A 143,864-nucleotide genomic window follows, 5' to 3' on the forward strand; every position below is an offset into this window, starting at 1 on the left:
AATAATGGACAAGTGACTGGCCTAGAAACAGGGCTGCTTTATCTTCTGACATATTCTGATTTCCCAGCTGGATATTTAGAGCAGTCCTGGTGGCTTGGGGATTCAGGAAAACTGCAAGTTTCCAGTGAGAAGGCAGAGAGAGAAGGAACAAAGGAGCAAGAGGAAATGACTCAAGTCTCTGGAAAACTCTCTGTAACAGGTCTGGCATTTGGAAAATTCACCTGGCCTGCTTTGGGAATGCAGTCCTGCTCTGGAAAAGTTTACTCCTTGTTGAAGATATGATCTTGAGTAAGTCCATTCTCTAAAACCAGGCTCTCTGTCCATGGAGGAGTTCTTGACCTCTCTCTCTCTCTCTCTCTCTGTCCTCCCCTGTCTCTGTGTTTCTCTGTCTGTCTCTCTGTCTGTCTCTGTCTCTCTCTTCCTCTCTCTGTGCCTCTCTCTCTACCCCACCCCACCCCTCTCTGTCTCCTTCCCTGTCTTTCTTACCTCTCTGTCTCCCTAGGTTTTCCTATAGCACTTTCTCTAGTTAATAAAGTGCTTTTCTCACAACACCTCTGATAGGTGGGTCAGTTCTGTTACACTGCCCCCCACACTCTAGATACCATGAAACTAAGCCTCAAATTAGTGAAAAGACAAGTAGTTCCTCTACTAGAAAATGGAGGAGATAGGACTGGAACTCAGTGTTTCTGAGGCAGCTGGTGGCTCAGTGGAGAGAGAGCTGGGCCCAGAATCAGGAAGCCCTGAGTTCAAATCTTGCTTTAGATACTTTAAAAAAAAAAGTGATCCTGGACAAGTCACTTAACCTCTGTTTTCTCAACTGTAAAATGGGGATGACAGTACTTACCTCCCTGGGTTGTTGTGAGGATAACATTTGTAAAGCACTCAGTATGGTGCTTGGCACATAGTATGTCATTATCAGTCTGACCTGTCTTGTACTCTTTCTATCACCTTGTGCTGTGAGAACTGCCTACTGTCTCTTCCAACTCTGACAGAAATAAGACATGGATCTAAGTATGACACTTCTCAAAAATCTTCTGTGGCTCCCTATTGCCTGTGTGATAAATATAAACTCCTTTGGAGGAGTGTCATGCCCTCTGCGATCTTCTTCCCTGGATCTTCATCCAGGCCTCACCCATTAATTGTGAGAGACTCACAGCTCAGTCTTTTCCTCCTCCATACTACTTCACTTGGTGACCTCATGAGCTCCCATGGATTCAGTGATCATTTCTTTTTTTTTCTTTTTTCTTTTGGAAGGGGGAAGGCAGGGCAATTGGGGGTTAAGTGACTTACCCAAGGTCACACAGCTAGTAAGTGTGTCAAGTGTCTGAAGTCACATTTGAACTCAGGTCCTCCTGACTCCAGGGCCGGTGCTCTACTCACTGTGCCACCTAGCTGCCCCATCAGTGATCATTTCTATGCTGATGATTCTCAAATCTCCAATCCGTCCAACCTCTGCTGACTTCCTGTCTCAGATCTCCAACTGCCTTTCAAACATCTCAAGCTGGATGAGCAGCAGACATTTCAAACCCAGTGGTCGGAACCTGAATTCATTATCTTTTGCCCAAACCCTTGTCCCCTCCTGCGTTTCCTATTATTGCAGAGGGCAATGCCATTCTCCCATCCCTCCGGCTCCCAAGCTGGGAGTTATCCTGGACTCCTCACTACAGCTCTCCTCCTCTATCCAAGCTGTTGCCAAGGTCGGTGATTTTTACCTTTGCAGGCTCTCTTGAATACACTCCCTTCTGTCCTGTGACACTGGTGCAGGTGACTGGTGTAGGCTGTCATAGCCTCATGCCTGGATTATAGAAATAGCTGCTGGTGGTCTGCTGCCTCAAGTCTGCCCCCTGTCCAGTTCATCTCCATTCAGTCACCAGAATGATTTTCCTAAAGTTAAGGTTTCATCTTGTTTCTCCCCTACTCAGTAAACTCCACTGGCTCCTTATTACCTCCAGGAGCAAATACAAAATGCTCTGTTTGGCATTCAAAGCCCTTCATAACCTGGCCCCCTCCTACCTTTCCAGGCTTCTTACATCCTAGTCCTTGCCTTGTACTTTCCCTTGAAAAAGACCCTTCATCTCTCTGCTCCAGGCATTTTCCCTGGCTTCCTTCAAGTCCTAACTATAATCCCATGTCCTACAGGAATTCTAGAACCTTCCCTCTGCTGAATAACCTCAACCTACCCTCTCAATAGCTTGCATATAATATTTGCATGGTGCCTTCCCCATTGGACTGTAAGCTCCTTCAGGGCGAGGACTGTCTTTTTCCTTCTTTTGTACTGCGCCCTCCCCCCCCCCCCCACCTCCCCAGTGCCTGGCACACACTAGCTGCTGAGAAATTGTGGTTCTTGTTTGTCCTTCGTTCCTGAAGGGGAGGTCAGGCAGTTGATGCCATGACATGCATGTGAATTGGATTTAAGTGAGGGAGGCTTTCTCCTCCAGAGCCATCTGGGTCCAGTGGCCAGAGATCGGGATGACTGCAGGTGGCCCCCAGGTGCTAACAAATGCTTATTTACTGACTGACAATCTGGCTACAAGTTACTGGACAGATCTTCCTTCCTCTTAATCCCATTCATGTACCCTCTTCATCCAGTCAAATTGGTCTGCTCACTACTCCCTGAGGGACTTTCCTACCTCTGGGCCTTTGCAGAGATGGTTCCTCAGCTATAGAATTGATTTCTTCAGCCTCTTATAATCCCTGTTTGCCTCTAAAGCTCAATTTAGGAGGCCACTTTATCTATGCATGTTGCATATCCCCCTCCCCTTTAGTTGAATGAAGCTCCCTGAGGGCAAGAACTGATTGATTTTTAATTTTTTCCTAGGGTTCAGCATGAGTCCTGGCACATAGTAGGTGATTAATAAGTGTTTATTGAATCAAACTGAATTAGTGGGCTCTGTCAGCAGTGTGGCCTCCAGCAGAAGAGTTCCTAGCCTTTTTAAGGAGGTGATACAGAGATATGAAGTTCTGCAGCACCGGCTGGAGGGTTGGGAGGGGGTGGCTGAGGCCGGGGCCAGGCAGAGGGGACGACACCCCCAACTCAGAGCCTCCAGGAATGGAGAACAAGGACTCTATTCTTCCGAGCCCTGAGCTACTGCTCTTCCTTTCAATGGCTCCACTTACAAAGCTCTGCTCGCTGGACTCTACTTCTTCTATTCATTGTCTCCTCTTCCAGAGGAGCCCCAAGGCTCCAGAGGTGAGGCGCTGTCTCAGTTAACCTCTAGAGGCCCCACTTTATTCCTCTGAAAAATGATACCAGGCATTCCGATGCTTATGCTAGCCCACCTGATTGTCAACAAATATTTATTCAGAGTAACCCTATGGGAGTGCCGGAGGCTCAGCGGAGGGGAAGGACCAAGGCTCATACAGCTAGAAAGTCGTGGGGCTGAGACTGAAATCTGGGCTTCTGACTCCAACTCGAGGGAGTGGTCTTTCTAATGTGCCAAAATCCTCAACATCTTTGTGGCTTAGACAGCCTAAGAGATAACTAACATATGGGAGAGGCATGGGGCCTAGTGGGTGGAGCTTGTCTTGAAGCCGTGTCGATCTGAGTGTACGTTCAGCCCGGGACGTATCCTGGTTGTGGGTCTCTGGACCAGTCTCTCAATGTCCCAGTGCCATCAGCAACTCTTTAAGGCTAGAACAGACAGTGCTCATTCTACACAAATTCAACTTTACATAAAGATTTCTGAAAGAAATCTGCATTCCAAAAGACCACCAATGTTAGCTTTCCTGTCCAGCACTGTGCTCTCTCTTTCCGCTACTGTCCCTGACTTAGGTATTCTGTGCTCCCTCCACCAAAAAAACACCACCAGGGATTGGAGGCTTGACTTGAGATCCCTCCAAAACACCACCAGAGATTGGGGGCTTGGCTTTAGAACCCCCAAAACACCACCAGGGATTGGGTGCTTGCCTTGAGATCCCCTCAAAACCACCAGAGATTGGGGGCTTGGCTTGAGATCACCCCAAAACACCATCAGGGATTGGGGGTTTGGCTTGAGACCTCCAGTGCCCACTCCTGCCACTCCCCACATGTCTGTCTTCTGTCATTCTTGGGTACTTCAAATCTGTCCCTGGCCCACGTCATGGGTTCTCTCCTGTCTGCGTCTATCCCCTGCTCTTCCTCTCAGTTCTGGCCAGGCCCCCATGAGCCTGGCCCTAGACTACTTGTTCCTTCACCTGCTCTTCTTTTTCTGTCCCTGGCTCCCATGTGTCCTTGAACCATATTCCTGCCCCCTTCACTGGCCCCCTTCATGCCTTGGGCAAATTCAAATTTTGCAAAAAGCCCTTTAAGTAAAGGTCTGCATAATCTAAAGTGAGAACTATCTGGAAGCTGGAGAGACAGTACCAACTGGCATGGGTGGAGGGAGTTTCCTCACCTGGGAAGTTCCCCATGCCAGTGAAATCTAGGGACAGTCCCCATCCCTATTCTATGATCTTAGATGCATCAGAACAGTCCCCAAACTAGCAGGTGGTGGTGGACTGAGTGTTGGCCCTGGGGTCAGGAAGACCTGAGTTATAATCCAGCCTGAGTACCACCTCACACCTATCAGAAATGACAAATACTGGAGGGGATGAGGGAAAAATAGGTAAACTAATGAATCGTTGGTGGAGTAGCAAACTGATCCAACCATTCCTGAGAACAATCTGGAACGATGCCCAAAGGGCTAGAAAATTGTGCAAACCCTTTGACCCAGCAATACTACTACTAGGTCAAAGAAAAGAGATCAGAAGAGATAAAAAGAAAAAGGACTATTATGTACAAAAATAGGAGCTCTTTTTGTAGTGGCAAAGAATTGGAAACTGAAGGGATGCCCATCAATTGGAGAATGGCTTGTGACATGTGATTGTGATGGAATATGATTGTGCTGTAAGAAATGATGAGGGGCTGGTTTCAGAAAAACCTGGCAGGACCTATATGAAGTGATGCCGGCTGAATGGAGAAGAACTGGGAGATTGCTGTGCGCAGTAACAGCAACGTCGGAATGATGATCAACTCTGAAAGTCTAGGCTATTCTGATCCATTCAGTGATCCAAGACAAATCCAAAGGGCCCATGGTGAGAAAATGCCATCTGCCTCTGGACAGAAAACTGACGATTTGGGAGTGCTAATTGGACTACTATTTTCTCACTTTATTTTTCTTGCTTCTTTAGGGTACATGGCTAATGTGGAAATATGTTTTACATGATTTCATAAGTATACTTGATAGCCTATTACTTACTTTCTCCATGGGTGGGTGGGGGGAGGGATGGAGAGAATCTGGAACTAGAAACTGAAAAAGAAAAGAATGTTAAAAGTAAATAAATAATAAATTTATTTTTTTTAAAAAGAAAAAAATCTGTTCTCAGAAACTTCCTGGTTATGTGACCTTGGGCAAGTCCCTCAAACCTCTATTTACCTTAGTTTTTTCCCAACTGTTAAATGGGAATGATAATAGTACCTACCTACCAGGATTGTTTGAGGGGCAAATGAGGTAATTTCAGCACAGTGCTTAGTCCAGTGCTTGGCACATAGTAGGTGCTATATAAAAATGCTCTTTCCCTTCCCCCTTTCTTCTTCTTATTCAGACAAGGATTTGGGACATGTCCAGAAAGCTGGGCACATTCCAATCTGTGCATTCCATTCTTCTGTCTTAAGTTCAAAATCATAGACTCATAGATTTAGGGACTGGAAAGGACTTCGGGTGTGACCTAGTTCTCTCTCATTTTGTGGATGAAGAAATTAAGGTCCAGAGACTTGGTCACTTGGCTGAGATCACTCAGAGGCAGTGGCAGAGCTGGGACCAAGCTTGGACTCCACCCCCCTTATGCCTCCTGGCACCTCTGGATTCTGGCTGCTCATCTCCAAGCTTGGCTTGGCAGTCCCTACCTTTCCCTTTGGGAACAATTCTCTACCTATTTCTGCTCTCCCCCTGCCCCTCAATTCCTTTCTGGTGTCATACTGCTCCATCAGCCCTCCTTTCCTGTCTAGTTCTGATGCTCACTAGTGGTGTGACCTTAGACAAGTCACTTAACCCTCTGAGTCTCAGTTTCTTCATCTCTAAAGTGGGGATCATGGCTAGCACCCACTACATCATTATGTGGTTTTGAGGGAAGTACTTTGTAAATCCCTAAGCTCTAAAGGAGCTCCTCCTCCTTCTCTTCATTAGCAGGAGAAAGGACCCCCTGGAAGCTAGGCAAGGTTGTTCCTTCTGGTCAACCCAAGCAGAGGCATGAGGGAGTTCTCCCATTCATTGTCTCCCTTTCCTTGGACACCTTCCCTCCTCATGCCCATCTCAGAGAATCCTGATTTTCCTTCCAAGCTCTGCATGAGCACTTTGGAGATGAGGTTTTCCTTATATTGATCCCAGCCCCCAGGGTTTTCCCTCATGCTTCCTGTCCTTTCCACTCACCTTGTATTTATTTTGGAAATATTTTATATTTAATTACCCCTTATGTTGTTTTTCCTGACAAAATATAAACTCCTTGTTTTTGTCTGCCTCACATAGCACTTGACACATAGTAGGTGCTTATGTCACAGACCTTCCTTGATCTGTCTCCTCAGACTCCTACAGAAATGGGTGCTATCATGATTTATGTGGGGTCATTCCATAGCATCTGAGTCACATTGGGTGCAAATTGGTAGAGATGTCTAAGAGGGGGGATAGTTACTGTTGGAGGGGCTGGGCAAAGACAGACATGTCAATACATTGTTGATGGAGCTGGGAATTACTCCAACCAGACTGGAAAGCAATTTGGAATTATGTTAAGAAGGTCACACAAATATCCAAAGCAGAGGTCCTACTGCTAAAAATACAACCCAAGGAGGTCAAAGATAGAAGGAAAGACCCCATATACACCAAACTAGTTATAGTAGCGCATTTGGAGGTAGTAGTAATTAATAATAATGATAACAGCTAACAAACATTTACAAGGCATTTCCTATATGCCAAGTGCTTTATAAATATTATCTCACAACAACCCGGGGAGGTAGGTGCCAGTATTATCCCCATTTTATTGATAAGGAAACTGAGGGAGAGAGGGGTTATATGATCTGCCCAGGATCACACAGCTAGTGAGCCTAAATTTGAACTCAAGTCTTCCTGACTTCAGGCCTCCACTCTGCCAAAAAGCTGCCTCAAGTACAGAAAGGGAAACAAAGTAGATGCCCTTCAGTTAATGAATGGGCAAGCAAGTTTTGGTACATGAATTTTGGTAACTGGACTTGGCATCAGGAAGACAAATTTACATCTTTCCTCAGACACTCAGTAGCTGCCTGGACCTTGGCAAAGTCACTAGGCTTCTTTCAGTCTCAATTTCCCCAGTTTTAGAATGGGGTGAGAATATCACCTGCCTTTGATTGTAAGCTTTCCAAAGGCAGGGACTGTCTGTGGCCTTTTTTTTGTATCCTAAGTACTTAGCACAGTGACTGGCACATAGGAGGAACTTAAGAAATGTTTGCTGACTGCCTGACTGACCATCTCACTGGGTCTGTGTGGGGAACAAATAAGACAATCTCTGTAAAATGCTATATTAAGAAATAAAGAGCCTGATGAATACAGAGAAATCTAGGAAGACCATCAGATGACCTGATGACGAAAGCAGAACCAGGAAACTAATATGTACCATGACTAAAGTCATGTCACTGGGGAACATACACCAAAAAAATCCTAAACCAGCCTGAATGCTGTGTTATTCTAATGACTTATCGTGGCTCCAGAGAAAACTTGAAAAACCCCTCTCTCTCTTCTTTGCAGAGGTTGGGGACTGTGGCCAAGGAATATTTCATATACTATCTGACTGATGGATTGATTAATTTTGTTAAAAAGCCTTTTTTTCCTCTCTTTTGTTTTTTGTTAAGTGTGAAGGTTCTCTGAGCAAGGGAGTAGGGAGGAATCTATTTGGACATGATGGTGAAGCAAAAACAGAAAATAGATAAAGATTTCTAAAAAAAGGAATAGATCCAGTCATTCCAAGGGCCCACCCAGTTTAGGCCCCTGGTGTAGGAGGGTGTAACTGCTTGCTTTCTCTGGTACCAGCCTTATTCATTGGAGGAAAGTTAGTGGCATTTGGGATCCCTCCCTACACATTTAAGGAATATATCTCTGCAGAAGTGGCCCTCCCACCCACTCACCCTCACTTCTCTGTCACAAGGCAGAAGTGAATAGGATTGGTGGAAGAGGAAGTGGGGGTGGTTAGGACAAGGTCTTTTGTGGGGGAATAGGCATAGAGAGTTCAATTTAGTTCAACAAACATTCATTAGGCAGCATCCATGTGTAAAGCCCCCTGGCCAGGGCTAGCGATACAAGGATGAGATGAGACAGGAGTCCTCCCCCCTAGAAGCTTACAACCTAATGGCGTGATAAGTCGTGTACATCAAGATCAGTCCTACAGATGGGAATCAAGTGCAAAGGAGAGGTCCCTGGTGGTCTGGAAAATTGTGAGGGAAGGACCCCAGCTAGCTTGAGGCATTGGGGAGACTTTCTGGGGAAGCTGCAGCAGCTCCCCTGGGCCTCAGAGGGAGATCTGTTGCCATCCCTTGTCCATAGAGAGTGCCTATGGATTGCCCAACTAGCAAGCATGAAAAACAGCTTGAGTGAAGGCCTGGAAACAGGAAAGGGCTGGAAGTGAATGGGGGATGGCAAGTCCAGTTTAGTTGGAGGGAAAGTATGTAAAAGAGAGTGATGTATGAGGTCTGGCAAAGAACATTGAAGGGCAGATTCACGAAGGGCCTTGAATGCCAGGGCAAGGAGCTTGTCCCCAGGGAACCACTCAAAGTTTTTGAGCAGGGGTGAGACAGGGGTAGACCATACATTAGGAAGATGACTTGAATGGCTGTTAAGAACATTGCATAAAGAGCTAAATAAAATTCATAGACCATGGTGATTGATTGGATTTGGGGATGGGGGTGAAGGAGAAATTGAAGATGAATGATCCTCCAGCCTCTCCTTGATGCTGCTAATGAGCCTGCTCACACCTGACCCTATCACTACTGTACCAAGAACAGTCAAATTCCTCTTTGAAAGTGCAAACTCTGTAGCATGGCACCCGAGACCTCCCGTCATTGTGCTCCAACCTCTCTTTCCAGCCTCTTCACATGCTGCTGTTCCAGACAAACAGAACTAATGCCTTTCCACTCCTCTTTGCCCTCCCCACCCAACCACCATACAGCCTTGGACTGCTTTCTCCTCTCGGCATCTTTGCCAGCTTGAAGTGGACCACTGCTCCATCATCTTCTCCACACCCGGCCACATGCTCTCTGCCCGTCTTAGTCGTCGTGGGAACTTTCCATTCCATTTCCCATCCCTCTGACTCGCAGAGGCGAGCTTTGGCCTTCTCTTGCTAGCTCCCAGGACTGTACCCTACTTCTTGGCGGTCTTGGCATTCTCCTAGCCCCAGCCCATGGCTTTCCAACACCCCTTTATATGCTGTTAGAATGTAAACGCTTCGAAAGCTAGAGCCAGCTTGCTTGTTTGTACTTATATCCCTAGCACTTCGAATAGTGCTTGGTATATAGTAAGCAGTTAATACATGCTTGCTTTTCTATCATCTATCAATCTACTCCTTCCTTCCCTTCTCTCCCTCTCTTTCTTCTCTCTGTTCATTTCTCTGTCTCTCCTTCTTTGTGTCTTTCTTTTCTTTGGTCTGTTTTGCTGTCTCTGCTTTTGGGTCTCTGTGTCTCTGTCTCTTTCTCTTTCATGTATACCTATCTTCTTCCATCTTTTTTCTTTCTTAAAAAACATTTTGTGGATATCTTTTGTTTCCCCTGCCCTACATTTTCCAATCTACCCCTTCTCCTCCTCCCAGGGAACCATCCCGTAGAACAGCCTCAACTTACAAGAATTAAAAGGAGTTAAAAAGAAAAAAACCTATAGCCCCTTCCTCTTCTCCCCCTCTTCCCACAGAGCTGTCAGACAGGCCAGCTGATACACAGGCTCACACACACCGGGACAACCATTTTCTTGCCTAGGTCAGGCCTGAGTTTTACTCAGGAAGGCCATTTCTAGGGCATTGGCTCAAGGCTGGCTGGACTGTCCCAACCCAAGGGCACAGCCAGAATTGGACCGGCTTATTGTTTTATTTCCTTGAGCCGGGGTTGGAGGATGGGCCATTGCTGCAGAGTGCCCATGCTGGCTAGGGCACTCAGGGCCAGGAGAAGATAGTGGTTGGGAGAGGAAGGAAATTTAGGATGCCTGGGCACCGTGTCAGCACTCGAGCCTGCCCAGGGAGGCTGCTTGCTGAAAAGGGCTGCAGAGCTGTCCCAGCTAACTCTGTGTTGTGGTTCCCTCTCTCCTCCACCCTCCCCTCCCCAAACAAGACTATCTTAGGCATTAAGAGACATGAGAGAAGTGGAGGGCTCTGAACAAGGGAGGGAGAGCCTTCTATTGACTGGAAAGATGGAGAAACATGGCCACTAGGCGGGGTGGTCCTGAGTGCGCAGGAAGCCCTGAGTTCAGATCCTGCCCCAGACACTCCAGCCAAGTCACCCACACTCTCAACTTCCACTTTCTCACCTGTCACAGGAGGGGCCTGGATTCGGGTCCCTCCCAGCCAACGAGTTTATGATATTCTGCCTCTAGGTTTGCAGAGAACTTTAATGTTCATTTGGCCTTCGCAAACCACTCTCAAGGTAGGTGCTGCTATTACCCCCACCTCATTGATGAGGAAACGGAGGCAAGAGGTTAAGTGACTTGTCTAGGATCAAACTGCTCATAAGGGTCTTAGGCAGGTCTTCCTGGCTCCAGCCCCAGTGCTCTATCCATGTCCACATTCCACAACTTGACCAGCTGTATGAACCTGAGCCTGGTAAGTTTCTTCCATAAAATGGGACTAGTCATAGCACCTACCATCCCAGGGTGGTTGTGAGGACCCAAGGAGGTGACGTGCACAAAGTGCTTTGTAGACCTGACAGTTCCGTACAGGCTCACTGGGGTCATAGATTCAGGGCTAGAAGGGACTGCAGAGGCCATCTGGTCCAACCCACCCATTTTATAGATGGGAAATAAAGCGATTGCCCCAAGTCATGCAAGTAGTAAGTGGCAGAGCCAGCTTCTGAACCCAGGATTTGGCTTCCATCTTGAGCTCTATGTACAACCGAGCTTTTCTTATGCTGTTTTACAGAGACAAAACCCCAGAGTCAGATGGATGAAGTAACTTGCCCAGGAGCTTCTAAACAGGATTCAAACCCAAGTCTTCCTGACTTCAGGTCCATTCCTTATATTTCATATATAGGTCCAGGTATCTCATGGGGTCATCATGAGGCTCAAAAGAGATGGCATAAATGTCTTGGAAGCCTTAAAAAGAGCATTGATGACAAGACTTACTGTCCCTGATAATGGGGTTGATCCAGCCTACTGTTCTCTGGCTTGGCCAGAGCAAATCCAGAGTGCTGGGTCTGGTTTGGGATGACATATTTTAAAAAGGACTTTGACAAGCTGGAGACGGACTTATGTTAGACCATCAGAGTGATATGTGTGTGTGTGTGTGTGTGTGCAGGGGTGGCGGGGAGAGAGGGATTCATTTGTCCTGTGAGCATCAGCTGAAGGACCTCAGGTGACCTGGCCTGGAAAGCCCAGGACTTAGAGGTATCAGAAGGAAGAGAGAAGATCTGATTAATTCTGCTTGGCTCCAGGGGGCACTAGGACCCCAAGGCAGGAGTAACAAGAGGAACAGATTTGAGCTCAATGAAATGAAAAACTTTCTAACAACCAGAGCTGTCCAGCAAGGGCCCAGGATGACTACTGAACTTCCCTTCATCCAAGTGACCTATTATAGAAGAGCTTGTAGAAGAGATTCTGGTATGGGTCAAGTGGTTGGACTGATGAGCCTCGAAGGCCCCTTGCAATGAGAGGATTCTGTGATTTAGGGTACATGCTGACTTTATCGCCACAGCTGCCATCTCTTTGAACTCTGACCCAGCATAAAGGAAAACAAGAAGTGAGCCAGGGCCAGCTACCCTGGGGTAGACAAGAAATCCATTTCCCCCTAGTTCTGGCCTTCTCCAGATTAGGAGGAGTCCCTTGAGGCCAGGTATTGGCTCTGACTGGCTTTGTATATCACCAGGGATGTGGGGGAAACTGGTTTTACCCTCCTGAAGCTCACACTCTAATTGAGAGGCAAGACTAATTAGAGACAAAGTCCAAGATCCTAGACTGGGAGGTGGGAAGGGGCTGTCTTTGGAATCCAAAGGTCAGTGTTGGCTGGAGCCACTGGGAAAGGATTAATGGAAGACAACCTTGACTTGGGCCCTGAGGGGATGGAGGGATTTGGAAAGGCAGGAGAAGGGTACTTCAGGTGGAGAAGCAAGGCTCACAGGGCAGTGTCTTGTGTACCATTCAGAGGCCAATGATTATGCCACCTAGACTTTGTATTAAGCCTTAACAATTTCAAAGCAGTTTTATGTAAGTTCTCCCATTGGTTTTATGAAATCTCAGAGATCTCAAAAGAACCAGGGGACAGCCTCTGGTGTACTGGGGAGGTCTCCTGTGGAGGATTTGCAGGAAGGCATGCCCACATACATGGCACATGGCCAATGTGCTTGCCTATTTGTTGCAAATCTTTTTTTTTGACCTTTCAACCTTTATTGCAGAGGTAGGAGAGTAGATGAAACTGAGTGACATAACAGATAGAGAGTTGGACCTATAGTAACAAATACATGTTCAAGTCTTGCCTCAGAAATTTGCTAGTTGTATAACGTTCTAGAGTTTATCACTTCATCTGTGTCAGACTTAGTTTCCTTATCCAAAGGGGGCTGGACTTGATGGCTTATAAGGTCTCTTTGATTTCTATGTCTGTAAGCCTATGAATAAGTCATGTATTGTCTCACTCTTAATATTTTGCTTAGTTTTGCTAAACTGGTGTTTTGGTCCTTTTTAATTTTTTTAACTATGCTTTTTTTCTTTTCTTTTCTTTTTTTTTATCTTTTATAGAATCTTTTATATAATTTCTTCTTTCCTAGTGTGGGAGAGGGTAGGAGTGGGACAGAAAGATAATAGATTGAAAACAACACCATAGAGCCATGGGCGGGAAGGCCACAGTCACCGGGGCATCAGCTCTGCACTCACTCAACTATGAGATCATAGAGCTCTTGAATTAGATACCTCGGTACTTAGGACATCCTCCGAGGTGGGCAGGACAGAGCTCTTTACTGCTCTTTATAGATGAGGGAACCAAGCCTTGGAAAGCATATCTAAGTTACCTAGCTAAGAAACGAGTGAGCTGGGATCTCAGAGGCTGTCTTCCTAGTTTATCCAATACCAGAGAGAGAATCCCTTCTACAGAATCCCTGAGGAGCAGCCACCCAGCCTTTGCTTCCTCGCCTCTGCTGAGGGGGAACCAGAGGGTCCAGAGGCAGACTAGTCCACTTGGGGTCAGCACCATTGTCAACAAGTGGCCCTGGCTTGAAGACTCAGACCCTGCTCTGGTGACTTCTGGGTTTGCCTCTCATGAGGATGGCATGGGAGGACAGGATGGGAAAGTGATCACAACCTGAATAGATGCTCCAGGAGCGTATGAAACGGGCCATCCATGCACACAAATCCACTCCACATGCCTTAGGGCCTGAGGAAGCGGCCTCCTTATCGCAGAATGAGTGGGAGAGGAAGCAGCATTTTTTTTCCTATAAGGGAGGGGGAGGGGGAGAGACAGAGAGGGATTGTTTCAAATACTTGACAGACAATTCCTACCCAGATTTCTGACCAAATATTAGAAACTCACACCTACTGGAAGCCAGCCCCAGGATGCCAACGGTAGGGATTCCTTCCCTTAGGCATTTCAGGATTCTGCTCCCTTAATAGGCTCCCTTAATGAGGCTGTGCTGAGGGGGACTCTCAAAGCCACACCATATGTGGACTGGTGGAAGGAACAGGAGATATTTACCCTGGAAAAGAGAAGTTTTAAGGTGGAAGGGATTGCTAACTTCAAATGTCTGAAAGGCCACCTTTTGGGAGGATGGGACGTTCTGCTCTTCTCCAGGGGAGATATCTAGGACCGATAAGCGTTGAAGTTATAAGGAGTCAGATTTCAATCCATTAGAACTTGCTAATAATTTGAACTGACCTGCAATGGAATAGGCAGCCCAGGGGGAGTAGTGAGTTCCCTGTCCTAAAAGCTGGATGATCCCTTATTGAGGTCATAGAGGGGGTTTTGTTGAGGCCCGGACCAATTGGATGTGTGTGGGAGCTCTTCCTTCTCCAGGATGCCGTGATCTGCTGCTGTCTCTTGGCCTCTGAGTGGGAACCTTGGGGGCAGTTAGAATGTGCAGGCTTCCTCTTGAGCCCAGCCTGGTGACAGGGCTCCTCCGTTGTCACAGCCCTCTGCTGCACAGCTATACAAGAAGGCAGCAGCAGCTGGTGCCGGTGCTACATTGCTGTAGAGCTATGATTCAAAGTGGGGTTTCTTGGTGTTCCTCCCTATACAACCCTCCAGAAGATTCCTCACAGCTACCCTTGAATCCCTTGCAGTCCCAGGTCCCTTACTCCTCTCTTCTCTTCCCCAACCAGTCACATGCTTTTCTCTCCACTTGACAGAAACTGCAGCTTCCAAAGTTACCAGGAACTTCTCACTAAATGAACTGGCTTTTCCTCAGACCTTCTCCATCCCTTAGTTTTGGGCCTTGGAGGTTTATCCTGAGTTTTGAGGAGCCTCATCTCTTCACCTTCCTTGCCTGTCCCATTATATGCTGCATCAGATAAACGGGAAGTAATACACTGAAGCAGCCACGGCCAGAGCAAACCACCCAGTGTACGGATGGGAACACCCTTGAAATCTAAGGAGAGAGACCCCTAACAGGGCTGTGCAGCACAAAAGGTTTCCTGCAGCCAAATAAGGCAACATTGCCGGGGTCTGGCCAATGGCACAGGGCAGGAGCCAGGCCAGTGGCAGCGGGGGGGCTTCCCTCAGCACTGGGGGATGGAATCCAGACCCGGACTCAGAAGCAAGTAGCCTCCAGGCAGGGATGCCAGAAGAGAATGACTGGCATGGGTTGGGGGGGGCGAGGGGAGGGAGGAATAAAGGAGAAAGGGAGAGACCATCTCTAGGCCTCAAACCTTTCTGCTTTTGGAAAGGCTGGCTCCTGCCACAGTCAGGAAAGCTGGCAGAGTTTCAGGAGGTGTGGAAGCAGAGGATTTGCCATTGGGAGAAACAGGCTAAACTGGGGTCCATCAGCAAAGCCCGGGGGAGCCCAGGACCTTGGAGAGCTGGTGCTCTCAACGTCACCCTCTCCAGGCAGGCTTGGAAGGAGCTAGCCTCTTCCATTACCCCTTCCTCCCTAATTTCCAGCTCCCCTATACCTGTGGTCTGGCTCTGATAGCCCCATTCTTAAGAAAGCCCCTCATCTGACCCTTTTAGAAGCAGCTGCCTCTGCTTCACTGTCTGCTGCTTCCCTGCTCTCCCCATTGTCTCTCACAAAATCCTTGGGTTTTTGCAGACCTCGGCAGTTCCCAGGCTGGGCTCTCCTGCATACTCCATCGGTTTTCATGACACTGCTCTTCGGGAGCTATCTTCTTCCCTCTCTGACTTCTTTTTTTCCAGATGCTCATCTACCCCCATGCGTGGATTTAACCCAGGACTCTGTCCTGGGCTGGGCCTCTTTCTCTGGGCCATTCCCTCAGCTCCCATGAATTCAACCATCTTCACTAGGCAAACCTTCCAAGAATACAAGCCCTTCTCCTGCCCTCTCCCCCCTGAGCTCCAGGTCAGATCTCCCAAGCACCTGGCTATCTCCACCAGGATGTGCCATGGGGTACCTCCAACTCATCATGTCCAAAACAGTTCAGGATCTTTCCCAATGAACGTTCTCTGGCTCAGCCCCTCACCTCCATAACCTCAGTGTCATGCCCCTCACTTTCAGGCAACCAGGTGCCCAACCCTTCCTGACATTAGTCCCAGAGGCCCCCTCCCCTTCACTGCCACCCACCATAGGACAAATCCTCCTCACTTCTCACCTGGACTCCTGTCATGGCCCCTAATTTAGGTCCTTGTACCCAGCCTCCGTCCACTGACTAGCTGCCCAATGACAGCCATAAAACGCAGGTCCCTGCCCTGCTCAAAGAACTCAAGTGACCCCTACTGCTTGTAGGATCAGTACAATTGGGCTGCTTGCTGCTCTCTATACATGACATTCCATGATGTCACACTGGCTGACACCCCTTCCCCCCATGACCAAAAATCTCTTCGGCCTTGCTTCTGTTTCCTGGAAGCCCTAGCTCCCTTCAGAGCTCAGCTCAAGGGCCCCCTCCTCCATGAGGCCCTCTCTGTTTACTGCAGTTGTGTGAACAGGCTGCTTCTCCCCCACTGCCCAATACTTGGCACAGTGCAGGGGAGATGATGGGCATGGAATAAGTGCACATTGAATCAATATGGAGGAGGATGGAGAATAATGGGAAGCAAACAGAGTTAGGATTGTTCTTTTGCATCTTCCCTCACCCTAGGTAACACTTCCTAACCCTGAGGGGCTAGGGAGGAGGAAGGGGAGAAGGAAGAATCCATTCTGACATGCCCCTCCCCAGCTGCCTTCTCACCCTCATGGTCATTTATTAACTCATTCAACAAACCTCTCTTCATGAAGCAGGGGATGCATTAGCCTGGGAGGGATCCCCAGGCAGATTCCCTGGCCTCAGGAAATAAGTACAGGACTGGAGCAGTCAGAATGTCATCTCTGTCAATGTTCGAGGTCCCACCTAGAGTCAGGGAGGGGCCTCTTCAGGGAAGGCTTCCAGGAGGAGTTGACTTTGCAGCTAGGCCTTGAAGGGTGGGTCTAATACAACAAAGAATATTCTGGGGCAGAGCCTAGCAGAAGCAAAGGCACAGAAGGGAGGGAAAAGTTGGGGGTGGGTCTGAGACATGATCCAGAGTTTGGCTGAGGTACAGGGTCCCCAGCACGTATGCTTGATCAGAGCCGGTAAGGCTGGAAGTGCAAGCCATGGCCTCATCAGTGAGGCCTTGAAGGGAGGCCAGTGAGGTGCTGAGGTTGAATTTCATGGGCAGTAAGGAACCACTGACAGCATCTGAGCAGGGCAGTCTGGTCAGGAGGCTGTTGTGACAGGTCGGACAAGACACAATTGTGGGCTTACAATAAACACTGGCAAAAATGGCAGAAATGGCAACAGTCGATGCTGGAGAGGCTGTGGGGAGGGGGGCAGGCCCGCCGACACCCCAGGGCTGTGGGGTTGCAGGGCCCAATACCCTTGGGCTGGCCCAAGCATCTTGGACAAGCAAGTCAAAACAGCAGAGGAAACTGCTCAGAGTCTTCGAGGCAGCGACCCCACCACTGGGCAGAGACCCCTCAAGGAGGTCAGAGATGAAGAGGAAAGCTCTCTGTGTTGTAGAAAACGAAGGCTTTCATGAAGGGGGTTTGCTCTGTGAAGTGTGGATTCTGTCAAAGAGCCACACTCGAGGCCCCTGTAAGCTAGGCTATCATAAGCAGTGCTTTCTGTGGTAGCATAGAGCTGTAAGCGAAAGGAGTACCCACCAACAGCGGGGGATGGCTGAACAAACTGGCGCATGAAAGTCATAGAATACTATTGGATTGGAAGAAATGAAAAATACCAATACTTCAGAGAAGTTGGAAGCTTTGTATGAAATGATGCACAGTGAAAGAAGCAGAACTAAAATAACAATATATACAATGACTAACAACAATGTAAATGAAAGATCGGTGGAAGGAAGCCACAGTAACCAAAACCCAAACCAACCAAGCAAGGCCACACCCAGTGATGGTACTCGGCCTCCCTCCTCTTAGCAGAGAGGTGGGCAACCACTGAGGCAGAATGAGCTGAGTGCGCTGTACGCATGTTTTTAATTAGCTCTTTCTTTGATACAAGGGAAAGCTCCATTCCAGAGAAGCAGAGTTGGGGGAGCAGTAGTCCCAGAAAAAACTAACATGAAGACCAAAGGCATAAATAAAACTTTGTCTTTTTAGAAAAGGACAAAAAATCACCAGCAGCTCCAAACTACCCCTTACTTGGGATACAATATGGGTCAAGAAAGAAAAAGCCAAGGAAACGTGACCACAGAGATGGCTGGGGCATGAGGCGGTATAAGGCGGCATTCTAGTCCAAAGGCTGAATCTTGCTTAATGGGCACAACAAACCAACAAACAGAAGGGTTCCTGGAGACAATAAAGTCTCCATGTCCCGGGGAAAGGGTACCTCTCTTCTACCTTAGAAAAGACTTTCTGGCTCAGGAGAAAATAGAAGAAAAGGCATGGCGGGGGGAAGTGAGAGAGGACAAATGTCCTCTCTCCCAGGCCCAAGCCCGAATCTTCACTCCTAACAGCAAACATGCTCTGCTCTAGCTGCTCACTCTAGAGCAGAAGGTAATGGCTGAGCTTATTTATCACTTTATTTTAGGGGAAAAACAACCCTCTTTGGAACCATTTGTTAAATAAGAACAAAAACATCTCCGGCCGGCCACGCAAAGCCAGGGTGTGGGCTAGTTTGTGCTCCCTTGATCCACCTGGTCAGATTTCTCTGTCCTCGCCCTGGTCAGGGCCAGTCTGGGCAGGGAAGCAATCTCCTCAAAGGAAGCGCCTCCCTGACATGGGGCACAGTATCACACTTTAAAGTGTCCACATGTTTAACCCCTTCACAAATCACAGATGCCTCAAACGGGTCAACACAGTTCTGCCCATACAAATGCCCTCAGTCTGTTCAACTGGGAACAGATCACCCGGTGAGCACAGAGAGAAGGAGGAGAACTAAGTTGGAGACAGCCCGAGAAGTTAGATTAGTACTGTCAGGGAAAAACGAAATCAAACCCCACCTCGAATCACGTTCCATTATTTCTCTTTCACCTAGGAATACTGAACAGCCAGTTCTCCCTCGGCTGATGTCAGATTCCTCTTTCAGTTAGAAAACGCCCGAAACCTAAAGACAAACTTCCCTCTGAAGCTCCCAAGCATTTCTGGAGGACAAAGAGAAGGGGCTACAGTACATGGAGAGCTCTTTTACAGTAACTGGAAGGTGTTAAGGCCAACATTTCATCGAAGGTCAGTGATGGTGACTGCTCGGTCCACAACGGTCACATGACTGCAGGTCTACAAGGGAAGAAAGCACAAGCCTCAAAACCCTGGAAAGCAGCAGGCCCAGGCACCTGTTGTAGGCACAGAGACAGAGCTTGGGTCCAGGCACCTTAGAACCAGAGGCTGCTCTCAGCTCTGAGCTTACCCAGGGGTCCCAGGCAGCCGGGCCCTGAGGGAGGAAGGAGAGCTGAAGACAGCCTTCTCAGCCCTTCTCAGGAGCTCTTTCGGATTTGCTGGTTTTAGAATGGCTCTATGCCAATGTGGCAGGGAAGCCACCCTGTCAAGCTGGGAAATTCCAACTGCCTCAAAGGGTTTGAGTACCATGTGCACCCACCCTGACCCTGAGCCAGTCTAGGGGTGGAGGGTCATCCCCCACCAGCCTGGCCTCTGAGCTTGTCTAGGGGTGGAGGGTTGTCTCCCACCAGCCTGGCTCCTGAGCCGGTCTAGCGGCAGAGGGTTGTCCCCCCAGACATCAGTGATGCTGCTTCACCACCCAGGGGAAGGGGGCTGCAGACAAAGCTAGTCGGCCTGTCCTCTCACTCCTCGCTGAGCCCCAGCCCTGTTTCACTCAGCTCCCATACGCACACAGAAGAGAGGAGGATCCTTGCAGTGTGGATGAAATCCTTTTTGGCGGCAGGAAGAAATCTCCTCCAGTCCATGGTCCGTCAGCTTAAAGAATCCTGTTCTGAAATGAGACAAGAGGGTCACGGGGGAACCCCAACTGCCTGGACACACCCCATCATCTCCTTGCTCCCCGGCTCTGGTACCACTCTGTACCCACTCCACTCAGCTCACTCTTGGCAAAATGGGGCAAAGCTAGAGCCATAGGGCCCCTTTTTCACCCACCCAAACAGACCTTTCTCAGAGAAGCCAAACCAAGAGCAAACCCTGTAGGAAGAAAGGATGATGGGGTGCCCAAGATGCTCTGGGGGGTCCCTGGTCCTCTTCCAGCCCCTTTTCTGGCTTTCCTTTGGCTAAGCCTCCAAACTGTTGTCTATGAAATGACCTCTGGGGCATGCAGAGCTAGGAAAACTTCCCCAAAGGGGCTTCATTATGACACCTCAATATTCACGGACAGAGCTAAAAGACATGCTACAGGATGGAACCTACTGGCAGTCCAGAGGGACAGTGGGCCCTTTCAGAGCCCAGAGCCCAATCTCATTTACTCACTCCTGAAACTTGGGGGAGCAGACAATGGCAATTGACTCTGGTAGCATCATCTGATATGAGCAGTGTGTATGCAGGTCCACGCTGGAGAGGAAAGCCGTCTGTGTGGGGTGAGTCTGTGAGCAGAGAGACAAAGGCAGACAAAGACCAGTGAGCCAGGGCTCCCAAGGAGAGATATGTTGGTCACTGAGGTTGGCTGATGGAGGAAGAGCCAAACATGGCTTTTGGCAACTGGCTAGATACTTGGCTTCCTTCAAAAGTGGACTATCACTTCTATACACCTACTTTGATAAATGAGCCTTTAAGAAGGTGAATACTTTTTGTGTAATGTGTACTAAGCCATGTGAAAAGAAAGAAGAAAATCCTCAAACCCCAGAGAAGCTTCTTTTAGAACTGAGATGTCCTGGGAAGCTCATGAGTTCTCTGACCTGGCCTCTGCAGCAAATGAAGAGTCAGCCACCTGAGCGGATAAGCCAGGCTCCACTGGCCAGACACCTTGTCTTAGAGGCCTAGAAGGAAATGGAGGAGCTCCCTTATCACTGGATGAGGGCATATGCCAAAGATCTAGAACACCAGAGAGAGAAGATGAAGCTAACGCTGGTCTAGACAGGGTGGGAGGGAGGGAGGAGGGGTGGGAGGGGGGACCCTGGGAAGAAAGGTGCCTAAAAGTTATTCATGAGCCCCAGGCAGAAGGACACTACTAAGGAAGGATTCCATAGGTAGGGGCTCACTTCAAGTCTGGAGTTAAAAGGAGTTACCTGATTGAGAATTTTCTGCCATCTTTTCTGCTCAGTACTGAAAGTTCATCACTGTCCTAGTGACTGTTGTGGCAGGGAAGGGGAGACGGAGAGAGGGGGCAAGGGTGAAAGCTTCAAGCCTTGGAAGGTACGTTGTTTGGAGGAGGGATTTCAGCTGGGCTTCAAGTGCAGAAATCAGGACAAAGGGGATTCTTATTCAGGGGGAGGGTGAACCAGATGGTCTCAAGGAGGGCTCTCCTTCTGCCTTGGAGATTCTGGGTGTCATTAAGCACTGATCATGTCAAGAAGAAACAGTGGGGAGCCCCTTCAGAGAAGATTTCTGGATGAGAAGGTGGGAAGGGCCTATCAACATCAGCAGAATTCTAAGCCTGCCTGTGAATGAGATCAGGGAGGGAGGGAAGAGAAAAAGAGACGTCGGTCTGAAGATCATACAAAGAATGGGTCCCACTTTTCTTTTTTAGTCTTTGTTACAGGAGAAGGTTCAATGTGTAAGGGAAAGGACACATTTGGAAATTAAGAATAATAATAATGCTAAGAGTGATAACAGCTAACATTTGTATGGTGTTTATTCTGTGCCAGGCCCTGGGCTAAGAGATTTACAATCATCATCTCATTAGATTCTCGCAAGAACTCTGGGAGGCAGGTGCTTTATCATCTCCATTTTACAGATGAGGCAGGAAGAAGTTAAGTGACTTTCCCAGGGTCACCCAGCTAGTGAGTATCTGAGGTCAAATTTAAACTCAAGTCTTCCAGACTCCAGGCCTGGCCACAACTAGATGCCCAATAAAGGTTGTATAAAACAAAAGAGAGCAATGCAAAGATTTTTAAAAGGGAAAAAAAGAACGCTCTCAGCCTTCTTATAGACTTTCCTCAAAGCACAATCTGTGGCTGTACAGAAAACAAGCAGGGATGAAGGAAAATGCCCTGGAGGGCCTCATGTCCTCTTCGGGTATCACTTCCAACCCCTTTTCCAGGCTTTCCTCAGCAGTCTCCAAAGTGCTGGATACAGAGGCTTTTAAATGAGGAAATCACCCCCTGGGGTGTAGGGTACCCACATATTCCTAGGAAGGCTTGACTTGACAGAGAAAGCTAGTACATGCCAAGTGAAGGATGGGGTTTTTGTAGGAGGGATGGGTCAGGCCCATGAGGAGTGTCTGAGAGCTGGGAGGGTGGAAGTGAGGACCTCTGGCTACAAAGAGCCATCCTCACCTATGCTGGACCATGGGAATATGTGCGAAGGAGCAGGATTAGCCAGTAGTCCCAAAGGGGAGGAAGGCCAGGATTCAAACACAGGCTGCATCCTGAGCTGAGCCAGCACAGATGGCAGGAAGATGGACAGACATGAGGACATCAGAAACAGGAGCAAGGGGAAGGATGGTCCCAGGGGAGCAGATGAGGCAGCTGGGACTTCAGAAAGGGCACCTGGGCTGGATAAAGAGGCCAGTGCCCTGGGGGGGGATGCTGGCTACAGAGGGGGCTTCCCTCTGGGGAGCTGGGAGTCCATCCCTAAGGACACCTCAGCACTCTGACTCATGGCTGTTCTCAGCTCCCACCTGCCCACCTCAAGTGGTGATAGGAAGGCCACATCAGAGATCACCCAGAGGCCAAGTGTGGTAGACTACAGGGTTCATGGAGAGAACAGTAAGAGAGAAGGCTGGCAACATAGGTCATGAGGGCCCCTGCGCAGCAGCTGGCAGTGAGGAGCCCCAGGATGTTTCTGAGTGCACAGCCAGTTTTGTCATTCTCTTATGGTTCATCTGGCAGCAGAGTGCCAAATGCTTAGAGGAGGAGAGAGACTGAAGGCAGAAAACACAGGAAAGAGGCTGTTGCAGTAGCTTGGGTATGAATTAAGAAAAGGCTGCTCTGCCAGGAGGGCAGCTATGGGTCTGGAAAGAAAGGGCCATGTGCAAGAAACAGTGAGGTGAAGAATCAAAAGCGTCAGAGGAAGGAAGTTCAAAGATCCAGAAAAATGTTGAGACTGTCTGTCTGGCAGAACAGTGGCATGTTCCCCACAGCAGCGAGAAGGCACGTGACGCAGGGAGTTCCACTCGAGGCCACTGAGTCTGAGGTGCCAGCAGGACACAGGGGTGGCGGTGGGAATGGAGAGAGCCCAAGGGCAGAGGTCAAAATCTAAGCATCATTAATGATGATGGACAATTCAAACCCGGAAATCGATGAGATCACAACAGGAGAGAATGACATGAGCAAAGGGGAGGGCGGCCAAGGACAGAACCTGAGGGAGTGCCACATGGAAGGGATGAAAGGAACCCATGTGGCGCTGCATTCCCCTGCCAGAAGAGTGAGGAGAATCACAAAAACCATCCTAAGCTGTGGGGCTGCCTCTCCCCCCAGTCATCCTGAATTTCTTTTGTGCTAGTATGTGCACAACCCTGAGAGCACCCCAACTCCTTAAAGCCAGGAATGCTTTATTCTTTGTTTCACAATGCCCAGAGCAGGTGCTTGATATGTGCCTGTTGGCAGACTTGCCCATGTTTCTAGAGCAGGGTGGGATTTGAACCCAGGTCTCTGCAGCCTCCAATTCTAGTGCCCTTCCTATGATACCACATGCCACACAGAGGAGGGAGCAGGAGGGAAGAATTTGCACTCAGGGCTGTGGGGACAAACAACTGGAATGGAGGAAGGGAGGCCATGGGAAGGAGGCTGGAGGCCCACATTATAGGAGAAGCAGGATATTGTTTGTGACAAAGAGGGGCTGGGACAACCCTGGAGGAAGGAGTTACATATGAACCTGGAAGTGGATGAACAGCCTGCTCAGACCATGTGGAGGTGGCATCCCAAAACGCCACCACCTTTATGTGGCCATGTAATGACCCCCCCAGAGAGGACAAAGCAAGGAAGAGCCACAGAGAAGCTACATCATGGTGCCAGGTCAGTGTCTGCACGCCTCAGGACCACCTGTGACATCAAGAGGGGTCCCTCGCTCTGAGGTGACTTTGGCTCAGTGTCACTGATGTGGTTCTTAGTGCCCTTTGATGGCCCTACTTAGCCAGTGTTTCGGCCCTCCTGCTACCTCCCAGTTTCTGAATACAGTTCTTGAGGAATCCCCTAATGTCACACTCCCAGGGAGAGAAGGACTGCGATACTCCAGCAAGCCCCAGCTCCCAGGCAGGTGGAGCCTGGGTGGGCATGCGTGCCCCTACATTGGCAGAACATGGAAAAAGAAAGAAGCATGAGCATCTGCCAATGGGCAGGGTAGCTAGGCTGCAGGCACTTACGTGTATCCAGCCCAGGGTGATGAGGCCTTGCTGATCCTGGATGAGGAACAACTCTTCCTCATTCTCTGTGTTGCAGTAATCAGGTCCTGAACTCTGCTTGGGGATGAGGACGTGGGTGATGGTAAATTCATTCTTCATCTGTCAGAGGGGATGGAAGAAGATACGATTGCGATCATCCAAGCATGGTAGAGCTGGAGGCCTCGCAGGGGTGATCTGGACCTGGCCTGGTGGTCCTGATCCCCATCTCCACTTCGTCTCCCTCAGTGCCCCAGCATAGACCCTGTGGTCCAGGTAAATTGGCCAGCCCCTAGACTATTAAAGCTAGACGAGACCTACAAGATCATCTGGCCTGGGAGTTAACATTTTTTGTGTTTTGGCCCTCTCTGGATTCCTTCTCAGAACAATGTTTTTAAATGCACACAACAGAATACATTGGATTACAAAAGGAACCAAATATATTGAAATACAGCTATCAAAATATTTTTTAAAAACAAGTTCATGGACTCCAGGTTAAGAGCCCTGATCTAATCCCCCAGTTCACGGAGGCCCAGAGAAGGAAGACCTTCTCGTACATGGTGCCCATGCCCAACATGCCCTGGGCACCTGCCATCTTTACACTTTTGTTCCCCATCAGGTGCAAAGCATCACTCTTGTACAGTACCCAAAAAAGCAATACACACTCTTTGGTATTCTTTATGTGTATCACCATGCTCTAGGTCTGTAAGCAGAGGCAGGGGGCCCTCACAATCAGATCTTTGGTAGGCCATAGGTTGGATTGGGTGACCCCTGAGGTCCCTTCCCTCAGACCCCTGGAAAAGGGCCAATGCTGAGGGGAAGCCTGGGAGGACTTTACTTTACCAGCTTCCCACAGAGGATTCCACATGTCTCCACGCCACGGACAGTGTTGGCATCAGCCAACTGGAGAAATTGAGGGCAGAGCATCTGGGGCACCACCATGTGGCGAAGTCCATTTATTGTAGGCACTGTGAAAGGTAAGAGGGGCAAGGTCAGAGGCGACAAGCTGTTGCAACAACTCGGCTAGCAGCTGCTGTGGTGGTGGGGGTGAAAGACCAACACAAGCCCAACAACAAGAATGCTGCCAGCACAGGTTCTTTTGATCTGCTTTACTAAGGAAAGCAACGTTAAGGGGTTAATAATCTTATTTCAATCCAACATACAAATATCATTCACTTAGTTCAGGGGGGAAAGCCAGCACCCTGAACTTCAGAGCAAATATAAACAAATTACAAACATACATTATAAACAGACCAAATACAATTCATAGTTACCAAGAAACCATCAACATCTGGGTTGACAGGCCAGAAGGCTCTTAGAGCGGCTGCCTAGAGTCCCACATCAACACTACTCCAGGAGTGAGAGGCTCTCACAAATAGCTCTGTTCTCTCTTTTTATACACTCTTTAGACATCATCAGACGTCATCTGAGCAACCAGAACTCAGACTCCTACTATTGGCTCTGGTCCCAGCTCTGGTCCCTTAGGACCCTGAGGGCTTCACACCCACATAGGCTTAGCACCTAGTAGATAGGGGTTTGGGCCTGGGGCTTTGCACCTAGTAAGGCTCAATCAAAGACACTTAATTGATTTATCATTCTAAAACAGTAAAAAAGTCCCAACTTAATTGATATTACACAAGCCTAGGATGTTCGGAGGGCTGTGCCATGTTGGCTGTATTACCAACGCCCCAAGCTGGGCTCTGCCTTGTAAAAGCAAAGGTTACTCAAAGGGGAAGCTCGCTACTGAAACTTCTTCTTTCCACTCCTTGTCCACGGGCTCCAAGATAACAGAGACTGAAACCAGAGGTCTGTTTTATCACTCGATACTAACCAAGAATTTAGCTACTTGTATCAATGGGAAAAGAGTCCAGCTGCCCAGCATCCCCCAATCCAAACCAGGTTGGCCTCATTTTGCTGAACAGTTACATTCTTATTTACTTTTCTTTTCCATTATTGCTAAGGTTTAAACACTAGTGAAAGGGATGGTCCCTCCGCATGTCCCTGTGGCATACCTATCTCCTGATTTAGTTATTTTGGGGAGTTCCAGTTTAAGTTAGAACACAGAAGGGCACAGATCGGTCAGACAGCGCATCAAAGGCTGAAGGCATTCAGGAGGTTGGGGCTGTATTAATTTAAACTCAAGATTCCAAGACTGGTCGAGTCTCAGGCTCTGAAGAGAATTTCCCAGGGGAGTCAGTTCCAGGGGGATTTGGGGTGATGGAAGTATTGCTGGGGAGGAAATGGGTGGGGATAGCCACTCTAGGAAATGTTTTTGATGAGATTTGGCTTTCACTTGGTTCTGATCCATCTGCTGCCTTATGATCACCCTGCCTATTTCTGATTTACAGATGTTTAAAGAGGTCCATGTTTTAAGTTTGCTTGTCTCTCTTTTGTATCCCTGGAACCCCAAAGAACAAAATGGTACACTTAAAACTACGGAAAATAAGAGATGCCGCAGCTCTCACAAATCACACAACGAGGGGGCCTCGGCCTGAGAAGCCGCCTGCAATGGCTCAGCCTCCTCTTCCTCCTCCCCTTTCCCCGCTCTCCTCCCTGTCTGGCTACCTTGGCTGCTTCCCCCAAGGCCTAGTGGGTTCACGTTGCCTGTCTGCCAACTCTTCGCCCCAGACCTGCTTTCATCGCTCATTCAGCACTTGCTACCTCTTGATGCCTACAAGTTTTGTTGCTGGGACTAGACTGCAAACTCCTCCAGGGGAGGGACTGTCTGCTTCTTCTTTGTATCTCCAGCACCCGGCACAAAGCTGGTGCCCAGAAGGTGCCTGGCAGGTATCTGTAGAGGAAGTGATGCAGCGCAAAGAGTGCAGGACTGGGACATCAGGAAGATCTGCGTGTGAACCTGGCCTCAGACACTCACTGTCTAAGTGACCCTGGGCAAGTCACTTAACCCCTCACAGCCTTAGTTTCCTCAACTGTAAAAGGGGGATAATAACAGCCTCTCCATCCCAGGGGTATCTGAGGACCAGGGGAGATGCCATTTGTCAGGAGTTCTGCATCTAGTAATGTTCTATGCAAATGCTCGTGGCGAATTCCTCCCACCTTCCACCCTCACTCTCTTGCTGTGTGCCCCTGGACACATAACTTAGGGTTTCTGAACCTCAGCTTTCTCATCCAAAAAATGGAGAAGATAATAGTTATGGCAAGTACATCACAGCACTGAAGGGTCCTCTGTAAAGCAGCCACCCACAGCAGTCCTTATTACCCTTACGCAAGCCAGGGATGATCCCTACAAGAGTAAACTCAGAGTCAGCTGGCCATTAGCCTGAAACAGTCAAAACACAGGAGTCAGCAGCCAAGGCTGAAAAGGGAAATCTTGCTGCTCCTTGCATTTTTTCCATAAATATGTGAATTTCTGTAAAATGCAAATGAACAGAAGTCCACACAATGAGAGCATGAGAAACAGACCCTAAGGCAGCCCAAACGCTGGACAGTTGGGGCATTTGGAATGAAGAGTTTCTCTAGGCTCCCCTTTCCTGAGCATCTTTCTGTAATTCGTCATCAATGCTTCCTTAATTGGGGCTCCTGGACACCTGACTCAGTGTGAATTCCCTTGGATTTCCTTAAACGATAGCTTAGAGGGGGGTTTCCACCAAATCCTGCTTCCATGGCAGTGGCACACCCGTGATTTCTGTCTGTTCTTTTCTTCACTTTCTCAGGTCCTGTAACCACCATGCAACAAGGAGAGTCACTGAGGCCAGCACTGGAGGGTCAGAAATGGAAGGAGGCTGTGAGCTGTTTTCCTGACCTAAATGCCCAGAATGTCTACTTTGGCTGAGGCCCTGAGGGGTCAAAAGTACTTTCAGGGAGAAAACAATCCCTTGGCCTTACCAAAAAAGCTAAAGCAGTTAGGATGGAGCTAGGGTAGCACCTAGGACATGCAGTTTCCTTTGAAAAGGATGATGGATATAGTGAGAAAAACTTGAATCCCTCCATAACCTTTAGGCTATTCCCCAATAGTGCTGGCTCTCATGTCAAGGATGCTGAGACTAGCTGGAAAACAATTGGGTTACCTACTTCCATGTGGCCTAGAGTATACGCCCCGTTTTCCAATGACCTCCTGGCCACAATGACTAGTGTGCAGTACAAGAGGGGCAGCAACAAGCCGCTGGAATTTTTCAAGTGGTTTCTGTAACCAATCTTCTTCTCCAGAGAGACTGGGGACATTTCTAACCTGGCACCTCTTGTGGTAGCTCCTTTGCTGACACACACCCAGGCTCTACCACAAAGGTCAGTGAAAGAACCAACAGAGAGACTCACTATGTTCTGGACTGCTCAGAGCTCCAGGCTTCAAGGACCTGTCCACCACTGGGGGCTTGGCTGGCCCGGGCCCAGGGCTTGGGAGGCCAGGAGCTGCAGGGAACACGTCCGTCGGGGGCCTCTCTACCCCAGGCACCAGGGGACCACCTGGAATCTCAGGACCTGTATCCGGCTTCCCAAACTCCTGCACTATCCGGAGCCGCTCCTTCTCCAGCTCCTGCCGACGGATCATTTCTTCAAAGGCATGAAACTGTTCCTGTTCTGCCTGCTGCTGCTTCTGCTGGGCTACCCTTTGTCGTTCCTCTTCCAGCTGCTGCTGGATAGCCAACTTTCGAGCGAACTCTTCTGTTTCTTTCTTCTGCAAGGAAAGAAAGTGATTTGAGCTCACACTGGAGTGAGTCAGAAACACTTGGCTACAGCTAGATGAGCCTTCCCCTGTGCCTCCACCCCCTCACCACCACACACCCCTCACCTCCCCCCACCTCCTTGGTCCTCCTCATTTCTCCCATTACACTCGCCATCTATCAGATTTTCCTAAAGCATGTTTCTGACCATGCCATCCCCTTCTCAATGAGTTTCCATGGCTCCCTATGACTTCTAGTTTTGGGGGACATTTAAAGCTCTTCACAATTTGGCTCCAGCCTGGCCAGCATTTTCACACTCTTCTCCCCTCCTTTACTCGATGATTTAGCCACGGTGGCAGAGCCTCGTTGTTCCCCTGCCCACTACAATCCATCTCTCCCCTCCACACCTTTGCCTTGGGGGGAGTCTCCCAGGCCTTCCTCCACCTTCTCTTCACTTTGTATCTTTTGTGTATGCCCACTGGAATGGAAGCTCTTTGAGGGAAGGAACTGCTTGTCCCTTTCTTGGTGTCTCTAACACTTCACAGAGGGCTGGACACCCAGCCAGAGCTTCCTAACACTAACAGCTGCCCCCTTCTCTGTTTGGGTTTTTGAGCCCATCATGCTGTTGGTCCTCTGGGGGAAGCCCTCCCCCTGCTAATCCAAGGCTCACTGCACAGTTCAGATGACTCCATCCCTCTGTTTCTCTGAATTACTATTGCGTTTCTTGTGGGTATTTATTCCCTATTTCAGCATTTTGCCATCCACACACACCTTGGAAATAGGTAGCACAAATATTCCTGGCCTCCTTTTTTACAATCAAAGAAGCCGACTCAGAGACATGATTGCCTCCCAGTGTCCAAACAACCACTGGAATACCACCACAAACTCCAAGACCTTTTCCATAACATAGAGTGGGGTTGTGCCAGACTTTGAATCAGGAAGACTTGGGTTCAAATCCAGCCTTAGATAATTACTGGTACTGTGATCCTGAGCAAGCTACTTATCCTCTGCCTGCCTCAGTTTCCTTATGTACAAAATGGAAATAATGGGGTCAACTCCCTGCCAGGGTTGTTGTGGAGATCAAATAAGATAACAGATGAAAAGTGTTTGCAAACCTTAAAGTGCTATCGAGATGTGTGAGCTATTGTGATGACTGCCATGTAGCAGCCACCTGGTGGAAGGAGGAGGCAGTAGGCCAGGCTAGTCTGTCATCCCAAGAAATCAGCACAGGTGGCTGCCAAGGGCTCCCTTCTGTCTTAGGACACACTGACCTTTCTCCCATTGTATTCCACATATTCTTTGGTATATCTCTTCAACAGTTCCTTCTTCAACTCTTCTGCCTTGGGAAATGCGATCTCTTTTAGTTTCTGGGACACAACAAAGAGATGAGATGTTAAGGGGCCTTCTCATCTTGTCTCATTGGGGGGGGGGTGGAAGTGCACAGTGTTAACGGTGAATTAAAGAAAGGACAGAGAAATGACTAAGACTCCAAAAAAGCAATCAGACAGGCCTCTCCCCCAGCTCCTCTGTAGAGCTGGGAAGCCCACTGGGATGGGGACCTCAGGTCTTGTCATAATTCTGATCAGTCCTCCATTTTTTTCCTTCTTCCTCCTTTTTTTCTTTTTAAACTTCTTTGCTATGAGGGATGGCTCTTGAGGAGGGGAGGTAGAGTGACACAGGGGAAATCTAGGCAATGAAAAAATAAAAGACACCAAACAAAAGAATGGCTTGGTCCTGGCTGGCTGCGGCAGGATAAACCAGCCAAGGCAGGCCCTGCTCTGCCAAAGCCAGGTGGGAGCCTTTCATAGGGAGGGCAGCACTGGGGGCTCTGCACCAGTGAGTGAGCTCACCTTCACAGTTTCTTTCTTTTCAGGGCTGACCGCTGTCTTGTAGTCTCTGTGCTTTGGCAGCTTCTCAAGAAAAAGCCTATGAGATAACAGAGTGGACTGATTACGCCTCCAGGAAGAAGACACAAGGACCAGGACCTGATGTGCCTCCAGTCTCTATGGGCCCAGCATGGTCAGTCAGCATTGACACTGGTGGGCAAGAGAAGAGACATGCAAGCAGGTGGCAGGTGAAGGCCCACCTCAGCAATGCCTCTGTGCCAAAGGGCTCTCCTTAGGGCCAGGACAGATGAGCAAGGAGGCACGGCCCACCAGCCCAGGCCAGCCTGTTCTGAAGAAGCCAGACTCAAGCCTGTCCAATTGTAGTACTTTTGCCTCCAAGCAAAAGGTTTCTGAACTACGCAAAGAGATGCATTTCTGAATGGGAGAACTAATTGGCAGAAGGGATTTTTCAGGAAATAGTTCTGCACTGCAATAGTGGCCTTACATAGGCTTCTTGCTCCTTCAGGGGCATCTGTGGCCTACACAACACACTGCTCTTTGTGTTGTTTCAACCCGGGGTTCAACCCTGGAGGCTGGAAGGAGTATTAAGAATAAATAGGTCGTGTGCTCTTCAAAGCCAGTTTCTCTTTCTTGAGAAACAAAAGAGGCCAGAGACCAAAAGGTTAAATCCTCCCTCCTTTCAGCTCTCCTCCAATGGAAGTGAAGGCACTAATGGAGCCTCCTCAGCTTCAATCAAGTACCAGCTTTTGGAAGATCTATTTACTCCAGGCATCAGGAAGCGATTATGACGGACTAACTTTGAAATGTTCAATAAAGGTCTCAATTTTGTACCACATGGAAGTCTGCCTCCAGCAGTTAACAGACATGTTAGAGGACCTCAGAATGGGGATTACTTTTAATAGGACTGAATCCAAATAAACAGAAGCAGAGGCCAAAACAAACAGCTGGAGCATGAACTGCCACGGCCCTGAAATCCCAGAGCCAATGTAGGCTGGTTGGGCTGGCCAGCCTTCACCCCATCCTCAGGAGTACAGGCAGGAGAGGGATGGGGTGGGAGGAGCCAGTCCAGAATTGCAGAGCAGGCAAGGAGCAAAGGTTCCTGCCTGTCACCTTGGGAGCAGAGACTGGGTCAGCTTGCCAGCCTGGGTGCCCTTGCCCGCTGACCTTTCCTCTTACTGTGGCAGCTGCTGCTTCTCCAAAGAAAGGGAAAAATTTGGTCCCTGTCCTCAAAGAGCTCACAATCGAATGGCGAGGCAAGCAAACAGCTATGTATGTACAAGATACATATGCAGGAAATGGGAGATACTCTAGGCACTTAGGTGGTGCCAAGGGAAGCAAGCTAGACCTAGAGTCAGAAAGACCTGAGCTCAAATGTAGTCTCAGACACTTGATCTCCATCTGCCTCAGTTTCTTCATCTGTACAATGGAGACAGTAACAGGACCCACCGCCCACTGCTTCCTGCCCCTCAGGCCCCTCCTTGCCTCTGACTGGAGAGGAGAGACATCAGAGGGCTCTTTCTACAACCTCCATTTCATAACAATGATGATGAAAATGGTGATAGCTATCATTTATAAAGTGCCTACTATGTGCCAAGCGCTTTACAATGATCTCATTTGGTCCTTACAACAGTCCTAGAAGGTAGGTGTAATTATTATCCCCATTTTACAGATAAGGAAACAGAGGTTAAGTGAATTACCCAAGGTTACACAGCTAGTATGTGTGTGGGGTCACATTTGCACTCAGGTCTTCCTGACTCCAGGCCAGCAACTCTAACCACAATACCACCTATCCAGCTGTCCCAAGGCAGACCACTTAAGGAGTAGGCCCAGGCAGACACCTCATCACTTCCCACTTTGCTGCTCTCCTGGTCTCTAGAAACTCAGCATCCTGAAGGATCAAATAATTTCTGAAACTCACATGTCCCTTCCTCTGATTGGAGGGGGTGGAGGGTGGACATCTGAGAGCTCCTCCCAAAACAATTTAAGAAGGGGGGCCAAGCTAGACACCTCACCATTTCTCTCCTGAGAGACTTCCTCATGCCTGTGTGCTAGGTACTGTCCCATCCCCCCAGCTTCTTTTTGAGGGTTCTCCCCTATAAGATGAGAGCTCCTTAAGACCAGGGACTCCTTCCTGTGTCTGAGGCCTGTAGGAAGGCCTGCACAGCATTTTCACTTTCTCCTTGTGACCTCAACAGAATGGCTAACACACGCCACTGATAAAAACCACTAGCAGAGGCCCTCAGAAGGCGAATGAGTGGCCAAGGTCACGTGCCAGGTGGAGGTGGGGTGCTTGACTTGGAACCCAATGCTCTGTGGGGAGTACTCTGCTACACTGTTCTGTATCCCTCAAGAACACCAACAGTGCACAAAGGCTTTGGGCTCAGGGTACCTGTCACTGACCAGCTGATGAGGAAGTGCATCCTCCAGACAAACTGAACAGTCCTTATGGCTTCCCTAACAGTCCCTCCCCCACCTCTGCTCCTGCTTTGCCATCATCTTCCAGAATCCTATCTTTCCATACTGCCACCTCCTGGAAGCTCTCCAGGAATCTTGTACCTGAGAACGAGCTCCCTCTGCTCTGACTGGAGCATCTCCTGTCTTCCCTACTCCCGGAGCCTCTGGGGTAGGCTACACTCTCTTCTACTGTCACAGGTCACAGTGCATACCACCCATCTGCCCTACCAGATCACTCCTTCACTCACCAGGCATTGTGCACAGTGCTAGGACCTGGGGTAGACACAAAGATAAAGACAATCTCTGTCCTCAAGGAAAGTAACTAACACCTAGCTGGGGCAGATAAATGTGCTACAAATGAGATTAGCAGCTCAGGAGATTGTAAAGTGCTCTGAGGTTGGATAAGGAAGAAATTGATCCTTTCAGACTTGGGGAAGCAGAGAAGGCTTCCTGGATCTGACAGGGCTTTTGACCTGAGCCTTAGGGGACAATGAGGATATCCCGAAGCCAAAATGGAAGGAGGGCAGTCTTGGAGTAGGGAACAGCTTAAGCAAAGGTTCAGAGGTGGAGGTGACAAAGTGCAGGGCGTGTTCAGAGAACAGCAAACAATCCAGTTTCACTCTAGCGTGGCACAGGTAAAGGAAGGGAATGTGAGATAGGGCTATAAAGGCAAGCCAGAGTCAGAGGGTAAAGGACCTTGAATGCCAGTCTTGGGAGCTTGGACTTTATCTAGTGAGCAAAGGAGACCTGCTGAAGGCATTTGGGTTATGGAGATCACTATGGCAGAAGGAGGATGATCAGAAGCGAAGGAGCCTGCAGGCATGTAAGGGAGGGTAAGAGGGGCTTTAAAGAGCCCAGGAGCAGTGAGGCTGGGGAGGCAGGAGCTACTGTGTGGGCAAACACTGAGCGAGCACAGAGGGACAATGGAAGGTCTCTGAGTGGTCTTAGAGAAGTCACTGGGAGAACACCAGAAGTTAGGATAAGGATGAAGATTCACAGGGAAAATGATGAAGTGGGCTGCTGGCAGAGGGAGTGGCCTGAGGGCCTGGAAGGTAGAGACGTGACCTTGACACTATGAGATCTTCCAGCTCGATCACTGCAGCAGGCACCCAACAAGGAGCAGCCAAAGGGATGCGGATTCTCGCCCACCCCCAGGGTCTGCCAAAGCTCTGGAAGAACCTTAATCCCCATCTGAACAAGTCTAGAGGTTATTTCAATTCCACTTGAAACAGTCCCTTGGACAGGGATGGAAATAAGTGCCTACTATGTGCAAAGCAGTCCAGCCACCTGAGTTCAAATCCTATCTTAGACACTTGGACAACTCACTTCCCATTTCTGTAAAATGAGGGGGTTACATTAGATGGCCTGTGAGGTCCCTTCCACCTCCAGGTCTGTGATCCTGCCAGGCAAAGATACTGGAGGATCTGTGATTTCTCAGGGCAGAAGCGTGATGTGATGGAGACGAATCAGACAGCTCCCTCCCCCAACAGAACACAAGCCCTCTCCCACTTAGGAGATGTTCTTTGAGAATTGTTGTGGCTGAAAATGTGGTCAGCTCACAGCTGACACAGCCAGGAAGCCTGAATTTAGCAAAGATCTCTGGCTTGAAGCCATGCAGTTCATCCATGTCTGGGACCAGACCTCAAAGGCTTACAGCCAGGATCTCTGCTGCAAAAGCCTTGGAGAAACCAAGCCCTATGAACCTAGACTGGGACCCTGTCCTTGCCTTTAAGAAGCTGAGGCTGTAAGAGGTTTGCCTGCCTGGCTGTGCTAACAATAAAGAGAGGCCCAGACAGCTTCTGGGGCATCAGTGCCCTGGGCAGGGTGTTGGAATCGGCAAAGCAGTCACTACCTACATAAATATGTATGCATGTGTGTACACATGTACATACACACACCCCTCTATATCATGCTCAGCAAAGCCTTCTGGCATTTGGGCAACCAAAGGATAATTTCCTTGAGGGGAATGATTGTGTCTCTGGCCTCTCTTCAGCCCCTAAAACACAAATCAGAAGACCACAAAGTGTTTCCAGCATTAATTAATAAATCTTTCAATATGGTCCTGGCCTTCCTCCCATGTGCCAGGAACTGTGCTGAGCCTTGGAGAAATAAAACCAAAAGACAATATTGTTCCTACTTTCAAGGCACTTAGACTCTAACGAGGGACATTTGGAAGAGGGGGAACAGTAAAGTTACAAAGAGAAAACAGTTTTGACGTGGTGATGGCAAGGGAGTGACTTGCCCAAGGCCACTAGAAGAGTCAGCTGTTAATGGGAAAATAGCCAAGAGTCTTCAGGGCAGCCAAGTGGTGCAAGGGACAGAGCACTAGGCTTGGAGTCAGAAAGACCAGAGTTCAAATGCAAGCTCAGACATGCGATACTAGCTCTGTGACTCTGGGACCGTCACTTAACCCCCACCTACTACTGAGGAAGGAAATGGCAAAGCCCTTCTGCATCTTTTGAGTCAGATATGACTGACCAACAACGAGTTTTAGCTCCCAGAGATTCACAGATTTAGAGGGGAGGGGCATCAGAGATCACCTGATCCAACCACTTCATCCCACAGATCTGGGAAACTGAGGCTCAGGGGAGGGGAAGTCAATTGCTCACAGTTATATAACTTGTCAATGGCAAAGCCAAGACTGGTAGTGGGAGGCAGCAGCTTCCCCCTCCACAGAGATCTCCAAGCAGACAATACAGTTGGGATTCTTTTGCTAGATGGTTGGACTGAGGTCTCTCACTGAGTGGTCACTGAGGTCCCTTCCACCTCCCATCTCCTGATGCCTAGTGCAGGACTCCACCTGCTAAGCCATCACGAAAGCTTTCTACATGGGCAGCTTCATGGGCCAGGAAATAGAGAACTCCAAGAATCAGCCTCCCACCCGCCCCCACCACAAGGTTCACATTAGTACTTCAGCAGGTACTCAACAGCTGCAGCCCAGATGTGTACAGAGAGGCAGGGTCACGTCTGACTGGGGCCCAGGGAGGGCAAACATGTCAAAGAAAAAAGAGATTCATCAAAGTCAGCACAAAGGTGCCTCCAGCCCAGAGGCCACGGGGCATCCCTCCCTCCACTGCAGATGGGAAGGGGAGGACAGGAGCCGGCAGGGCAGCAGAACTACCGGCACGTTTTGATTAAGAGGATTTGGTTGTAAGAGGCCCTCAGGGCCCAGAGAGGAACTGCCACAGATCCCTTCCCTGTAAGCTCAACCAATGCCCATAAAAAGCTTTGAAAGTGTCCACAGCAGGAGTGGCTACTGCTCGTGTTAATCAGGGAAAAATGCACTGAATTTATCCAGCTAGGGATCCTTCCCTAAACTTGGGTCTACAAAAGGCAGCACATTCCTAGAAGAAGGGGAGGGGGGCTTCTGGGAAACTGCTGGCTCCAGGCTGGGGGAGTCTCATCTAGCTGACATCTGCTGCCAACCTCTCATTGAAGTAGCTCAGACTCTCCAAGCAAGCCTTTGTTACCTTCTTTGGGTCCTGGACCCCTTAGCAGTCAGTCTGGCTAAGCTGGGGGCCCCTCTCACAATCATGCTTTAAATGCATAAAATAAAATGCTGAGGATTACAAAGGAGACCAAAGGTTAGTAAAAATAGAGGTAAGGGTGTGGTATCCCCCCCTCCCCATCAAGTTCTTCACTGTCTGAAACTAACCTATGGACTCTGGACCCTAGGTTAAGAGCTCTGGCTTTGGTCAGTTGGTGAGGCTTGGGTGGTAAGCAGAGGCAGGGTCCTGGTACACCAACTGCAAGGAAACCTCGGGTGCATTCCCCACAGCTCCCAGTCATATCCATGAAGAGCAGTAGAAAGAGCACTGGACCTGAGGACAGGGGGTCCATCTCCTTGACACCCTGACCAAGGCCTAGCCCTGGGGCTCTCTAGGAGGGAGGCTGCCACTACAGCTTGAGCCCCATTAGAGCAGGGAGACTCTTATTTTTGTTTTATTCCCTGCACCTATCACAGTGACGAGCACACAGTAGGTGGTTAATAATGCTTGCCTCTATCTGTAAGAACTCAGACAAATGACTAGTCAGCTGAACCCCATTTCCCTTGTCTATTCCCCAGCTTCCTTCAAGGGTTAGCTTTAATCCCACCTTCTATCGTAGGCTTTTCTCCCTCTCCCCACCTCCACCTACCTTTCCCTTTGAGATGACTGCCTACCTGCTCTATAGACATCAGGTATGTACCCAATTATTTTCAGGCTTATTTCCCCCATTAGAGCACATACTCCTTGAAAGCTGGGGCTGGTTTTTTGCCTTTCTTTGTATTCTCAGAGCTTAATCCAGGGCCTGGCATATAGTGAGTGCTTAAAAAATGCTTGGTGATCACTCAGTTGACTCTAACTCAGCCTTCCTTTAGAGAGGGCTGCGATCTGAACTCTCCAGCTCCCTCTCCACTTCCCATCCACAGTTCTGCTTGCTTTGGATCCATGGAACATGATGCCCCATGCCACATACCTTGGTGCCCCTCCCTTTCCAGCTTTCTTCTATATGTTGTCTTCCCCCATTAGACTGAAAGCTCCTTGAGGACAGGTACTACCTTTCATTTTCTTATTTGTAGCCTCAGTGATTAGCACAGTGTCTGGCACACAGTAAGTGCTTAATAAATGTTTACTGAACTGAATTGACTCCCACCTCCCCAGGCTGCTGTGAGCAGTGTGCTTTGTAAACCTAAAAGCATTAGAAAAGTGTGAATGATCACATTCAGAAATATTCAGAATTTCTACAGTGAAGTAAATGTCCTGGTGATCTTGCTGGCAGTACTCACGGGATGCCCATCGGGCCTGATTCTAGGGCAGGAGCCCCATGTGGGGGAGGGGAGCCACTCTGGCCCTGTCACCCCTTCTCATATCCACACTGCCCAGAAAACATCGATCCACATTCTTTAGCACTATATGGCTCCGGGCTTTCAGACAAATGAGGAGCTGAAGTCCGGCTCCCTGCCTGTGAGGAGCTCACCGAGCAGCAGGGAAGCCAGGACTCCCACTGAGCTCACTAGGACGGCCTGCTGGAGGCCTCAGCAGCTGCTAAGCCGCTCTGGTTCTCCCAGCCCCTGGCTCCCTAGCAGGGGCAGGTCTGCCCTCCAGAAATGCAAATGAACCTGACTTGGGAAGGAAAGGTATCCCTAAAGAGGTTCTATCTGGTGGCCTCTTTCTGGGAAGAATCTGTACCCAGAATTGAGGTTTCTAAGCTTTTTTTTGTGAGATGGATCTGTGGATCTCTGGTCATAATAATGTTTCTAAATGTCCAAAATAAAATACATAGAGTTACAAAGAAAACCAACTATATTGAAATGTGATCAAAATATAGTAAAGACAAGCTGAGACAGCTGTGTGAGTGTGTGTGTGTGTGTGTATGTATATGTATGTGTGTGTGTTGGTAGTGGTGATAGTATGGGAAGGGTGCCACCACACAGCCATAATAGCCACGGGTAGCTTCCCTCTTAGAGGATGCAAGATAACACCATCAGGTCAAGGCTCCGTGGCAAAAAAAATCCAAACCCCAAACCCAACAAATCCCAAACAAACATTTTCTGGGCAGAGCTCTTTGCCTTTGTTGTGTGCTGGAGCTCTTGGGCCCAGAACTGTCACTCTGGGGAAGCTCATCAAACCCTTCTTGGAATGATGTTTTTAAATGCATAAAAGGGAGTGGGTAGTATTACAAAGAAAACCAAGAAAACCAATTCTGCCAAAATACTGTGATTGGCCTAATTGTAAGAAAAACCAGTTCCTGGGTCCCTGGGTGGAAACCTCGTTCAGTTATTTGCATTGCAGAGCCCTTGGTAAGCCTCTTCCCAGAGATTTTAAAGTATTGCTTGACTCCCCAAGCCACTGGGAGAAAGAGAGTTCCTCCTAGAAAAGAGAGAAGTCAGATGGAGTTGACCTTCAGAAGAAGGCTGCCTTTAGGCCAATGGGTAGGTGCCCACAGAGAAGGGCCAAAACATAAGGACAGAAGAGGAAAAGTAGGGCAGTGAGACACAGCAGAATTTTTTCCTTCCTGATTTGGAAGGCTAATTTCCTTAATAATATTTGGAATTATAGAGCACTTTGAGTTTTGAAAAACATGTTGCATCTAGGATCTCATTTGTTCCCCATGAAAAAAGTCCATAAGGGAGGTAGTACAGGTTATTATTGTCCCCCTTTCACAGATAGGGAAACTGAGACTTAGAGAGTGTTGGAAGCAGCACTGACCCCAGATCTCTTCTGGTTCAGTCTCAGGCTGTCTCTATGACACCTCACTGCCTTCTCTTCCATGTTATTATTATTCATTTCTCCCACAAACAATACTGCATTTCTCCCTGGATGACGTCTCACCCTGAGATGGTATGCTCCTTAAGTGTAAACGCTGTCTTCAGGATATGCCATGTACATTGCCCATAAGCAACGCTGGGACTGAGCTAAAGGATATAGGAAGTTATCTGCCAGAAAAACGGGCAAGTCTTTAGAGCTGGGGTCCTTCATCTGAGGGCCACAGATGCCAAAGAGGACCACGGAGAGATTTCAGGGGCTCTGTGAACCTGGATGGGGGAAAAGAACACTGCTTCCTTTTCCCTAGCCTCTAACTAGAACTGAACCTTTCCTTCAATTATTTAAAACCAGGATTCTGAGAAAACCCCTAGGCTTGACCAGAGGCAGGAAACCTGGTTGGAGAATTGGAGATCTGGAGCCAAATCCCATCCTATCCCCACTTCCTACCTTTCTGGGCCTTGGTTTCTTCATCTGTCAGATGAAAGGGGTGGAAACCAGATCTCTAAAACCATTTCTAACTCTAAATCTAGAATCTTCCCAACAACTCGGCAAGAGAGCTCATGCCTGTCCAATCCACTCAGCCTCAAAGCAAGGAGAATTTGGGCTCCTGCAAATCTTGGCTGGAAGCCCAGGCCTAGCTTCAGTCCCAGAATGATCATGTAAAAAGCCCTTGTCAATGGACGAACCCAGCAGCCTGCCCACCACCCCAGTGTTAGGCCATGGGGCTGTACCTCCAAATGTCTTTCCAGCACACCCCCTTTTCTGCACTCAGCCAGCCATCACCCTAGTCCAGGCCTCACAGCCTCATGCCTAGGCTCCAGGAATAGTCTCCTAAGGGCTCTCCTTGCTTCAAGCCTGTCCAGACCCTATGCCTCCCCCACATCCCCACCTGCCAAGGTATTCTTCTTAAAACTCAGCTCTATCCATGAGACCCCAGGACTCAGCAGTTACAGGGGCTCCTTCTCACCTCTAGGATGAAGCAACAACGCTTGTGTTTGTTTGGCCACCTGGCCCCAGCCTATCTTCATTTGTGACCTCTACAATGCAGTTATTCTGTCATTCTTGCTACTTCTCACACATGCTAACTTCATTTCCCACCTTTGAGCATTTGTCCTGTCAGTCCTTCCTCAGTTCTGCCTTTTCTCAATCCCTGGTCTCTTTCAATACTCTGCTCAGGGGCCACCTCTCGTCTCAGGCCTCTTTAGCCTCCAAGCTGGTGATGTCTTTCTCTCCACTCTCTCCCTACCCTTGAAGGCTCCTGGAGGGCTCGAGGGCAGGGACAATTTGTGTCTTGGTATCTCCAGCACCCAAGAAGGTGCTGGCACATGGCAGGTGCTTAATAAATGTTCATTAATTGATTGATCAATGGATGCTACTGATACATGAAATTCAACTGATGAAATTCCACAGTAATACCAATTAGAAAGGAAGAGGACCCACTGCAAACAGGACACATTCGTATTGCAAAATGGGCTATCCGGTGACAGTGATCATGAGGAAATGAATACCCCTGAGGTTGGAGCCCAGACCCCCGGGGTGGGCCGGGGAAGGTGAAGGAAAGGTGTTCTTACGTGATGTATTTGTTGTAGAGGATGAAGGCATGCTCAATGTTGCCTTCCTCGGAGTAAATGGACGCCATGCGCATGATCTCCACTCCAGAACGAAAGTACCGGCGGGGGGGAACATCTTCGCTGACCTCCACTGCACTGCCTACCTGGATGAGGGCTCTGACCCTCTCGTCAGGGGGGAGGCTCACATCCCCGTGGTCAGGCATCAGGGCCAGGATGTTCTGGAGCAGGAAAGAGAAAGCAAGTAGTCCTTAGAGGCTTTACCCACCTCGCTCACCCTCACAATCACAGACTCCCCAGAGGGGGAACACTCCCTGAGGGCCACTAGTCCCGCCTGGGCCTGCCAAAGAATCCCTTCTCCATTGTCCCTGGTGGCATCCAGCCCCGGCCTGAATTCTTCTTGGGAGGCTCCCAAGGAAGCCCATTGCCATTCTGAGCAGATTCAATGGCTAGAAGTCTTTCCTTACATTGATAACCACCAGTACCACCATCACTACCATAAGAATAGCTAACATTTCTATAGCACCCACTCCTTGCCAGGCCCTGGGACAGGCACTTTACAATGATTATTTCATGGGACCCCTACCCATGGCAGGGAGGGGCTGTTATGCCAAATGTCTCTCCCTGAAACTTCCCTCAGCTGATCTTTGAGGAATTAGGCAGAACAAGGCTACTGCCTTGACATAACAGCTCTTCAAAAGCTTCCAGAGAGCTGCCCCAGTCCCCATCTGGCCAGTCCTCTCAGGGTCTCTTGGGTGTCGTCCCAGTGGGCTGACCTCCCCTAGAAGCACTTTGGTCTGTCAGGGTCACCCCAAGCATGGTCTGGCCAGGGCAGGGCACAGGGGGGAGTCACAGTCGTCAGTTCCTCACTCTGAACAATGTTCCTACTGATTCAGCCTAGGATGGTCTTGCCTCTGTGGCTGCTGTATCACATTGATGACTCCGACCAAACTGGCTGTCCACTAAAATCCTCAGATCTTTTTCAGAACCAATGTTCAGCTCGCCTTCTCTACGGCAGACAAGTATCAGTCCTTCCTATCTTCTTGTCCATAAGCAGATATCAAAGCCTGACGAGGACCAATCATCACCATTAGGAAGAACATGGATAAGGGAACCAGGGAAAGGGAAAGGGAGGATGATAGCAGCCTTCAGATATTTAGGGGCCTGTCATGTGGAAGAGGGTCTGGCTCGTTCTTCTTGGCCCCAGGGAGCTGAGAAGCTGAGTCAATGGGGAGAGTTTCAGGAAGGGTGATTTAGGCTTCAGGCAAGGAGGTACTTTCTGACACTTAGGGCTGTCCTGAAGTGATGTGTGGCCAGGCAACATGACCCTTGTCACGTGTGCTAAGAGTGTAGTGTTCAGATGGGGCTTGGTCTGGATGGTGTCTACAAGGGCCTCCACTGTGAGATGCTGTGGTCAGAAAAGCAGGAATCTCCCACTGAAGGGGAAGAAGTAGGAAGGGACACCTGACCCAGGCATAAGGAGAAAGAAGGTGGTTCCAACCAAGTTTCACTTCCCCCATTCCCCTTCCTTAACCATCACAGGGCTCACCCCCTTCCCTGATCTGCAGGTCAGGAACAGTGTCCAATTTCCCCAGGCACTCCTCATTTGGGAAGCTTAAGCCATTTTATTTAGTCTGCTGGAAGCTGGGTTTTTCTGTGGTTGATTCTGGAAATTTGGGCAGAGGGGTAAGCAGAAGAAGCAGCTCTGATTTTGTCTTCTTATTCCTCTGTCCACTCCTTCCATTAAACCAGCATCACTCATCTTAGCACAGCAAGGAATCTCAGACTTGAAAATAAGATTTCAGGCAAGCTTTTCTCTGTTAAGTAACCTCAGAAGAGCAAAAGGGCAGGTAATCATCTTGGAATGCACTGTCCTTTGCCTCAGGCTCTAACTAGGTTTGACAGAGAATCTCAAGATATCACTGCAAAGATTATGATACCCAGTCTTCAGGATTGAATACTGAAGTCACCATACGCCTTTGGGATTATATTTGAAATTCCCTATTGAAGGTGGTTGGCTCTTGAGACTAGATGGAAATGCCAATAAGTTAAACTATTCTATCCACCGGCTTGCTCTGTTAAAGATTTACAATGGCCTCATTTCTCACCCTGGCATTCAAAGCCTTCAATGGACTGGCACTCCCCATTCTAGTCACCCTCATCTCTTCTTCATCTTTCACACTCTGACTGATTTCATGCAGCTATTTCCAAATTCCAAACTTCTTCTGCTAGCTAGTTCCTAAGTCCTCCAGGAAGGGTCACTAGTCCAACTGTAGGGGCACTGGCTGGGAGTAGGGAGGGCATTGGACTAGATGTCTCTTAAGGTTCCTTCAAGGCTTAGTGCTATGATTCAGTGAAAGTCACTCTAATTTCAAATGTGTTTTTCAATGAAACAAATCACTTGGAATTTGTTCAAGTGCTTAGAAATAACCATGCGGGCAGAGTCTGGTGGAGGGTCTAAGGTCGTTTACAGATGAAACTTGGGCAGTGCTATATACATACTGTAAAGATTGGAGTCAAAGGGCCTGGGTTCAAATCTGGCCTGGTATTTATTATGTGTGTCCCTTCAGGTAAGTCATTTTACCTCTGAGTCTTGGTTTCCTCACCTACAAAATGAGCTAAACTAAGAGATCTCTAAAGGCCCACCTAGCTGTAAGCCTATGATCCTGTGGAAGGAGAACACCAAAAAGATGGAAGACAGAACAAATTGGACAGGGTTGCAATATTATCTCTGAAGTCTCCCCAGTGATAATAATGATAATCATCACGTTCTACTCTGCACTTCAGTTTAGTTCCTGTGTGTCATAAGAGAAAGGAGAAACAGGATTCAAGATGAAGTAATAAAAAGTGGTTAGACCCGAGCAAGGACAGAGAAGAAATCTGTGCTCACATCATTTTGAAAGTAATGAAGGATGAGTTCACAAGCCAGCTATGTGAAAGGAAGTCGGGAACCAAACACCAAGAAAATCACAGATAGTGTTACTCCCTAAAAAAGGACAGCAGCAACCACTGGCTCACATGAGCCCACTTTGTCATTTCTAGACAACCTTTATGAAAGATCTCCCCCCTCTTGGCAGAGAGGTAGGGGGCTGAGCAGGGGATGATGGGTGGAGAAGGTTCCATCCACAGTTAGATGTGGTTACCACATCAGTTGGTTTGGCTTTGGTAAACAAGAGAGGGTTTATTTAATGCTGGGGGAGGAGAGAAGGAAGACTTTCCAGAGATGACTGTGATGTAAAAACAAAAGGCACTGATAACTTGTTTTAAAAAGATCTTGGTGAGAATGATTCATGCATACACATGGAGGGTACTCTTGATAAAAAGGCGAGAGGGATGGTTTGGAGACCATTTCCTACATGCCACAGAATTAACTGAGCAGCATAGGAAATACAAGAAACTATGGTTTATCTATCGATTACAAAAGAGGAGGTAGAACGGGTGGCCTTCAAGGCTTCTTCTGACACCTTTTTGGCCTATGTGAAGATTAAACTTGGAAAAGCTTTCAAAGAGATGTCTTTGTTCTTTGCTCCTCTGGTGACTGACAACAAGGAAAGCTTTACAAAGGGAGAGAGTTGGGTGCTGACCCAATACACTCACCCCTGTTCTGGACCATGTTCAGCACAGGATTTGGATGGAAGGAGGATCCCCTGGAGATGGTGGGGTCCTCCAGGTGCTCTCGGAGATGACACTGTGTGACTGCATCGAGCCCCAAAGGATTACTACAGGGTGTTTTCAAAGGCCACTCAAGAGACCAACCCAAAGGTATAGATGAGAAAAACTAAATAGGTGAAAATGCCTATTGTCCAGACTGTGACAAACTGTTGTTGGTTGAATTAGTCCATCAGCCAACAACTATTTATTAAGTACTTACTATGTGCCAGGCACTGTGCTAAGTGCTGGGGATGCAAACACAGTCCTTGTCCTCAAGGAGCTCACAGTCTACTATGGGAGACAAAATGAAGCAACTATGTACAGGTGAGATATGTAGGAGAAATGGGAAATAATCCACAGAGGATGGCAAGAGAATTAAGAGGACTCAGAAAAGGCTTCCTAGACCTGAAGGAAGCCAGGTCAGGAGATGGAGATGAGGAGGGAGAAAGTTCCAGCCACAGGGGATGATAGAAGGGAGGGCAGATGGGGGTGGAGGTAATCAAAAACAAACACTTTGGAAAGGGGACAGGGCCAAGGGAGAAAATTCAATAAAGGGGGATAGGTTAGGAAGGAGCAAAATAGAGTTAGTCTTTCACAACATGAGTATTGTGGAAGGGTTATACACAATGATACGCATGTGGCCTATGTTGAATTGTTTGACTTCCTGGGGAGGATGGGTGGGGAGGGAAGAGGGGAGAGAATTTGGAACTCAAAGTTTTAAAAACAGATGTTCAAAAACAAAAAAAAAAGTTTTTGCATGCAACTAGAAAATAAGACACACAGGCAATGGGGCGTAGAAATTTATCTTGCCCTACAAGAAAGGAAGGGAAAAGGGGATGGGAGGCGAGTGGGGTGACAGAAGGGAGGGCTGACTGGGGAACAGGGCGACCAGAATACACACCATCTTGGAGTGGGGGGGAGGGTAGAAATGGGGAGAAAATTTGTAATTCAAACTCTTGTGAAAATCAATGCTGAAAACTAAATATGTTAAATAAATTAAAATTAAAAAAAAAAAGAAAAAAAAGAAATCCTCATCGAATCTATGAGAGTTGACAAAATCACCAACCAGAATAATGTAGAAGGAGAAGAAAAGGGGGTCCAGGAAAGGGCCTTGCAGGTCATCCGCAGCGAGAGTGACCCAGCTAGTTGGATACTACTGAGGACCAGGAGCTGGGGCATTGGGGAAAATGCACAGACCTTCCCAAGACCCCAGGCCCAACCTTTGTATGCCAGTCTTCTTCAGGGGATGCTGAAAGGTGCCTTGTCGACGGAAAGCAGAAGAAAGGGCTATGAGATGGAGGTGGGCACGTCTGAAGATGCCCACCCTCCAACACCTCCAGCACCGAAGCCTGGGCCTCCTCCTGGGTGCTCTGAGCTCGTGCTCTGCACACAGTAGGTGTGCACACACAGTAGGTGCTTCAAGGCCCTTCAGACCCAAGCCTCAAAGTGACTGTAAGGGACCTCGGACCGGCCCGGGCCTCTCACTTTACAGGGGGTGGGAAGCTGGGGGGTGGGGGAGGGGACAGAGAGGCCCAAGGAAAGGGAGGTGGGGGGGGCGGAGCCTGACAAGGATGGGATGGGGAAGGGAGGCAGAGACAGGGAGAGAGACAAGAGACACAGAAAGACAAGAGGCAGGGGGAGAGGGACAGAGACGAGAGAGAGGCACAAGACCCAAGAGACGGAGGAGAGACAGAGAGAGAGATACGAGGGACAAGAGGCAGAGAGACTCGAGGAGAGGGAAAGAGACAGAAAGATGAGAGACAAGGAAAGACAGAGAGAGACACGAGAGAGACGGAGAGACAAGACACTGAGACAGATAGCTGAGAGACAGTCAGGGAAGAGACAGGGAGAGGCAGAGAGATGAGAGACAAGGAGAGACAGAGACTCAGAGAGAGACAAGAGACAGAGATGAGACGGAGACAGAGAGACAAGCAGCAGGAGGGCCAGGGACAAGCAGAAACAGGAAAGACCAGAGACGAGCCCAACGGAGCCTGGCAGGTGTCGTGTCACCCCCACCCCCACTCCCTTCCTCTTCCCCTCCCCCTCCCCCTCCCAGTAGCTCCCACTCACCCGCCTCTCGGCTTCCGCGGTCTGGGCCTCCCCCAGCCTCGATCTGGTTCCCTCCGTGCCCCGCCCCCGACGCTGGCGGAGACGCTTGAGTGACGTCACATCCGACGTCGGCCTCGGGATGGGGAGCCTCTACTACACCCCGCCGCCGAGAGAGTAGAGAATCCTGGGCCCGCCTCCGCTGCGCAGCCGGGCCAATGGGGAGTCGCGGAGAGGAGGCCATCTTGGTAAAGGAAGGTCAGCAGAGAAGTGTTGTTCGTGAGTCGTTTCCGTTGTACCCAACTCTCCGTGACCTCATTTGGAGTTTTCTTGGCGGAGATACTGGAGTGCCATGTCTTTTCCTTCTCCAGCTTGTTTTACAGATGAGGAAAGTCAGGCCAACAGGGTGAAGTGACTGGACCAGGGTCACACAGCTAGGAAGTGTAGGTCAAGTTTGAACTCAGATCCTTGGAACTCCAGAGGCGGAGCTCAACCGAGAAGTAAGGGGAGCAATTTCTTAAATGGGCCAGAGGAGCTTCACTGCTCCCCTGAAGAACCGCCTGTAATATAATTAAGTAGTAGCGCATGTTTACATAGAGCTTTAAAGTTTGCAAAGTGCTTTGCATGCGTTAAGTCATTTATGAAGCACCTCCCGTGTGCTAGGCACCGAGCTAAATGCCGAGGAAACAAAGAATGGCAGTAAAACAGTCCCTGCCCTCAGGGAGCCCCCAGTCTGATGGGGAGCCCGCGTGCAAAAGAGCACACGAGCGAGCCTTCTACCCCGGAGAGGCTGGGGAGGCTTCCTCTACCGGGGAGCCTGGAGCGGGTCCTGGGGGAGGGGAGGGTGGGGGGGTGCCTCTGTCCCCGGGGGCTCGGGCCCTGGGGGAGGCGGGGGGCTCTGCCTGGGGGTGGGTTGGGGGCTTAGGTCCAGAGGAAGGGGATGGGGGCCTCTTTAGAACTGATGGAGGGGCTGTGTGATGGAGCGGATCGTCTGCCCCACCCCGTCGGCACCTTCAACTCTGATCCCCCAAATCTACCAGGACTTCAAGTCTCCAGTGTCAGTTCCTGGCCATTTCCGCCTCCCCCCTCCTCTGCTGTTGACCATTCTTATGTCTGCTGACCTCTCTGTGAGCCGCCCCCTGGAATCTCCCACCATCGGACACCTGCAACAGTAAGTCTCTTTACGAGTCCCAAACAGTCATTCTCTTCCCCCTAAACCCTCCCTGTCCTCCCCTATTACTGCCTAGGGCACCACCCTCCTCTGTCCCTCAGGCTCCCAAACCTAGGCGACTCCTCACCCCCCCTTCCCATATACAAGCATTGGGGTAGGCCTGGCCACATTTGCGACGAGTCTGGCCCGGGCCCCCTACTGCCCTGTGATGGTGCCCGCCCTCAACCCCTCCCACCTGGACTGTTGCTGCAGTTTGCTGGGGGCTGCCTGCTCCCGTCCATCCTCCCTTCGCCCACTACAGTGATTTTTCTAAAGGGAGAGTGTAACCATTCCTCCCCGCCCCTCCATCTGTTAACTCCAATAGCCCTTTATTGCCTCCAGGATAAAATAGAAGATCTTTTAAGGCCCACTATCACCCAGTCCCTTCTTCAGTTTTCAGCCGTCATCCCCCTTACGCCTCATAACTCACTTGGGGCCATCCTGGGACCCCGACCTCCTTGCTGCTCTTTACCTAAGTCAGTCCGTCTCCCACTCTGGCTGGGCATTTTCTTTGGCTCTCCCCATGGCTGGAACTCTGTCCCTCCTCATCTCTGCTTCCCACCTTCCCAGGCTTCCTCCAGGCCTCAGCTTAACTTTTTCTGCAAGAAGTTTCCTTGAGATCATTTCCACTTTATCGTAGCGGTTTGTTCATAGTTATTTTTATGTTGTTTCCCCCATTAGACTGTGAGCTTCCTGAGGGCAGAGTCTTTTGCCTTTCTTTGTATCCCCAGGGTCTAGCACGGTGCCTGGCACCTAGTAGGCACTTAATAAATGCTTATCCCCTGTGGACTTCCAAAGACTCCCTCCTCCACCCCCACCAGGACACCTGACCCTGTTCTTTTCCAGCTTTGTGAGTGTGGGGCCAGAGAGTTCAAACCCTCTGAGCCTCAATTTTCTCATCTGTAAAACGGTGCTAATACTATTTTACTCCTTCATTTCCTCCTGTCTGAATAGTCATTTTGAAAGTGCCATTGAAATATGAGCTGTAATTAAAACTAAAAAGGTAAAAATAAAACTTGATTTACCAACTATACCACAAAGAGCAATCCATTAACATTTTCCTCATTACTTATTGAGAGACTGCTGAGTCCTTTATGACCATGGGCAAAAGCACTTTGTAAACACACCCTTTCCAACACATGCTTTTGAAGTGAGATTTACTGGTGACCCAAAAGTGGGGAAGGCAGATGCCGAGCTGGGGACTTGGAAGCCCTGAGAAAGGGGAACCTGGGGAGACCCAGGTTACCCCGCCCTAGTATACTCTGAAAGGAGGAATGGTGATTGTCTTGGAGAAAGGCCTTAATAAATACTTGTCGAACAATGAATGAATGAAATGGCATGAATCCAAAGCTTACATGGAAAAGAACACACTTTAAGGACCCATGGTTTCAGGTCAGAAGGAACGTCATCGAGAAGCTAGCCCAGTGCCCTAATTTTATAGTGGAGCAGATGGCTACCTAAGCGGGGTTAAGGAGCAGTTAAGGTGGCAGTGGACAGAGGGCTGGACTTGGATGGGGAAGACCTGAACTCACATGCACCCTCAGACACTTATCAGCAGTGTGATCCTGGGCAAGTCACTTAACCTGTTTGCTTCAGTTTCCTCAATCTGTAAAATGGTGATAATAATCGCACCTACCTCCCAGAGTTCAGTGAGGATCCGATGACATAGTGATTGTGAAGTGCTTAGCACAGCAGCTGGCACATAGTGAGGGTGAAACGAATGTTAGTTATTATTATCATCAAGTGAATTGTGAGGTAACATAGGTAGGGAAGCACCGAGCCTGGATTTGAACCCAGATCATGTGTCTCCAAATGTAGCGTGCTTGGCAGTGCATCACTGAGCTCCCTAGGACTGAGTAAGGTGTTCTTCCAGCATTTCTGTGGCCCAAACAGCCTATACTCCTTGCCTGCCCTGGTGATGAACCTCTTCGCATGTAACCAGGCTGGTGGTTAGATGACAGACGCAAAGCTTCTCTAGCTGATGGAGCAATAAGGAGGCTTTGGCCCAGGTAGCTTGTCTGGGCTCCTGCTGCTGTGACACACCCTCTTGGGGTCTGGCTTTTCTCCCAGACCTTGCAAGGAACGGCCGAGCTCTAGGCAATGGGCAGCCACCTCTCCTGGCCTCTCTGAACGTACATTCAGACTGTGTCCTCTGGGCCTCCCCAAACAGTTGGCTAAGTACAATTACTCCTCGTCACCACAGGATCTGACAGTTTGTACTCTTCCATGTCAACATGAGGAAAAATTTATTGGGGGATGGCAGGAAATGCAAGAAACAAAATGAAGATTGAAATGGACATGAAATATAAATCTGGATGGATACCCCAGTCCTACATTAGACCTGAATATAAGCTCATTGAGAGGAAGGATTCTTCCATTTGTTTCTCCATGCTCAGCCCAGAGTCACACAGCTGGAAAGTATCTGAGGTCAGATATGAACTCACCAAGATGAGTCTTCCTGACTCCAGGCCTGGCACTCTTACCCAATGGGACACCTAGCTGCCCTTACTAAATGCTTATTAACTGACTGACAGATGGAAACTTTTTTTTTTAATAGTAGTAGATTTATACTGAGTCATACACTTTCCCCTCAGGTTCTAATTGGACCAGGGTTGTGTCTTCCTATTTCATGTGGACCCTGGAGCTCTGCTCCAACTTGGTGGCCTGGGAGAGTAGTATCAGGGCAGTGAAGTTCAGAGGATTCATTATGTCTGGTTCTCTGCCATTTCTTCGTCCCCTCAGAAGGCTTCAGAGAAGGAAGAAGTCAGCAATGACTCCTTCTCAGTCCTCATCCTCAAGGCTCCACCTGACTTGCAGCATTACATACTGTTGACTCCTTCCCCCTCTTCCTTGGATCCTTTCTCCTGCCCAGAATTCTGGGACGCTCTTCCTTCCTGGTTCTCATACCAGCTCTCTGTCTACTCCTCAGTCAGTCTTCTTGACTGGTCATCCATCTCCCAGCTCCTTGGCTGACATTCGTGAAGACTCTGCCATCTTCTTTTCTTTCCAGGTGCTCTCACTTCATGGCTGCATCAGAGGCCGGTGAACTATTTTGGGGCTTTGGCGCAGAGGAAATTCTTCAGGTACAGATTGGATTAGAAGGCCTCTGAGATATCTTCCAACTTCATGTTCCTGGGAGGCTGTGAAAGGTTGGATGACCACTTAGGTACTCTCTAGGGAGTTATTTTTCCCCCTTTTTTAAGTGTTGTTAGGCTAGTGGATGGAATGCTGGTCTGGAGTCAAGAAGACCTGAGTTCAAATGCTGCCTCAGGATCCTGGACCCAGTCCCTCTCTCAGCCTTAGTTTCTCCATCTGTAAAATAGAATTAAAAACCCCCAATACCACCTGTCTCCCAGGGTTGTTGGGAGGATTAAATGAGTCACTCTGGTTCATAACCTTGGGGCCATTGTTGGCCTATCCCTGCTCCCCCATATTCAGTCAGTCCATTCTTCCTCTGCAGTATTTCTCACACCTGTTCCCTTCTTTTCTCTCTTAAGGCTATCACCTTCCTCCAGGCCTTCGTTACCTCCTACCTGGCCTATGTAATTTACTCCAGTCTCTGCTTTCAGTCTCTCTTTTCTCTAACACATTCTCCACCCAGTTGCCAAAATAGTCTTCTAAGGGATAGGTCTGACCATGTCACTCCCCTGGTCTAGAATCTTCAGTGGTTCCCTAGTGTCCCTAGGATAAGCTACAAACTCCTCAGGGTGGTTAAAGTTCCTCTCCAGGGTACTTTCCCAGTTTCATTTTACATGACTCCCTACCATGTGTGTTATGTTCCAGCCAATTTGGTCCACTAGCTATAGATAACCTTGCATTCAAAATGCCATTGCTTGCATAGCTTGCCTGCCATGCCTGGATTGCACTGGTTCATCTCTGCCAGTAGAAACCCTTATTTTCTTTCAAAGTCCAGCCCTGGTTCCCCCTCCCCCCTGCCCCTTGGTTGTCATTCAGTTGCTATTCAGTCATTTCAGTCATGTCCTACTCTGGGGGTTTTCTTGGCAAAGATCCTGGAGTCGTTTGCCATTTCCTTCTCCAGCTTATCTTAAAGATGAGGAACTGAGGCAAACAAGGTTAAGTGACTTGCCCAGGGTCACACAACTGGTAAGTGTCAGAGACCAGATTTGAACTCAGGGAGATGATTCTCCCTGTCTCCAGGCCAGGCACTCTATCCACTGTGCCACCTTGCTGCCCCTCCATGGAGCCCTGTCAAATAAAAGTGTACAAAAATCAATCCATCAAGAAGCTTTTATCAAGTGACTGCTCTGTGCTAGTGTGTGTCAGAAAGCTCTGTCCTAAATGCTGAAGTTACAAAGACAGAAGTGAAACATTCCCTGCCTCAAGGAACTTACATTCTATTGGGGAGACAGCCTATATACAAAAGGAATACAAGCTCTCTTGGGAGGGAGGGTGGGCACCACCAGTTTGGGGTTAAAAGGAATCAGAAAAGGCTTCTTGTGGAAGGTGAGTGGAGTCTTGGCCAGGCTCTCTTTTCCTTTTGCAGTCTGGAGTTCTCCTTTGCCTGTATCACATTCTCTCTCATAGAATATTTATCTGTGCGGCTGGTGCAGCCACATACATAACAGAATGGAAGTTCTTGGAAGTATCTTCGTATGGGCAGCATTGAATGTTTGTTCAATTTGATAAACATTATATTTTGAAATTAAATTTTATTTTTTACATCTTCTTTTCCCACTAAAGACATCTTTTCTCTCCCATGTGGAGAATTACCCCTTATAACAGAGAATTAACAAGGGGAAAAAAAGTTTGGCCATGTTAACCAACATATCACTCAAGTCTGACAGTAGAAACAGTATTCATTGTCCATAGCTCTCAGTTGTAAAAAGGTAGCAGCTAGGTCTAGAGCCAGAAAGACCTGAGTTCAAATCTAGCCTCCAGACACTGATTATTTAACTCTGGGCAAGTCCCTTTGCCCACCTGCCTCAGTTTCCTCATCTGTAAGAGCTGGGGATAATAATAGCACCAAACTCATATACGTGCTGGCTATTATAATTAAGAAAGTGCATTCTCGTGTTTTGGCTCAGTCATTGTAACAACATGACATTCAGTTTTCTAGTTTTCCACCTGGTTCTACACTTTGCAACAGTGACCTGAAGTCTTCCCACATGTAATGGTGATAACAGGCGTTTTGAAGCCTTCAGATTCATTGTTTCTTATGGTAATATTCCACATGTATTCATGTAACAAAATTTGTTTCATGTTACCTTATAGATTGATATCAACTTTGTTTCCAGTTCTTTACTACCACAAAAAAGGCTAGTATAAATATTTTGGTGTAAATGGGGCCTTTTTGCCATTGGACTCTTTGGGACAAAGGCACAGCTGGGGGATCTCTGGGTTGAAGGCTGTGGCAATTTAGTTACTTTCTTAGCGTAAAGCTCAATGGATTTCCAGAATGGATTTCCACTTAGGAGAGCATTGTGCTGGACCTGAGGATACAAAAATAAAGCCAAAAATGGAATCCTTGCCCTCAGGAGGCTTGCTGTTGGGGTGACCTATTAAAAGAGCAAGGAAAAGGAAGATTTCAAAGGTGTGAACAGCGATCAGATAAGATCTCAAGGGTTTGTGGAGTTGTGACCTTTAGAAGGAAAGCCCAAAGTGAGGAGGTCACAGAAATGGTTAGCATGTAAGGGTGATCAGTAAGTCAATGGAAATAGCCACATTTCACATTTCAAAGCTGTTGTAACTGGCTCCACCTACTGGACTAAATATTAATACACCTTCAGAAGAGGCTGACAAGGGAGCCTTGCTTTATGAAGTGTGGAGGTGGGGAACCTGTGGTCCTCTAGGTCAGCCGCACTCGAGGACCTAGAGGGCCACAGGTTCCCCACCCCAGGACTAAGGTATACCGAGTGATATTTCAAGTGTACTGGAGAGCCTTGTACTTAAGGGATCCTAGTGTTAACTCATTTGCAAAGGGAACCATCTTTTTCCCCCCAAAAGAATTATCACCCGTAATTTAACTCAATCCCCCACCTATCTGGCTACTTAAGGAAGTGAACAAGAGACAAGAAGAGCTGTGCCTGTTTCCTGGGTCAGATAAAGACCAGGTTTTTTCAAAGTGGAAGTCCTTGGAAGGACTACAGAGCTTCTATCAGTTGATAACAACTCACCTTTGTGTACAAATTTTGTTTTTGCAAAGTCCTTTTCCCACAACAACGTGACTTCCCCACGGTCACATTGGCAGTAAATGGCAGAGCAGGATTTGACCCAAGATCTTCTGACTCCAAGGCCAGCATTTCTCATTACAGAATATGTCATCTAGCATGAGACATGAGAAAACATGGAGAAATATAAAGTAGGAAATGAGTTTGTGACCTAGTAGGATGACACAGAGCACAAAGTGCTAGGCCTGGACTTGGAAGAGCCCAGTTCAAATCTGGCCTCACATACCGACTAGCTATGTGATCCTGGACAAGTCACATAACCTCTGTCTACCTTAGTTTCCTCAAATGTAAAATAAGGATAATAATAGTACTTCCCTCTGAGGGTTTTAGGAGGATAAAATGAGGTATTTGTAAAGCACTTTGCATGGTCCTGGCACATAGTAGGCACTTAATCAATCCTTGTTCCCTCCTATCCCAGAATCAGGAGATTTGGGTTCTTATTCTGACTCTACCACTAACTCCTTGTGAGACCTTGACCAAGCCATTTCACAGCTTTAGGCCTCCTTACCTCATCTGTAAATAGTGGGATTTGAACTTGATGGTCCCTTTGAACTGATTTCAAGGGAAAAACCAAAATCCAATTGGTCAGCATCTTCACCAAATGGCTCCAAGCTTGGGAGTCTGATACTTAAAAAAAATTTTTTAAAGCCATTTATTATTGAGTTTAAAGCAAACAGAATAGCAGCACACCAAGGAGGGGAAAGAAAAACTTGGTTACAAGATGTTGTCCCAGTGGACAGCCACCCCTCCTTTACCTTCCATCTCCTCAATTTATATCTAATTACCTACACTGTTGTCTTTCCCCTTCATTCAAATGGGAGCTCCTTGAGGGCAGGACTTTGAATCACTTTTCTTTGTACTCCCAGTTGCTGGACACACATTAAAACCTTAATAAATGTTTGGTCCAAGAACAAGTACCCTATCTAATCCAGAGGAGCAGACTTGTTTCCAATTTCATTTCTGATGGCTGGCTGGCTAGCTGGCTGGCTGGAGGGGAGATGTAAGGAAGATCAGAGGAGCATAGAGAACCTGAGTGATCTCAGGGGCAACATACTCCAAACTCCTCATTAGAGAGATGAGCAAACTTGGAGAAATGGAGTAACTTGCTTAAGATTACAGAGGTGGTTACAGAAGCAGGATTATGAACACAGGTCTTTGGACTCCTGGGGCAGAATTCTTCCCATCATACCACACTCCCTCCAATGGTGCTCAGACAGAATTTAGTCCAATGGCATCATTTTAACAAAAAGTACAAGAAGATAGAGAGGAGGGATAGCTGGGATAGGTTTTTGACTCCATACTCTATAGTTTTTGCCCTGAAATCTTCATCGGGGCTGAAATTTAAGAAGAAACTGAGGAATAAGGGCAGGGCTAAGGCACCACCTATGGGCTCTACACTGTTTAGCTTGGTGAACTCATCAGCTCTCACAGAACTATCTTCTTGGTGGTGATGATTCTCAAATCTGCTTGTCCAGCCCTAAACTTCTCCTAACTATACTCATGTCTCCAAATGTCCGTTGGACATCTCATGCGGGAAATCCTGTAACATCTTAAACACGTCCAAAACGGAATCAGCTTTCCTCCCAATCCTTCTCTTCTTTTAGCTTCCTGATTACTGTGGGGGATACCACCCACCATCCTCCCAGGGAGGCAGGCTCTAAATTTGGGGGTCATTCCTGACTCCCCTCCCCCATCTCCAATCTGCCACCATATTGTAACTGCATAACCTCTTATATAGATCCCTTCTTCTTGGCACTGCCCCCACCTGGATGCAAGTCCTAATCACCTTATTCCTGGACAGGTGCAATAGCCTGAAGGTGAGGATCCTTGCCTCAAGTCTCTCCATTTCAGTCTATCCTCCACTCAGATGTCAGTGATCTTCCTCAACCTAGGCCTGGCTGAGCCCCCTATGCCCTCCTTCCTCCGCCCCCATTCAACAAGCTCCAGAGGCTATCATTTTCAAGATCGAACATAAAATCCTGCTGTTTTTAAAGCCCTTCTTAACCTGGCCTCCTCCCACATTTCCACTCTACTTACACCTTACCCCCCTCTTCACACCATTTCCTGACTCCACGCATCTTCAGGCTGTCCGCTTTGCCTCCTGGCTTCCCAGCTCAAATCCTACCTTCCACAAAAAGCCTTTCTGGATCTCCCTTAGGAATGCTTATTGCTTTTCCCTCTGTTGGTCTTTCTCTCAATCACATTGTACAAATGTAATTTGTTTATATGCTTTCTCTCCCATTAGACCATGAGCTCCTGGAGGGCAGGGGCTGTTTTTACCTTTCTTTGTATTCCCAGTATAGGCATAGTGGCACATAGTAGGCACTTAATAAATGCTTGTCGAATCACTGTTTTTCAAATGTGTGTAGAGGCTGTTGTGATTAATAAAATGGTACTTTATTTAAAAATCTCAGTGAATTCATAGCACCTTTAGGTCATGATATTTTCTGAAAGGATACTAATAATACAATTACTATAGTGAAGGGTTTTCTCCTTTACATTAAAAAGAAGCACTCCTTGAAAAAGTTGGCAAGCACCACTGTAGTCAAAGTTGGAGGTAAACTCGTTGGCTAAAGGACAGTCATAACACTGTTGAGCTCTTCAATGGAGGCCTGGAATTCCTCAGCTGACGTCCCAGGATCTAGGTTTACCTAAGTCCTTCCCAAGTCTCAAACACATGATGCAATTTAGGAAATGGCCCAGGATCTGATGGCCATTTCCTTTTCAAGGTAGTCTGGATTTGGGGCAACCCAGATCCCTGTAGAAGACTTGAGTGACCTAGACCCCAATATCCCTTCCTAAAGACAGTGAGATGTAGTGGAGAGTGTCCTGGACTTGGGAGCCAGGAGATCTAGATTTAATTCAGAACTAATGCTAGGACCCTGGGAAAATCACTTAACTTCTTTTCTTCATTCAGAAAATGGGGTTAATAATGACTTCAGAGTTGTGAGCTACTTTGTAAACCCTAGAGCATTACAAAAATGTGTGGATTATTTCTGCTCACCCAGGACCATACATAAAGCAATCCTAATCCTACAGGTGATTAGCTATTTTTCAGCTCAGCTTTAGGAAAACCAATGAAAGAGGGGAAAAAAAGAGAAGGGAAGGAAGAGGGGGAGAGGGAGAGAGGAAGGGAGGGAGAGAGGAAGGGGGAGAGAGGGAGAGAGAGAGAGAAGAGAAGGGGATGAAGGGGGGAGGGAGAGGGAGAGGAAGAGAGAGGAGGTAGGTGTAGGGGAGGGAAGACCCAAAAGACCAACTTGTTAAGCTCGGCAATGTGATTCTTTAATTTCGAGGCTTCTACAGGGGTCTTTAAGAATTCAAATGAAAGCACCAATTAATTTCCGTTTTCTAAACATTCACTTTGTCCCTTCAAGGTTTCTCCTTCCAGTCCCTTCACTTCGATGTATCCAGATCACATTTTTGACAGCAGTAATTTCTCTTCTTCTTGGAGGCTGCCATTGGTGAGCTCCTTTAAGAACCTGGATGAGAATTTCAGCTTTTTTCCTGTTGCTCTCATTTGCTTCCAGTCCCGACCTTGGTAAATCCCAACTAAGTTCTCTGGGTACAGCTGGAGGGTCATGGCTAGCAGGACTCCCTGGTAAGGCCACTTCTGTAGCCATCACTACAAAAGGTTCACAGCAAGCCACCTGTGACCATGCTAGGTTCTTCGGTGCTGCTTGGCTAGCTCTGTGGGTGACTTATATGCACTGGAGCCGAGGTCTGTTAGATGCTGGCTTGTGAAGAGCTGACTCCACATGTGAAAACATAGTGGCTCTGCCTTTTCTCCTGGCCTTGTGCAGGTGATTTCTTGAACACAAGTGTAAGACTGAACTCATCCTCACATCCATCCACATTATCAGAGGTGATCGCTGAAAGACCTGAGCTCTTCCAGATGTAGGCCAGGAAAAAAGGAAACTGGGTACGAAGCAAAGAATTTATAAAGATATAACTAGTTTTTCTTTTGGCAGCAATGGCAAGATTCTGTCAGTCCGACACAAACTCCTTCTTGGTTGAAGCGATGGCAGGAAGGTCCAAGGTCATTTTTCATGACTATCAGTTTGCTCATCTATAAAGGGGGAATAATGCTTGAACATGTAGTTGTGGGGGAAGTGCTTTGTAAAGCTTAAAACACCACAGGAGTATGAGCTCTATGGTCAGCACGACGCAGGAGCCACCAGAGGCTGGCCAGGACGTACCATCTGTGTATCTGCTGTTTCATGGTTTACAAAGCACTTGAGACAGGAGATGGCTTATCTGGGCCTGAGAGGGAGGGGGCAAGTACCATTAGCCCCATTTTACACAGGAGCAAATAGGGTCTAGAAGTTAACTGAGTGGGAGGCAGCTTGGCACAGTGGCATAAACAAGCACTGGCTCCAGGGTCAGAGGACCTGGCTGTACAAACCACCTCTGATGATTACTTCCTGTGTGTCCTGGGGCAAGTCTCTTCAGCTCCCTGGGTCTCAGTTTCCTCATCTATAAAAATCCCAAATGGCCTGCAAGGACCTTTCTATCTCTTCACCTAGCATGCTATGAGAGCCCTAAGGTCACACACTATTGTGAGAAGCTGAGAGGACACAGGCCAGGGTCCCCATCAGATGGATCAGGTTAATGCTGTGCCTGAGACCCCCCAGAAGCAACCTGTTTTAGAAGAGAAACAGAAAATGAACTCCTGAGAAGGTTAGAGCCACCCTTGGATTTCATCCTGAAGCCACCACTTTAAAAAATGAATTGAACTTGAGACTAGCTCAAATCTTGGCAGTGCTGTGACCAGCTTTTTAAATGACTCATTCAAAGCATGTAAAGAGGAGAGAGCCCAAAAGAAGCTGCCACCTGGTGGGGTATTCCTGGAGTGGAGATGGGCACTGGCTGGACTAAGTGTGACAGGAACATTCTCTCGGCAATATCCAGTCTCCCTTTTGGATTTCTTTTTCTTCTGACAAGTAATCTTATGATTGATGATTCTGCTATTTGTACAGGATGACCCACTAGGACCACAGGTTCAGAGTTAGAAGGGTCTATAGATGTCACTGATTCCAACCCCCTATTTTAAAGATGAGGAAACTGAGGCCCAGAAAAATTAGGTGATTGTCAAGGGTCATGCAACTATTAAGTGCTTGAGCTGGATTTGAACCCAGGTTTTGACATTAAAACCAGTGCACTTTATGCAATGCACCATGCCACTGTCCCATGTCAATGGCAGGTGTCAGTTATGTTAGGAAGTCTATTTTCTCCTATAAACTGGTGATTTGGTTCATTTTGCTCTTTTAATAACAGGTGTGGTTAACACAAACCCAGTCAAGAGAAATGGACTATCTCTGGGTAAACTGACCAACTCACACTCCTGGACTTACTGACCTGGGCCCCAACCCGGGCACCTGGGCATCATCATCCCAGGGCAGCCACTCTGGGAGGGCCTGCCAGAACACCCCCACAGGTCTAACTGTAAGGAGATTGTCTCTTAGACAGATTGTAATCTGAATTCTGAACACAATAAGAAAAATGGTGTTAGTGACAACAGGCCAGTAAGTAAACGTAATAAAGACCAGTTAAAAATGTCACAAAATAATAAAACAAAAAAGTTGAACTGGCAAATCTAGATATGCATGTTAATTTTTGGTAATTTGCAGTGGAGGCTCTTTGCTCATTGGCCAAAATCTAAAACGCCATCTTGTTTTAAAAATTTCAGGTATAACATGGGATTTTAAAAAATTCACCTTCAAACACACTTCAACCCCATCAGCAAAGTGGTAAAAAATATAATTTCTCCCTAAGCTCGCTTGGGAAAGCAATAAAAGAGATGGCGACCCTCCCTTGATTTGGCCTGACTAAACATCATGCCAACTATTTTCTCCCACTTGATTTCTATGTATCTGTGGCTGTCTATCTGTCCCCCATTGGTCTGGAAAGTATGGTCCATTATAACTGTTAAGTTTCTGTCTTTTGTTCCAAGGAGGGAGATTATAGTTGGGCTTTAGATTCCAAGTATATCTGCTCTGAGAATAGTCCTCTCTAGGTGGGCCTGGAGGAGGCAAAGGAGGATGGCTTCCCACGTTTTGGCAAAAGTAATTCCGTCTGTGTTGGTTTTTCCTAGAAAGAAGAGGCAAGGACAAACTATTAATAGAGATGTCACAGAAGCTGATGCAGTGAGACTCATGAATTGTTAAGATCAGTTAAGACAAATTCTTTCTTCCAAGTGCCTAGTCAAGTCCCAGACAAACAGGGGGCTGGGGCCCAATTGTTCAATGTTGGAGTGGAGTGACTGTCTTGATTGGGCATTTTCTTCTCTTAAATTTAAATGGGGATGACATACTATTCTAAACCCTTCACCTACTAGAAAAATCGCCCTGAAATTGTAGCAAAAGTTCATTTGTTTACAATGGCAATCAGATGAGAGGTGCCGCTCCAAGATCTTCACAGAGCAAAGCTTTTGCCAGAGTACAGATTAATAATGTGGGTGAGAGAAGTGTTACCTTCAGGCAACCTCAACAACTCATGTGTCTCTTTTTACCAAAACTAGCTGAAGTCTGATTCAAAATCTGTTCTGAAGGAAGAAATGTATAAGTGACAGTGGTGGGAAGTGCGATCAGAAGAAGCTGTTGCCAACCACCTTTGGACAGCTTTCCTGGCTCAACTGAAGGCCTTGGGAAGTCATGTGGCATACTAGTATGAAAGGCCGGAGGGAAAAGAAGCATTCAGCATAGGAACCTTAGAAACTGTGAAGTTCATTTGAAAGAGAAGGGTCCAGGGCCCAGTGCTTGGCACACAGTGAATGGTTGCTGAATGAATGAATTCTGCTTAAAGTGAGCATCGAAAATTATGAATGGCCCAAGTGTCCTCTACAATTGTGAACAAACTGTCATGGCCTTAAAAGGACCAAATATGTATTTAAAGAGCAATAGTAAAAACCAATTTTGCCAAACCACTGCTATAGAATTTTAAAACTGCTAGACCTAAGATTAGAAATCCTAAGTGTGTTCATTTAATATTTGCCTCAACATTTTATTCTAGAAAGGGCCATACAATTTATTTGGGGCACAATACAAATGATATACTACATGGAAAACACTTAACCCCCAGAGGAGGTGCTATACAAATTCAAAATATTATTCTCATGTAAATACTATGTAAATACTTCTTATGTAAATGACTTCACTTTTAACCTTTATCGGATTTATTGATGTAATAAAAAAGATAACACTCTTCAAAGAGATTGATCCAGACCTCTCTCCTTCCCTGGTGCTCTCTTTCTTTCTCCTGGCCTCCTCTGCTCTCCTTGGCCGCCCCCCTCCCCACTTATCCTGTACTAACTGTATGACTTGGTGATGACTAAATGCATCTTCTTACTCTAAGTGAGCCACCTGCTGCTCTCCTGTCCTGTAGGGTTCAGTACTGAGACACAATACTGGAAAGACTATACTATTCCTTAACATTTCTTTCTTCAAAAGGTTGGCTTTAATGATATTATTTGCTTCAATGTTTATGATTCAGGAACAAAAACTTTCAGGCCACAATAAAACAAAATTTTAACTAGTAAACAAAAATAGATAAGTACTTCACAGTTTTAAGTAGTGACATAGTTTCTTTACCAAGAGTGAATCGTGATAAAATAAGAGATAGGTTTAAATCATTATATCCAAAGAGAGTTCTAAGCTCATACAAAATGTGTGGAGGCTGGCCCTTTGGCATTAAGAAAAAAAAAGGGAATGTATACCTGGATGACTGGTAGAAATCTCGTGGTTGTGAGTGGAATTCTCTTCGATGGGATCGAAAATCTCTGGGTTGAGAGTAGAACTCATGGGGCTGGTAGTGGAAGCCTTCTTGGGGCTGGGAGTGAAAGTCTTGGGACCAATGAAAGGTCCGTCTGGGCCCGTGATAATCAGTTTCGTGGCTGTTGTAAAAGTTTCTCCTTTTGATAAATGATGATTCTTCAAAATGGTCTGACCTTAAAGTACCATCATTCCTTAAAAACAAACATTTCACATTTCATATTACTGGTGCCCAAACTAGTAAAGTAAGTTTTCTTGTTTTTGTTAAGAATTCTAAGGACGTTAAAAAAAAAAACCAAAAAAAAAAACCCTCTCAAGCCTTTCACAAAAATGAGATACAGGACTCACTTTCTGATTGGTCCATGCCGGAGGTCATCAATGTAATTCTGTCTTTCTATAGCATGTCCTCGACATCTATTGAACACTAAGGAGTAGAAGGAATACTAGTAATCATAAGTGAACAGAGAATAAACCAAGGTTTTTTCACACAGCTAATTCTAAAAGAATTCCAATTTCTCTTTGTCATCTTTTCCCCCTAAACTCCAGAATGGCCTGCTTTCTAGACTTTAGACAAAATCCTCTCTCTCTTCCACGTGCCTGGGCTTCTGAACATGTTACACAAGAAATTCAATGAAAAGGACAAAGAAATGCAAGTTTCCATACTTACATTCTATTGCATCGTTTGGTTTCATGCCTTGAACATCAATCAAATACCTGAACAGAGCAACATAATTCAAGTCAGAGATCTAATGATGGGAAGAAAGGAATGCTAAACGACAAACAGTTGATTCTGGGTTGTTTGTAAGCTCGCATTAAAAAGCTGACTTACATTCATGATACAGCCCACCCAGCCTGCCCCTGGGCTTACGAACTCACCGGCAAACAAGATATCCTGTTCTGTTTAAACCATGTGTACAGTGGACTCCAATAAGTTTGTCTATAAAATGGGAAATTTACAATTAAGGGAATGATGCTTCAACACTAGCAATATGACAAACAGCACAGTTATCTATCTTCCTCCAAGGCTCCTCCCCCGTCTCTCCCAGTTGTTAGTGCGTTCTCCCTCAGCAGAGGACTTTGTATACATGTTGTATTTATGCACCTGTGTTCATGTCTTATCTCCCTAGTAGAATGCAAGCTACTTGAGGGCAGAGCCTCAGGCATTTTTGTGTCTGCACTAGGCCAGGGTCTGGGACACAGTATTATAGTAGGTGCTCCACATAAATGTTTGCTCAATGAGCTGATAAAGTGCATTTCTGAAGAATGTTCACTCTCTGAGCTTGCAAAGGAATTCCTCGCTAAAGGGGCAGAGAATCAGTCTGTTACATTCTCTCTTCATGAGAGAATGAACATGAAGGAGGTTTGTAACATAAACTAGCATCAAATGTCACAGGAGAGTGAACACGTCTCATTCCAATTTACCATTAAAGAAAAGTAGGTGACTAGGTTATTGATGGGGGAAGGAGGAGGGACTGGGCTTGGGATTTCCTGGAAGAGGGAATTCCTAAATAAGAAAACTTCTTTTACCAGTGTACCTTAAGTCTTAGTTGTCTTGAGCCTCGAACTGAAGGGACTTGTAAGGCCACCTCCAAGAGGAGTCAGAGGTGGGACTTCCTGGCTTTAAGCCCCACCGGCTCCCTCTCCACGATGCCATGCTGCCACTCGGCACTAAGTTATGCCATCCATAAATCAGATACAATGTGAACCTGTTTGCCTTTGCAAACACTGCATCTACACATGGGACCCAGTAAAAGGGAAGGGACCAGAAGGAGCCTCCACGATCCAAGGGCCAGGGCAGCAGGGAGCATGACAGGAAGGCAGCTCAGCAGGTACATCCTCCAGAATGGAGGAGAAGGAACTTATTTAATTGGGTGCCACATGTAAGATAAGGTACAAGGAAGAGGTCTTCAGAGGATAGGTTCAGAATGGACCAATGGGGGGAGTTTAAAGGGACAGCTAAATTCCCAGATCAAGCTTTCAAAAGCAAAGTGGCTCATTACTAAGGCTTTTAGGGCTATTGTCAACAGTCCCACCTAGAGGAGGCTGGCAGTGCCAAGGACCCATCAAAGACTATCTCTTAATGTGTAGGACACTATGGTTTTACAGTTGATCCACAGGAGAAAGACTGAAGCCAGAATGAAGATGCATGTGGGGCATTTAGGAGCAGTGAGGGGGCTTGGAGGAAGGGCCCAGCCAAAAGAGACCCGGAAAATGCCTTCCTTGATAGAGCATAAGCCTAGTTGTGAAGGCCACTGGGCTAAGAAAAAGAAGTTCCAGGTCAGCCTCGACCAGGAGGGGCTGGAAAGCAGCAGGAAACAAAGGCTGTCATAGAAATGCAATGGCACAAGAAGAAAGAGGTAAGAGAAAAATCCTCCTCTCCTAGTCCCCTCCTTGTCCTTGCTCATTTCCTAAGGATAGGGCTTGAGAAGTTCCTCATGCCTACTCTGACCCTAACCCCCAAAGGTAGTGGGAACTTGTTCTCTTGAGGTGCATTACAAGATGAAGGGGGTGACTGTCAATTCAGCTAAGCAATGGCCTGAGAGCTGAGGTCTCTGGCCTACAAGTGTCTCTGAGGACCTCTACCTTTTAGAGGAAGGGACGGAGCAAATCTAACAATGGAGAGCAGAGGCAGGCTGGTCCCTTTTTGGACCTTTTGCCAGATCTGCCATTTCTGTGTGCTGAACCTCCAGAAGTGAGACCTGGAAAAGGTGCAGAGCCATCCATATCTTTTCTCTGAGTTTTCTTCTCTTTCTTTGAGACCTTATTCTAGCTATATTCCTTTTGATTGAGGTTGTATAGCATATCTGGCTTTGAACTGACATTTCCCCAAAGTAATCAACACTTATTTTAGTCACAGATGTCCAATAAATACATTAGGACTTGCCTCTGAGGAGAAACCTTCATGTATCTTTGAGACAAATGCCCAAGAGGCACCACTGCTGGGTCAAAAGACATTGCTTACAAAGTATGCAAGCAAAACTACAGATCTGTCTTGTTACCTGTGGTAATGGCCATGGCTGCTGAGACCTAGATCCTAAGCTACCTATCCAATGGGTTACTCGAGTTATCCCATTTAGAGCAGAGAGCCCCTGAAAGTACATGGAGCAAGGATGGGCCAAGAGGTGCAAAGAGGGGACCAAAGCTTTCAAAGGGCAGTGAGATAGCCAGCTACAGGTTTAAGTGGATTCAGGAACCACTGAGCCTTTCTGGAGCTCTCCTTGTCCTTAAAAGACTTTCTCTGCCAAGCCATTCCTTTCTTTTTACTTACCAAGCTCATGGGTAAGTAAGTAAGCTCTACAGTTCCTTCCTTCTCTGAGAGTCTATGATCCCTATGGCTCCCCCTTGCCCTCAAGACATTTTGCTCTCCCTTGGCTCCCCTCTCATCCCCACTTACCCAGCTGATCAAAAAAATGAAATCAAAGTTTACACATGTATGTTTTGAGCATGTGCTTGTTTACTGAATCAAGTTTCATATTTCCTTGTCGTATTTTACTCTGAAAAACAATCATTTGCATGACACCCTATACTTTATATTCAGCGAGTAAGGTGGATCCAAGGCACTGGATCCTCTAGCCTCTAGAAACCTCTAGCCCTTGGCTTAATTTCATCCCACATGTGGGGCAGGCACATTTAAATGCATACCCATTCACACCTATAGTTGGGGAAACACAACAAGGCGCTAAAGATTTTATTTGTATTACCTTAGAAGGCCAAATGATGGGGACATTATTCTGTAAAAATCTGTTTTCCTTTTATTTTCTTTTTGATTTGTGAGGTTCTTTCTATCTCTCCTATGTCTGGTTTCTCTATTAAATCCTCCCTTTACATAAAAGCCTACTTTTATGTAAGAAATTATTTTATGTTTCCTATTCTTAAGTTAAAAAGAGATCAGTGCAGTCAAAGGGTTCCCTACCTCACCCTAAGATCTCATCACACAGTTTCTTGGGGTTCATCTCCATTAGCCCCACTTTGCATTTTGATTTTCATGTGACTTAGCACAATCCTTCTAATGCTAATTCTAATAACAACAGGCACAGGTAGTATTTAATTTAAAGCATCTTCCTATTCAACAGATAACGCATACTTGGGAAAATCAGACAACCAGGAAAAAGTCAAACTCACCATTATCTTGGTTTTCTTTCAAGAATTTGTTCACAGCACATTTGAATTTTAAAATTGTGTCATCATCAGGCACCTGGTGTCCAACGGTAAAAATCTTTAAGTAAGGAAGAGCCTCTGGCAACTCCTGCAAATCAAAGTTGGGGCAGGAGGGAATCACATTAATCTTTCCATCTCTTTCCACAAATGAATGACGACAGCAGAAAGGAAAATCAAAAGGTGAGTCAGAAATTCTCAGGACCATTTGCCCAAAGTCCGTCACACCTAACTGGCCTCAAATGCCACTCACTTTGCCCCCCACAACACAAGCCAAGCACAGAGTCTAGCTCTCCCACCTCTGCCTCTACAGGCACTGTTTCCTTCAGAGCTTGGCAAGAAGACCAGCCAGCCTGCTTTCCCAACCCCACCAATGAAAAGGTCTCACCTCTGGTTTATAATAGCGCTGAGTGTAGGTTAAATCGATGATCAATCCAAGCTCTTCGTTCTGTTCTCGTATTTTGTTAACAAGATCCAAAGGGGAAAAGCGTTCTTCTGGGGCAAGTTTTTCTTCAAAGCTCTGTCAAAGAGAACAATAAAAAACAATGACAAAAACAGCATGACCACCTTACATTGCTGAAGCATTTTCACCCAGTATCTCCCAGATTCTCACCAACCACCTTATGAGGTTGAGGGGGAAAGGTTACTGTCCCCATTTTAGATGAGGCTTCTCCCGAGAGAATCCAACCACATCAGCTGGATGTCCCAGCCAAGCCTGGGACATGATTATGTCTCTTGAGTTCACGAGCCACAGAACAAAGCTGAGATTAGGTTTCCTGGCATCCACAGCTCCTCAGACAAGGTGGGATCCACAGTCTTGTTGCTACACAGTCGACTCCTACCCCACCTGCTCTCCAGAAAGAACAAGGGCCAGGTCACTCCTCCTATATGGAACTAGGACCTCAGCAGCAATCCTGATTGCGCAAGATGCTGTGAATCCAGACTTGATTGCAAGGGCTGAGGGTCTCATCCTTGGGCCTCAGTGATAGGGAATGCTTTCCTCTAGACTTCCAATCCATTAAGGCTGTGTCTAGGGACCCTGGCAGTGACCCCTTGGCAGGCAGGATTTTCTTACCTTACTGAAAAGAGCAAGGGCTAAAGTCTAAAGCACAGGCCTCAGCCATATGGAATTTCCCTTGATTCTACTCCTTAGATCCATAAGCTATTGATTAGGACCAGGACAGTGCTTCAGGTCTGCCATGCCCCCGATAGGGAACTAATTCCCTACTATGGTCAAGGCAAGGCCTGTGCCTTTTGGCAACAGAGGTGGCTATGTGGGGTCAAAGTGAGGAATGGCATAACAGTGAAGTTGTGAGCCTGGATGACTAGGAAGTTGGTGGTACAAATAATCTGAATAGAGATGAGAATTAAAGCCATGGATGGAAGCTGATGACATCTCCATGGGAGATGGTAAGGGGAGAAAAGAAGGCCCAAGCAGAGCCCTGAGGAACACCCACAGTTATGGACATGACATGAAAGAGGAACCAGCAAAGGAGACTGATAAGGATCTATCAGAAAGTAAGAGGAAAAAGCATCCAGGAGGTGTTCCAACTGGATCACAGGCTGTGGAGAGGTCAAAGAGAATGAAGATGAAGATAAGGCTACCAGATCTGGCAACTCTTGGGAGAGACCAGTTTCAGCTGAATGACAGGATCAATAGCCTGACTCCTCCAAGAACCTGAACTGCTCCAATACACACAAGTCTTCTCATATTTCTCCAAATTCCTTATGTTTACTGTTTTGTAAGATACAATTTCTTAATTTTCCTATATTTGTATTCCAGTTTTTTTCTAGCCATTCCCCAATTAAAAGACATTCACTTTGTTTCCAGGCCTCTGCTAACATAAGAAAGGAATGATATGAATACTGAGGTACATAATGGAGCCTTTCTTTCTGTATTTGGGGAAGCATTTGCTTACTTGGAGTTCCTTGAACTGACAAAATCATAGGTCCAAGCTCCCTCTTGACACCCAAGTTTAGAAATGTCAAGTACTGATGCCAAACCCTTAAATAAGTGACTAAAACATCCAACTTATGTATATGTGGTCCACTCTCAAATTAATTTTCTGTTTGTAACCAAGACCGCATATAAATTACTGCAGAGACTGTACTTCTTGTGTGTGTGGATGAAAGTAGCCATTGCTGAAATGTTAGTAATAATCTTCCATTCAATGGATTCTTCTCCACAAGGGATACAAGAATATGTGCAGCATTTAGTTTTGGGATGGTAAGATCATTCACATGAATATGGGAATGAAAGAAAGTCTTAACTTGGAGAGAATACCTGAGATGAGATGTAGAAACATCAGGGGCACAGCTGTATTGATACTTGCATCAAGTGTCCCTTACTCACTTAAATACATACCACCAGGGAGACCTAGAGGATACCATGGAAATATAAACATTGAATCGAATTTATTATCTGCATAGAAACCTTATTTTTCCTCATATTTTACATCACATATACTTTCCTTCTCACATTTCTTCCCCATCCATCCTCCTAATAAGTTCAAGCAAAAACAACATAATTTTCAGAGATTCCATGATGAGAATATGGCTTTACTACACCAAAACACAATTTTATCACTAGGTTCTGTATGTCTATTTCTGAAAAGAAATCCTACTAGCTTTTACTAACCTTTTTTAAAGGAACTTTAAAAGCAATGAAACGTGTCCCAGGCATCCGCTGTCCAACTGGGAGATAGTCTTTCCACCTAGGAGACAAATATTTGCACGTGAGGCTTTCTAAGTAACCTGAAAGATCTGTAATGAAGGCTTCCACTTTATAGACTGCCCACTTATCATGCCCTGCTCTTTGGACACTCTCAAATAAAGACCAATGCTTTCCTTCCTCCTTTTACCTGCTTCTTGCCATTTTTGTGGTTCATCAATATCACATATGCTAGTTGGGTGCTTTAGGGGTTGTTGAAAAGAAAAAAAAAATCTGATGGAAATAAGACTGAATATTGCTCACCAGAGCCAACAGCTACATACACCAACTCTGACTGTGCCTCTGCCAGCTATATAAAGCTGGTGGAACTATGACAGAGGAATGGCCGCACCCAGTGCACAACCACAACTAATCTAAACATGACCAGAGTTAAGAGTTGGCAGAAATCTCTCAGTAACCCAGGCCAAGCCCTACTTGAAGTATGAATCCTATTAGCAACATCTGAGACAGGCAGCCAGCCACCCAACCTTCTCTTGAACTTCTATTCTTGGTTCTCTCTTCTGTGCTTTAACAGAATTCATTCTAACATCTTCTTGTGAAAACTTTTCAGTTTTTCAAAGATGGGAATCACATGTGCCTCACAGAATTAGCTGGGAATTTGGAAAGGACCTTTGTGGTCTTCTAGTCCAAACCTTCACCAAAGGAATGCTTCTTTGGGCTTCCTCTGGCCCAAAGTCATCTCTTCTTACAAGACCTCTGGGGTCATTTGGTTCAGCCTGTGCCTGAATGAGAAGAGCCACTCCAACATAACCAGTAGGTGATCCTCCACCTTTGAGAACAATCACTAGTAAAGCAATACACCATTATCATAGTGAAAAGGCCCAAGGCTTAACATTCAGGCTTGGTAGAAGACCAGATCTTGGGTTGTCCCTGGGGCTTGGTGCAAGGAATTTCAGGATATGGCACACTGGGGCATGCTGAGGGTGGGGTGTGGGGGGAGGAGGTTCTCACCTAAGACTATTGGCTTGGTTTCCCATTTCTTATGTCATGGGCAGGGAAGGAGGGAAAGGCTGGGGACGGGGCCCTCAAAGCCTGGCTGCATATGCAGGAGAGAGAAGCTACGGAGCAGCACCAGCCTGCTTCCAAGGCTCAGAGACTTTCTGGACCATCACAAACTCTCACTTGCTGGTTTGAGCTCCATTCTCCAGGGCCAAGGAGAACATATCTAGTTCGAGGGCTTCCACATAATCCTTATAAAACGTGCAGACAATCTCATTCCCCAGAGCCTACTCGATGTGAAATATTCCTAAATCCTTATAAGGCAGGCAGTACGGTCAAGTTTTAAGAGCACTGGCTCTGGTCCTAACCACTCCTGTGACTTTAACTTCCTGGCCCCCTCAATTTTACTGTCTGTAAAACTACAGGGGGATGGACTAGATTTCTCTCCAGCCCTGAATACTATGCTGCTACTCCATATATGGCCGATACAATGTTATCCCCTCTGATTCTATATTACCTTGAGATTAAGAGTAACAGGGAACCCCTTGGAGAGACGTTTTGAGACTCATGCTACCTGTGCCACAGCACCAATGAAGTGCCTAGTATGGGCCAGGCATCGGGGAAACATAACAAGACCCCAAGAAGTCCTGTTCTACCGGGGCTCCAGGCCTCCCAATGACCTACACTCAAGCCACTTTCTTAACTTTCCAGGGACTGAGGATGGGTCTTCCTGAACCCCAGTCCAGGCCACAGTGAGGCACGGGCAGGGCGCTGGCTGAGGAATCACAGCAGCTGCTCTCTGCAGCCCGAGCCTGGTAGCCTTGATCTCAACCAATCTTGGAAACAACCAGGTGGCTCTCAGGAGCACCCTTCTATAGGCGACACCCATCTGGTGAGCGGCTCGGACCTGGAATTTGAACCCAGACCCAGGGCATCTCCGAATACCAGTCGACCACCCCTGGCCTTGAATAAAGGGGCTCACTGGGTGGCCAAGCTGGGCACTCGGGCCAGATGAGGCGGGAGCCTGGCGTGGCTCAGGGGCCTGCCCAGAGCTACTGAGGGGGGCAGGGCTGGGGTTTGAGCCCAGATCTTCTATCGTCCGGCGTCCAGGAGGGGCAGAGACACAACCTCAACATGACAGGACGTGAAGAAGGACCGAGGAAAGCCGGAGGACAGAGATCGTGGGGGAGGGGGAGCTTGGCTGGGGGCGGGGCCGTGGGGTGAAGGGGTCGGGAGCCCGAGGCCGGGGTCCCCCGAAGCACTTCCACACGTCACAGCCGGGGGAAGCAGGGGTTGTCAGGAGAACCCGAGGCCGGGGTCACCCAGGCAGGGTCTGACCATCAGGGCCTCTAGGCGGCCGGCCTTGGAGAGATGGGCACTCGGCGGCCCCTAGGCTCGGCGCTGGATGGGGCCTGGAGGCCGCTCAGATGGCTTCCATCGTTTGACATGCGAGGAAGCTGAGGCCCAAGGAGGGAAGGAAGCTAGTCCCCGACTCCAGACCCAGAACTCGGCCATCCAAGCTCTCGGAAAGAAGCGGCATTCAATGCCCCCGCCTCACCCCCCGCTCCCGCTCTGCGGTCGGAGGCTCCTCCTCCAGGCAGCCCTCCAGGATTCAGACGCGGCCCCACTCGGGTTCTTACCTGTCCGGAGGGTGGTTCACGCCCTTTCCTCGGCCGCTGCTCCTTCCCGCGGCGCTGGGGCCCCCCCAGGCGCCCCGCGCCTGTTGCCGGCGGCTCATGAAGACCAGCGCCGCCGCCCGCAGCCCGCCCCGCGCCGCCACCTCAGCTCCGGGACCCGAGCCCACCCAGCCTTCCGCGCCTCCGGCCTCGGCCCTGCCGCACTGCGCCTGCGTACCCACCACCACGCGCCTGCGCGGCCTGCGCGGCCGACGCCGCGTGGTCGCCGCGGCCGCCAGCGGGATGACATCACCACGCTGCCGTACGGGCCATTCCGAAGGGCCGGGAGTCCGGAGGGGGCCAACAGCGCTCTCTGGTGGAACCCGTCTGCCTATGCAGGAACCGTGTCCTAGCTCTCAGTACAGGAGAAAGCAAAAGGATCCTTGACCAAGATGTCAAACACGCAGAGGAGCAAGGAAGAAATTTCCTGTCCCTTCTATGGCTAGCGGAAAAGTTCGTGACCAACCCGAGAGAGAGAGAGAGAGAGAGAGAGAGAGAGAGAGAGAGAGAGAGAGAGAGAGAGAGAGAGAGGGAGGGAGAGCTATTACTTTATAGCTAGCATTTGTTATATATTGTAGTGAGCAAAGACTTTACAAATATCTTATTTGATCCGCCCAACAATCTTGGAAGGGAAGTGCTATAGTTTAACCCTATTTTAAGTTGGGGAAAATGAGGCACAGAAAGAATAAAGGAATAAATGCAGCTAGTCAGTGTTTGAAGCTAGATTAGAACTTCAGACTTCCCCATCCCAAGCAGAGGACTTTATTTACTGCATGAGCTAGCTGACTCTCTATAGAAAAATGAAAAGGGTCTACACAAACAAAACCAATGCAGCAAAATTAGAAGGGAAGCATTTAATTGGGATAAAGGTTTCATTTACAAGAAATATAAGAAAATGATTCAAATGTTCAAGACTTAGATCCATTCTCCAATAAATAAATGGCCAAGCAGTTTTCAGAGAAAGAATTTTAAGTTATCAACAATCATGTGAAAAAAAATTCTGTCACAAATAATCAGAAAAAAGAAAATTAGAACAACTTTGAGGTTCCATGTCATAGCTTTCAGATTGGCAAAGATAGTAAAAGAGGGATTTGATAAATGTTAGAGGAGGTGTGGGAAAGCATTTATCAATGTTTATCTATGTGCTAGGCAGTCATTAGCTGTCAAAGTGGATAGAGCATTGGGCTCAGAAAGACCAGAGTTCAAATCTGACCTCAGATACTTACTAGCTGTGTGACCCTGGGCAAGTCACTTAACCTCTTCCCATATTAAAAAAAAATGGAGAAGGAAATGGCAAACTACTGCAGCATCTTTATCAAGAAAACTCCATAGATGGTATTAAAATGCCAAAAGACATAGCATCAGAAGATGAGCCCTTTAGGTCAGAAGGGTGTGGTGTGCTATGGTCCAAAGGGTCATGAAAAGTAGGACACAACCTAACAACAAATGTACTAGGCACTGTGCTAAATACTGGGGTACAAATATGAAAAAAAGAAAAATAATCCCTGTTCTCAAGGAGCTTAAAGTATTGTGGAGGAAGACAACATGCAAAAAAGGAAGCTGAAAAGTGGGAGGGAGGGTGCTGAAGAAGAAGGTCCCTGTAGCAGGGCAAGTATAAATCGAGACTAAATCGGGGCTCCATCTCAAGGAGAGCAACTGGCCGGATACAAAAGGATGGCTGGTCTGGGAGACATCTTGTTATTTTTATTTTGTTTTGACCGTGTAATACTGACCTTTTTTTTAAAAAAAGTATTTATTTATTTTAGTTTTCAACATTCATTTCCACAATATTTTGAGTTCTAAATTTTCTCCCCATCTCTCCCCTCCTCCCACCCTATAACAGCATGCATTCTGATTACCCTTTCCCCCAGTTTGCCCTCCTTCTATCACCACCCCCATCTCTTATCCCCTTCCCCTTCTATTTTCCTGCAGGGCAAGCTGGGTTTCTGTACCCCATTGCCTGTGTATTTTATTTCCCAGTTGCATGTAAAACAATTTTTAACATTCACTTTTCAAAACTTTGAGTTCCAAATTCTCTCCCTTCCTCTCTCCCCACCCATCCTCATTGAGAGGGCAAACAATTCAATATAGGTTATACATGTGTAGTCATGCAAAACACTTCCACAATAGTCGTGTTGTGAAAGACTGTATTTCCCTCCATCCCATTCTACCCCATGTTTATTCTATTCTCTCCTTTGACCTTGTCCCTCCTTAAAAGTGTTTGCTTCTAGTTACTCCCTCTCCCAATTTGCCCTCCCTTCTATTATCCACCCCTTATCTCCTACTTTCCTGTGAGTTAAGATAGATTTCCATACACAATTGAGTGTGTATGTTATTGCCTCCTTAAGCCACATCCGATAAGAGTAAGGTTCACTCATTCACTCTCACCTCCCTCCTCTTTCCCTCCAATGTAAAAGCTTTTTCTTGCCTCTTTTATGTGAGATAGTTTACTCCATTCTACCTCTCCCTTTCTCCTTCTCCCAGTACACTCCTCTCTCACTTCTTAATTTTATTTTTTAGATATCAGCCCTTCATATTCAACTCACCCTGTGCCCTCTGTCTATATATGTCTATATATTTGTGTGGGTATGTATGTGAATATATATGTATACATATATGTGTATGTATATATATTCCCTCCAACTACCCTAAAACTGATAAAGGTTCCATGAATTACAAATATCATCTTTCCATGTAGGAATGTAAACAGTTCAACTTTGATAAGTCCTTTATGATTTCTCTTTGCTGTTTACCTTTTCATGCTTCTCCTAAGTCTTGTATTTGAAAGTGAATTTTTTTTTATTTAGCTCTAGTTTCTCAACAATGCATTAAATTCCTCTATATCATTGAATGTCATTTCCCCCTTATTGATTACACTTAGTTTTGCTGGGCAGGTGATTCTTTGTTTAATCCTAGCTCTGTTGACTTCCAGAATATCATACTCTAAGCCCTCCAATCCCTTAACGTAGAAGGTGCTAAACATTGTGGTATCCTGATTGTGTATCCACAATTCTTGAATTGTTTGTTTCTGGCTGCTTGCAATATTTTTTTCTTGATCTTGTTACTCTGGAATTTGGCTATAATATTCTTGGGAGTTTTCCTTTTGGTATCTCTTTCAGGAGGTGATCAGTGGAGTTTTTCAGTTTCTATTTTACCCTCTGGTTCTAGAATATCAGGGCAGTTTTCCTTGATAACTTCTTGAAAGATGATATCTAGGCTCTTTTATTGACTTGTGAGTAGTCCAATAATTTTAAAATTATCTCTCCTTGATTTATTTTCTAGGTCAGTTGTTTTGATGCTATATTTTACATTGTCTTCTATTTTTTCATTCTTTTGGTTTTGTTTTATAATTTCTTGATTTTTCATAGGGTCATTAGCTTCCATTTGTTCCATTTGCATTTTTTTTGGAGGGGGGAAGGCAGGGCAATTGGGGCTAAGTGACTTGCCCAAGGTCACAAGCTAGTAACCATGTCAAGTGTCTGAGGCCAAATTTGAACTCAGGTCCTCCCGACTCCAGAGCCGGTGCTCTACTCACTGCGCCACCTGGCTGCCTCACCATTCTAATTTTTAAGGAATTATTTTCTTCAGTGAGCTTTTGGACCTCCTTCTCTATTTGGCCAATTCTGCTTTTTAAGTCATTCTTCTCCTCATTGGCTTTTTTTAAATTAATTTTTTATTTTTAGTTTACAACACTCAGTTCCACAGGTTTTTGAGTTCCTAATTTTCTTTCCTTCCCTCTCCCCCCACCCAGATGGCATGTAATATGATATAGGTTTTACATATACCTTCACATTATACTTTTTTCCACAATAGTAAAGTTGTAAAGAATTATAACCAATGGAATGACCCATGAGAAAGAAGAAACAGAACGAAAAGAGAAAAAAAAGAGAGCAAATAGTTTGCCTCAATCTGCATTCAGACTCCATAATTCCTTCCCTGGATGTGCATAGCTTTTTCCATCATGAGTCTTTTCGAGCTGTCTTAGAACCTTGCATTGCTGAGAAGAGTCAAGTCTATCAAAGTTAGTCACCACAGACATGTATAATGTTCTCCTGGTTCTGCTCCCCTTACTCGGCATCAGATCGTGTAAGTCTTTACAGGCTACTATGAAGTCCGTCTACTCCTCATTTCTTAGTATTCCATTACATTCATATACCACAACTTGTTTAGCCATTCCCCAATTGATGGACATCCCCTTGATTTCCAATTCTTTCTCTTGGGGATACAGTCCTACAAGTGGTATTGCTTGTTCAAAGGGTATGCTCATTTTTATAGCCCTTTGGGCATAGTTGCTAATTGCTCTCCAAAATGGTTGGATCAAATCACAACTCCACCAACAATGTATTAGTGTTCCAATTTTCCCACATCTTCTCCAGCATTTATAATTTTCCTGCTTTGTCATGTTAGCAATCTGACAAAAGAGATATGGTACCTAAGAGTTGTTTTGATGTCATTGGCTTTTTGGATCTCTTTTGCCATTTAGTCTAATATATTTTTTTTAATTTAAATTTATTTATTTAACATATTTGGTTTTCAGCATTGATTTTCACAACAGTGTGAATTACAAATTTTCTCCCCATTTCTACCCTCCCCCCCACTCCAAGATGACTTATATTCTGGTTGCCCTGTTCCCCAGTCAGCCCTCCCCTCTATCACCCCCCTCCCCTCTCATCCCTTTTTCCCTTCCTTTCTTGTAAGGCAAGATAAATTTCTACGCCCCATTGCCTGTGTATCTTATTTTTTAGTTGCATGCAAAAACTTTTATTTTTTGAACATCTGATTTTAAAACTTTGAGTTCCAAATTCTCTCCCCTCTTCCCTTCCCACCCACCCTCCCTAAGAAGTCGAGCAATTCAACCTAGGCCACACATGTATCATTATGTATAACCCTTCCACAATACTCATGTTGTGAAAGGCTAACTACATTTTGCTCCTTCCCAACCCATCCCGCTTTATTGAATTTTCTCCCTTGACCCTGTCCCCTTTCCAAAGTGTTTGTTTTGATTACCTCCACCCCCATCTGCTCTCCCCTCGATCATCCCCCCCCTTTTATTTTTTTTATCTTCCTCCCTCTTCTTTCCTGTGGGGTAAGATACCCAACTGAGTATGTATGGTATTCCCCCTCAGGCCAAATCTGATGAGAGCAAGGTTCACTCATTCCCCCCTCACCTGCCCTCTCCCCTCCTCCCACAGAACTGCTTCCTCTTGCCACCTTTATGCGAGATAATCCACCCCATTCTATCTCTCCTTATCTCCCTCTCTCAGTATGTTGCTCTTTCATCCCTTAATTTCATTTTATTTCTTTTAGATATCTTCCCTTCATCTTCAACTCACCCTGTGTCTGCTCTCTCTCTTTACATATATATATATATAAACACACACATAGATATATACATACATACACATTCACATATATATATACATAAACATATATATATATATATATATATATGTATGTATATATATATATGTGCATATTCCCTTCAACTACCCTAATACTGAGGTCTCATGAATCATACACATCATCTTTCCATGTAGGAATGTAAACAAAACAGTTCAACTTTAGTAAGTCCCTTGCAATTTCTGTTTCTTGATTACCTTTTCATGCTTCTCTTGATTCTTGTGTTTGAAAGTCAAATTTTCTATTCAGTTCTGGTCTTTTCACTGAGAAAGCTTGAAAGTCCTCTATTTTATTGAAAGTCCATATTTTGCCTTGGAACATGATACTCAGTTTTGCTGGGTAGGTGATTCTAGGTTTTAATCCTAGCTCCATTGACCTCCGGAATATCGCATTCCAAGCCCTTTGATCTCTTAATGTAGAAGCTGCCAGATCTTGGGTTATTCTGATTGGGTTTCCACAATACTCAAATTGTTTCTTTCTGGCTGCTTGCAGTATTTTCTTCTTGATCTGGGAGCTCTGGAATTTGGCGACAATATTCCTAGGAGATTTCTTTTTGGGATCTATTTGAGGAGGCGATTGATGGATTCTTTCAATTTGTATTTTGCCCTGTGGCTCTAAAATATCAGGGCAGTTCTCCTTGATAATTTCTTGAAAGATGGCATCTAGCCTCTTTTTTGATCATGGCTTTCAGGTAGTCCAATAATTTTTAAATTATCTCTCCTGGATCTATTTTCCAGGTCAGTGGTTTTTCCAAGGAGATATTTCACATTGTCTTCCATTTTTTCATTCCTTTGGTTCTGTTTTATAATATCCTGATTTCTCATAAAGTCACTAGCTTCCACTTGCTCCAATATAATTTTTAAAGTAGTATTTTCTTCAGCGGTCTTTTGGACCTCCTTTTCCATTGGCTAATTCTGCCTTTCAAGGCATTCTTCTCCTCATTGGCTTTTTGGAGCTCTTTTGCCATTTGAGTTAGTCTGTTTTTTAAGGTGTTGTTTTCTTCAGTGTATTTTTCAGTATTTTTTTGGGTCTCCTTTAGCAAGTCATTGACTTGTTTTTCATGGTTTTCTCGCATCCTTCTCATTTCTCTTCCCAATTTTTCCTCTACTTCTCTAACTTGCTTTTCCAAATCCTTTTTGAGTTCTTCTATGGCCTGGGGCCAGCTCATGTTTTTCTTGGAGGCTTTTGTTGTAGGCTCTATGACTTTGTTGTCTTCTTTAGGCTGTATGTTTTGGTCTTCTTTGTCACCAAAGAAAGAATCCAAAGTCTGAGACTGAATCTGGGTGTGTTTTCGCTGCCTGGCCATATTCCCAACCAACTAACTTGACCCTTGAGTTTTTCAGTGGGGTATGACTGCTTGTAGACTAATGAGTTCTATGTTGCACTTTTGGGGGGGAGGTGCCAGCTCTGTCAGACCCGCACTACTCCTTCCCCAAGAACCCCCAGTCCAGACTGGGCTTAGATCTTCAGCAGGCTGTTGCACTCCTGCTCTGATCCGCCACTTAATTTCTCCCACCAGGTGGGCCTGGAGCCTGAAGTAACAACAGCTGTAGCTGCCCCACCTCCGTTGCCCCCGGGGCTGGAAGCCGAACCTCGAACTCCTTCCACTCCCACAGCTTTTCCCACTAACCTTCTCCGCAGTCTTTGGTGTTTGTGGGTCGAGGGGTCTGGTAATTGCCGCAGCTCACATATTCAGGGTGCTAGGGGCCCCATCTGCCCGACTCCAAGTTTGGTTGTTCCACACCGCTCAGGCTGGGCTCTGCTCCACTCCGTTCCCAGCTCCCAGCTCTGTGTGGAATAGACCTCACCCAGAGACCATCCAGGCTGTCCTGGGCTGGAGCCCTGCTTCCTTCTGCTGTTCTGTGGGTTCTGCCATTCTAGAATTGGTTCAGAGCCATTTTTTATAGGTTTTTGGAGGGACTCGGTATGGAGCTCACTCTAGTCCCTGCTTACCAGCAGCCATCTTGGCTCCGCCCCCTAGTCTAATGTATTTTTAAGGTGTTATTTCCTTCAGTACTTTTTTGGGTCTCCTTTAGCAAGTCGTTGACTGGTTTTTCATAATTTTCTTGCATCACTCTCATTTCTCTTTCCAATTTTTCCTCTACTTCTCTTTCTTGGTTTTCAAAATCCTTTTTGAGCTCTTCCATGACCTGAGTGAGACCAATTCGTATTTATCTTGGAGACTTTGGATGTAGGAATTTTGACTTTGTTGTCTTTTTCTGATTGTGTGTTTTGATTTTCCTTGTCACCAAAATAAGATTCTCCAGTGTGAGTTGTTTCCCACTGTTTGCTCATTTGCCCAGCCAATTACTTGACTTTTTAACTCTTTTTTAAAGGTAGTGCTCTGTTCCCAGTGTGGAGGGTATACTGTTCCAAGCTTCAGGGGTTTTGTGCAGCCATTTTCATAGATGCCTCTAGAGACTTCTAAGTTTTTAGTTCTTCCAAGGTGGTATGATCTAAGGAGAGGTGTTTACTGCTCTCCTGGCCTGTGCTCTGGTCTGTGAGTGACCACAAGCACTTTTTTTTTGCCCTGAAACTGTGAGGAGAGTCCGTTCTCCACTGCTGCCACAAGAATCTTGCCTCAGTGCTAGTAAAGAGATCCCTGTAATATCCTTCTGATCAGTTGTTTTATCCCTGTACCATCTATAGGCTAGAGCTTTGGAAGCAGCCACTGCTCCTGTTGCCACTGTCACCCCCGACCCCCACCCCTAGGGCTGTGCTGGGATGGGGGTTGGTCTGAGCTCCTCTCTCACCCAGGTCCACTATGGTGGGTTGAGAAGTCTAGAACAGCTGCCAGTGATTCAGTCCCCTGAGGACTGTTCCGGGTTTGCTGGGGCCCAGTCTGGACTGTGCTCCTTTACCAGCCCAGTGCAACAGACCTTTCCTGTTGACCTCCCAGGTTGTCTTGGGTTGGAAATTTGTTTCACTCTGTCTTTTTGTGGGTTCTGCCGCTCTAGAATTTGTTTAGAGTCACCTTTTAGAGGTATTTGGAGGCGTTTGGGGGAGAGCTCAAGAGAGTCCCTACTTTTACTCTGCCATCTTGGTTCCATCCCTGGGAGACTTCTTTAAATAGAGGTTTTGGAAGGAGTGCTTTGCTCTGTTCTCTTGCCCTCTACTCAGAGGGACAGAAGGTACTTAAGGTACTGATGAAGAGAGAATACTAAAGCTGATGAAATCTAAATGGTGATGAATTTCCTGATGGGGAGTTTTTTGAGAGGCATGGTAGAGTCCAGTCCAAGGAGTGTGAGCTGATGAGAAATGAAGAGGCACACTAGTGTACTCTTGATAAAGATGTGAGTTGGTTTTGTCATTCTGGAAATCAACTTGGAACTATGGGCAAAAAGTCACCAAAATATGTGTAGCTTTTGACCTAACTATACCATGACAATGCCCCAGAGAAACTGAGGAAAGAAGAAAAGAACTCAAATGTACAAAAAGATCTATAGTACCTCTTTTCATGGTAGCAAAGAACTAGAAACTAAGGGGCTGTCCTCCTACTGGAGAATGACTAAGTAAACTGTGATACAGCTAAATGGTACAGAAGTCAATTAGCATTTATTAAGTGCTTACTATATGCCAGGCACTGTGATGAGTGTTGAGGATACAAAGAAAGTAAAAAATAAAAAAAATAATGCCTGCTCTCAAGGCTTTGTTTTTTTTTTTTTTTTGCAGGGGGAGGGTTAAAAATTTACTTAATGGGGGTTAGAGAGAGCCACAGATAAACAGATAAATGAAGGAAGGGAGGGAGGGAGTGAATGATGGAAAGGGATGGGAAAGAAGGAAGAAAGGAAAAAAGGAAAAAAGTCTTGAGGACAAGAGCATGATATATCTTAGGTGTGCTGGTGGTGATTGACACATAGGACTCAAAGGGGATGCAACGGACTTTCAAGAATGATTAGCATGGGTGATGCAAGGATCGCTGATTAATAGTTAGGTCCTTTAGCCAAGCAGTCAATCAATAAGCACTTTTACAGTCTTTATATGCCAGGACCAGTTGGGTGCTAGAGATACAAAAACCAAAGGAAAATGGTGCTTGCCCTCTAGGAGCTTACCTAACATTACAATATATCACATCTACTGTGGTGAACAGGCATGGATTAAGGATTTTAGAATTTGATCTGGCAGGGACCTCGGAGGCCACCTGGTCTAATTACCTCATATAATAAATGAAGATTAAAAGTGCCTGGAAAGTCAATCTAGTGGAGAGGTAGAAGCAGCAAACGTAGGCTGTTCTATGAATTTAGCAGTGAAAATGGGAAGACAGTTTGAGGGGAGGGCTTGAAAGGCACAAGAAAGGGTTATGCAAATTTTTTTAAAGGCTGACCTCTATTTGAACAGATTTATAGGCAGTGGCAAGGTGCCTGTAGATAGGGATAGGGATAGGGATGCGAGCTGTGGTCACTAGTGTACAGAGCTCCTAGATGAAGAATTCGCCTTTGAAGTTCTGTATTTCTTTGACACTGATTTCAGGCTTCTCCCAGTGACTGCTTTTGATTTTGGTTATGGCACTTTTATTACAATAGCCTTCCAAACCCTTCATTTTTGTGTCTACTCCCAATCCACACATTTGCCAAAATCATTTTCCTAAAGCTTGGGTCTGACCATGTAATACCATACCACTCTGGCTAATCTGCAGTTGTTCCCTATTGCCCCTAGGAAAAAATATCAACTTTGGCATTTAGATATCTTGTCAACTTGGCTTCTCTGGTTTTTTTTATCTTCTTACACATTAACCTCATGCATTCAACCTTTCGCTCATAGTGGCCTCCTTGCTATTCCTCCCACATGATTCTTTGTCTCCCATCCTCTAAATTTTCACTGATTGTCCCCCCTTCCTGGATTTCTCTCCCTCCTCACCTCTACCTGTTAAAGAATCTTGGGATTTCTTTAAGACTTAGCTCAAATGCCACTTTCTGTGCCAGGACACAGGGAGACAGTCTCTGACAAGGACTATTTGTATTTTTTCCTTGTAATTCCCAGACTTTAGCCTAGTGCCTGGCACAGAGTAAGTGCTTAATGTATGCTTGTTGATTAATTGAGTTCATTCAGAGTTTGTTTCTATTTGGTCTTATCCTAATGCTCTAGAATATTATGAAAGGGATTGCAACTCCTACTCTACTTTCTTAGGGATTCTTGTATCTATTGATGGTAGTACTGATACAGCGTTTAGCTAACAAGGACAACTAGTCTACTCCCTCTTGAATGGCTCCTACCCCTATACGGGTGGAGGAAAATCTCCAGCAATTGCTTTTCTCCTCCTGGGCAAGCCTTTCTCTCTAGTCATTATCTGAAGGACTCAGGAAGTAAGGGTGTATGTGTGTGTATGTGTGTGTGGGCACATGAGCATGTGTACAAGCCAGAAGAATCCAGACATGCTGCTGATGTAGTGGGTGCCCTTATGTTGCTAGAGGATTATATTCAACACAAAAAACTACCAAGGAGGCTTGATGAAGCATAAGAACTTACTTTCATTTAAAAATACTTTGTTTTTTCCCAGTTACATGTAAAAATACTTTTTAATGTTTTTTTTTTTACTTGAGCTCCAAATTCTGTCCCTCCCTCCCTTTCCGGCTCATTGAAAAGGCAAGCAATGTGATATAGGTTATCCTTGTGCAGTCATGCAAAGCATATTTCCTAATATTGTTAGTTGTGTTGTGAAAGAAAACACAGACTAAAAAGAAAAAAAAACTATGAAAATATAAAGTAAAAAATTGTGTGCTTTGATCTGCATTCAGACTATGTCAGTTCTCTGGAGGTGGATAGGATTTTCCATGTCATTGGGAATTGTTTCGAATTGTAATTGTTTATGTTGCTAAGAATAGCGAAGTCATTCACAGTTGATCATCATACAATATTGCTGTTAGTGTGTACGTTATTCTGGTTCTCTCACTTCTCTTCTCATCAGTTCATGTAAGTCTTCCTAGAACCTATTTTCATTTTTGATGAGTTCAGAACATTCTTAGAACTTTCGACATAAAATAAAAGGAACATCCACATAAGCATCCCACCACCATTGAATTTTGGATACAGGAACAAAATCCAACAAATCATATACCTACATTTTTTCCTTCATTGTATGGGAGACACTCTAGTCTGAACAAGATGGAAATCTGAGCACTAATTAATATTGTAACCAGGGTATAATCATGTTCTTATTAGCAATTTATGTCATATAAATGCAGAACATTTTTGTCTTTCATATTATAAAAGCTAAATATGATAAAGTACTATGGACAAAAACCATCTAGTTTTATTTTCTAAAGAACTGTTTATGCAACCTTGACTTTTCTCTTTCAATAAGCAGTATAAGTGCCAAAATAAATATAAAAGTGAGGCATATAGGAACATTTATTAGGGGTTAAATAACAGTTTAAGATGCTAACAGCGACTATTAAGAAAACAGTTAACCATTTAAAACTTTACAATCCAAAGTTAAAAACCCAATGTAAAAAAAAATTAAGACTGTTTTTTTTCCATTTGAGAAATTTATTTAAACAGATCAAATAAAACAGGTGCTTCCTTGCCTCCACACTTAGAAGAAGGTATTGGGCCTCTTGGTAGTAAGGCGTGGTTTGTGCTGGCCATGCAGAACTCTGTGGGGCAGAGGGGACTTGATTTTGGAGTAGGGAAACTTCTTGACTGCAGCTCTCTGCTCCTTTTTTCCCCTGTAGGTCATTTAAAGAAAATACTGGGATTGGCTAACATGACAAAACAGGAAGATGATAAATGCTGGAGAGGATGTGGGAAAATTGGAACACTGTTACATTGTTGGTAGAGTTGTGAACTGATCCAACCATTCTGGAGAGGAATGTGGAACTATGCCCAAAGGCCTGTAAAAATGTGCATATCCTTTGACCCAGCAATACCATTTTTAGGGCTGTATCCTAAAAAAGATCACACAAGTGGGGAATGGACCAGTATGTACAAAAATATTTATACCAGCTCTTTTTGTGGTGGCAAAGAATTGGAAATCAAGGGAATGCCCATCAATTGGGGAATGGCCGAACAAGTTGTGGTATATGAATGTAATGGAATACTATTGTGCTATAAGAAATGAAGAGCAGATGGGCTTCATTATAACCTGGAAAAACTTATATGAATGAGGGGAGCAGAACCAAAAGATCATTATACATGATTACAGACACACAGTATCTATAAGGACTAACTTTGATAGACTTGGTTCCTCTCAGCAATGCAAGGTTCAAAGACAGTTCCAAAAGATTCATAATGGAAAAAGCTATGCACATCCAGAGAAAGAATTATGGGGTCTGAATGCAGATTGAGTCAAATTATTTGCTCTCCTTTTTTCCCTTCTTTTTTGGTTTCGTTTCTTCTTTCTCATGATTCATTCCATTGGTTATAATTCTTCTTTACAACTGGACTATTATGTAAACAAGTTCAATGTGAAGGTATATGTGGAACCTACATTGGATTATGTGCCATCTTGCGGGGGAGGGAGGAGGAGAGGGAGAGAGAGAAAATTTGGAACCCCAAAACTTGTGGAACTGAGGGTTGAAAACTAAAACTAAAAAATAAATTTATATAAAAAAGAAAGATAATACTGGAGCAATGGCTTATCTTCCCTCATCATTCCCTTTGGAGGCCTTGAGAAGATGGTGGTCCCTCATGCCTTGAATGCACTTCCCTTCTCACCTCTGTCTCCTAGAATCTCTCTCCCTTTCAGACCTTTGTTCATGTGGCACATAGGAATAGAGCACTAGGTCAAGACTCAGGAAGTTGATGTTGTTTGGTGGTTTTAGTCCTGTCTGACTCCTTGTGACCCCATTTTGGGGTTTTCTTGGAAAAGATACTGGAGTGGTTTGCCAATTCCTTCTTTTTTCCATCATTTTTACAGATGAAGAAACTGAGGCAAACAGGGTTAAATGACTTGCCCAAGGTCACACAGCTAGTAAGTGTTTGAGGCTGAATTTGAACTCATGAAGAGGAGTCTTCCTGATTCCAAGCCCAGTGCTCTCTATTCACTGCACCACTTAGCTCAACTTAAAAAGTCAGGAAGCCCCGAGTTCAAATTTGGACTCAGACACTTACTAGTTGTATGATTCTGGACAATCACTTAACCTCTGTCTGCCTCAGTTTCCTCATAGGTAAAATGGGGACAATAATAGCACTTCCTTCTCAGGGTGTTTGGGAGCATTGAATAAGATAATATTTGTCAAGTGCTTTGCAACTTAGCTCACTATAGGACTAAATACTAATTATTTATGGAGGCAGTTAGGTAGTGCAGTGGTTAGAGTACTGGGTCTGGTATAAGGAGGTCCTAAGTTCAAATCTGGCCTCAGACACTTGCTGATGTATGACTGTGGGCAAGTCCTTTAACTTCTATTTTGCTCAATTTCCTCAGCTGTCAAGAGGGAGCAGTAATAGCCTCTATTCCCCAGGGCTGCTGTGGGGATTGAATGAGATCTGCTTAGTAGTAGTAGGTGCTGATCAAGCCCTTTCTTCCTCCACGTTGTTAACTATCTCTTGCACTGACCAGTCCTTTCCAACTTCCTTTTATTTGAAGATTTGATAAGCAGACATTCCCATCTTTGTGCCCATAGCCAACTCATTGGTAGGTCAACTCAACAAGCATTGTTCCGGCAGTGACAATGTAAAGACAAGAATGGAGCCTAGCCTCTGCCCCCAGGGACTTTACATTTATTGGGGAGAATTCTTCAAGATTTCATTCCCTCCCATCCAAAGACAAGAATTATGCAGAATCCCCTCCACTAGAGATCTCTCTTATTCTGACATCCATTTCTCAAGCCATTGTGTCCAGTCAGTCAGCTAAGTACCATCATCCAAGTCCATGTCTTTATCTTGGCCATGAGGACATTGTGGTAGAATCATAATAGCTGGCATCCATAAATTACTTTAAGGCTTACAAAACAATTACTATATATTATCTCAAATTTGACCACATGGTTCCATGAAGGAGAAACTACAGGTACTATAGTCACACATTTTGTAGATTAGGAAAACTGAGGATCAGAGAGGTTATTTGTCTTAAGACATGCAGCTAGGAAGAACCAATGGCAGTATCTGAACAGAGGTCTTCCCTTACTGTACTTCTCTTTCTTCACATGTGAGAGTCTTTTGGGTTGAAATCTATTCCTGGCTATAGAATCCCCTGATTCGCCAGTCAACTCTTGTTAGAAATAAAAGGAAATTGACATGGCAAGACACCCTAAAAATTAAAAAAATAAATCTGCACTGGTTCACAGTCATCTTTGCTTCATTTCTGTGTTTATGATCCTTCCCTTTAAAAAAATACATCCTAGGATTTTGATGAGAATAGATGTCAAGCTACAGGGGTTAGAGCAGCAAATGTTTAATCATTGACTTTATCTTGTGACTCAATTCTTGAGCTATATCAGTTTCTTTCCTATTAGATTATGGGTCTAGTCCAATTTCTGTCTTGTGATAAAGCTTTGTTCAATTGTGGGGATTGTGAGAAAATGGTATTGCATTGTTTGAACCAAGCCCTCTGTGTCTGGGAAGCTGGATCACCTCTCTCTGCTGCTTAGAGACCCTTAACTGAGGACCTAGGTTTTGATGACCAGAAATCCAGTCACATCTGAAGATTGATGCAAGGAGTTTTCTCAGGATTATACATCTCAAGCACCCCATATGGCTTATCTGAAAACTGTCCGCGTACTGGTTAACCTTTTATTGTTTCCATGTTCCTTTGATTGAACACGAACACTTGGGGGGAGTGGGTCACCTCGAGAATTGCATCTGTTTGCTCTCCCCCTCCCAACTCAGAAGGTTCCTAATCTTTCTTCCAACTTGAAACCAGATTACCTAATCTTGTAACCTGGTTAATTGTTTTCTTTTAGTTAACTGCTCTCATTTGATTGTCTTTAATGGACACAGATTCATCTCCCCTTTTATATTGAGGGTACAGTGCCAAAGTTGAGAGTCACAGTCAAAATTTGTTAGGCAATTGGTACACATTCCTTACTAAATCAACACGTGGAGCAGCTAGGTGGCAGAGTGATCTTGGGCAAGTCACAACCCCACTGTCTCAAAAAAAATTGATATGCTCAGAAGCTCGAACCTTTGTTTCTTCAGTCATTTCATCTTTCACATGCCACAAGGATCACCAGCTTTTAGGTATTGTTGCCCCTCCCCCTCCATTTGGTTGATAACCCAAGAAATAGAGAGGTTCTTCAATTTGACTAAGGTCACAACCAGTGATGGGATTCAAATAAAGTAACAATCAGTTCTCTGCCCTAATGACCATTTTAAGTATACAAAAAGATATACCAAAAGGTAGTTTAATATTTCATGCATTTAATACTCAAATAAGAACAATAAAAGAGGTACACAAAACTAGATTATGTTATAAGAGTTTTAAAATATTAATGAAAAAATATTAGATAACACCTGACCAAAAACGTATCCTTATGGAGCAAAAGCAGCCATGTGACCACAGCAGTTAATGTCGGAACATATGCAGAACCAAAACTCATTCTACCTATTCTAACTCTTTTTTTCTTCTACTTCCATAGCTTCTGAAATGGGTGATAAGATAACCCTTGAAATCTATATTTCTGTTGGTTCATTGTGTCCCAGCTTCCTATTGGTTCAGGGAACATGAGCGCACTCATAATATCTTGGGGGAATTTTGGGCATAACACAAAGTGGAAACGAATGACAGTTTGCCACCTCCTGGTTGTTTGGCACCTTTTCTCTTCTTGTGTTTGTTTACTGAAGTAACAAAAATGAGGAAATTAAAATATAGTATTTCATAAAAGGTGTAATGAGTTTTAAGAAATGAATAAATAAATATTACAAACATAGTTCTGTCGATTTTTTTTCACCTATGGATGGTGAACAGGCTCTTAGAAAATGCTGTTGTGCATATGAATGTTAAGAAAGAGTAAGGGGTGTACATTTGTGATTTCCACATTGGGCGGCTGCCAGGCGCCCACCTTAGAGAGAACCCTGATTACAGATGTCATTTTAACAACTGGTTTGCCAAACTCAACATAAAATTAGGTATTGGTTCTACTGAACTGGTGTGAACCAGCTGAATCCCACCACTGGTCACAACTGATTAGTGGCAGAAACTAAAACCCAGGTATCTGGACTCCTAGACCAGGTTCATTCTATTAGACCATCCTGTGCTGCCTTATAAAAATGAATACAAGTACCATGTTCCAGGAATAATAGAGAAATCTAGACTGATGGGATTTCTCCTAGGTCAAAGAAAAATTTCACTGCAGGTTATATCCAACTATGTGGTAGCCAAGGGGCTAACAGCCCAGTCACTTGGCTGCTTGACAAATTACTCCAGTGTTCCTAGTTGAGTGACAATCCTTCCCCCCTACCTTCCCCGCACTCTAGGTCATTCTCTTTTGCTCTGACATCCTAAAAAAGAGAAGATGAGTCTGGGGCTTCCTAATAAGAATGGGGGCTCCTTGAGGGAAGGAACAGTTCTTTGTCTTTCTTTGCATTTCTTAATATTTAGTATGAGTGCTTGTCAAATAGTAGTTATGTAATGAATGCTTGTTTACTGACTGACTCCACATCCCCACTAGGATCATATTGGGAACCTTAGAGTTCCAAGGTTCCAGGGTGGCAGTTGGCAGTGGAGGGAAAGGGATGTGATTTACTGGCAAATAGGACAACCACACTAGAGTCCTCCCCTGGCTTCTAGGATACTCCAGCAGGGAAAGAGGAAAGACCTCCAAGATGCCCCATCCATGCAGGAAAAGAGGTGGCAAGGTGCCCTGCAAGGTCCTAGGCTCAAGAGCCAGAGAACTCAGGAGAAGAGATGGGGGGGGGGCAGAAGGAAAACCAGAAGAGAGCAGATATGCAACCCCTGACCCCGGCCATTTCTCCAGGGCCTGCTGCAACTGGGAGTGATTGTCCTCAAAGTGGCAGGGAACTTAAGGAAAGGGGTCTAGAGGAGCAGCCTTGGGGGTAGGGGTGGGTGAGATTGCTCACCTAAGATAAAAGGAGGGGCAACATTTATGATGAAGCCAGGAAAAAGAAGGAAAGCTAGGGAAATGCAGTGGGCCCAAGGGTAGGATTCGAGGAAGAAGTTACTCTACATGTTCATTCCCCAGAGATCAGTATCAACAGGCTCAAGGGATTTTGGAAACTGGAAGGGGCTCAGAATTAGGGTCAGGCATATGGTTTAACATCCTCCTGTTGCAGAAAAGAAAACAGGCCTAGAAGGACAAGTGATATCTGCTCTTCTTTGGATGTGCAAAAGGGCCTTGTGGTTGGTCTAAATGACAGATCTGGTTTTCAAGACAGCTTTGTTGATTTAATATGTCCTTAGCTAGATATAGGTTCTTTCCTTTAAATGAACCAATATATCTAGTATTTCTCCTCTATCTGAAAGGTGCTTTGAGATCTAGTGGAAAGAGGCTGTTAAAAGGCCTGTCCCCATCAGCTGCCTTAGCTCCCTCCTTTCTTCATTTCCTAGTCTTAGGAGGTTCTCTATGGTAAGATATCCACTAGTAGATTTGTCCCTAGAAAAGGGCTCAGGGTATTCACCCTTACCTCCCCCTGGCTTGCTGCCAGGATTCTGACCTCTCGATTGGCTGACCCATCCTTTTAAACTGACTGGCTTTGTGACCTCATTCTCCCACCAAACCTGTTGTCTACCTGGTGGAATCTTTGGGGTTTCCATGGAGCTGCCCGTAAATAAACTTGGACCATCGCAAGTGACCAGTCACATTCATACTGGACACATGCTCTCTTTGACTTCAGTCACTTGGACAACTACAGGAGTAATTTCTTCGTACCACACAACCTTAGTTGATGTTTTCTCTTCTCTAATCATGGCAGGTAAGGGAAAAGATTATTTTGACTATCTTGAAGTTTTTTTTTTAAAGCAGAATTAAAACAAATAAGAGCACAGATGTTTAGAAATGAGATCAGAACTTCTTGGATGTTTTTGTAGAACAGTAGTCTGGTAAGAAGGGAAATCTAACTGAGGATTATGAGTTTTTTTTTAAACTTACCAAGAAAATATTTTTCTTCTGACTACTGATATTTTCATTTTGTTATTTCAAGTTTCTTCCACTAATCCATCCTCTTTTCTGTCTCATCATGGAGTTGAGATGACCTTAGGTTATTTTAATTGTCAGCCAAAGTCATTTAAGCTTTATAAAGTCCGTTGTCATCTGGAAGCATTTTGAACTATGGACCTGGTGTTGAGCTACATGTCTATTTCCCCAAAACTATCCTAGCTAAATATGCAGAGGTTCATCTCAGGTGGAGATTTTCTTTCATCTGCCAAAATGAAGCTAAAGCATAGGGAAGTCAGATTCACAACAAGGAAGAGTAACCTGTCCCTCCTCTACTGATGAAATCCTATGTTCTTCAAGTGTTTAAGGGTTTTGAAATTTTGTCCTATTCAGAAATAGTTACAACACAGATACTATGAATTTTAACTTAAATTAGGTTTAAGGTTGGAGAAACTAGGGAGAGAGGCTGGGAAAAGCCCATGGGGCAGGCTTGGAAATCTCTTGGAGGGTTTGTGTTGATCACTGATTAGCTCCTTTAGGGTGGAGGAAAAGGACTTGGAGGGGTAGAGAAAATAAGAAGGAAAGAAAAATGTAAAAAAGAGATAGACTAGAATGAAGACAGGAAGTGGGCAGGTAGATTCCAGAAGATGAGGTAGAGTTTTGTGATGGAATGTTGAAGAAACCAAAGAGTTCAAACTGAAAAGGAAAAATGAACACGGAGAATTTTGTTCCCAGAAGTTGCTTAGCGAATAGCTTTTTTTTTTTGTCAGTGAACTCGTAAGGTTCAGATGGATAAGTAGTCTCTGGGGGCAAAGGCAGCTCATTACAAAGTCAGTGTCATTCTGTAGAAGTATTGAATGCTTTAGTTCAGAGCAAGTGTGTATGTGGAGGGGTGGGTGGTGGTGGTGGGGGGGTGTGCAACATTCAGAATCAGGAGATTTGGGTTTGGATTATGGCTCTGACTCGTCCTAGCTGTGGATTCTGGCTCTGACAGGTCCTCGCTGTGTGACCTTTCACCTCTCTCTGAGCCTTGATTGTCTCACCTGTAAAATGGGTTAATAATATTTGCATTGTCTAAGATTTTCTGGGGAAAATGTTTTATAAATATGAAGTGTTGTCTAAGTTTTGATTATTATGTAAAGAGCTCTATGGGCCTTGAAACATTGTATGTATGTAAACTGTAGCTATTATAGAATGCACAAGAGTAACCACTCAATCATTTTTTAAATGAATAAATGAATTAATGAATATGCTAAGGTTTGGCTAGAATATATTTCAGAAGGGAAGTGTTTACTTCCACTGTAGCCAGTTAAGCTGATTCCTTGGTGATGTCAAGTAGATATCAAGGAAAGGGGCAATTTCTTTCTTTGGATTTACTTCCTAAGATGATGAATGTAGTAATAGCAATGATGGTGGTGACAATAATTCTATCTGAAGTCCAGAAAATGCAAACAAGAAAATAATGATGCTGGACAGTTACATAGTGTAGCATCTAAGCTATGACTGGTGATATTGTCTAGTCATTTTCATATCCTCACACTCCTGACTCCACAATGGATCACGGGAGCATAGATTTAGAGATGGGAGGGACCTAAGGCTCTTAGAGGTGTAATAACCTATGTAAGTAGTAAATGTCAGAGGGAGGGTTTGAGCCCATTTTCTCTGTCTTCAAATCTAATGCTCTTTCCATTGAATAATGATGTCTTTACCCAGCTCAAAGAAATTCTGAGGGGGTTATTAAATATTTTTCATACTTTCAAAAGAACAGCTTGTGCTCATTGTCTAGACAAGCCAGTCAAATAAAGGTATGGGACGCATCAAGGTGTGTGTGTGTGTGTGTGTGTGTGTGTGTGTGTGTACGTGTATCCTTGAAATAGATAATAGGTCACTCCTACCCACCTTTTTTCCTCTTAAGATAGCTAAATTCTTGGGCTTTTGACTTATGACTAGAAATACGACTTCAATGAAGAAGGCAAAGAATGCATGCCCCTTTAAATTCACTGAACTGTACTGCAGAAATTAACCTTTTCTAAGACCCCTTTGTTCCTTACTGGACCCTATGGGCTTTTCAGAAGTGTGTATTTTAATGGATAAAATATACAGTTATCAAAATACTAAATTGAACAAGTTCCCCAGAACCCCAGGGAAAGAAGCCCTGCTCTAGTGACCAGCTTGAAAGGGGTGAGCCCTATTCAAATCAAAGTGTGAGTCAAACTGCAAGCTGTCTAATAAATTCAAATGGACTGAAGGATTCTATTTGTTCCTCTGGGTCCCTGAGAGCAGGACTGCTTCCTCCTTCCCCCAAGAGAACCAGGGAGACATCAAGAGAAACCAGGTTCAGACACTAGCTCTGATGCTTATTCGGTCTGGGACTGTGGAGTAGGTGATATTACTTCTAGAACCTTAGCCTCCTCAACTACAGAAAGAGACGGTGTGGAAGCAGTAGGCACTTGCTAAATGTTGATCCTACATCATACTTATTACTATTAATGCAGAGAAGTGGGTAGAAATTGCAAAGACACCAATTTAGACTAGATGTCCAGAAGAATTTCATAGTAATTAGAGCTTGTCAGACAATAGGAAGGCCTGCCTCGAAGATATGGAGGCCCGTATTTCCCTGGAGGTCTTCCAGTAGAGAGGTTAAGGCTGGATATCTATGTACTTGTCACGTATGTTGTGCCCTAGAGTGTTCTTGGCCACATATAATTAGACTAGATGGCTGCTAATCTGGGACTCTGTCCTATTCTGAGGTTAGGGAGACTAGCAAAATGAGTGACTATACACATACACACAATGTGCATGCATATGTACACTGTGTATATGCATATACATACTATATTTAACCACTGATTTCGTGCCATTTTTTTTTTTGCAAAGAAGTAGAATGTGACCATTATGTGAAACTTAAAAAAATTTCATGACAGTATTACTTAAAAATCATTTATTATGGGGCAGCTAGGTGTCCTGGAGTCAGGAGGACCTGAGTTCAAATCCGACCTCAGACACTTGACACATGTACTAGCTGTGTGACCTTGGGCAAGTCACTTAACCCCAATTGCCCTGCCAAAAAGCAAAAAAAAAAATCATTTATTACTAAACTGTCTTTGGTGTGAGATTAGGATGCACAGGATAGAATATATATTAAAATATAATACTGACAGTGTGTGTGCACTGAGAATCCTAGGCTTGTGGCTCACAGTGTGCAAGAGATAAATGTGTATCCATGTGCCACGGGTCAATACATTGATGCTCTGTTTACCTTTTAAGTGGAGTGATGAACAGAACTATGTCATGTGATGATTATGTGATGAAAGTTTATAAACCAATTTTTGGACTGAAAAAGACAGGGTTTTGTGGTGGTGCCAATTATGTGGTAAAATACAGTGTACACACAACGTTGTTTGTCCTACATTCTCAAAGTGGACCATGACATCAGGGAGGTGATGCCATGACTTGCAAGTGAATTGGATTTAAGTGAGGGAGGGCTGTGCAAAGTGACCAACCTTACCTTCTCCTCCAGAGACATCTGGGTCCAGTGGCAAGACATACATCAGGATGACTGGAGATGGCTCTAGATACGCACATCCACATACATGCATGTTCATTTAAAATATACATATACACATCATGTACACATATACATAATATAATGCACACAGTACACACACACACGCATACACACAATACATATACACATACACACATACAATACACAACACACACAATATACACATACATACACATGTGCACACACCTCAATACACACCATGCACATGTATACATATACACATACACACAAACACATACACACATACAATACACATGCACATGTGTATACATATACGCACATGTAACACACAATATACACATACACATATAATATGCAACTACATCCATATACATAATCATATGCATAAGACATATACGCATACAATACACAAACATATATACAGTACATATATATTCACACAACACAATAATGCAAACATATGTACAATATATAAACACAAGCACAATACACATACATATACACACACATATACATATACACGAACATACACACATACAACACACACACATAAAACACACCACACACGTATGCATATACATACACAAACATATGTACACATACACATACATACACACACAACGCACAATACACATATATACATATACAACACACATACATATACAATACAATCCACATTCATATATACATGTATAGATAGAGATATAGACATATAGATATATATCCACATATAAGTACAAACATACACAAACACATATACACATACACATGCATACACCCAACACACATAATGCACAATATATACATACAAACACATATACACAAACATACACATACATAAAACACACAACACAATATATGTACATATATACATACATCTATACACACAGGCATATATGCACACACAACACACAATACATACATATACACATGCAACACAATAACATCCACATGTATGTATGCACATTTACATAAACATATATACACGTACATATACTTACACACATACTGCAGACACCTATATACACACATATATGAACACATACACAATGCACATACACACAAACATATACACACATATACAATATACACATACCTATACATATGCACACATAAAACACACAACGCACACATATAAACCTACATATACATACACACAACACACACAACACACACAAATACATATACAACTCACATACATATGCACATACACATACAAGCCACATCCACATCTACATCCACATATACATAGTTCCTCTTCTCAAAGCAAGGTTTCCTCAAGGGTTTCAGTGGCATAGTAGAGAGCCTTGAACTCGAAGAAGACCCTGGGTTCAATTCCTAGTGCTGCCACTGACTGATCAAAAAAATCACTCTTGGCTTCGGATATTTTGTTTTTTTTTTTAAGTTAGAAAGGGTTGGGGTTAGGATTTGTATTATGAGCTTTATTAAGTGACTACTGGATGTAAGGAAAGTCCTGTCCTAAATACACACACACACACACACACACACACACATACATTTATGCCCAGGTGTTGAGGACAGGATGACAGACTTGAAAGAGCTCATGACCCTCTAGAAGCCCACATTCCACTAAGCAGAACCTTTATGGCTCCACCTAATTCATTAAGATATTAAGGATCCAGTTGAACATAAATTCCTTAATGGCAGTGACTGTTTGATTTCTGTTTTTGTGTCCCAGGCACACAGTACAGTGTTTGGCACATAGTAAGTGATATGTGTGTGTGTGTGTGTGTGTGTGTGTGTGTGTGTGTATGTAAAATTAATGAATTGATTTGGATTGAGAAGACTTGGGTTCAAATCCTTCTTCTGATACTACATGTGTAGTACAGGCAGGTAAATTAACTTCTCTAGGCCTTGGTTCCTTATCTATAAAATGAGAAGGTTGGATTACAGTTTTTTCCAACCAGTAGTATACTGGTAAATGTTTAACAACCAGCTCTCTGGAGGGAAAGAAGGATATTAGAAACAATTTTTATTATTAACATGTTCTCCATCATTTTCTTAAGCTTAGACAATTAACAAGCCAATAAACTGAGCCTTGATTTGTAGCATTTGTTAATTTTAGAGGTATGACTGCTCACTGAACATTTAACAGCAGGCTCTCCTAGCTGACTCCAGCATGCCCCTGACACAGTGATGACCAAGAACAGCTCTTTTGGTTAGAGATTTCTTCTGACTTAGGGCTGGTGTGTCTGTGGCCTTATCAGCTTCCTCTCCCTCTCTTGTTTCCTTCAGAAAACTTCCAAAACCCATCCATGCTTGGGACCCCCAATCCTCTGCATCTCTCCTTCCCAGTGGTGAACAGTACTGGCAACCTCTGCAATTTTTCCAGAGTCTCAGCGCCAGCCATCAGCTCTGCATGGCTCCTGCCCTCCGCCTCTGGGGTGCCTTTCCCCTCACTCATGGGTAGTACCTACCTCTACCAGCACTCCAGCACCACCATCCTGTCTGGAGTCCCTGGGCAAGGCCAGCTTTCCACTCCAACCACTTCCTCCTACCCAGGCATCTATGAGTGGGACATGTCTGGGAGCAGTGGGGAGAAGCCATCCCTTGGAGACTTCACTGTGACAGTCATTGGTCAGGACACACCAACCTCCTCCATACCATCGCCAGCCCAGTATGATAAAGCTGCAGAGGCCAACACCGTGGTGCCTCTCTACCCACAGCTATCAGCCAGCCTCGTGCAGCAGGGAGCTTCCCCACAAATGCCAACTCAGGGGCCCAACAATGTCTCTGTTCCTTACCAGAATGGAAGCCAAGTTTATTACTACGATCAAGGAACCCTGGGGCCCCTTCTGGCGGGTGAGCTCAGCCCTTGTGTGCAGTCCTACGGCTCTGTGTCTTACAAGGGAGGTAGGACCCCTTCTGTGCCAGTGGCATCTCAGCCAGAGATGGTGATGGTGCTCAAAGAGGTCCAGCCCCCGGGGTCCAGACCACCTGTCTCCACTTCAGGCCTATACTACCCTGTTCGTGCCCAGCCAGTCAAAGACTCAGGCTTCCAAGGTGAGTGTTGTGCAAAAAGGAGAGGAAAGGTAAGGAGGTCAACATTAGAGGGAAGAGCCACACTGGGGTTGGGAAGGGATGAGTCTCTTTCCCACTGGGATTCCTCTTCTAAGCCTATCTGCAAGACTTTGGGAAAATCTCATAACTTCTCAGGACTTCAGTTCTCTCATTTGTAAAACAATATTGTCCTCAGGACTTTTCTGGTTCAAAAACCTTAGACTTTTACAAAACTGTAGAACCATTGTCCTTCGTTATTCACACTGAGATTATTTCCCTGGGATCAACCTATCCTGTTACTTTAGCGTACTGAAGAGGTAAAATGGAAGGAAATACCCTTTAATTCCAATTTCTCAGTCAAGAGGCACCATTATTTCATTGTCCTATTGCTTCCTAAATTTTCTTACTTTCCCCTACGATACTGGGCTTTGGGTCTTGCATTCAAGATAGTAAAGCCCCTATCTAGTCAATAAAAGTTATTTATTAAACACGCATTAATGTATAGGGTACTGTGATAAACCATTTAGACACAAACACAAAAATGAAATAGTTTCTATCCTCAAGGAACTTACATTCTATCAGGGGAGACAATATGTACAAATAGAAGTATAGTACCCTTACTTTGGGGGGTACTTATTCAACTCTTGATCACATTGGTGGGCTGAATGCCCAGAGGGAGGCTATGACTCCATTTTGGGATCCTAGAGGTAACTTTGAGGGGCTGAAATCATAGTAATTTTGCTTATGAGCCCCCATATGATATGATTCCTATTTATAATCAGCCAGTAGGCAAAGGTATAGTAGAAGCAAAGGTATAGTAAAAACTGTTGGTATAAAACATTTCTCCCTCAAAGGCTAGGGTAGGGGTGGAGAAACTGTGGCCTCAAGGCCACATGTGTTCCTCGAGGTCCTCAAGTGTGGCGCTTTCATTGAATCCAAACTTCACAGAATACATCCTCTTAATAAAAGGATTTGTTCTTTAAAACCTGGACTCATTCAAAAGGACACATCCAAGGACCTAGAAGGCCACATGTGGCTTCAAGGCCAAAGTTTCCCCACCACGGTGTTGGCCTCTGCAGACTAGGGCATACACTCTCACAAATCCAGAATCCCAGGGAAGAGTGAGATTAAACTTAAAGTACAATGGTGGTGAGTTACATGTGTAAGGAATATGTGGTTATGGATAACACATAACTCCTATATAGAAGGTTCCTTTTTGAGTCCAAAAGTCAACAGTTTTTGCTGGAATACGTGCTAATGCTCCTTGACTCTACTTCATTCAACAGGTAACTATACTTCTGTGTCCATGTTTGTCCTTGGTGTATCTCTCTATGCTCCTGGGTATTACATTTCCTTTCTTGGTTGACTCTAGAATTTGCAATTGGTATGTCTCTGCTCTTACTCTCAGCTGGATTCCTTGTTTCCTACTATTTCCTTCTCTCTGGAGACATGGTAAGTGTGGGAGGGAAGTGAGACAGAAACTCTCTTCCCTGCCTTCTGTCCTCCCTCATAGTATTCTTTTTTTAGAGATATGAACCTGGGATCCTTCACCACTGGCTTGGTCTACCGCTTGACAGAACAAATGGTTGACTTTCCCCCCATCATTTAAAATCTCCAAGGGGTTATTCATATCTTATTTTGTTACTTAATTATACTCTTCCCTTCTTGATCAAATTAAAAGGTTCAATAAAAGGATCACAGAGTACAGACTATTTTGCATATACATAGTAATCGTAGTCATGACTGTTAATTATGGTAAGGGGTATGGAACCCCTTATATTAAATAAATATATACAAAATATATGCAAGGCAAATACAAGAGAATTTGAGGGTGAAGCATAAACAGGTTGGTAGATCAGGAGAGGTTTCCTATAGGAAGTGACAGCTAAGCTGAGCTCTAAAGAAAACTGCGGGTTCTAAGAAGGAAAAAGAGTGCTTCAGGCCTCTAGCTATCAGTTGGATGTGGAACTCCCATCATGTGCCTGGGGTGAGGTAAGCAAGATGAGTCACTGTTTCTCATTATGGGCAAGGGAGCTCTCCGGGTCATCTAAACAGTATCTACAAGCCCCAGACCTGCACTTCCTTTCTTTCCCTCTGCTGAATTGAAATCAGCTCCAAAATTCTTGTATAGGAACAATGTTCTGCTAGAGCAGCAGCTGCAGTGAAGAAAATTCTAGTAACTTTGCTCATTGGATTTGGAGTCAGGTGAACTGAATTCAAATCCCATATCTGACACTACTTAAATGACCTTGAACAAGTAAAGATAGAACTCTGGTCCAGGGGAGTAGGTAGATGAAAAAAAAACTTTCAAAAAATTTCATGTTACTTTTGTCTAGTATTGTGTACTTTGTAGAGAACTGCTTGTAACAACAATGGTACTTGCTGCTACTGTGACTGTGTAAGACCAACAACACCAGCACACAGGAGGGCTGCTAGCACAGGTTCTTTGATCTGCTTTTCTGAGGAAAGAAACTTTAAGGGGTTTACAATCTCACTTTATTTGAACATAGATATATCATTCACTTAGTTCAGGGGGAAAAGTCAGCACCCTGAACTTCAGAGAGAATACAAACAGAAATTACAAGCATACATTATACAAACAGAACAAATAAACACAAATCAGTAGACAGGCTTCTAACTATAGCAATACATACAGTTACCAGAAAGAGAAGCACCAACATCTGGGTTTTCAAAGAGGCAGGGCTCCTATGGCTACTACCCAGAGTGTTGTCTGGCTAAGTCACATGGACTCTCTTCCCATGAGTAAGCCCCCCAAACAAAATGCTAACCTCAGAGTATACATACTCTTCTTCAGGGTCAGAGGGCATCACAACCATGCTACTCAAACCCATGCAACCTAAGCCTTCCCATGACTTAAGCAGGTCACCAAAGACTCCTGATTCAATCAGAGACTCTTGATTAAAATAAAGGCAGGGTCAAAGGCATTTGACTGCCTTAGTGCTGAAAAGCACTCCAAATCAAAAGACAACAAAAAGTCCCACTTCACTTGCCATCACACTGCCATGTAGTCTCCCTCCTTTCATCCTCTCTATGATCCTGTGGGGAAGACAGAATAATTGTTTTCATTCCCATGTTAAGGCAGAGCAGTGTGCCAATGACTGAGCCAAGACTAAACCCTGGTTTCATGTTTCTTCAAAAGGTGATTGGAAAAGGTAGAGATAGCTATTCTGTGGTGGTGCCTAGGAAGGGTCTCAGTTACTGGGCACTGATTCTCCATTTGGTTCCTTTGCAGTGATGGAGACTTCCCTTGGGCTTCAGCCTAGTGCCCGAACATTCTCTTTGCCACAAACCCTGGAACTATCCAAGCCTTGGGGTGGCCAGATTCTTGAAGGCACTCCACCAGCAGAGGTTGCTGGGGATAGCTCATTTGCTAACCCAGCACAGAATTCAGGCAACCTACTTGCTCTTCCTCCTGCCCCAAACATTGAGCACAAGGATAAGAAGAATGTGGCATGCCTTGAGAAGGAGAAATGGAAAGTGGAGGGAGTGAAGGCCAAGTTCTCCCAGACCCTGGATGCCTGCCAAGTTCCTTTGGAAATACACGATCCTCCACTCCTTCCCTTGGAAATTCCTGACATAAATCAGCTTCTGGCCTGCATCGACCCTCTCTGCCCTGATTCTCTTAAGGAAGGGACTAGTCCAAGAGAGTGCCATCTGGCGAAGAATGGCCTGAGTCTTGGGGACCAAGAGGCACTAGAGAACGGGATGGAGCCCATTCCCAGTCTTACTGACATCAACAAACTGGTGGAAGACTTCCGCCTTCCCCGTCTTCTCTCTCCCTTGAAGGAGGTTGACCAACCCAAAGGTCTCAGGGCCACCAAACCCAAAGTAGTCAAAACAGCCAAAGTGGTCAGGGTTCAGGGAAAGCCATGTACAGGTAAGGAGCCCTCAGACTCAACCAAGAAAACCAAACGTAAAGTCCCTGAGCTGATAGTCCCTGTGCCACTATCCAAATCCTTGCCAAGGAACACAGACTGCCTGCTTGCTGGGGATGTGGCAACTGTCTCTAGTTCTGTGGCCGGTGAATTGTCTCCCCTGGATATGGCAAAGTCAAGCAACAGCAAGTCCCGAAAAGCCCCCGGCAGCAGGACTAGCAAGGTCAAAGGCCCCAGCAAGGAGAAAATAGAGGGATTTGGAGACACCTGTTATGAGAAAGTGGAAGGGAACGAGCCACCTGGGGGTCAAGCTAAGCCAGAGGAGAAGCCGGCCCTCCCCAAAATGAAGCGCAAGAAGAACCATCCTGAGCTCAGCCAGGAAGCCTTTAAGAAGCCCCGGAGCTTCCTGGGTATGCACATGCTAGAGTCAGTTCAGGTATTTCATGCTCTGGGCAAGAAGAATGACAAGATGGCTGGCCCAGTCCAAGTTCCCCAGCCAACTCCAGGAATCAAACAGTGGTTGGAAACACCAGGAGAAGGCCAAGGTCCCATGAAAACCCAGGTTACCCTACTTGCAGCTGCAAAAGCCAAGGCTCAGAAACCAGAGGGCAGTGCTGAGAACCAGTGTCCATCTCCACCCCACACCAAGCCACCACCTCCAGGGAAAGTCAAGTTGGTGCCTTTGCCTTTTCCTACCTTAGACAGGCCTTTGACTCGGCCCATTCCTCGAAAGCCACAGCCCTTGGCTCCCCACCGGCTTTCCACCACCAATCCTGCCCGCTTAGGCAATTCAGCTCAGCCTGGTCCTTCCAACCCAGCTAGGCCTGTGTCAGCTGTGCCACCTCAGTCAGCTCCTCCTCGGCCCATGCTTCTGAAATCGGCACCCTGCCCTTCTCCCCAGCTGCAGCCATGTCTCCCAAGCCACTTGGTCCTGTCCATCTCCCCAGAATCAGCTACTACCAGTTCATCCAAACAGGCCATGGTGGTCATGACACAGCCGCAGCCCCAGGCCCAATTCCAACCTCAAGATTTCTGCTTTCAGCCAATCCCATGGAGGAAGCCTAATGTTCCTGAGCCTGTAATGTCAAAGCCTATCACCAAAGAGCAGAGGCCTGAGCGGGAGGCCATGAAAAGGCAGGCTCAGCGGGAGCGAGAGAATGCTTCCAAATATACCTCCCTGGGCAAGCTGCAGTTTTTCATTGAGCGGGAAAAGGACTTGGAAATTGCAAGGCGCTACGGCTACATGATCTGATCAGAGCAGCTAGGCACCAAATGTTTGTACATATATATAGATACACATGTACCTATTTATTCTGATACTTCAATAAAACGTTAATAGAGCTGTTCTGGTCAGGGACAAGATGGATGAGCAATGAAAAGACTTCCCCGATATCTGACCTTGGGCTCTTTGAGTTTTGGGTGCTATGCTACACACACACACATATATACACACACACACACATATATATTCATATATGGATATATACATCCATACACTATATATACACACACAATACACACACACACACACCTATATTTTGGTGGGGATGGGGCTGGGGCCAAGGGTTGGGGAGGATTAGTGAGAAAGGAACAATGGTTGGAGGAAAGAAAAGAAAGTGGGAACTGCAAGGATGAGGGAAAGCTGCTGATCCTTGTCCACAGAAGGAGAAAGAAACAGAGGGGCTAGGGTAGGGGAAGTTGAAACAGCAAGAATAAGAAGCAAAGTCTGAGAGGGCTGGTTGTGTATGGCATTGGACTTGTGATTGGGAGGACCTGACTTCAAATCCCACCTCAAATCTAACTTATGTGGGCAATTGATGGCACAGATGTTAGAGTGCCAGGCCTGGAGTCAGGAAGACATAAGTCTAAATATAGTCTCAGACACTAGCTGTGTGACTCTGGACAAGTAACTTAACACTGTTTGCCTTAGTTTCCTTGTGTGTAAAATGAGCTGGAGAAGGAAATGTCAAACCACTCACTCCAGCATCTTTGCCAAGAAAACCTCAAAAGGAGTCACAAAGAGTTGTATGTAACTGAAAATGACCCTACACAGAAGTCACATTACCTCTCTGTGCCTCAGTTTCTTCATCTGTAAAATGAAGGGGTTGGACTTGGTGGCAGCCAAAGTCCCATCTAGCTCTCAGCCTATAATTTTATGAAAGGGATAAGATGTGAATACTGTTTGTAGAAGGTGAGAAGGATTTGGAATAACTAGGCTTCAAAATTTCTATGTATCCATGATTACATCAGTGTGGGTTTTCCCTCCATCAGTAGATATTCCTTTGATGAGCAAGCATTAAGCACCTAGTGTGGGCCAGTCAATGGGGACACAAAAGCTAAAATGAAATAATTCTTGCCCTCAGGGAGTTTCTTTGAGAAAGATGTATTGACTCACCACTCTTCTATGTCTTCTCACCCTTGACAATTCTTATTTTTCTGAAAATCTCCTACAGAATTCTGGAGGCCTTTGCTGATTTTCAAAAAATAAATTGTGGGTCCCAGTGAAGTCCTCCAAACCAGACACAAGTAGTGGTTTAGAAATCTACAGTTCAAATAGATAGCATGAGACAGAACTCTATCTTTCGGCCTTAACCTCAGGGCTCATTCCATGATGGTCTATATGTATAGGAAGTAGAGGCAGGTGGGAATGGGAAGAGAGGGATCCAAGCAGCCAAGATCCAACCCATCTCTATCCAAAGTGTACTACCACTTGTTATGCCAAGTCCCAAATGTATTGCTGGGACTCCCAAAGCTCCACACAGCCGCATGCCTGGTTGTTCTTGTTCTCTTGCCAATTCCAAGTGTACTATCATTCCCTAATCTAAAGTAAGCGTAAATGCCCCATTTTTGCTACTGACTCAAGACTTTCAGATTGGTGTGTCTATCACCAGTCCATCTACATTTATCCTAGAGTTACTTCACGAAGCACCTAAATACTCCCCTCCCCCAACCATGCCTCCCTTTCTAAATTAGTTCTAGAGCTTAAGGGTAATAGAGCCATACATGCCTTCAGTCTAATTCTAGAAGGTTCATTGATAGTAGGCATACCATTCAATGGTACCTGTGAAAGAATACATAGATTTATGTGTCAATCAACTCTGCCAGCCATCCACCTTCTCAGGTATTTTTCTGGTTCCTGAGCGGCAAAGGTATTTATGCAGGAGATCCAGGAAATCCCTGAGCCTGTCCAGGATTATAGGTTTGGTATGAATGGTGGCAGCATCCAGGAATAACCCTTCTTTATCAAGGGAGCAAAGATAGCTTTCTTCAAAAGCACTGAGGACCTTCAAGCAAGCAAGCATCTAACCTTCACTATATCTCCCAATCATGAGTAAGTTATTAAAGATGCACATAGGGCATGATGTAGTTCTTTTGTGGTCATGGGGTGAGAGGGTGGGATGGGGCTGTACTCAAGGATTATATCAGTCATTCTAGCTGTATCTAGCTGTGGAGAAGGCTAGCCTATATCACTCCCTCAACGGAAGGAGAAAGGTTAAGAATTCTTCTTGGAAGTGTTGGTCTCCACTTTTTAAATGAGAACCTTCATTGGTAATATGTTGCTTGTGGCACCAACATGTTGGTCCCTAGTCCTTGAGGGGTACCTGAGATGATTTTTTTTACCTTGGTCTGCTATTTCCTTTGTGAATATAACTCCCCATAAGTGAAATCCATCTACCAATGCAGACCAGCATATTCCCTGCAACTTACTGGGGTGTTAAGAGGTAAAGAAGTTGTTCCAGGGCCATGGAATCAGCATATGTCTGATGCTGAATTTGAACCTAGGTCATCTTGACTCTGAGGCTAGTTATCTGTCCCACCATTTTCTCTGTCAGGAAGAAAACTATTGTCTTTATCCTTCCATGGCTACTCTCCATGATAGATGCACTGGGACATGGGAAAGCATTTGTGACATACCATTCCCCAGAACACCCAGATCATATGCCCTTTTGTATAGAAGTGGGTGTTGAGTACAAGCAGTGCTCAGTTGTGAAAATCTCTGATGATTGCAGGGATGTTTGCATTAAAGATGTTCCTGGGCTCCCTGATAGAAATGCCTTCTCCACATGGGCTTCTGTCATGTGGAAGAGGGTTAGATTTATTCTACTTGGCCCCAGATCACAGAGTCAGGATGATGAAAGGCTTTGAGTTTATGCCCTGTGGAGGTTGAAGTAACTGGAGAGGTTTAACTAGGAGAAGAGAAGACTTCAGAATTATTTTCAAGAATTTGAAGGGCTCTATGTCATGTGGAAGGGTTAGGCTCTCTTTCTCTGCTTGGCCTGAAAGGGTAAGCCTAAAAGTAGTGAGGAGGAAGTTACAGAGACAGATCTGGACAGGATGTTAGGAAGAACTCAACAAGCAGAGCAATCCAAAGTGGAAAGGGCTGCTTGAAGAGGTGATGAATGAATGAATGAATGAAAACCTATTAGCTGCTTAGGGACCAGCACAGGGAGAAATGCTGGGGAAAGTAATAATAGTGACATGGTCTCTGCTTGAGGAGATGATACTCTTCTTGTGGGAAGTAATTCCTCAAAGAACCTTTGACCACAGGGTGTATAGAAAAGCTTGGACATCTCAGGGTGAATCAGTGGGGTGAATGGCAAGTCCCAGGTCCCTTAGGTCAGATGATAGTGAAGAGGGGCTGGAGGATATAGAGGCAGGGCAAATGGTAAGACTTGGAAGATCTCAAGGAGGCAGTGTCTGGAAATAAGGTAAGATCTTGTGGTGGAACCCCATCTCATTGAAAGTAATAGAATTGGTGATTTCCATCTCATTTAATCAGTGGAAGCAGTCAAGCTGTTCGAATGCGTTCTGGGCTTAGGGGGAGCCCTTTGGGGGAGTATGCAGAGGGAAGGCAGGGGGACAAGGGTGGTGGGAGACATCTTCAAACAAAGGTTGGATTACCAGGTGTTAGAATGGTGCAGTCAGGGTTTGTGCTCAGTTATAGATTGCACTAGATGGTTTCAGAGGTCTCTTCCATCTGTGGGATTTTAGATTTCTGTGGTCATGTGTGGGTCTTCCAGCAGAGCTGAGAGTGGGATCCAGGGTGTCTCTCTTCTCTCCTGTGACCTCCCATCCAAGCCTTTCTTAAAACTGTTCTTACCGAATGGGCTTATAAAACAACCCCACATGCTCTGCTCCCCAAGAGGTCACCATAGGGAAGAAGTCAGTCCAGCTTGGACAGTGTGAAAGTATCTCTGAGATTAATATATTTGTTTTCTGAGTTACCTTACTAAGCAGATACACTGGACACAGAATAAGCTAGTCTGCTCAAAGGAGCCACTAAGGAGCCTATAGTGAGTCAAAGTCTTGCTCACTTCCAATGCCTTTGCTGTTGCTCCCTTCCTGATCTTGCTGAGTTAAACACCCCAAGCCAGCTTTGCAGTCAACTATTCCTGCAAAACATCTGTTTTCTGTGTTTCACCTGTTTTTGGGAAAAACAAACAACTGTCCATTCTTTATCTTAACCTTCCCTTGAACCTCCTCTTTGTGGTTTTCAGGCATAAATTGCCCCTGCCTCTTCTATGCTGGGGGCTCCTTTGTACTTTGTACTGGAGTGCCTCAGCACTGGTGTCTGATTTTCCTCCTAATAAAACTTTTCTGCTTTCAACTCAGCTTGGACTCCTCTGCATTTCAAAGGTGTGGGGGGAGTCAACCCATTCGACATTTCTGGTGGCAGAAGTGGGCTTTATTATGGTGAAGGGCTTCTTTGTGAACATTGAAGGGGTGATCCAGGTGCTTTGGTACCAGGTTGGATGCTTTGCTGTCCAGCCTGCCATCTCCTCTTCAGGGGTCTGGTAAGTGCCTCTCTACTTGAGTCCTGAACTCCTATATCTTTCAATTGAATTTATTTATTAGGAAGAAAAGGGGTTTGGATATCTAGGGGTGCCAGGGCAGGTAAAGGGCTGGAAGGGGTAGCCATGATCAATGACTGAGGCTGAAAGGGCTCAGTGGTTTGTGATTACAGGGTGGAGACCCCAAAGAAGGCTCCACAGGGAAGGGGCATCCATGGGTGGTGACCAGTGAAAACCTGCAGGTTGGGATGGATGAGTCTCAGGTATTACAGTTTAGTCAGAATTAGAGACTGATTAAAGGCTGGGGTTTTTAATTTAGGTAGCCCACATTATTTGGTAAAAAAGAAAATTCTGGAATGAAATAAGATCATGGCCAAGTTCCCAGGGATGATCAAAATTCCTAATATGCTGATGCTAAGGAAATCTTAAATATAATTAAAAAGAATAGGGAAAGGGCAGAAGAGAAGATTTGTGTCTTCCAGAGTGATAGCCAGGATTGTATTGTTCAATTAAAACAGGAGATGAGGGAATCGAGTGCTTGCCAGATCAAGCTGCCTCTCCTGGAAAAGATTAATCCACATATTTCCATCTTAGTCATGTTGTGAAATAAAACAGACAAGAAAAAAACCCAAAAAGATAAAACAAGAAAAAGTATGCTTCAATCTGCATTCGGACTCCATCAGTTTTTTTTCTCTGGAGATAGCATTTTTCATTATAAATCCTTCAGAATTGTCTTGGATTATTTTATCCCTGATAATCACTAAGTAATTCTCTGTTGATTATCATACAATATTGCTTTTACTGTATACAATGTTCTCCTGGTTCTGCTCACTTCACTTTACATCATTTCATGTAAGTCTTTTTATTTTTTTCTTAATTTAAATTTTTTTTTTTTTTTGCAGGGGGAAAGGCAGGGCAATTGCGGTCAAGTGACTTGCCCAAGGTCACACAGCTAGTAAGTGTGTCAAGTGTCTGAGGCCAGATTTGAACTCAGATCCCCCTGACTCCAGGGCTGGTGCTCTATTCACTGTGCCACCTAGCTGCCCCTTTTCATTTTTTCTGAGAGCATCTGAGAGCATCCTACTCTTATAGCACAACAGTATTCCATCAGAATCATATTTAACAGCTTGTTCAGCCATTCCCCAATTGATGGACACCCCTTAAATTTCCCATTCTTTGCCACCAATAAAAGAAAGGGTATAAATATTTTTGTACACATAGGTGTTTTTCCATTTTTCATTTTGTCTGTTTGGGATACAGACCTATTAGTGGTATTGATTGGTCAAAGGGTACGCATGGTTTTATAGCCATTTGGGCATAGTTCCAAGCTGCTGCAAAAGAATGGTTGAATCAGTATACCACTTCACCAACAGAGCATTAGTGTCTCAATTATCCCACATCCCTTATAAAATTTATCTTTTTCTTTTAAGTCATATTTGCCAATCTGATAGGTGTGGGATGATAGATCAGAGTTGTTTTAGTTTAAATTTCTCTAATCAATAGTTATTTAGAGCATTTTTATATGATTATAGACAGTTTTGATTACTTTGTCTGAAAATTGCTTGTTAATATCCTTTGACGATTTATCGATTGAGGAATGGCTTTGATTCTATAAATTTGAATGAGTTTTGTATATATTTGAGAAATGAGGTCTTTATCAGAGAAAGCTGTTATAAATTTTTTCACAAATATGATTACTATGAATTTTCCTCCATCCTGTTTTCCCTGTTTATCCTACTCTCACTTGCCTTTTACCCTGTCCATCCTCAAAGTGTTTTGTTTCTGAGTTTTACCTTTCCCAATCTGTTCTCTCTTTTAGCACCCCTTTTCTTATCCCATTTCACCTCTAACTTTCCTATATGGTAAGATAGATTTCTATACCCAGTTGAACGTGTATGTCATTTGCTCTTTGAGTAAATTCTGATGAGAATAATGTTCCCTTGTTTACCTCCCAACCCCACATCTTCCCCTTCACTGTACAAGCTCTTTTGTGCCTCTTTTATGTCAGATAATTTATCCTATTCTACCTCTCCATTTCCCCCATTTCTTCCAATGCATTTCTTATTCCCACCCTTTAATTTTATTTTTTTAGATAATTATCCCATCATATTCAACTCACACCTATGGCCTCTGTCAATGCATACTCCTTCTACCTGCTCTAATAATGAGAGAGTATTTAGGAGTTACAAGTATCATTTCCCCATGTAAATGGTTTAACCTTATTGAATCCCTTATGATTTCTCTTTTCTGTTTACCTTTTATGCTTATCTTGAGTCTTGTATTTGAAAATAAAATTTTCCATTCAGGTCTGGTCTTTTCATCAGGAATGCTGGAAAGATCTCTATTTCATTAAACATCCATTTTTCCCCTGAAGGATTATACTCAGTTTTGTTGGGTAGATGATTCATGGCTGTTATCATTACTCTTTTGCCCTCTGGAATATCATATTCCAAGCCCTCTGATCCTTTAATGTGGAAAATGCTAAATCTTGTGTTATGCTGACTAAGGTTCCAAGATATAATTGTTGCTTTTTGGCTGCTTGCAATATTTTTTTCTTGACCTTGGCTATAAAAGTCCTCAAAGTTTTCATTTTGGGATCTTTTTCAGGAGATGATTGATGGATTTATTTTCAATTTACATTTTACCCTCTGATTCTAGAATATCAGGGCAGTTTTCCTTGATAATTTTTTGAAAGATGATTCTTGGATCTTCTTTTGATAATGGCTTTCAGGTAGTACAATAATTTTAAAATTATGTCTTCTGGACCTATTTTCCAGGTTAGTTGCTCTTCCAATGAGATATTTCACTTTTTCTTCTATTTTTCATTCCTTTGATTTTGTTTTACTGTTTCTTGATGTCTCATAAAGTCATTAGCTTCCACTTGCCCAATTTTAATTTTAAGGAATTATTTTCTTCAGTGTGTTTTTGTACCTTCTTTCCCATTTGGTCAATTCTATGTTTTAGGGAGTTCTCTTCAGTGAATTTTTGTATTGCTTTTTCCAATTGGGCAATTCTGATTTTTCAAGACATTTTTGTCTTCAATGGATTTTTTTGTGCCTCTTTTTACCATTTGCCCTATTCTATTTTTTAAAGGTGTTGTTTTCTTCATTACTTTTTGTGCCTCCTGTACCAAGCTGTTGACTCTTTTTCCATGACTTTTCTTGCATCATTCTCATTTCTCTTCCCAATTCTTTCTCTACCTCTCTCACTTGATTTTTAAAATCCTTTTTGAGCTCTTTCGTGGCCTGAGGCCAATTCATATTTTTCTTTGAGGCTTTGGATATAGCTGTTTTAACTTTGTTTTCTTCCAAATTTGATTTTTGGTCTTCTCTGTCACCACAGTAACTTTCTATAATCAAGATATTTTTCTGTGGTCTGCCAATTTGCCAGCTTATTTCAAGATTTTTAACTCTATGCTAAAGTGGGGCTCTGCTTTTGGAGAGGAGGGGGCATTGCCCCAAGACTCAAGTGCAGCTCTTTCAGAGCTAATTCTGGGGACCTATAAGTTTTCTGTTATTTCAAGATGGTATGATCTAGGGAAAGTTTTGTTTACCACTCTCTTGGCCTGTGCTCTGGTCTGCGAGTGACCATAAGCACTCTTTTCTGCCCTGAAACTGTGATCAGTGTTTCAGCTCCCCTGTAGCTGCAGGCTGTGATGTGCTAGTGCTCCTCCTCACCCTGGGACTGAGACCCAGGACTGTGTCCCAGATCCAGATATAGGCATTGAAAGAGAGTCCTGCCCTGGTTCCAGTGAAGGGACCTATGTAATCTCCTTCTGATCAGTTGTCTCTTCCCATTACCATCTGTGGGCTGAGAGGTTTAGAAATCGCCACTGTTGCCACTGATTCAGTCACCCCCAAGGCCTCCTGCTGGTTTTCCAGAGCGTGGTCTATGCTGGGAGTGCACTCCACTCTCACCCAAGAGCAACTGACCTTTTCTGCTAACATTCTTAAGTGTCTTGGGCTGGAAAATTGTTTCACTCTGTCTTTTTATGGTTTCTGCCGCTCTAGAATTTGTTTCGAGGCACCATTTAAAGGTTTTTTGGAGGGGTTTGGGGGGGGAGCTTAAACAAGCCTCTGCCTTTTCTCTGCCATTGGCTGCTTCACTGAAAAATCTTATTCTGATCAGGTGAACTTTTGGTTTTGCTGGGCTTATGTTTGCTTAGGTTATGGTTTCTATCCAACTCCCCCAACAGGGGTTTCTTCTTTGTATCCTATGTATCTGCCTTACTATTTTACTATGTATCTGTCTTACTATTTTGCTTGTGTTTTGTGGTTTTGTAAAATATAGGAAAATCTTTGTCTTGCACCATGTTTGTGTTGTTTGTAGGTTCTATTACTTTGAAGCAGTTCTAAAAGGAACTGGCAACCAGCCAGAAAAACTGCTAAAAAGGCTGCAACTAAAGTGTTTAGCATGATGATGAGGATTAATAAAGTTTCATACTTGAACAATTGTCCCAGCAAGCAAGAGCTAATTTCTACTTTAGACTTTCCAAGGAGGATTAGGTCATGAGAAAACAAAAAAACTCTGCAAAACAGTATTTTCTTTCATATTAGCCTCGGCCACATTAGGATTACCAAAATAAAGTCAGATAACCAAAGTTTGTAGAACCACTAAAAACATCTTAGTAGATTTTGGGGGTTTGGAGATTAAGTAGTTAGGAGGTAAGTTATTTTGAGAATGCAGAGGAGAACTCCTGGGACTTTGAGTAATTCTAGGAACTCACTATCTTCTGAAACATCTTATTGAGTTTTGGGACGAATATGTAGACTTTGTTTTAAGAAAAAAAATTAAGAAATAAATTCTACAAAAGTTTTAAAGGTAAATGGCGCTTAGATAATTTTTCCTGAAGATTGGTAGCTTTATTGTTTTAACGAAGTGAAGGAAGGCAGCCAGTTTGGAAGCAATTCCGGAGAGAAGGAAAAAAAATAGGTATGTGGTTTGAACTTTATAGCTGCCTCCCATTAACTCTTCTTGACTTTGAAAAGAGAAAAGATACTTTTTTTAAATTAATATTTTTAAATTTTAGTTTACAACACTCAGTTCTGCATGTTTTTGAGTTCCAGACTTTCTTCCCCTCCTTTCACCCCCCCACCCCAAGACAGCATGGAATCCAATATATCTTCTACATATACCTTCTTATTAAACTTATTTACATAATAGCCAAGTTGTAAAGAAGAATTACGACCAATGGAATGAATCTTGAGAAAGAAGAAAGAAAACCCAAGAAAAAGAAAAAAAAAGAGAGCAAATAGTTTGCCTCAATCTGCATTCTGACCCCATAGTTCTTTCTCTGGATGTAGATAGCTCTTTCCATCATGAGTCCTTTGGAGTTCTCTTTTTTTAAAAAAAAATTATTTAATATATTTAGCTTTCAGCATTGATTTTCACAAGAGTTTGAATTACAAATTTTCTCCCCATTTCTACCCTCCCCCCACTCCAAGATGGCATATATTCTGGTTGCCCTGCTCCCCAGTCAGCCCTCCCCTCTATCAGCCCCCTCCCCTCTCATCCCCTTTTCCCTTCCTTTCTTGTAGGGCAAGATAAATTTCTACGCCCCGTTGCCTGTGTATCTTATTTTTTAGTTGCATGCAAAAACTTTTTTTTTTGTTTTTGAACATCTGTTTTTAAAACTTTGAGTTCCAAATTCTCTCCCTGTTGCAAGTCCCTAGCCTCGCAACCAACTCCGGGATCCCCCCAAGATCCAGGCCTCTGCCTAGCAAAGGGCCTGATCTCACGGACAATGTATGGGGCGGGAGCTGAAAGGTGGTGAATGACTCCGATTTATTCAGGATAGCAGCAAACTTTTATATCATTAGTGACATAGGTGCATTCTTTGGTTATGTGGGTGAAAGAACAGGTAAAATCAAGACATCTGGGTACTCGGACCACCCCAACTCCACCTACTCTTCTCCCCTTCTCTTCCCCGAGCTAACCCTAAGCTCCCTGCGGTCAGGCAGTCCAGGCAAAGAACTGGAAGTTCCATGTGCTCTGGCAAGCCCAGACAGAGAGCCGGAAGTTCCATGTGCTCAAGCAGGTCCGGGAAAAGACCTGGAATTGCTAGGGAGGCAACAAAGGTGAGACCCCTCCTCCTGGCTCCACCCATATCTCAGAGCCCTGAGTTTATCTCAGCAGGCCCCTGGGCGTGGAGGTCCAAGGAGGGCAGGGCTTGGCTCTAACTCTAACTAATGTCTCCCCTATTCCCTTCCCACCCACCCTCCCTAAGAAGTCAAGCAATTCAACATAGGCCACATGCATATCACTATGTAAAACCCTTCCACAATACTCATGTTGTGAAAGACTAACTATATTTTACTCCTTCCTAATCTATCCCCCTTTATTGAATTTTCTCCCTTGCCCTTGTCCCTTTTCAAAAGTGTTTGTTTTTGATTACCTCCTCCCCCATCTGCCCTCCCTTCTGTCATCCCCCCCCACTTTTATCTTCCTCCTTCTCTCCTGTGGGGTGAGATACCCAATTGAGTGTGTATGGTATTCCCTCCTCAGGTCAAATCTGATGAGAGCAAGATTCACTCATTCCCCCTCACCTGCCTTCTTTCTCTTCCTGCAGAACTGCTTTTTCTTGCCACTTTTACATGAGATAATTTACCCCATTCTATCTCTCCCTTTCTCCCTCTCTCAATATATTCCTCTCTTATCCCTTCATTTGATTTCATTTCTTTTAGATATCATCCCTTCATCTTCAACTCACCCTGTGCCCTCTCTCTCTCTCTCTCTCTCTCTCTCTCTCTCTCTCTCTATATATATATATATATATATATATATACACACACACACACATACATATACATACATATACACACACACATATATATATATATACATATATATACACATATATATGTATATATATATGTATATATACCTTTTCATGCTTCTCTTGATTCTTGTGTTTGAAAGTCAAATTTTCTATTCAGCTCTGTTCTTTTCACTGAGAAAGCTTGAAACTCCTCTATTTTATTGAAAATTCATATTTTGCCTTGGAGCATGATACTCAGTTTTGCTGGGTAGGGGATTCTTGGTTTTAATCCTAGCTCCATTGACCTCTTGAATATTTTATTCCAAGCCCTTCGATCTCTTAACATAGAAGCTGCTAGATCTTGTATTATTCTGATTGTGTTTCCACAATACTCAGATTGTTTCTTTCTGGCTGCTTGCAGTACTTTCTCCTTGATCTGGGAGCTCTGGAATTTGGCGACAATATTCCTAGGAGATTTCTTTTTGGGATCTATTTGAGGAGGCGATCTGCGGATTCCTTCAATTTCTATTTTGCCCTGTGGCTCTAGAATATCAGGGCAGTTCTCCTTGACAATTTATTGAAAGATAATATCTAGGCTCTTTTTTGATCGTGGCTTTCAGGTAGTCCAATAATTTTTACATTATCTCTCCTGGATCTATTTTCCAGGTCAGTGGTTTTTCTAATGAGATATTTGACATTGTCTTCCCCTTTTTCATTTCTTTGGTTCTGTTTTATAATATCTTGATTTCTCATCAAGTCACTAGCTTCCACTTGCTCCAATCTAATTTTTAAGGTAGTATTTTCTTCAGTGGTCTTTTGGACCTCCTTTTCCATTTGGGCAATTCTGCCTTTCAAAGCATTCTTCTCCTCACTCGTTTTTTGGAGCTCTTTTGCCATTTGAGTTAGTCTATTTTTTAAGGTATTGTTTTCTTTCTTCAGTATAGTTTTCAGTATTTTTTTGGGTCTCCTTTAGCAAGTCATTGACTTGTTTTTCATGGTTTTCTTGCATCCTTCTCATTTCTCTTCCCAATTTTTCCTCTACTTCTCTAACTTGCTTTTCCAACTCCTTTTTGAGCTCTTCCATGGCCTGAGACCAGTTCATGTTTTTCTTGGAGGCTTTTGTTGTAGGCTCTTTGACTTTGTTGACTTCTTCTGGCTGTATTTTTTGGTCTTCTTTGTCACCAAAGAAAGATTCCAAAGTCTGAAACTGAATCTGGGTACGTTTTCACTGCCTGGCCATATTCCCAGCCAACTTACTTGACCCTTGAGTTTTTCGTTGGGGTATGACTGCTTGTAGAGTAAAGAGTACTTTGTTCCAAGGTTGAGGGTTTGCGCCAGCTCTGCCACACCAGCACTCCTCCTTCCCCAAGAATCCCCAACCTGGACTGGACTTAGATCTTCAGCAGGCTCTTCACTCCTGCTCTGATCCACCACTTAATTGCTCCCACCAGGTGGGCCTGGGGCCAGAAGCAACTGCAGCTGTAGTTCTATAGCTGCCCCACCTCCGTTGCCCCCAGGGCAGTGGCTGAACTGCAAACTCTATCACCCTGTCCCCAGCAGCTTTTCCCACTAACCTTCTCAGTTGTCTTTGGTGTTTGTGGGTTGAGAAGTCTGGTAATTGCTGCAGCTCACTGATTTAGGGTGCTAGGGCCTGCTCCATCTGGCTCCTGCTCTGGTTGGTCTGCGCAGCCCATGCTGGGCTCTGCTCTGCTACACTCTGCTCCCAGCTCCGTGCAGGAAAGACCTTATCCAGAGACCATCCAAGCTGTCCTGGGCTGGAGCCCTGCTTCCCTCTGCTATTTTTGGGGGTTCTGCAGTTCTAGAATTGGTTCAGAGCTATTTTTTATAGGTTTTTGGAGGGACTTGGCTGGGAGCTCATGCTAGTCCCTGCTTTCCAGCCGCCATCTTGGCTCCACCCCTCTGGAGTTGTCTTTGAACCTTGTATTGCTGAGAAGAGCTGAGTCTATCCAAGTTAGTTATCACAGAATAAATATATCTGTGGGTGTGTACAATGTTCTCCTGGTTCTGCTCCGCACACCCAGTATCATGTCATGTAGGTCTTTCCAGGTTATTATGAAGTCCGTATCTTCCCCGTTTCTTATAGCACAATAGTATTCCATTGCATTCATGTACCACAACTTGTTTAGCTCTTCTCCAATTGATAGACATCCCCTTGATTTCCAATTCTTTGCTACCACAAAGAAAGCTGTTATAAATATTTTTGGTACATATGGGTCCCTTTCCCACTTGTGTGATCTCTTTGGCATACAGCCCTAGAAGTGATATTGCTAGGTGAAAGGGTATGCACATTTTTATATGCCCTTTGGGCATAGTTCCAAATTGCTTCCCAGAATGGCTGGATCAGCTCACAACTCCACCAACAATGTAACAGTGTTCCAATTTTCCCACATCCTCTCCAGCATTTATCATTTTCCTGTTTTGTTATGTTAGCCAACCTGACAGGAGAGATGTGGTGCCTAAGATTTGTTTTCATTTGCATTTCTCTAATCAATAGTGATTTAGAGCATTTTTTCATATGCCTATAGATATATTTAGTTTCTTCCTCTGAAAACTGCCTGTTCATATCCTTTGACCATTTCTCAATTGGGGAATGACTTGTATTGCTATGAATTTGGCTCAGTTCCCTGTATATTTTAGAGATGAGGCCTTTGTCAGAGATGCTGGTTGTAAAGATTTTCTCCAAATTTTCTGATTCTCTCCTAATCTTTGTTGTGTTGGATTTTTTGTACAAAAAGTTTTCAATTTAACATAATCAGAATTTTCCATTTTGCATTTTGTAATGCTTTCTATCTTTTATTGTGTCATGAATTATTTCCTTTCCCATAAATCTGATAGGTAAACTATTCCTTGCTCTACCAAATTTCTTATAGTATCAGGCTTTATTCCTAAAGCATGAACCCATTTTGACTTTATTTTGGTATACGGTGTAAGATATTGGTCTATGCCCAGTTTCTGCCTTACCATTTTCCAATTTTCCCAGCAGTTTTTGTGAAATAGTGAATTCTTAACCCAGAAGCTGGCCTCTTTGGGTTTATCAAAGAGTAGATTGTTATAGTTATTGACTACTGTGTCTTGTGTGCCTAACCTATTTCGCTGATCCACCACTCTGTTTTGATGACTGCTGCTTTGTAGTACAGTTTCATATCTGGTATGGCTAGGCCACCTTTTCTAGCATTTCTGAGAAAAGATAGTTTAAACCAGAATAATATAATATTTTGCTTACAAGAAAAACATTTGAAGCATAGAGATACACACAGAATAAAAGTAAAAGGCTGGAGCAGAAAATGCTACACTTTAGTTGAAGTAAAAAAGCAACCGTGATTTCAACCAAAGCTAAAGAAAGATTTAATTAAAAGAGATAAGGAAGGAAACTACATCTTGCTAAAAGATACCATAGACAATGAAGTAATATCAATAATAAACATATATTCACCAAATGATATAGCAGCCAAATTCTTAGAGGAGAAGCTAAGTAAGTTACAGGAAGAAATAGACAGCAAAACTGTATGAGTGGGGTACCTCAAACTCCCCCTCTTAGAATTAGATAAAACTAACCAAAAAATAAATGAGAACTTAAGGAGGTGAATAGAATTTTTTAAAAAGGTAGATATGATAGATCTCTAGAGAAAATTGAAAGGGGATAGAGAGGAATATATATATGTTTTCCTCTGTGGTACATGGCACTTACACAAAATTGGCCATGTATTAAGGTGTAAAAACCTCACAATCAAATGCAGAAAGGCAGACATATTAAATGCATCCTTTTCAAAACATGATATGATAAAAATTATGTGCAATAAAGTGCCATGGAAAGACAGACCAAAAATTAATTGGAAACTAAATGATGTAGTTTAACGAATGAATGGGTCAAGCAACAAATCATAGAATCAATCAATAATTTCATCAAAGAGGATAATAATAATGAGACAACATACCAAAACTTGTATGATGCAACCAAAGCAGTTCTTAGGGGAAATTTTGTATCTTTAAGTGCATATATGAATAAAATAGAGAAAGAGGAGATCAATGAATTGGGCATGGAACTAAAGATAATAGAAAAAGTACAAATTTAAAAATCCCCAATTAAATACCAAGTTAGAAATTCTGAAAATCAAGGGAGAGACTTAATAAAATTGAAAGTAGACAGATTATTTAATAAATAAAATTAGGAGCTGGTTTTATGAAAACAACCAATAAAATGGATAAAGCCTTGGTTAATTTGATTTAAAAAAGAAAGAATAAAACCAAATTACCAGTATTAAAAATGAAAAGGTTGAATTCACCACCAATGAAGAAATTAAAGTAATAAATGAGAGCCATTTTGCCCAAATGTATGGCAATAAAACTTCCAAGACAAATCCAGGAACTATATGAACACTATTGCAAAACACTTTTCACACAAAGTCAGATCTAAATAATTGGAAAAAATATCAGTTGCTTATAGGTAGGCAGAGCTAATATAATAAAAATTACAATTCCACCTAAATTAAATTACTTATTCAGTGCCATACCAATCAAACTACCAAAAATTATTTTATAGAGCTGGAAAAAATAGTAACAAAATTCATCTGGAAGAACAAAGAGTCAAGAATATGAAGGGAATTAATAAAAAAATGCAAAAGAAGGTGAACTAGCTATATTAGATCTAAAACTATATTCTAAAGTGGTAATCATCATAACTACTTTGTACTGACTGAGAAAGAGAGTGGTAAATCAGTGGAATAGGTTAGGTACACAGGACACAGCAATAAATGACTATAGCAATCTACTGTTTGATAAACCCAAAGACTCCAGCTTCTGGGATAAGAACTCACCATTTGACAAAAATTGCTGGGAAAACTGGAAAATAGTATGGCAGGAACTAATCATAGACCAACATTTCACACCATATACAAAGGTATGTTGAAAAAGGGTACATGATTTAGACATAATGGGTGACACCATAAGCAAATTAAAAGAGCAAGGAATAATTTGCCTGTCAGATCTATGGAGAAGGGAAGAATTTATGACTAAATGGGAGATAAAGAACATCATGAAATGCAAAATGGATACTTTTATTTTTTTAGGTCTTCTCTGAGCAGTTCTTTTTTTTTTTAATTTTTTTTTTAGTTTACAACACACAGTTCTATGTAATTTTGAGTTCCAGATTTTCTTCCCTCCCTCCCCAAGACGGCATGGAATCTCATGTAACTACCACGTATAACTTCGCATTGAATTAATTTACACACTAGTCAAGTTGTGGAGAAGAATTATGACTAATGGAATGAATCACGAGAAAGAAGAAACACAACCAAAAAAAAAAACCACAAAAACAAAAGAGAAGAAAAAAAAGGGGAAAAAAAGGTGAGCACGAAGTGTACCTCAATCTGCATTCAAACTTCATAGTTCTTTCTTTGGATGTAGATAGCATTTTCCATTGTGAGTCCTTTGGAGTTGTCTTTGTACCTTGTGTTGCTGAGAAGAGCAAAGTCTGTCAGGGTTGGTCCTCACAGAATCCATATATCTGTGGTTGTGTATAATGTTCTCCTGGCTCTGCTCTGCTCACTCAGCATTATGTCATGTAGGTTTTTCCAGGTTGTTATGAAGTCCGTATCATCCCCATTTCTTATGGCGCAATAGTATTCCATTAGCTTCAGCCATTCCCCAATTGATGGGCATCCCTTTGATTTCCAATTCTTGGCTACCACAAAAAGAGCCACTATAAATATTTTTGTACATATGGGTCCTTTTCCCACTTGTGTGATTTCTTTGGGATACAACCCTAGAAGTGGTATTGCTGGGTCAAAGGGTATGAACATTTTTATGGCCCTTTGGGCATAGTTCCAAATTACTCCCCAAAATGGCTGGATCATCTCACAACTCCACCAGCAATGTAACAATGTTCCAATTTTCCCACATCCTCTCCAGCATTTATCATTTTCCTGTTTTGTTATTTTAGCCAAGCTGACAGGAGAGATGTGGTACTTAAGAGTTGTTTTGATTTGCATTTCTCTAATCAGTAGTGATTTAGAGCATTTTTTTTCATTTGCCTATAGATAGCTTTAATTTCTTCCTCTGAAAACTGCCTGTTCATATCCTTTGACCATTTCTCAATTGGGGAATGGCTTGTATTCCTATATATTTGACTCAGTTCTCTGTATATTTTAGAAATGAGGCCTTTATCAGAGATACTAGTTGTAAAGATTTTCTTCCCATGTTCTGCTTCCCTCCTAATTTTTGTTGCATTGGACTTTTTTGTACAAAAACATTTCAATTTAACATAATCAAAATTATCCATTTTGCATTTTGTAATGCTCTCTGTCTCTTGTTGGGTCATGAATTCTTTTCTTTTCCGTAAATCTGATAGGTAAACTATTCCTTGCTCTCCCAAATCACTTATAGTATCAGCCTTTACTCCTAAATCATGAACACATTTTGACGTTTTTTTTTTGGTATATGATGTAAGATATTGGTCTATGCCTGGTTTCTGCCCTACCATTTTCCAATTTTCCCAACAGTTTTTGTGAAATAGTGAATTATTAGCCCAGAAGCTGGCCTCTTTGGGTTTATCAAAGAGTAGATTGCTATAGTTGTTGACTTCTCCATCTTGTATTCCTATCCTATTCCACTGATCCACACCTCTGTTTCTTAGCCAGTACCAGGTAGTTTTGATGACTGCTGCTCTGTAGTACAGTTTAATATCTGGTATGGCCAGGCCACCTTCTCTAGCATTTCTTTTCATTAATACCCTAGATATTCTAGACCTCTTGTTTTTCCAGATGAATTTTGTTATTATTTTGTCCAGCCCAGCAAAATAATTTTTTGGTAGTTGAATTGGTATTGCACTGAATAGATAGATTAATTTAGGTAAAATTGTCATTTTTATTATATTAGCTCAGCCTAACCATGAGCAACTGATATTTTTCCATTTATTTAGATCTGACTTTATTTGTGTGAAAAGTGTTTCATAGTTATGTTCATATAGGCCCTGGGTTTGTCTTGGCAAATAGACTCTCAAATATTTTATACTGTCTACAGTAACTTTGAGTGGAATTTCTCTTTCTATCCCTTGCTGTTGGGCTTTGTCAGTAATGTATAGGAATGCTGAGGATTTATGTGGGTTTATTTTATATCCTGCAACTTTGCTAAAGTTGTTTATTATTTCAAGTAGTTTTTTACTTGATTCTCTAGGATTCTCTAAATAAATCATCATATCATCTGCAAAAAGTGATAATTTAGTTTCTTCTTTTCCTATTCTAATGCCTTCAATTTCTTTTTCTTCTATTATTGCTACAGCTAACATTTCTAGTACCAAATTGAATAGTAGGGGTGATAATGGACATTGTTGTTTCACCCCTGATCTTATTGGGAATACATCTAGCTTATCTCCATTACAAATAATGCTTGTTGATGGTTTTAGGTAGATACTATTTATAATTTTAAGGAAGGTTCCATTTATTCCTATACTTTCTAGTGTTTTTAATAGGAATGGGTGTTGTATTTTGTCAAAGGCTTTTTCTGCCTCTATTGAGATGATCATATGGTTTCTGCCAGTTTTGTTGTTGATATGGTCAATTATGCTAATAGTTTTCCTAATATTGAACCAGCCTTGCATTCCTGGAATAAATCCTACCTGGTCATAGTGTATTATTCTTGTGATAAGTTGCTGCAATCTTTTTGCTAATATTTTAGTTAAAATTTTAGCATCAATATTCATTAAGGAAATTGATCTCTAACTTTCTTTCTCTGTTTTGACTCTACCTGGTTTGGGTATTAGTACCATATTTGTGTCATTAGAGAATTTGGTAGGACTCCTTCTTCACCTATTTTCCCAAATAGTCTACAAAGTATTGGAATTAGTTGTCCTTTAAATGTTTGATAGAATTCACATGTAAAGCCATCTGGCCCTGGAGATTTTTTCCTAGGGAGTTCATTGATGGCATGCTCAATTTCTTTTTCTGAGATGGGGTTATTTAGAAATTTTACTTCCTTTTCTGTTAACCTGGGCAGTTTATGTTTTTGTAGATATTCATCCATATCTCTAAGGTTGTCAAATTTATGGGCAGACAATTGGGCCAAATAATTCCTAATTATTGTTTTGATTTCCTTTTCATTAGAGGTGAACTTACCCTTTTCATTTTTGATACTAGTAATTTGATTTTCTTCTTTCTTTTTTTTTAATCAAATTGACCAAAGGTTTATCAATTTTATTGGTTTTTTTCATAAAACCAGCTCTTTGTTTCGTTTATTAATTCAATAGTTTTCTTGGTTTCAATTTTATTAATCTCTCTTTTGATTTTCAGTATTTCTAATTTGGTATTTAATTGAGGATTTTCAATTTGCTCTTTTTCTAGCTTTTTCAGCTGTATGCCCTGATCAGTGTTCTCCTTTTCCCCTATTTTATTCATGTAAGCATTTAGGGATATAAAACTTCCCTTAAGAACTGCTTTTCTGCATCCCGTAAGGTTTGGTATGTTGTTTCATTATTGTCATTCTCTTGAATGAAGTTATTAATTGTTTCTCTGATTTGTTCTTTGGCCCACTCATTCTTTAGAATTAGATTATTTAGTTTCCAATTAATTTTTAGCTTATTTTTCCATGGTTCTTTGTTACAAATAATTCTTATTGCATCATGATCTGAAAAGTGTGCTTTGACTACTTCTGCCTTTCTGCACTGGATTGTGAGGTTTTTATGCCCTAGTACATGGTCAATTTTTTAGTATGTGCCATGTACCGCTGAGAAGAAAGTATATTCCTTTTTACCCCCATTCAGTTTTCTCCAGTTTCTAAAATTCTGTTTACCTCCTTAACTTCTTTCTTATTTATTTTGAGTTTAGATTTATCGAGTTCAGAAAGGGGGAGGTTGTGGTCACCCAATATTATAGTTTTGCTGTCTATTTCTTCCTGTAACTCCCTTAACTTCTCCTCTAAGAATTTGTATGCCTTACCACTTGGTGCATATATGTTAAACAATGATATTGCTTCATTTCTCCCTTGACCCTGTCCCCTTTCCAAAGTGTTTGTTTTGATTACCTCCACCCCCATCTGCCCTCCCCTCCATCATCACCCCCCTTTTATTTTTTATTTTTTTTTATCTTCCTCCCTCTTCTTTCCTGTGGGGTAAGATACCCAACTGAGTATGTATGGTATTCCCTCCTCAGGCCAAATCTGATGAGAGCAAGGTTCACTCATTCCCCCCTCACCTGCCCTCTCCCCTCCTCCCACAGAACTGCTTCCTCTTGCCACCTTTATGCGAGATAATCCACCCCATTCTATCTCTCCCTATCTCCCTCTCTCAGTATGTTGCTCTCTCATCCCTTAATTTCATTTTATTTCTTTTAGATATCTTCCCTTCATCTTCAACTCACCCTGTGTCTGCTCTCTCTATATATGTATATATATAAACACACACATATATATATACACATACATACACATGCATACATATACACATAGATACATACGTACATACACATTCACTTATATATATACATAAACATATATATATATATATATATGCATATTCCCTTCAACTACCCTAATACTGAGGTCTCATGAATCATACACATCATCTTTCCATGTAGGAATGTAAACAAAACAGTTCAACTTTAGTAAGTCCCTTGCAATTTCTGTTTCTTGATTACCTTTTCATGCTTCTCTTGATTCTTGTGTTTGAAAGTCAAATTTTCTATTCAGTTCTGGTCTTTTCACTGAGAAAGCTTGAAAGTCCTCTATTTTATTGAAAATCCATATTTTGCCTTGGAACATGATACTCAGTTTTGCTGGGTAGGTGATTCTAGGTTTTAATCCTAGCTCCATTGACCTCCGGAATATCGCATTCCAAGCCCTTCGATCTCTTAATGTAGAAGCTGCCAGATCTTGGGTTATTCTGATTGGGTTTCCACAATACTCAAATTGTTTCTTTCTGACTGCTTGCAGTATTTTCTCCTTGATCTGGGAGCTCTGGAATTTGGTGACAATATTCCTAGGAGATTTCTTTTTGGGATCTATTTGAGGAGGCAATCGACGGATTCTTTCAATTTCTATTTTGCCCTGTGGCTCTAGAATATCAGGGCAGTTCTCCTTGATAATTTCTTGAAAGATGGTATCTAGGCTCTTTTCTTGATCATGGCTTTCAGATAGTCCAATAATTTTTAAATTATCTCTCCTGGATCTATTTTCCAGGTCAGTGGTTTTTCCAAGGAGATATTTCACATTGTCTTCCATTTTTTCATTCCTTTGGTTCTGTTTTATAATATCCTGATTTCTCATAAAGTCACTAGCTTCCACTTGCTCCAATCTAATTTTTAAATTAGTATTTTCTTCAGTGGTCTTTTGCACCTCCTTTTCCATTTGGCTAATTCTGCCTTTCAAGGCATTCTTCTCCTCATTGGCTTTTTGGAGCTCTTTTGCCATTTGAGTTAGTCTGTTTTATAAGGTGTTGTTTTCTTCAGTGTATTTTTCAGTATGTTTTTGGGTCTCCTTTAGCAAGTCATTGACTTGTTTTGCATGGTTTTCTCGCATCCTTCTCATTTCTCTTCCCAATTTTTCCTCTACTTCTCTAACTTGCTTTTCCAACTCCTTTTTGAGCTCTTCCATGGCCTGAGACCAGTTCCTGTTTTTCTTGGAGGTTTCTGTTGTAGGCTCTTCTTCTGTCTGTATGTTTTGGTCTTCTTTGTCACCAAAGAAAGAATCCAAAGTCTGAGACTGAATCTGGGTGTGTTTTCGCTGCCTGGCCATATTCCCAGCCAACTAACCTGACCCTTGAGTTTTTCAGTGGGGTATGACTTCTTGTAGATTACAGAGTTCTATGTTCCACGTTTGGGGGGGAGGTGTCAGCTCTGCCACACCAGCACTGCTCCTTCCCCAAGAACCCCCACCCCGAAATGGGCTTAGATCTTCGGCAGGCTGTGCACCCCTGCTCTGATCCACCACTTAATTCCTCCCACCAGGTGGGCCTGGAGCCGGAAGTAACAACAGCTGTAGCTGCCCCATCTCCGCTGCCCCCGGGGCTGGAAGCCGAACCTCGAACTCCTTCCACTCCTGCAGCTTTTCCCACTAACCTTCTCCGCAGTCTTTGGTGTTTGTGGGTTGAGAAGTCTTGTAACTGCCGCAGCTCACTGAATCAGGGCGCTAGGGCCCCCTCCACCTGGCTTCTGGTCTGGATGGCCCACGCCGCTCAGGCTGGGCTCTGCTCCACTCCATTCCCAGCTCCCAGCTCCCAGCTCCGAGCTCTGTGTGGGATATACCTCACCCAGAGATGATCCAGGCTGTCCTGGGCTGCAGCCCTGCTTCCCTCTGCTGTTTTGTGGGTTCTGCCATTCTAGAATTGGTTCAGAGCCATTTTTATAAGTTTTTGGAGGGTCTCCATACGGAGCTCACACTATTCCCTGCTTACCAGCTGCCATCTTGGCTCTGCCCCCACAGTGAATTCTTTCAATGACTATTTTGCCCTCTGGTGTTTTAACAATTGGCTAGCAGCTTCTGTGGGGGTGTAAGATGCACCCAAGAGGCTGCCGGCATGCTGGAAAAGCACACGTTCTTTTTATCTGCTTAAACAAGGAAAGCACGGTGAAGGGGTTGACCAGCTTACTTCAATCCAGCATTCAGTTAGCATACAGACAACATTCATTTAGTTCAGGGGAAAAACACCAGAATTCAGTTAGCATTCAGTTAGTTCAGGGGAGCAAAGAGACAAGCATCAAGAGACATACTTCAGGGGAAAGAACCAGCACCCTGAGGTTCATAATACTCATTTAGTTCAGGGAAAAGGAACCAGCACCCTGAACCTCAAAACCAAAATACAAACAAATTACAAATATCAATAGACAGAGCCAATATGATTCATAGTTACCAACATCTGGGCTTGGCCCGAGAGCAAGGGCTGGCCCAGAGTCACGCTCCCCACCGCTCCAAAGCCAACCGGAAAAGGAAAGAGGGCTCTTCAAGCTGTCATCTCCCCTCTTATAGAGTTTTTGACATCGTGAAGCGCCGCCTGAATGACCAGGGCTGATTGGTTCTTGAGTTGGCCTCTCCCCCTAGTGTAGACTAGGTTAACACCCAATAGGGCATGGGTCTGGTGTCAACAACTCCCCTCAGCCAGCCCCATGACTCATCACACAGGAAGTTCTCTTCTTCCTGGCATGGTTTCTGGGCTTCCTGCCCTGGAAGAGAAGCCCCCAGCGCCCAGCAAGGCTCAATGAGGTAAGCTGAGTCACTCAAAGAAAACAAAGGTCACTCTGGTTACATCTGGTTCTAGGACCTCTGGGCAGTTGTCTTTGATAATTTCTTTGAAGATACTGTCAAGGCTCTTTTTTTCCATCGTGGATTTCCGATAGACCAATAACTCTTAAATTGTCTCTCCTGGATCTATTTTCCAGGTCAGTTGTTTTCCCAATCAGATATTTCACATTTTTTTCCTATTTTTTCATTCTTTACATTTTGTTTTACTACTTCTTGGTGCCTCATAGATTCATTAGCTTCCACTTGCTCAACTCTAATTTTTAATGAGTTAGTGTTTTCATTTTGCTTTTGAGTCTCCTTTTCCAATTGGTTGATTTTACCTCTCAGGGTGTCATTTTCTCTATTAAGATTCTGAATCTCCATGGCCATTTCACCAATCTTATTCTTTAGGGATTTTTCCATTTTTTCCATGTTTTCTTTTACCTCCCTAATTTGGTTTTTAAAATCCTCCTTTAGCTCTTCCAGCAATGCTTTTTGGCCTGGAGACCAGTTCACATTATCTTTTGAGGTATCAGATGTATCTATAGTGTCATTGCTGTCCTCTTCCAAATTGGTATTTTGCTCATGCCTGTCTCCATAAAAAGAATCTATTGTCCTCGGTTTTTTTGTGTTCTTCTTCATGTTGGTTTGCCTTTTCCTGGCTTTGCAACAAATTTCTGCCTTTGGGGCTCAGGGCTCTCTATCCCAGCTTTCTTATTCTGGGTACTGTGAGTCTAGAATTATAGCCTTCAGTTTCCTGAGGTGTGGGGGAGGGGTCTGGCTCCCTGACGTCTCAGTCCCTATGGGTGCTCTTCAGCACAGTTGCTCTTCAGCAATGGTCTCAGCTGTTTGTTGTTTGAGCTGATGTCTGGCACTTCCCCTGGGGGAGCAAGATTACATCTGGGCTCCTGGTGTTGACTCCTGCCAGCTCTGCCCCTCTGGGACTAATGAACTTCTACTATTTGACCACTGAAGCCCCACTTCTTTCTCCTCTGTTCCAGCTTTCTTTTTTTTCCCCCGAGGAATTCTCTGGGTGAGGGGGGGAGGGATTAGAGCCATTTACCTGGCCATTATGTCTCCCGGAATTTCAAGAAGCCCTTTCATTCCTTCAGGCTGCAAGCCTCAGGAGTCAGTATTTCACAGCTGGTGGCGTTGAGCTGCCTCTCGTCGCTTCCACAGACTGCCATCCTGTGTTGGGAGGCCTGGGGATCTCCGCCATTTTCGGACACCCAGCTTTCTCCCAGCCTGTCTCCCACATGGGTTTCCCGGCCGACTGCTTCTGCTTTGGTCTGGAGCAGCTCCGCCCGCCAAGCACTCTCTGAGCCTACAGTTTCGTGCCTTCGGCCTTTCAGACTCTCCTGGCTTGGAAGTTTGCCCCACGCAGACTGCTCGTGGTTTCTAACTCTCTCAAATCCGCTCAAATTCACTTCTTTATGGGAATCTGACAGACCTTGTGAGATAGCTCCAGTAAGATCCTGTTTTCACGCGGCCATCTTGGCTCAGCCCCAAAATGGATACTTTTGATTACACTAAATTAAAAAGTTTTTGCACAAACAAGGCCAATGAAACCAAGATTAGAAGGTAAATAGAAAGCTGGGAAACAATTTTTATGACCAGTGTTTCTGATTAAAGCCTCATTTTAAGGTATATAGAGAACTGAGTCAAATTTATAGGAATACAAGTCGTTCCCCAATTAATAAATTGTCAAAGGACATGAATAGGCAGTTTTCAGATGAAAAAATTAAAGCTCTTGATAGTTATATGAAAAATGCTCTAAATCACTATTGATTAGAGACATGCAAATCAAAACAACACTGAGGTACCACCTCACCCCTATGATATTGGCTGAACTAACAGAAAAGCAAAATGATAAATGTTGGAGAAGGGGTAGGAAATTGGAACACTAATGTGTTGTTGGTGGAGTTGTGTGAACTGATTCAACAATTCTCGAGAGCAGTTTTGAACTATGCCCAAAGAGCTATAAACCTGTGTATACACTTTGATCTAGTAAATATCCCTCATAGGTCTATATCCCAAAGAGATCATCAAAAATGGAGAAGGGCCCACAAATACAAAAATATTTATAGCAGCTCTTTTTGTGGAGGCAAAGAATGGGAAATTGAGGGGCTGTTCATTGACTGGTGAATGGCTAAACAAGTTGTGGTATGTGAATGTAATGGAATGCTGCTGTGAATTAAGACATGATGAGCAGGCAGATTTCAGAAAAAACCTGGAAAGGCTTATATGAACTGATGCTGAGTGAAGTGAGCAAAACCAAGAGGACACTGTACACAGTAAAAAAAAAGTGTGATGATCAACTATGCTAGACTTAGCTCTTCTCAGCAATGCAATGATCTAAGACAATTCCAAAAAGACTCATGAAGGAAAATGCTATCCACATTCATAAAAAGTGCTATGGGGTCTAAATGCAGATCAAAGCATAGTATTTTCATTTTTTTTGGTTTTTTTCTTTCTCATGGTTTTTCCCTTTTGTTCTGATTCTTCTTTCATAACACGAATAATGTGAAAATATGTTTAATATGATTGTATATATGTAACCTATATCAGATTGCTTACTGTCTTGGGGCAGGGGGAGGGGAGGGAAAAAGGGAAAAAATTTGAAACTCAAAGTCTTATCAAAGTGAATGCTAAAAATTATCTTTATATGTAAATGGAAAAATAAAATACTATTAAGTGGGCAAAAAGGAAAGTTTGGGCCGAGCTGAGTATGATAGGGAGATTCTTAAAAAAATTGAATAGGGAGAGATAAAAAGGAGTAATTATTTCATACTAATGGAGGAAAAGTTGATACAGAAGAAGTTAGTGGGAGGAAGAGTGGGTAGTGCTGGAACCTTACACTTTTCATGAATGGGATAAAGAGGGAACAACATATATATCAAGAAGGGAATAAAAGTCATCTAAATTCAGAATGAAATAAGAGGGCAAGGGGATGGGGTATGGGGAGAGGATAAGGCAGGTACTCTTGGGAGGGCAAAGTAGCACATAGAAGTAAAGCAGAGGAGTGAGGAGGGATAGCCTAAATAGGGTGAGAAGGATAGAGAGGAAAAAGAGGGAGGAGGAAAATACACAACAAGTAATTGTAGCTCAGAAAGTGAAAAGAATGAATTTACCCATAAAACGGATAAATTTGATTAAAATTAAAATTGGATTAAAAATTTGAACTCAGTAATAGGTTACTTTCAGGAAACATTATAAAAATGAGAGATACACAGAAAGATAAAATAAAGGACAGGAGTAGAATTTATTATGTTAAAAAGAGTAGAAGTAGTAATCATGTTCTCAGACAAAGTTAAAGTCAAAATTGATTTAATCAAAAGAGAAAAATAGAGAAGTTACACTATGCATCAATAAAATTATTCAATATTATTTTAGACCATTTGAAATTGTCCATAAAATTATTCAGTATTGTTGTAGACCATTTAACATAACTAGAAAGTATAAAATTCCTGAGTGTATACCTGTCAAAACAGACACAGGATCAATATGAACATAAACATAAAGTACTTTTTATACAAATAAAGTCAGCTCTAAATAACTGAAGTAATATTTATGGTTTATGAGTAGGTAAAGCCAATGTAACTTTTTAAAAATGACAATTTCACCTAACTAATCTATGTATTCAATGTCATCCCAATTAAATTACTAAAACAAATCATTATGAGCTAGAAAAAAATAATAACAAAGTTCATTGGAAGAACAAAAGATCAGAAACTTTAAAGAAATCAGGGAAAAAAGATGTAAAGTAAGGAGATACAACAGTATCAGATCTTAAGCTATATATTTTAGAGTCTTCTGTGTATTTGTTGTTTTACGGCAGAATGCCCAACACAGATCATCATAACTGCCAAATAGTCAGCTGTGCAAAATAGTATGTATAGTGCTTAAGTACAAATGGGAGATATGATTTTTTTTTTAAATAAATACTTAAACACAAATTTATGGTCTTACAAAAGAGCATTTAAACTAGATGGTCTAAGTTGATCTGCCTCCTTGGATCCACAGTAACTGTTATTTTCCCAAAAACCAATAGAATTGATATATGGAATCATCATCAGTTCCACTCTGTGAATAATGGATCACAATAAATGAGTCCCTTTCTCTAAGAGCTTTTCCTGGTTCCCCTACAAACATGATCTGGCCTGGATAAAAAGACAACAGGAATTTCTTGAAGGTCAATGGTCCAAAACGCTAAGTATGGTTAAGTATTCTATGTGGTCTATATTCACTGGTTCCTTTTTTAGTTAGGATGCACTTAGATGACTTTCTTCAATTCATCATACAGAACAAGCACAAAAGCTCCACCCATGCCTCTAAGAACATTGGACCAGGCACCCTTGAAGAAAGCTTTGCCACCCTTATCTTTAGCAATCTTCTTCCAGCAGTCAGTTATCCCAGTGTACATGATATTGGCTCCTTTGTGCCCAGACTGGATCATCATTCGCCGCCTTTCTGTATCAAAAGGATAGGAGACCACACTTGGTACAGCAGTCACTGATTGTGCAATCATCCACCTTATCACAATATGAGTGTTCTTCTAGTCTGGGAGCATACCTTTTGCTGTATCATAGATTCCAAAGTAAGTTGCTCTATAGATAATGACACCCTGCACTGAGACATTGAAACCTTGATACAAGCCACGAATTCCATCAGACTTGGTGATTTTCACAAGGCAGTCTCCCAGGCCTTTGAATTCTCTCTCAATGCCAGATTTCCCAACATCAGCTGCCAAGCAGGTTATCGCAAAATCCAAGGGGTAGACAAAGGAGAGAGAAGTGGTTTCAGCTGCACCACCAGAGGCAAGATTGCCAGCAAAATACCTCCAAAACTGTGTGTGCTTGTCCACTCCTCCCAAAACACCTGTTTATACTTATCTTTAAAGGCAAAGTTAAGGGCCTGGGTGGGGAAATATCTGATGATATTTGCTAAGTTACCCCACCAGAAAGAAAGCACCCCTTGTTCCTTTGGAATTCGGACTATACAATCCACTATGCCTTTGTACTGCTTATCTGCAGCAATTTGTTTACTTGCATGCTGCACCTGCAATAATAGCTTAACTCTTTTGATGGGGGCCACCGCAATCTTGGAGATGGCAGTGGCAATACCACCAGCCAGGTAGTCCTTGGTGAAGGAACTGGCCTGTTCTGTCATGGTTACAGAGAGGGGAAGGTGCTGTAGCAGGAGGGAGAAAGCTGGTGAGAGAGGACCAAAAGCTGGGGAATTCATTGCTGCTTGCACAGCTGCTTGCTACAGCTCAGACTGACAGGGATCTTAAGCTATATTATAAGGTGGTGTTGGCTGTGGTCCTTCCTTCTTGAAAAGGACCAAAATGACACCACTATCTTAGAGTCAAGTTACTGGGTGTATGATTGTGGCTGATTAGACTAATAGAAGCTCAGAACGCTCTACCACAGGTCAGGCACAAATAGTCCATGTGAACATTTGGGGTGGATTCTTCCTTGGAGTGAGAAGATGGCTGTTCTTGTCAGAGACCACCCCCCCCAACTTCCAAGATCCTAGAGCATTTGGAAGAAGAGGACTTGGAAAGAACACTGGCAGCCTTGCGCCTTCCCCCTCTCCTTTCTCCCTTGAGGGGGGTGGATCAGCCCAAGGGCATGCGGGCCAGCGAGGACGACAGTGTCACCACAATGGACAAACTACTAAAAATGCTGGGAAAGCAGACTACAGGGAAGAGCCCCTCAAAGCATCGAGCTGAACGAGCAATGAAACCATCACTTCCCAGGAGAAATGGAAGGAGGACCATGGGGAGCTCAGGTAAAAGGCCTGGAGGAAGCCCCAGAGCATCGTGGACATGCACTTGCTGGAGTCAAGTCAGGCCATTCATTCCCCAGGCAAGAAGAATGATAGGATGCCTGGCTCTGTCTGAGTCCCGCAGCAAACTCCCAGGATCCGAGAGAGTTTTGGAAGACAAAGTACTACAGATGCAAGGAAAGCCCTGTACAGGGAAAAAGCCCTCAGGGTGTCCAGCTCAGCTAAAGGAGACAACAAAGATTCCATAGATGAAGCTGAAGAACCATGCTGGGCATGGAGTGAGTGATTTCAGTCCCTATTTCAGCTTCTTGTCTTTCTGGCTCCGTCATCCAAGTATGGGAAACAGGCTGGGCCTTCACTATCAGAAATAGTCCCTGAATGTTCTCACAATCAGTTTGTCCTACATACCATCACAGAGCCAGTCCTTAGGGTAGGAACACTTTGTTTCTGTGAAATAGAGGTATTTGGAAATGAGATAAAAAATTATTACAGCAGGATATGGGGCAGGGTGGAAGAGGGAGGCATTAGCAGCTGAGAGAATCAGGAAAAGGAAAGTGGCAATTATACAGTAATTAATTTGTGTTCAAGTGATCACAGCAAGACCAGAACTAACATCTGTGTGCTACAATGGAGGAGGATTGAGTTTGACTGGCAGACTCAGGAAGCTGCAGTCTGGACCTAAATATTTGTTGGTTTGTTTGGGCCAATCCACTGTCTCCTGCAATGGCCCGTTTGCTACCTTCTTAGAATCCCTGGTACTAACCCACATAGAGGTTGGTGAGCTAGTTTCTGGGCACATGTTTTGGAGTTGATCTTCTTCTGTTACTGTTGTCAGAGTTGAAGCAAGTATATTCCAGTTTATACACTATCTGTTCCAAAAATTATTTAATTGGCTCCTGAGCCAGAACTTAGGCTGCATGAAAATTGACATGGGGAGGATGACTCCTTCTTTTCCCTGGTGTCAAGAAAGACAATGAATATTCCTTCCATTTTAATGGCTGTTTGCTTAATAGCTGGACCCAACATGAGGCTGTAACTTGGTAAAAAAAAGGAGAAGAAGAAGAAGGCTTCTTTGTCATCTCAGAACTGACTAAATGGCTCTGGGTCAATAGAAAAGCATTCAGAAAACATATCCATGTGTCTTGGCAGATGGGAAAGGGTATACATCGTTGTGGAGATTTTTTAAAATAATGTATAGTAACAAGATTAGATTGAAGGAAAAATAGATCGAACAATCATAGCCACGAATGTTAATGGAATAAACTGTACCATTAAAATGAAGAGATTTGCAAAACATATTATAAGACAAAGCCCAACAATTTACTGGATATGAGAAATATGCTAAAAAAATCATAGGGATAAAAATGGAAACTATCATTAATTAATTACATGATAAAAGCAAATTAAAACAAATCATTGGGAAACAAATACTTAAGGTAAAACACTGGAGGCTATTTATACTTTGGAAAAGATTCGAATTCAAGTAGGGTCTGGGCCGAGGGCCCTGAGAAAATCCAAGTAGTCTCACAACTGGGACAACGAGTTTTGTCAGTCATTAGATGAGGTTACTGTAGTTGTCCTGAGCAAGGAGGAAGCAAGGATTATATCTTCCCTGTTTTCCACTGTCTCATCCCAGAAATATATGAAAGGTGAGGAGTCATAGGCCTGCAGGGATGTCCTTATAGATGGATAGATAGATAGATAGATGGATAGATATATAGTATTTCTTTGTAGCCTTGGTGAGGATGAAGCAGCAAAAACAAACAAGTGCACAGGAGAGAACAAGAGGAAACCCAGAAGGAAGCACACAGAAAAGCTGAATAGCTTTGATAATAATGTGTGATTTTTTATGTAGGTTTTCTTGAAGTGGAAATTTATTGGTTTATATTGAATTCTCTCATGTTCTCCTTTCTACATGTAAATGTTATTTGATTTTCTGTTCTCATTTTATAATTGTTTAAAATGAATAAAAAAATTAAAAAAAATAAAATTTTCACCTAAGCTCATGGTGAGCATTCCTTATGCCTCTTGATTTTATTCTCTGAAGCTTAGATTCCTGCTGGTCATTATCCATGGGAAAGATAACCTTCCCCCTGAGAACCCTAACTCTATTCTTTTTAGGAAACTAGTGGCATTGTGTATAGAATACTGTGCCTGACATTTGGAAGATCTGATTTCAAAATCAGACACTTACTAGCTTGGTGTAGTCACTTGACCCTTTTTTGCCTCAGTTTCCTTAACTGTAAAATGAGAATACTAATAGCAGCTACCTCACAGGGTTGCTGTGAAGATCAAACAAGATGATGTTTGTAAAAAGTGCTTTGCAGAGTGTTTGAAACTATATGGATGTTTATTTCCTTCTCTCTCCCTCAGGACTATTCTGCATATATCTGTTTTATATCTAACTAATTTCATATTTTTCCTCTTTTTGAATACAAGATCCTTGATGTCAAGGACTGCTATGGTCTTTCTTTCTATCCATAGCACTTGGCACATTACTCGCTACATAGTGAGTACTTGAGAAATGTCAGTTGACTGTCTGACCAGATACCAACCAAACAGCTCTGGGGTTTTCTCAGCTTTGCAAATCCAGTTTTCTTCTACTATCCCATCTATGTTAGAGGACAAGGGAAGTACTCTGAAGTTAAGCTAAATCCTTGGATCTAGGTCATCATTTCCATGAGGATTAAAGGAATATAGGTTTAGAGGTAGAATGGAGCCAGATGTCATTTAATATGAGCCATTTTTATTGAAGCCCACAGAATTCAAAGCTAATAATCATAAGAGATACATGGATGGAGCGTGGTCCTAGTGGTTAATGAAGATCATGCAGAAAATCTTAGAAACAGTGCAAGAAATCTCTATAGCCTGTAAACATTTAGCACCTATTGCCCAAGATCTGACCAGGCTAGGTAGGTACAATTATGTGCTAGAATCTTGATATCCTCCATGGACAAACAAATGACGAATACCCTTACTACAAAAATAGATCTCAAAATATCCTTGACCTCTCCCCCTACTCATTGCCACATAAAGAGAGCATCATTACTAATCAAACTATGTCCCACAATCAGCTAGACATAACATCTATGGATAAAAATGTAAGAACAACACTTTAATAGAGACCATCACACCATGGACTCATGATCTGAAAGTTACATGGAATAAAACCACAGAGACCTAATATGAAAAATCAAAAGCAAGTGGGAATATCCAGAGGTATATATACTTCCTGCCATTCTATACTCTCCTATGCTGTTGCTGGGGCAGTGGATAAAGTTTTGGAGTTGGAGACAAGAGGTCCCAAGTTCAACCATTGCTTCAGTCATCCAGTAGCTGTGTGACCATGGCAAGTCACTTACCCTTTTTCAGCCTCAGTTTTTTCATTTGTAAAATGAGGACAATAACAGGTGGATTGTGAGCATCAAATAAGCTAATGGCTAATACACCAATCACTTTTGCAAACTTAAAAGGGCTATATAAATATTAGCTACTGTTATTATTGCCAGATGTCAGTGTCAGTAGGCCAGAGGGTGAGTTTATATCTCAATACTTCAATTTAATACTTAATACTTTAATTCAACTAGAAAAAGTAAATTTCCCCCTGATTCAGAGTATCAAATAGAAAGAATTAACAGTGGGATAATGACTTGACCCAGGACTATTTTTATCTGAACTCGTTAGAACAAAATGAAAAAAAAATAAGAGTAATAAATGCCAAGTAGGATCACTCATATTTTAATAGCTCTTAAGAGTTTACAAAGTAGTCTTGTCCAGAAATTATTTTATGTAAGTTGTACATTATTTTTATTTCCATTTTATAGATTAGGGAACTGAGTTTCAGTAAGATGAAGTGAATTAACAGAAGGTTGCATTACTAGTCTATGCCTTTGAAATGGGTGGGTTAGACAAAATAATGTGAGGTGAGATGGTATAGCATATGTCTGGGGGTTCATAGAGGGAAGGGAGAGTTTTTGAGGGAAAGCATCCAAGGGATTGGTGTAAGGAAGGCAGTGTCCTGGGGAAAAGCAGCCCTGCTCACTTAGTGATTGTGTCTTTTGACCACCTGAGGGAGACACTATTTGAAGGCTGCAAGTGTGACTGATTTCTTACAGGGGACACACGGGGAAGAACTGCCAAATATGTTCTCAAATTTTTCCCAGGTTTCTCTGAAACTGTGCCGGTGATGTGACTTCTTGTAATTCAGATGGAATACTACCACTGCATTCATGTATGACAATTTGTCTAGCCACTCTCTGATTTATGGGGTACTTCCTCAATATTTTGTTTGTTGCCACCACGAAATTGTCTCCTCTGAACATATTTGTATATATGGGCCTTTTTCTCTTTCTTTTGTCTTTTGCATGTATAGGCCCAGGAACAATATTTGCTTCAAAGAGTATGCAGAATTTAATAACTTTTGGGGCAAAATTCCCAAATGCTTTCCAAAAATGTGAGAACAACAGAGCATGAATTTGCCTTTTTCCCTGCAGCCCCTCCCACATATCTCATTTTTTAAAATTTGTCAACTTCACTAATCTGATTCCACTCTTTTCTTTAATAGATGAGGAAATTGAGCGCCAGAGGGATCAGGGGACATGCCTAGAGTCACACAATTGTTAGATGTTTGAAGTCAAGTTGGGACCCAGGTCTTCCTGGGACTTCAGGTCCAGTGCTTTACCTAGTCTGCCACACTTCCTTTTTCTCTGTTTCATATGTGAAAAAATTAAGTCAGAGTGAATATCAGTGATAGTGTTAAATACAGGGAATATAAACCCAGCAGCTTCCAGGTTGAGGGTGTGATTCTGCAGTTGTAGGTGAGGTTCAATGTCTACAAAATTTTCTTAATTTCTATGTGTTTTAAACTTGCTCTGCGTCATCCTTAGGGTCCAACTTGCTATAGTTTGAAGAAAGTGCTATTCTGTAATCTTATCTTGGACTGAATTTGCAGTGGACATATCCTTTTGGAAATAATTACCTAATGGGGTTGAGCAAATTGATATTCCTCTCTCTTGTTATATTAGGGGATGCACACGTGCATGCGCGCGCACACACACACACACACACACACACACACAGCCTCCTTGAGCATAAAAACACATATTTATTCTTCAGGATTGGGGCCAAATGGTTAAACTTTTTCATGTTCTGAGTGCTGAGAATGAACTATGTCTTTTTCTTCTGGTCTCTCCCACCAGCCACTGTGCTGGGTGACCACTTGTGGGACCAGTGAAAGTGTCCTACACAATGATTTGAACACTCACCTCCATATTCAGCTATAACATGTGGACAAGTTCTTAAGTTTCGTGTTTACTACACCTCAGTCCATCATCCCTGGGTCCCTGCCTATTTCAGGAAGAGTAGGTTCACTCCTACAATCAGTAGGGTGGAGGCTGAAGATTCAGAAAATTATTAATATCTGAAAAGCACTCAGTTCCTTACCCCTACTGCTCCATCCCTCCCTCAGGTACAGGCAGGCTGGTCACTGAGGCTTAACAAGACCAACTCCTTCCTCTTTCACAAAACTGCTATGGAGACACTCAGTTGCTGTGTCTCTGAATCTGCTTAAATCAAAGTTGTAAGAATGTCATGTTGTCAACTCACCCATATCCCACTGCCCCAACAAATACTTGTGAAAGAATTACCCCACCTATATCCAAATTATATCTCAGCTTCTGTGAACTTCTCAAAAAAAGTAAGTACTGAAGACAACATGACAGGACACAAAACAAAATCCTTACACTGTTGTCTTCCCATTTCTGTCCCCCAAGTTCCACCTGGCTATTCATTCCTGGTGCAGGGAGTGTTGCTTGCAAGTTCCGACCCCCAAATCTGAAATAGTTTTACAAAGAAAATTATCTCATCTTTTGGCAGAGGAGAGCCAGGTGGAAAGGAGGTGTGGCTCCATCTCCCCCAGGTTCCAGAAGGTTTACATAGTATACGATTTTGATGAAGGTATTCATGAATCATACACAAATCACATTTACTTCAGAAAAGCAATTTCACCAAGAGGTCAACTTAAAATCAAGTAGATTGAGATGGATATGAATAGACGTAAAAAAATTGAGGTCAAACCAAAATACAAAGCCTAAAACACAAAGACAAACCCCCAAACCAAAAATATAAGCTTGTGTGGACCCAACAAAACCATGGGTGTGGTAACCCAAGACAAGACAATTTTGGATAAATTCTAGACCTCATTGATCCTCAAATTCCTTGTAGTTACCTCAAGCATTCTTGAGAGTTACTGAGGTCAGGGGACATCCTCTGTGTAAGCAAGCTCTAATCACATAAAGTTGCATTTCAACAATAATTAATAAGTTCTCCAAACAACTTAATGAAGCATTATTTCCACAGGAGTATGCCCTTGTTTCCCTATCACAGAAGCAACTTGCTCCTTTGGCCTCACCCCCCCCCAAAGGCCTATGACAATGACTGAGGGTTAGAGGTATATCTTCCTCCACTACTTTTGCCCTGTGCCACAATTCTAGGTGCATTTCACTTCTGATAATTGCCAGTGACAACGCTCTAGTACCATACCACCAATTAACATCAATTTGTGTTTACAATGGGATATTTATTTTAAAGATATTTCAGTCGCAAAAGATCAAGCATTTCTCTCCAACACCAGGAGGTCATGCTATCCTCTATGCCATCTTGGGCTCTGTGGTGAGTGGTCTCAGAGTTCAGGTAGTTTCCACATAGCATTGCACCCACCAAGTTCTTGCTCCCATTTGTCATTGACTCTGGATGCATCTTCCTCTTTAGCTACTGCTGGGCTAGGTCCTGAAGGTCGTTGCTTCCTTCTTAGGACATTCATCTTTGGGAGGCTCCAAAGCCTGGTATGAACTTGAATCTTGAAGGCTAAGATGCCTGGACTGCCCACTGTCTTTCTCTTGGCTTTTCAAAGTTCCCAAGGTCATAACCTCTAATTCCTTCATCCAATTTGAGAAAACAAACAAACATGAAGGCAGTCAAAGAACCAAAACTTATTTCAAAGGCATATGTTGGCCTTGATGGGCCCATGGTCCAAAGTCTCTCCAAAGTACTTCCATTATAAATTATCAACACTCTTCCTGAAACAGGCTGTCTGACCACATTCCCATGAGGGAGTGCATCATCAGAGCATATTGATGCTCTATGCATAGGTTGATAAGGACTGGACTTATTGGCCAATCCCTGACCTTACTGGCAAGTTAACAATTCCATAATTGTTAATTTATCAACTTAATACTTCCTATGTGCAAGTCAGTTTGGCAAACCTCCCAGATATCTTTCCCACCCTAATAGAGTTTATAATTACTCAGAGTGGGCAATACCATTTTATAGACATTGATCTAATGTATAGGTAGTAGCTAGCTAGGTGGCACAGTGGATAGAGTGCCTGTTCTGGAGTCACGAAGACTCATCTTCATGGGTTCAAACCTGTCTTCAGATACTTATTAGCTGGGTTACCCCTGGGTAAGTCACTTGACCCTTGTTTACCTCTGTTCCCTTAACTGTACAATGGGAATAATAGTAATAATAGCTACCTCACAGAGTTGTTGTGAGGATCAAATGAGAAAATATTTGTAAAATGTACCTAGCAAAGTGCTTGGAGGTGTATGAATGTTTTTTTTCCTTCTCTCTCCCTTAGCCCTACTCTCTATACATATTTTTATATCTAATTATTTACACATTTCCCCTCCATCAAAATACATGATCCTTGATGTTCAAGACTGGTATGGTCTTTCTTTCTATCCTTCAGAAGTCAGCACATCACTTGCCACATAGTGAGTACTTAAGAAATGTCCCTTGATTGTCTGATCAGATTCCTACCAAACGAGTCTAGAGTTTTCTCAATTTTCCAACTCCAGTTTTCTTCTGCTATCCCATCTGGATGAGAGGACAAGGGGAGTACTTGAAGGTTAAGCTAAATTCTGGGATCTAGGTCATTATTTCCATGAGAATTAAAGGAATATAGGTTTAGAGGTAGAATAGAGCCAGAGGCTATTTAATCTAAGTCACTTACTGAATATCAGAGAATCTGAAACGAATAATCATAATAACAGTTGTACAGAAGGAGTCTGGACCTAGTGGTCAATAAGGGTCATGCCAAGGAATCTTAGCAACCATGCAAGAAATCACCGCAGTCTGTAAACATTTAGCACCTATCGACTCAGTTCTAACTAAGCTAGAATTATACCCTAGAATCTTGGTATCCATTATGGACAAACTAATAATAAATGCCCTTCCTATAAATATAGATCTCAAAATATTCTTCATCTCTCACCCTAGAAGAGCATCATCACTAACCAAACTACATCCCACAAACACTAGACATAACATCTATGCATAAAAATGTAGAAACAACACTTTATTAGGGGCCATCACACCACAAATTCATGATCTGCAAGCTACACAAGCACAGAGACTAAATAGAAGAAATCAACAGCATGTGAGAATGTCCAGAGGTATATATAATTGCCACCATTCTATATTCTCCTAGTGTTGTTGGTAGAGCAGTGGGTAGAGTTTTGGAGTTGGAGAAAGAATACCCAAGTTTAAAACTTGCTTCAGTAATCCATTAACTCTGTAACCAATAGTAAGTCATTTACTCTTTTCAGCCTCAGTTTCTTCATTTGTAAAATGATGATAATAACAGGTGGATTGTGAGGTTCAAATAAGTTAACATATCAATCAGTTTTACAAATTTGCAAGTGCTGTATAAATATTATCCATTATTATTGCTGCCAGTTGTCAATGTCTATAGGCCAGAGGATGAGTTTACATTTTAATTCTTCAATTAAATTAGAAAAAGTAACTATCTTCAGAACATTCAGTTATTAGCAGTGGGATAATGATGTGCCTCAGGACCATTTCTATCTGAACTCATTGGAACAATATGAGAAAAATGAGAGTAATAAATGTTATGGAAGATCCCTTGCATTTTAATTGCTCTTAATAGTAAACAAATTAATCTTATGTAAGTTGCACATTATTTTTCTTTCCATTTTACAGATTAGGAAACTGAGTTTCAGAAAGATTGAATGAATTCTCAGAAGGTTACCTTACCAGTGAATAGCTTTGAAATGTTTTTTTTTCAATAAAAGAACTTATGGCAAGATGCTATAATCTGTGTCTTGGGGTCAAAGATTGAAGGGAGACTTCCTGAGTAAAAGAATGGAAGGGGCTGGTTGAAGAAAAGTAGTATCCCAAAGGAAAAGTAGCCCTGCTCATGTAGTAATTGTTTCATTTGGCCAGCTAAGGGAGACTCACTGTTTAAAGGCAGCAAGTATGTCTGATTTCTGACAGTATGAACTGTTGAATATGTTCAGAGATGTGGAGATGATAGGACTGCCTCCATTATCCAGGTGTTTTGCATTCACTTTTTTCCCCAAACTCCTCCCTGCTGCTGAAAATCTTTATCAATGGGTGATTCTTTCTGCTGAGGAAGAGATCAGCACTGGACAGAGCTCACTGTGGAGATGGAGTCCCTAGGTCAGTTCATTTGTCTCCTGCTCCTATGGCCCCCAGGTGAGGAAGGAGAAGGAGGCTGGGAGAGGCCCTTTGCAATCTGAGCATTCACCGTCTCAATGAGAAAAGTCTTTGAGAGATGATAATCAGAGTTATAAAAAATCTCCTTTGGGGAGAATTAATCAATTTTTATAATCAGAGATTGAAGGGAGAGTTTGGGAAAGGAGAACAAACAGTATTTGTTTTATAATCTCAAATACCTCTTGACTAATTTCAGGTTCACAGGGGGAAGTTGTTCTGACCCAGTCTCCAGCTTCCCTGTTTGTTGCTCTGGGAGAGAGGGTCACCATCAACTGCAAGGCCGGTCAGAACCTCTTCCCCAGTAATGAATACACTTACACTTGCCTTTTTCCCTGAAGCCCCTCCCACATTTGACATTTTCTTTTACTTGTCAACTTCACCAATCTACTGCCACTCTTTTCTTTAATAGATGAGGGAACTGAGGGCCAGAGGGAGTCAAGGGACATGCCTAGAGTAATACAATTGTTAGGTGTTTGAAGTTGACTTCAGGTCCAGTGTTTTACCTAGTCTACCACAATTCCTTTCTCTTTATTTCATCAGTAAAAAAAATAAGCCAGAGTGAATGTCTGGGACAATGCTAAATCATAAAGGCAATAAAAACCCAGCAACTTCCAGGTTGAAGGTGTGATTCTGTAATTGTAGTTGTGGTTCAGTGTCTACAAATTATTTAAGCTTCTGTGTGTTTATGACTGGCTCTGTATCTTCCTTAGGGCCCAACTTCCTGTAGTTTGAAGAAAGTGCTATTATGTAATCTTATGTTGGGCTGAATTTGCATTGAAAATATCCTTTTGGAAATAACCACCTACTGGGGTTAAGAAAGTTGATATTCCTATCTCTTTTTTATATTAGAGGATGCACGCACACATGTACACACACACACACACACACACACACACACACACAGCATCTCACAGATCAATTTTTCAGGATTGGGGCCAAATGAGTAAAATCTTTTCGTGTTCTGAGTGCTGTGGACAAACTATCTTTTTTTTTTTCTTCAGATATCCCCCAGCAGCCAGCATACTGGGTCACCACTTGTGGGGCCAATGAAAATCTCCTATGCAATATTGGGAACACTCACCTCAACATTTCACCACAAAATGGGGACACTTTCCTAAGCTTTTTTGCATACTACATATCCATCCTTCATCCCTGGGTCACTGCCTATTTCAGGATGAGGAGATGTGTGACAGAATTCACTCCAATAATCAGTATGGTGGAGGCTGAAGATTCAGAAAATTATTAATATCTGAAAAGCACTCAGTTCCCTACTCCCACTTCACTAGCCTCTCCTCAGGTGCAGGCAGGCTGGTCACTGAGGCTTAGCTGCTCCAACTCCTTCCTTTCATAGAACTGCTATAGAGACACTCAGTTGCTAAGTATCTGAATCTGCTTGAATCAAAGTTGTAAGAACTGAGTGTTGTCACCTCACCCTGTAGTCTTCTGCCCAAACAAATTCTTCCAAAAAATTATCCCACTCATGTTCAAATTACATTCCAGCTTTTGTGAAATTTTCCCCAGTCTCTCTCAAAAAATGTAGGTACTGAAAACAAAAGAAAACAAAAACTTTACACTGATGTCTTCTCCTCATTTTTGTCCTCCAAGTTCCACCTGGCTATTCATTCCTGGTGCAGGGATTATTCTTTGCAAGAAGAAAACCCTAAATCTGAAATAGTTTTAGAAAGAGAACTATCTAATCTTTTGGTAGAGGAGAGCCAGGTGGGAAGGAGGTGTGGCTCCATCTCCCCCAGGTTATGGAAGATTTCTATTACACAGGATTTTGACAAAGGTATTCACGAATCATACACAAATCACATGTACTTCAGGTAAGCAATTTCACCAAGAGAGCAACTTAAAATCAGGTGGATTGAGATGGATATGAATAGATGTAAAAAAAATTGGATGAAACCAAAACACAAAGCCAAACCCCCAAACCAAAAATATAAGTTTGGGTAGACCAAAGTAGCCCTGGATGTGGTAATGCAAGACAAGACAATTTTGGATAGATTCTAGACCTCATTGATCCTCAAACTCCTTGTAGTTATCTCAAGCATTCTTGAGAGTTACTGAGGTCAGGGGACATTCTGTGTGCAAGCAAGCTCTAATCACACAAAGTTGCATTTAATAATAGTACAGTTAATACATTTTTCAAACAATTAAATGAAGCGTTCTTTCCACAGGAGTATACTCTTGGTTCCCTATCCCAGTGGCAGCTTGCTCCATTGGCCCCCTTAAGGTCCTATGGCCACCACTGAGGGTTAGTGGTATCTCTTCCACTAATGCTTTTGCCCTGAGCCCCAGTTCTAGGTGTGTTTCACCTCTGTTCATTTATTGGAATTCAAGCTCCTTTGCTTCCAGAATATTATATTCCAAGCCCTCTGATCCTTTAATGCAGAAGCTACTAAGTCCCATGTGATCCTGACTGTGGTTCCTTGATATTTGAATTGTTTCTTTCTGGTTGCTTGCAGTATTTTCTCCTTGCCCTGATAATTCTGGAATTTGGCTACAATATTCCTGGGAGTTTTCATTTTGGGATCTTTTATAGAAGGTGATCAGTGGATTCTTTTAGTGATTATTTTATCCTCTGATTCCAGGATATCAGGGTAGTTTTTCTTGATAATTTCTTGAAAGATGATGTCCAGGCTTTTTTTTTGATCATGGTCTTTGGATAGTCCATTTATTCTTAAATTGACTCTCCTGGATCTGTTCTGCAAGTGATTTTTTCCAATGACGTATTTTACATTTTCTTCTTTTTTTACTCTTTTGATTTTGTTTCTCTGATTCTTGGTATCTCATAGAGCCATTAGCATCCATTTAGCCAATTCTAATTTTTAAGGAATTATTTTCTTCAGTTAGCTTTTGTACCTTATTTTCCATTTGACCAATTCTACTTTTTAAGAAGTTGTTTTCTTCAGGGGATTTTTTCCATTTGGTCAATTGAATTTTTTAAAGAATTATTTTCTTCAGTCAAATTTTGTCCTTCCTTTTCCAAGCTGTTGACTTTCTCTTGCATACCTCATTTCTTTTCCAATTTTTTCTTCTACTTCTCTTATTCGACTTTTAAAATCCTTTTTTAGCTCTTCCAAGAAGACTTTTTGAACTTCTGATCAATTCATATTCCCCTTTTAGGTTTTGCATGTAGACATTTTAACAATGTTGTCCTTTTCTGAATTTTGTTTTGATCTTCCTTATCACCATGGTGGCTTTCTATGGTCAAGGCTATTTTTTGTTTCTTGTTCATTTTTTGCCTATTCGATGGCTTTTAAAGTTGAGTTCTGTTCCTGGGGCACTGAATGCACACTGTTTCAAGCTTCTTGTGCTGGGGGGCCAGGAGCCCCATCACTGGCTTTATGCACTGAGGATTCAGGTGCTGGTGGCTATTTCCTGTGCTGCGGTGGCCTGGGCTAGTCATACCTGTTGTTGCCTGGGTTCTGTGACTGGCAACTTGCCTTCTGCATTGGGGTTGCAGGCCTCACAGATGGCCTGCTATGCCACTGGCCTGATGAAGCAGGACCAAGGGGCCTCAGTTGTTGATCTGTGCTGTAGCTAAGAGCCTCCTACTGCCTTGCCCAGACACTGTCTGCATTAGGTTAGTGAGACAGACCTTTCCTGATACCCTTCTAAGGTATCTTAAGCTGGAAAATTGTCTCCCTCCTTCTTTTG

General features: G+C 44.0%; 3 protein-coding genes, 1 long non-coding RNA gene and 1 pseudogene across 4 annotated transcripts; 2 read left to right on the forward strand and 3 right to left on the reverse strand.

The window, feature by feature from the left end:
• Window positions 1–17,870: 17,870 nt before the first annotated feature.
• Window positions 17,871–46,696, reverse strand: LOC118844850 (STAM binding protein). The gene is made up of 10 exons (XM_036752850.1): window positions 46,628–46,696; window positions 40,910–41,127; window positions 30,640–30,715; window positions 30,061–30,156; window positions 28,446–28,803; window positions 25,014–25,138; window positions 24,156–24,293; window positions 20,165–20,277; window positions 19,580–19,679; window positions 17,871–19,009 (listed from the first exon to the last, which is right to left on the reverse strand). Exons 2-10 carry the CDS (start codon window positions 41,110–41,112, stop codon window positions 18,953–18,955), a joined length of 1,266 nt encoding a protein of 421 aa, XP_036608745.1. The 5' UTR covers window positions 41,113–41,127; window positions 46,628–46,696; the 3' UTR covers window positions 17,871–18,952.
• A 321-nt stretch (window positions 46,697–47,017) lies between these two features.
• LOC118841738 lies at window positions 47,018–57,437 on the forward strand. Its single transcript, XR_005009869.1, has 4 exons — window positions 47,018–47,103; window positions 47,644–47,774; window positions 50,824–50,896; window positions 57,376–57,437. It is a non-coding gene; the product is annotated as an uncharacterized LOC118841738 (long non-coding RNA).
• DUSP11 (dual specificity phosphatase 11) lies at window positions 56,369–71,436 on the reverse strand. Its single transcript, XM_036749332.1, has 9 exons — window positions 71,233–71,436; window positions 68,561–68,636; window positions 66,311–66,442; window positions 65,890–66,013; window positions 62,644–62,704; window positions 62,435–62,481; window positions 62,116–62,191; window positions 61,713–61,961; window positions 56,369–60,088 (listed from the first exon to the last, which is right to left on the reverse strand). The coding sequence occupies exons 1-9, from the start codon at window positions 71,328–71,330 to the stop codon at window positions 59,827–59,829; spliced, it is 1,125 nt and encodes a 374-aa protein (XP_036605227.1). The 5' UTR covers window positions 71,331–71,436; the 3' UTR covers window positions 56,369–59,826.
• A 17,876-nt stretch (window positions 71,437–89,312) lies between these two features.
• Window positions 89,313–101,498, forward strand: C3H2orf78 (chromosome 3 C2orf78 homolog). The gene is made up of 3 exons (XM_036748462.1): window positions 89,313–89,475; window positions 95,443–96,210; window positions 99,461–101,498. The coding sequence occupies exons 1-3, from the start codon at window positions 89,316–89,318 to the stop codon at window positions 101,353–101,355; spliced, it is 2,823 nt and encodes a 940-aa protein (XP_036604357.1). The 5' UTR covers window positions 89,313–89,315; the 3' UTR covers window positions 101,356–101,498.
• A 27,649-nt stretch (window positions 101,499–129,147) lies between these two features.
• Window positions 129,148–130,043, reverse strand: LOC118844159 (annotated as a pseudogene).
• Window positions 130,044–143,864: the final 13,821 nt, after the last annotated feature.

The sequence above is a fragment of the Trichosurus vulpecula genome, chromosome 3 (assembly GCF_011100635.1).
Source record: "Trichosurus vulpecula isolate mTriVul1 chromosome 3, mTriVul1.pri, whole genome shotgun sequence".
NCBI lineage: Eukaryota > Metazoa > Chordata > Mammalia > Diprotodontia > Phalangeridae > Trichosurus > Trichosurus vulpecula.

What these genes read in the sequence shown, in the direction of transcription:
- LOC118844850 (XM_036752850.1), bottom strand. Translation starts at nt 41,112, where the DNA reads ATGCCTGACCACGGGGATGTGAGCCTCCCCCCTGACGAGAGGGTCAGA. An exon ending in TGGAATACAATGGGAGAAAG is followed by an intron (nt 28,804 to 30,060) that starts GTCAGTGTGTCC and finishes CTTTCCTTGCAG; the next exon opens with AAGAAAGAAACAGAAGAGTT. An exon ending in TGCTCCCCCAAGTTTCAGGA is followed by an intron (nt 19,680 to 20,164) that starts GTGAGTAAATGA and finishes GTCTCATTTCAG; the next exon opens with AACAGGATTCTTTAAGCTGA.
- DUSP11 (XM_036749332.1), bottom strand. Translation starts at nt 71,330, where the DNA reads ATGAGCCGCCGGCAACAGGCGCGGGGCGCCTGGGGGGGCCCCAGCGCC. An exon ending in GTGAACCACCCTCCGGACAG is followed by an intron (nt 68,637 to 71,232) that starts GTAAGAACCCGA and finishes TTTGTCTCCTAG; the next exon opens with GTGGAAAGACTATCTCCCAG. An exon ending in CGGCATGGACCAATCAGAAA is followed by an intron (nt 61,962 to 62,115) that starts GTGAGTCCTGTA and finishes TTTGTTTTTAAG; the next exon opens with GAATGATGGTACTTTAAGGT.
- C3H2orf78 (XM_036748462.1), top strand. Translation starts at nt 89,316, where the DNA reads ATGGAGCTGCCCGTAAATAAACTTGGACCATCGCAAGTGACCAGTCAC. An exon ending in CTCTTCTCTAATCATGGCAG is followed by an intron (nt 89,476 to 95,442) that starts GTAAGGGAAAAG and finishes TGTTTCCTTCAG; the next exon opens with AAAACTTCCAAAACCCATCC. An exon ending in CAAAGACTCAGGCTTCCAAG is followed by an intron (nt 96,211 to 99,460) that starts GTGAGTGTTGTG and finishes GTTCCTTTGCAG; the next exon opens with TGATGGAGACTTCCCTTGGG.